Source organism: Malania oleifera, chromosome 1 (genome assembly GCF_029873635.1).
Source record: "Malania oleifera isolate guangnan ecotype guangnan chromosome 1, ASM2987363v1, whole genome shotgun sequence".
Lineage (NCBI taxonomy): Eukaryota > Viridiplantae > Streptophyta > Magnoliopsida > Santalales > Ximeniaceae > Malania > Malania oleifera.
In genome coordinates this window covers 127,220,610-127,364,788 of record NC_080417.1, presented here as the reverse complement: position 1 = coordinate 127,364,788, position 144,179 = coordinate 127,220,610, and the positions used below count along the sequence as shown (strand labels likewise).

The 144,179-nt window shown below is 36.3% G+C and overlaps 1 protein-coding gene and 1 long non-coding RNA gene across 5 annotated transcripts; one reads left to right on the top strand and one right to left on the bottom strand.

The window, feature by feature from the left end:
- Nucleotides 1-47,086: 47,086 nt before the first annotated feature.
- On the bottom strand, nt 47,087-115,512 carry LOC131151002 (probable LRR receptor-like serine/threonine-protein kinase At1g53440). 4 transcript variants are annotated; one of them, XM_058102175.1, is made up of 25 exons: nt 115,107-115,402; nt 112,853-113,024; nt 111,008-111,079; nt 110,423-110,491; nt 110,220-110,291; nt 110,066-110,137; nt 108,650-108,721; nt 108,498-108,569; nt 108,300-108,371; nt 108,109-108,180; nt 107,929-108,000; nt 91,347-91,415; nt 91,192-91,257; nt 90,943-91,002; nt 90,817-90,855; nt 90,666-90,715; nt 90,186-90,550; nt 84,390-84,588; nt 61,549-61,680; nt 60,783-60,904; nt 60,353-60,563; nt 59,978-60,215; nt 50,527-50,677; nt 49,571-50,000; nt 47,087-47,619 (listed from the first exon to the last, which is right to left on the bottom strand). In XM_058102175.1, exons 1-24 carry the CDS (start codon nt 115,228-115,230, stop codon nt 49,584-49,586), a joined length of 3,060 nt encoding a protein of 1,019 aa, XP_057958158.1. In that variant the 5' UTR covers nt 115,231-115,402; the 3' UTR covers nt 47,087-47,619; nt 49,571-49,583. The 4 variants fall into 4 exon arrangements, with proteins under 4 accessions (XP_057958158.1, XP_057958152.1, XP_057958138.1 ...); XM_058102155.1 differs by lacking the exons at nt 47,087-47,619; nt 49,571-50,000; nt 50,527-50,677; ... (2 more) ...; nt 60,783-60,904; nt 61,549-61,680 and adding exons at nt 75,350-75,848; nt 76,379-76,529; nt 82,588-82,825; ... (1 more) ...; nt 83,397-83,518; nt 84,178-84,309 and having other exon boundaries at nt 115,107-115,403; XM_058102169.1 differs by lacking the exons at nt 47,087-47,619; nt 50,527-50,677; nt 60,353-60,563; nt 60,783-60,904; nt 61,549-61,680 and adding exons at nt 82,964-83,174; nt 83,397-83,518; nt 84,178-84,309 and having other exon boundaries at nt 49,370-50,000; nt 115,107-115,403.
- LOC131151024 (uncharacterized) lies at nt 105,099-107,439 on the top strand. The gene is made up of 3 exons (XR_009135675.1): nt 105,099-105,977; nt 106,057-106,120; nt 107,195-107,439. It is a non-coding gene; the product is annotated as an uncharacterized LOC131151024 (long non-coding RNA).
- Nucleotides 115,513-144,179: the final 28,667 nt, after the last annotated feature.

The window sequence follows — 144,179 nt, the reverse complement described above, 5'->3', positions numbered from 1 at the left end:
TAAAACCCGAGTTAAGGTGCCCAATTATGCAGTTTTGGTGCATAATCACCTAGGCAATTGGCCAAACCTCGATAACATTTCTGTGTGTTACTCTTACTTTATGGTTTTTCTGGTGCATGTGTTGTTAATTAAATTGCTTCATTTAATTTCTGATATATTTATATTACTTACACTAGATTGACAATTGGGTTTTGAACATACTGCTGTTAGGAGGAATACATAAGGGTTAAATTTTAAAAATACCAATTCACCCCCCCTCTTGGGATCATGGTAAAGCTAACAATTGGTATTAGAGCCACGTAACATAAATTAGTTGTTATTTTGCAAAAAATATCACATATGGCTCATAACTCTGTGACCCCTTTCCCTGAGGGACCATCTTCCACATGACTTCCTGTTTTCAGTGGTGTTAATTACACCTTCTGGAAACATAGGATGCACATCTACCTTCAGAATACTGATTTGAAGGTATGGAAGATTGTTTCTAAGGGAAACTATGTCCCTATGAAAATTGAGGGTGCAGCTAGGGTTCCTAAAACTGAGGATGAATATGATGATGATGATGATATGAAAGTTGTTAGTCTTAATGCCACTGCCATGAATATTTTATATTGTAGTCTTGACGTAAATGAATTTAACAAGATTATGACATGTTCTACTGCAAAAGAAATATGGGATAAGTTAGAGGTCACATGTGAGGGTACTAGAAATGTGAAAGACAATTGGATAGATATGTTAACCAGTGAGTACGAGGCCTTTAGGATGAATGTAGGTGAGTCCATTCAGAGCATGTACACTAGATTCACACACATCACAAACTCACTGCATGCATTAGGAAAGACCTATCCCACATATGAGATGATTAGGAAGATCCTTAGAGGCTTACCTCCTATTTGGAAAGTCAAGGCTACAGCCACTGTTGAGGGTAGAGACCTTAAGGCCATAACCTTAGATGAATTGATAGGTTCTTTGATTACTTATGAATTGTCCATAAATGAAAGACTTAATAAGCATAATAGAGCTAAGAAAGTGACTGCACTGAAAGCATCTAATAACACATCTAGTGAGTGCAGTGAGTCTGACACTGATGATGAAATGATCATGCTAACCATAAAATTTAGCAGATTTTTCAGGAAGAACATGAAGTCATTTAAAAAATATAGAGACTCTACTAATGAGAAGGGAGAGTCCAGCAAAAGAAAAGAAAAATCAAATGCTTCTACGTGCTATAACTGCAACAAGGTGGGGCACATCAAACCCGACTGCCCACTGCTGAAAAACGAGGCTAAGAAAAAGAAGAAAGCCATGAAGCCTGGGACTTCATGAGACCAATTCAGCAGTAGCGACTCGGATTCAAATTATAGTGACACGGAGGTCGCTAATATGTGCTTGATGGCATACGAGGATGTGGTATTGTCTTCTAGTTCATAATCCTCTTATTATTCATTTGATGATTATGATTCTGACAGCATGCCTGCATTTAGAGAATTATAGTTTGAATATATTCCTATTTCAAAATTGTTAAGCAAAATGACCAAAGAGAATGATGATTTGAAAAAGAAATGTGAAAATTGGTCAAAATTATTTAATATGGAAAAAAGCTCTCATGCCTCTATTTTAAAAGAAAATGATGCTACTATTGTTGAGCTTGAGAGGAAATTGGATGATAGCTCCAAAATCATTTTTAAATCCACTAAGGGCAAAGAAAATTTTGAAAAATTACTTGGTGCCCAAAGAAACTCTGTAAGTAAAGAGGGTCTTGGTTTTAATGGTATTGAAAATGTTAAACGACCTAATCTTTACTTAGGACACTTTATACGTGAGTCAAAATCTCATATTCCTCCTAAAGAACCTAAGTGTAGGTTAAGATGTTTTAAATGCAAACAGATTGGTCACATTCAATTTGATTGTCCACTTAGGAATAAGCATGCTAGAATTAGGAAGGTATGTGTAGTTAAGGGAGATCCTGCTACTAACCCCCGTGGACCCAACAAAATTTGAGGACTAGCATCAATCACTTAGCTTATTTTGCAGGTATGCCTAAGATCGTCATCCTCCAAGGACAGATGGTACTAGGATAGTGGGTGCTCATGACACATGACTGGCAACAAGGGCAAATTCACATCAATTGTTCCCAATGATGGAGGCTATGTAACATTTGGGGACAATGCCAAAGGACGTATCATCGAGGTAGGTAAGGTTGGTAAAGATTCTTCTCTTACTATTGATAATGTTTTGCTGGTTGATGGACTGAAACATAACCTACTTAGCATAAATCAGTTGTGTGACATAGGATATAAAGTATATTTTGAAAATGATAAATGCATAGTAGAAAATAAAATAAATCACAAAGTGCTTTTTACTGCTGATAGACATGAAAATGTTTATACTACCTCTCTTGATAATTTAGCTTCACAACAAGTAACATGTTTTTTTGCTATAAATGAAGCTAGTTGGTTATGACATAGGCATTTAGGACATGCTAGGGTGGATTTATTGTCTAAACTTGTTAGAAAAGAATTGGTTGAAGGTTTGCCTAAGATGTCTTTTGTAAAGGATAAAATCTGTGATGCATGTCAAATGGGAAAACAAACAAAATCTAGTTTTAAGAAAAAGAAATTCATATCTACTACTAGACCTTTAGAGATGCTTCACCTAAATTTGTTTGAACCTAATTGTGTGCAAAGTCTTGGTGGTAAATCTTATGCCTTTGTAATTGTGGATGATTTTTCTAGATTCATATAGGTGTTGTTTCTTGCACATAAAAATGAATCATGTGAATAGTTCACCAAACTTTATAGGAGAATCCAGAATGAAAAAGGATATAAAATCACTCACATAAGAAGTGATAGAGGCACGTAATTCAAAAATGAAAGCATAGAAAAATATTGTGACTTAGAGGGCATATCACATAACTTCTCTGCACCCAGGACACCTCAACAAAATGGTGTAGTAGAAAGAAAGAATACGTCGCTGCAAGAAATGGGTAGAACTATGTTGAATGAGCATAACCTACCTAAATATTTTTGGGCCGAGGCCATTAATACTGCATGCTATTTTATGAATAGAGTGTTAATTAGACCATCAATTAATAAAACCCCTTATGAATTATGGAACAACCATAAGCCTAATATTTCCTATTTTCATGTGTTTGGTTGTAAATGCTTTGTGCTTAGAGATAATGAACATTTAGGAAAGTTTGACTCAAAATCTGATGAAGGTATTTTCCTAAGATATGCATTAAATAGCAAAGCATATAGGATTTTCAATAAAAGAACTTTAAATTTCATTGAATCTATTCATGTTGTGTTTGATGAGTCTAATCCATTTTCTAATAAAGATGATGAAGATGATATTGATAAAAGAAAATTCTTAGAGAAAATGTCTATTAAAAACAATGCAAATGAAAATCAAGAAGCAAATGAAAAATCACTTGAAGATAATGAACATGGAAATCAGGAGTTGCCTAGAGATTGGAAATTCATTAGAAGTCATCCTATAGATCAAATCATAGGTGAACCATCCCGTGGAGTAGCCACAAGATCCTCATTGAGAAATAAGGTGAATTACTCCGCTTTCTTATCCCAAGAAGAACCTAAAAATATTAAAGAAGTCATAGAAGATGAGTCTTGGGTGATGTCCATGCAAGAAGAACTTAACCAATTTGAAAGAAGCAAAGTGTGGACCTTACTTCTAAAGCCCAATGAGCACACCATCATTTGGACCTTAGTTCCAAAGCCCAATGAGCACACCACCATTGGAACTAAATGGGTATATAGAAATAAGAAAGATGAGAGTGGGGTATTAACTAGGAATAAAGTTAGACTAGTTGCCCAAGGGTATAACCAACAGGAAGGGATTGACTTTGATGAAACATATACTCCTGTTGCTAGGTTAGAAGTCATTCATATGCTGCTTGCCTTTGCCGCTTTTAAAAATTTTAAATTGTTTCAAATGGATGTTAAAAGCACTTTTCTAAATGACTTTATTAATGAAGAAGTATATGTAGAACAACCGCCCAGTTTTGAAAATCATAAATATACCCAGATCATGTTTACCGGTTGTCTAAAACCTCGTATGGATTGAAACAAGCTCTTAGAGTTTGGTATGAGAGATTTAGTGGCTTTCTACTAGAAAATGGGTTTACCCGTGGCAAGATCGACACTACACTCTTCATCAAATCTAAAAATGATGATATACTCCTTGTTCAAATTTATGTGGACGATATCATTTTTGGAGCAATCAATGATGAGTTGTGTAATGAATTTTTTAAATGCATGCAAAGTGAGTTTGAAATGAGCATGATAGGTGAACTTAGTTTCTTCTTAAGGTTGCAGATTAAGCAAGATAAGAATGGAACTTTCATATGCCAATCTAAATATATCAGGGACGTGCTAAAGACATTTAATATGGAAGATTGCAAAATTCTTGGTACATCTATGAATTCTTCCATTAAGCTTGATAAAGATGAGCAAGACATTCCTATTGACATAAAATTGTATCGTGGTATGATTGGAAGTTTCTTATATTTCACCACTAGTAGGCTTGACATTATGTTTAGTATATGTATGTGTGCTAGGTTTCAGGCCGCCCCTAAGGAATCCCACTTAAAAGCTGTTAAAAGAATCCTTAGGTATTTGGTTGGGACCATAGAGTTAGGCTTGTGGTACCCTAAGCATACATCCCTTGAGATTGTAAGTTATATGGATGCTGACTTTGCTGGTAGTAAGGTTGATAGAAAGAGTACTAGCGGCACTTGTCATTACTTAGGACATTCTCTTGTTTCTTGGTTCTCCAAGAAACAAAACTCAATTGCCTTATCCACAACCGAAGCATAATATATTGCGGCTGGAAGTTGTTGTGCCCAAACTCTTTATATGAAACAACAACTTGTGGATTTTGGATTGCACTATGAAACCATACCGATTAAATGTAATAATATTAGTGCAATCAACATCTTTAAAAATCCTATCTCACATTCACGAACTAAGCACATTGAAATTAGACACCACTTTCTTCATGATCATGTGCAAAAAGGAGATGTGACTCTTGAGTTTGTATGCACTAATGAACAATGGGTGAATATATTGACTAAACCACTTCCTGAGGATAGATTCATACAAATTAGACATGAGTTAGGTCTAATGCATAGTAGAGAGGCTTCTTAGGTGTTTCGTGTTTTGCACAAATTTAGGGGGAGCTATCATATGGAAGTTATAAGTCTTAGCAATTAATATTATTATTGATTTGCCTTCTTGCTTTAGAATTTATGGATGTTGAGTATAGCTTGTGTGCACATGTCATATATATATATATATATATATATATATATATATATATGCATAGCATGAATATAATGGATGTCACGGATATTGATTATAACTTGTAATGGCCATCTCTTTTGTCCATTTCCTAATGACATTAAATCTCATCTTGAATGGTTGGACTACACTAAATTGTTTGAGTAGTTGTGGATAAACTGTTAGGATATATAACCTCAAACAAGTTACTGTTATATAGGTTTTATTTTGGAAAGTCCGATTTACAAACAACACTTTGCCGAAATTTTTAAAAATCTTTCCAACTTTTCTTGTATATTCGTAACATTTACCCATTGCCTAACTCACTTTAATTGGCCCTTTTTGCTGTTGCCAAAAGGGGGAGATGGAAAAGGGGGGGCAAAAATAATGGGTAAAATAATTTAGTTATGATGCATATTGAAAGGAGGAGCCTTCTTAGGCTTAACCCATATTTTTGTTAGTTGTATTTTCATCATCAAAAAGGGGAAGAATGTTGACCTTATAGGTCACACTCAGTTTTGATAATGACAAATATTGATATTTGATGTTTGTCAAGTGTTTGTGTAGGTTCAAATCAAACTTCCTTCATGGCACTTGAAGAAACAAGAAGACCGTGAAGTTTTGTAATTTACATTGTAATAAATTAGTCATTTATGTAATAAGGTCTGTAATAATAAACTAGGATATGGTTTGTATGCTTATCACCTGCACATTATGCACACAAGATATAGTGTGAGCTCAACTTGACCATAATAAGACCCTAGGCTCCCACACACACACACACATTGCATAAAATATGAGTGAGAAATAATTGTGCTTAAATGGAATATATCTAAGCAAACTAAGAGGGGTCGGGCGACCGAACCTCGGAGTACAAAACTCCTAAAGAGCTCGTACCTTGAAGGTCAACATTTTGACCTGCCTTCGGGTGACCGAACCAAAATTGTGCTAATCTCCCCAAGGCGCTCGAATGCATCGAAAGGGACCACTCACCAACTCAGGCAACCGAATACTTTAGTTCAAATATGGCCCAGGCGACCGAACTCAAGAGTTCGGGCACCCAAACCCAGGACTGGGCACCCAAAGTTACGTAGCTTTGCTACTGACTTTGATTTGGGTTACCAAGCAATTATACGGGTGACCAAACCTCATTTGAAATCTTTTCTTGTTGTGTCTTCTCGGGCGACCGAACCTAGGTTCAGCCACCTAAATCTTACCCGATTAAGATTAGTTTAACCATGGTAAAACTAGGTTAAGACGGGCTAATTGAGTTTTAATTGTTTGAGACTTTTTTTGATAATGCCCATCATATCCAGAACAGTTATTTTTTTTTTTTACCTGACTATAAATATACTTTCATTTGTAAAATCAGCCACCGATTAGCAAAGTGATTAGCAAAAACTCTCTCTATCTTGAAAATCCTTTCTTTGTCCAAAAACTCTCAAACTTGCCTCCTTTGATAAAATCTGAGAAATTGAGAGTTCTTCGTGTGTTATTGTGATTGTTATACTATGCTAAAATCTCTTATTTATATGGTTATTTTATATATTTCTCTCGGGGAGTTTTAGCTTAGATTTAACCCATGGATTTCTTCATTATAAATCTAGCGTGGGATTAAACCAAGGAAGCCTTGGATATTTGCATTTCATTGCAAGTGTCCGATAGCTTGATTTTCGGTGTGCAAAAATTTTTCAAACAAACAAGTATTTCTTCAAACTAGTATTGTGCATCTTTCATTGAGGAAAATCTATTTGAAGTTAGTTGGATTATCTGCTTAGTTTACTTGGAATATTGATGTGCTATTGAGATATCCTATTTAGAATTCCAAGTTGTTGCTTGTGTTGAAATACTCTTGAGCATTATACTGATTATTTTGTGTTGAGCATTGATTTAGCAAAACATACATCACTGAGCTTACACTATATTATGCTATTGATGTGTTTGTGATTAAGGGCACTACTTGGGTACAAATTTGTTTTACGTGAAAGCACTATTTCATTGTATCATTTGCTTGTAATATCTGAGTGTTGCCAAGCGTGGCTTAAGGGGGGGTAATCCAGTCCGGTAAGAATTGTTGTAAAGGTTAAGGTCAACCCTGTGCTAATTGACTTGGTTTGTATAGGTGCTCCACCTGTTTAAGTAAGCAACTATAGTGATAATCCTTGTGCTTGTTAGCCAAGGCGAGGACGTAGGCAATTGGCCGAACCTCGATAACATTTCTGTGTGTTACACTTACTTTATTGTTTTTCTGGTGCATGTGTTGTTAATTAAATCGCTTCATTTAATTTTTGATATATTTATATTACTTGTACTAAATTTGTCATAGGGTTGTGAACATACTACTGTTAGGAGGAATACCTAGGGGTTAAATTTTAAAAATACCAATTCACCCACACCCCCCCCCCCCCGGTTGGGATCACAGTAAAGCTAACAGTAACAAGCCCCCAAAAGAGGGATGAACCCCAGAAGAGGGCAAATGATCAGAATCAGTGACCCAGACACTATGAAACTAAATGTTACAGATGCGGAGAAAAAAGTCATTGGTCGCGTACTTGTCGTACGCCCAGACACTTGGTAGATATGTACCAAACATCCATAAAAGAAAAGGAAAAGAGTGAAGAAATTGAAACAAATTTTGCCGATAATATTGTTTCAATGGACCTTGATACAAAACAACCCGACTTTGTGTATCTTGATGTTTCTAATTTCCTCATAAATCTAGATGAAAATAATGATGTAATATTTTAGGACATATATATAATAAGTAATACTGTATTTTGATAAAATGTTGTTGTTATTATAGTAATGAGTTTTTAAAATATTTGTTGTAGTGAAAATTATCTTAAAGCTTTGAACGAGCCTAAGATGTCTATGGAAGAAGTTTGTTTAGCTGACAGTGCTACAATACACACAATTCTCCGAGATAGAAAATATTTCCATTATTTGAAAATATCATCAACAAATGTTAATACAATATCTGGGTTTATAAATTTGATTGAAGGCTCAGGAAGAGCTAATATAAAGTTACCCAATGGTACTTTATTACAAATCGATGAAACTTTATACTCTAGCAGATCCAAAATAAATCTGTTCAGCTTTAAAGATTTAAAACAATGAGTATCATATTGAAACCACAAATGAAGGTAGTAAAGAATTTCTTTACATTACTTCCATTATTTCTGGGAAAAAACAAATTTTAGAAAAGTTGCCAACCTTATCTTCTAGACTATATTATACAAAGACTAAAGCAGTTGAATCATATAATGTCTTACACCAGAAGTGCAATGACCCAAAGTTATTTACACTTTGGCATGATCGTCTTGGACATCCTGGAGATGTAACGATGCAAAGAGTCATTGAAAACTCATATGGTCATCCACTAAAGAACCAGAAGATTCTTTTTTCTAGCGATTTCATGTGTACTGCTTGCTCTCAAGGGAAGTTAATTGTCAAACCATCTATTTCAAAAGTAAATTTTGAGTCACCCAATTTCTTACAAAGAATTCATGGTGATATATGCAGACCAATACATCCACCATTTGGACCATTTAGATACTTTATGGTTTTAATTGATTCATCTACTAGATGGTCACATTTTTCTCTGCTTTCCACTCGAAATGTTGCTTTTGCTAAACTTTTTTCTCAACTGATTAGATTACGAGCTCATTTTCCCGATTATCCAATTCAATCGATTCGTATGGATAATGCTGGTGAGTTTACATCCCAAACTTTTGATAACTATTACATGTTACTTGGAATAGATGTTGAACATCTTGTTGCTCATACCCATACACAAAATAGTTTAGCTGAATCTTTTATTAAGAGACTTCAACTTATTGCTAGGCCTATGATTATAAGAACCAAATTGCCCATATCTGTTTGGGGACATGATATTCTTCATGCTGCATGTTTAGTTCATATAAGACCAACTGCTTATAATAATCTTTCACCCATACAATTAGTCTCTGGGCAACAACCTGATATTTTTTATATAAGAACTTTTGGTTGTGTAGTATATGTTTCTATTGCCCATCCTCAAAGCACTAAAATGGGTTCTCAATGTAAACTTGGTATCTATGTTGGTTTTGATTCTCCTTCTATTATTAGAAATCTTGAACCTTTAACGGGTGATTTGTTTAAAGCACATTTTCAAGATTGTCATTTTGATGAAATGGTATTCCCCACATTAGGGGGAGCAAAATTAGTGCATGAAGCATAACATGAAATCACATATAATGCCATGAGTTTATCTCATTTAGATTCTCGTGCAAATCAATGTGAACTTGAAGTTCAAAAGATTATACATTTGCAAGGGATTGCAAATCAGTTACCTAATTCTTTTACAGATACCAAGTCAATACTAAAATCCCATATACTTGCTGCAAATACTCTAGCACGTATTGATGTCCCTAAAGGACAACAGTTGGCTAATAAATCTAAGCAGCAAGTTAAACATGGAAGGCCTGTTGGTGCAAAAGATAAGACTCCCAGAAGGAGAAAATTGAAATTTGTAAATGCTCTAGAAGAGGTTACTGAGGTAAGTAATCCAATCGACATTCTCAAACCCATTTCTCATGAAAATGAAATCCCTATTACAGAATATCCTGAAGAGAAATCTCCTCCTGAAGAGAAATCTACTAAAGAGAAAACTCCTGAAGAAATATCCCTTGAAAAGGGACAGGTACCTGGAAATAATAATGAGATCTCAATACATTACACAGGAGAAATGTGGGATAGAAATAAAGTTGTTGTCAATAATAAATTTGTATATACAGTAGCTACTGACATTACCAGAAGTAATGAGGATCCTGAACCAAAATCTGTGGATGAATGTCGATATAGAAGTGATTGGCCAAAATGGAAAGAGGATATCACATCATAAATAAACTCTCTTTTAAAAAGAAAAGTTTTTGGACCTGTAGTCTAGACACCAGAAAATCTCCAACTTGTTAGATACAAATGGGTATTTGTGCGCAAGCGAAATGAAAATAATGAAATTACTCGATATAAAGCAAGGCTTGTGGCGCAAGGTTTCTCAAAGAAACTCTGAATCGATTATAAAGAGACATATTCTCCTATAATGGATGGAATCACTTTTAGATCCCTAATTGGGCTAGCAGTCATTGAATGACTGAGCATGCATCTTATGGACGTAGTAATAGCATACCTATATGGATCGTTGGATAATGAAATTTATATGAAAATCCCTGAAGGTTTTGAGTTGCCTGAAGCAAAACCTAGTAATTTATATTTAGTCAAACTCCAACTTCTCTTATGTGGATCAAAGCAATCTGGGCGCATGTGGTACAATCGATTAAGTGAGTACCTAGTGAAAGAAGGATTTATAAACAATCCAATTTGTCCATGCATTTTTATTAAAAGATCAGAATCCGGATTTGCTATAATTATTGTTTATGTTGATGATTTGAATTTAGTTGGGACTCTTAAAGAGCTCACTAAAACTGCTCATTATTTAATGGTAGAATTTGAGATGAAAGATTTAGGAAAGACAAAATATTGTATTGGCCTACAGATTGAACATTTAAATGGCGGAATTTTTGTTCATCAATCTAAATATACCGAAAAGGTATTTAAACAATTCTATATGGATAAATTTCATCCTCTGGGATCTCTAATGATGGTGCGATCACTTGATGTTAAGAAAGATCCATTTCGACCTCGTGATGAGGGGGAGGAATTACTTGATTTTAAAGTACCATATTTAAGTGCTATCGGTTCTTTGATGTATCTGACAAATTGTACTAGACCTGACACTGCATTTGCTGTGAATCTACTAGCAAGATATAGCTCTACTCCTACTCGACAACACTGAAATGGAATTAAATACATTCTATGTTTTTTGAGAGGTACATCTCATTTGGGTATATTTTACTCGTTTAATTCTAAATCTTAACTAGTAGGATATGCAACTGCTAGATATCTATCCAATTCTTACAATGCTAAATCTCAAATTGGATATGTATTTCTTTATGGAAAAACTGTTGTATCTTGGAAATCAGTGAAGCAGACGATTACAACAACATCCTCCAATCATTATGAAATACTAGCTATTCATGAAGCTAGTAGAGAATGCATGTTGCTTAGATCAATGATTTCTCATATCCAAGAAAATTTTAGCCTTCAATCAATCAAGGATATTACAATAGTTTTGTATGAAGAAAACGCCACATGCATAGCTCAAATGAGAGGAAGATACATAAAGGGTGACAGGACAAAACATATCTTTCCAAAATTTTTCTATATGCATGTGTTGTAATTGGTGTGATCCCAAAAGGGGGTGAATTGGACATTTAAAACTTTTCAGCTAATTTAAAACATTTTACCGATTCACCATAGTTCATATCTCATTCAACATATATACGTGTATGTAAAACGAGTTTAACAATTAAAGCAAATATACACATGTGCAGTATCTTATCTAATCAAATGTGTGTATGCAAATAATTTTGACATTAAATAAACATTCATATATATGCTGAAATTAAAGTACATGAATTTAAATAAGATAGAGAGAGCGATACCGAATTTGTTATCGAGGTTTGGCCAAACCAGCCTACGTCCCCGCCTTGGGCATACCCCCGAAGGATTCCACTATACTTGCTCACTTAACTGGGTGGAGCAGAAGCCTTTTACATCCTCTCCTTATGAGGTAAGGAAAACCCTAGTTCAATTTTCGGGCTGAACCGAACCAGTCTCACTTACAAGACTGAGACTCCCCAGTTCAATTCAGGGCTGAACTGAATTGGTCTCATTTACGGGGCTAAGACTCCCTAGTTCAATTAATGAGATAAACCTAACCATTACAATAAAAACATTTTTGTACATATGAAAAAACTTCTAAATACAAGCATGGATGTATACATTAAGCTCATAAAAATACACACTTCAATGATATGAAATAATGCTCATGGAGTAAGGGTGTGTTTCTAAATAATCAATGCACGAATATATGTGTGAGAATATTAGTATTATTGTTCTCCTATAAATATTTTTGCAAATAAATAATATTTGGAGAATCTAAGAATTTAAGCTCAGAAGAACTTGTGCAATAAATAAATTTTCTCCTAAAAACATTTATCAAAGAAATAACCGGGAGAAAAACCTAAGCAATACTCTAAAAAATATTTTTTCAAAGATAAAAGTTATGTGAGAGTAAAAGCAATTAAAATGCCCTAAATAAATTATTATCCTCAACAAAACGATTTTGAAATAAATGCATGAAAGAGAGTTGGAGAGACTTGTATAAAATATTTGACCCCAAAAGAGTGATTTAAATAATAAAAAGCATTTTGGGGGAACTTTCATTAAGAATTAATTAGAGAGAAAATTTGTGTTAATCAAAGTTACTAATCAGGAGTTATGAGAGGGTATTTATAGAATTTTTGGAAAATCTGACCGTTAGGGACATATTAGGCATTTTTGCAAAAGTTTAAGTAAGGTTAATAAAATTTTAACTGCGTTCTAACCTCGGTAAATTTCGCCAACCCAAGAGCACCGGTCGACCGAACTTGAGGTTTGGTTGACCGAGTAGCTGGGTTCGGTCAATCGGGAAAATTTTGAACTAGAAAGATGGTCGACCGTACTTGAGGGTTCAAAGGCAATTTTCCAATTCTGCACAATTCGATCGATCAGGTCATTTTGAACTAGGAGGTTCGGTCGACCGGGTGATTGGAATCTCCCACGTGTGGGTTCGGTCGACTAGGGCGTTGCCCATATAATTTTGGTTGGTCGATCGGGAGGTCAACTTGTTGATCGAAGGAGGTTCGGTCGACTAGTTCTTGCCTGTATATATCTGGTCGGCTGACCAAGAGGTCAACCTATTGACTCGGTGGGAGTTCAGTCGACCGAACATGCCAATTTGGGCATTTTCGGTCCTTTTTTCTCTTATAAAATTTTTCCTATTCATATGATGATTAATATTAAGACTATAGGGCATATTTTTATGAAGTATTAAGGGTCCTAAGATGTAACGTCCCCCTTTTGGGCGTTGTCACTTTCCTTATGGGCCTTGCGCCCATGGCAACAACGGGTACCTATCAGAGCACTCATTGAGATTGAGGCGTTACGTATCACCGTCCCTCAATTCAACAAGCCCCCGGGCGGAGAGTCTTACTTCATCACAATCATTCATAAGCGAGAGTTCTCAAGGATCGGGGGTAACTACCCCTTTGCTCTGATACCAAATTATAACGACCTGCTATTTATTTTCCAGTTCTTTTTTATATATATACTGTAAAATTTATAATGCTCTGATACCTACTAGATTAAACGAAACTATCAACCTAAGCAGCGAGAAGCAGAATTTATATAAACACAATCAAAAAATATACAATACCAGAGTGCTAAAATGTTCCCCCAAAAATATATATATATATATATATATATATATATATATATATATATGAAAGTTTCCCAAAATACCCTCAACAGGGCTAAGGCTATACATAAATTGTAATAACCCCAAAAGGGGATATAGAAGATTAGTGGAGTGATTCCCTAAATAAAAAATAAAAATTAATTAATCGAATTTATAAAAAAAGAAAAATAATAATTAAAATTTATTTTTATTTTTATTAATAAAATATATTATTAATATTAATTAAATATAATAATAATATTATTATTATTATTATTATTATATTATTATTATTATTATTATTATTATTATTATTATTATTATTACTCTCCTGAGGCTTCAACGATGCTTAAGGAGGTTTTTCTTTCTTCTTTTCTTTCTTCTTTTTCTTCTTCTGTTCTGCGCGCAGACTGACTCTCTCTCTCCTCTCGTTCTCTCTCCCTCTCTCCTCAGTTACGTGGTGGATTCTCACCCGATCGAGAATCAAAAGATACCGTCGAGCTCCATTCTCCGCTGCCATCATTTCTACTGGAGCGGATCGGTGTTAGGAGCGATGTAGACGTATCTCTCAGGGTAAGTAAAATCTCCATTTTTACCTCATTTCTTGCAAATTATAAACTCGATTGACGAATGGACACCACCACAAGAATTTAGGGATGATTCTTTACAAATCTAGCGAGACGGAATTCTCGTGAGGTCGTCGTGGGCAAAACCCCAAATTTGGAATACGGGGGTTATTAAGGGGCTTATTTTTAATTAACTAGGATTAATTTAAAAGTGCTAAAATGTTGAGCATCTGGAGTTGAAGTAGAATTTTCAGAATTTAGGACCCAGGTGAGTGCCACGGGTATAATTTTGGGACCCACATGCAAAATTCAAAAAATTAAGTGGGGGTGTCAAATATTAGTTTAAATGTTAATTTGAGGTATATGGAGTCTAGAGAAGGTTAGATGGATATTATTTTGAGAAAATAGGTTAATTAATTTGGAAAAAATGTAAATTACAGGAGTTGAGTTTTGGGCGCCAAGGGCGTAAGATTTGGATTCTAACGAGACTTTTAGTAAGTTAGGTAAGTGGAATAAATTATAACAGCATTTTTAAAATTACTGTTTGAATTAATATATGAAAATTTGCATATTGTATTTTTCCTGAACATTATTATGATATAAATATCAGATAAATTGTGTGGCATTTGAGTTATATTAATTTGTGATGCTTTGGAGTCTGAAATTAATATATTATGAATATTAGATAAAAACTGTGTGACACATGATATGTGTTGAAAAATGTGAAATATAACGATGGTATTTTCTGAGAAAATATTGAAATGTGAATGATTGATGTGGTTAGTAAAAAATAATGAAATGTGGTATTTATTTGTGAGTGGAAATTATTTGCATGAGAAATGAGTTTATACAAATTACTGATATGAGTATTTTGGGAAAATGTGAAAATACATGAAATATATATATAGATATATATATATATATATATATATTATTACGAGATGATAAAATGTGCACAGAAAGTTATGAGAATATTTATATTGAATTGAATTGTGATATACTGAAATATGATTGATAAAATGCCAATACTGCATAATGATTGCGGGTATGTGGTAGTGAACCCTGATGGATGGTTATGATATTGAGTACGGTACTGTTGCTAGTGGTGTAGTGCAGCCACACAGACTCTTGGAGCATGTGGCGTGATAGTCGACTGTGCCATTTTGTAATGTTGTTGGGCCCCCTGAGTTCGGATCAAGGCTATAGGCCAGCCAGTCGTACTACAGATGCGATATGATATTTTGATCTAACCGAGTCTGCCAACAGCGGTTAAATTCAGCCTTCGGGCCGCACAACCTTGATCATGGGGGGAAGCATGGCGTGGATAGAAAGATCCTCAAGGTGGCCATGAGTTATAGACGCGATGTTGGTATTTGATACCAAGGATACTAATAAGCCAGAAAGTAAAATTAAAACTGAAAGTGAAAGAATGATAAAATTGGCTAAAATGAGAAATGAAAGAAAGAATGGAAATTGAGAAATAAGAATGTTAAATATAATAAATGAACTGTGTGAGTTAATGACATAAATAATTGAGGCGAAGTGAAGCTCTCCGCCTAAGGGCTTACTGAGTAAGGTGAGTGCTTTGATAGGTATCAGATGTAGGCATACCCGACTGCATAATGTGTTAGAGCAAAGGGAAGCTACCTGTATGGGCGGGTAATCTTCCCTATTCTTAGGAACTTAGCACGTAAAAATGTGTTGGAATGATTGATTTTGAGAAATGATTTTTAAAGCTTATAAAAGCTTGTGTTGTATATCTATATGACTATGAGAATATATTTGCCAGTGTATTTTCTCAGGTGAAATGTGATTTTGAAAAGTAAACCATATTATAACTAAACTCATATAGCCACACACTGTAAATAATTTATTCCTTCTTACTGAGATGTGTCTTACCCAAATTATCTAAATTTTTCAGGAAACAGGGATAGATCGGGTAATAGAGCTCCGTGATCATAGGGAGCTGGGACCCTAACACATACATGGTGAGTTTTTGGTGGACTAAGGGAGTGTGATTCCCTAGGGTCGTATTGTTTTTGGGTATGAGATAGTATTGTGTATATGTGTATGTTGATATTCTGGGTATTGTATTGTGGTTGTTAAGTATGTATTATCTTTTGCTATTAGGTTATATAAATAAAATGACTATGTACCCGGTACCCAATGCGGGTTGAGTCGTATGAATGGTAATAGGATTGTTGACGTGGTCGATTTTTGAATGTGGTTAATGACGAGTGATTATTTATTTATTATTGAGAATTTTTTTTTTTACAAAAATCAAGGTGTCACATAAATACTTAGAAAAGTACTCACTCTACTATCAGGGCAGTCGTGAAGCCCCTTTATCTACGAGCCTAATCTGCTCGCCTACCTGGATCATCTGAAAAATGTTAAAGTAATGGGATGAAATAACACTCAGTAAGACGAAAAATGTTATTGCTAGTGTGTGGCAAATGAGTTACAATACTAAGAAGATTTATTTCTATATAATCATGTATAACTGAATCTGTAAATATAGTACAAATAATATAACCACCACCTTTCCGATGTTACTTAACATATCTGTATTTTAGGTTTCTATACGTCATACTTTTTAATATATATATATATATATATATATATACATATATTCCCTATTTCTTTGAAACTGTACATACATAATAATAACTGAAAACTTCCTTGGATGGATAACTGTATGTCATTATTTAACCCCTCATGATAGGGTTGTGCAGCCTGTAGGCGGGATCTACCTTGGCTAGCCAACCAGGATAAACCACTATACTCCATCAATCTGGTCAGCCCTCCTCAACCCATATCTACCGGGGAGCTTGTCCACACGTGAGCATGTGATCGACCTACTTATCATGTATTATCTAAATAGATGGTTGCACTTTATTTTGTATATAGCAACGGTACCGTGCTCTTTAAACTATATCTATATGATCCATTTGGGTCTGATACTATATAGTACATTTCTATATACAACGATTTGTTTTACCATGATTCTGTAACAACTGTATTAACCATAACGTTGTGATAAACTGTATCTGTATCAACTGTATTTCTGAAATGAACTGTAAATTTGTATGTCATGGTACTGTAAACTGTATAATCATGGTATTCTGTAATTACTATAAAACATATCCACTATCTGTATATTCTGTAAAACATAACTCTGAAAAATACTATAAAGAATGGTTCTATACTATATATATATATATATATATATATATATATATATATATATATATATATTCTCAAGCCACACAGTAATTTAAAACATATTATTCATAATTAATAAACTGTATAAAGTTCTGCTGTGAATAATAACCTGGTAAAAATATACATTTCATACTGAAAATCATTCTAAAATTGCCTAGCATAGTATATTTCCCTTACCTAAATCCTACTAAAATCCCCCTACTATGATGGGTCCTACACCTACAAGGTTCTCCACTCAACACCCTGAAAACCATATATCTCAGAACAAAATATTATTATTTCTATGTCTATAGCATTTCCTACAACTGTTGGAAAGTCAAATTTCAATAAAAAGGTCTTACCCTGAATTTGGATTGAAATACAACTTCGTCCCATCAATGATCCGCTCTGGAATACTTGAAGAGATTTTCCCTAAGAGCATCGTGGAGGCCTCAAATCGTTGATCCAGTGACTAACAAGGCCGAAATCGAAGAGAGAAGAGGGAGGAACTGTAGGGAGGAGAGAGAGAGGGTTTGTGTGTAGTGACCCAAAGAATAATAGTATTTTAAATAATAATAAGGGAGAGAAATAGAAACAGAAATAGAAACAGAAGGAGGCAGTAGGCTTCATTGAGGAATACAAGGATTCGTCGACAAAGGTCTTCAGGATCTCATCGACGAGGTCCCGTTTCGTCGACAAGAAAATACCGAGTGAAGGATTGGGCTACTTTGAATTTCATCGACGAAGGGTAAGGCTCGTCGACGAATTTACTGAAGGACTCGTTGATGAAATGACGTGTCTCGCCAACGAAATGACGTGTCTCGTCGATGAATCTGGCCCTATAAATAGTGAAAGCTCGAATTTTTATTCAATTTTCGTGCTTCTCTCTCTCTCCTCTCTCTACCTCTCTCCTACGGTCTCTCTCCCTTCTCTCTTCGATTTTGCCCCCCCAGTCACTGGATCGACAATCCGAAGCCACCACGACACTCCTGGCGAAGTTTTCTGCAAGTCTGCCGGAGCGGATCGTTGGTGAAATAAAGTTAGATTTCATCCCAAATTCAGGGTAAGACCTTTTAGTCCATTTTTGGCCTTATGACAGTTATAGGAAATGATGTAGGTGAAGAAATACTGATATTTTGTTTTGAAAAACGTTGTTTTCAGGGTGTTGTGTAGAAGGCCCTGCGGATGTTAGACCAGTATACCATAGGGGCTTTTTAGTAGTCAGGTAAGGGAAATATGTTATGTTAGGTAATTTTAAAATATTATACAGTTTATTAAATTATGAATATTATGTATTAAAGTATGGTGTGGTTTGAGAATATGAATATAGTAGGGAGATATGTTTTACGAATTTCATCATCATGATTTTATGAATTCTAGTACCATGATTATACGAATTCTAGTACCACGATTATACGAATCTCAATACCATGATTATACGAATTTCAGTACTATGATTATACAGTTTTCAGTGTTATGATTATATAGTTCTCAGTACTATGACATATGAATTACAGTTACAGTTTATTCAGTATCATGGTTATTACGATTATTTTAGAATCATGGTAAATCAAATAATTGTATATAGAGATATATTATATAGTATCAGACCCTGTTGGACTATGCAGTTACAGAGCATGGTACCATTGCTACATATATTTATGTTATGAGTGCAACCACCTATTTAGATAATACGTGGAAGTAGGTTGATCACCTAGGCCCTTGACGTGGACAGGCTCCCCATCAGATATGGGTTGAGGTGGGTAGATCAGACTGATGGAATATAGTAATTTACCCTAGTCGGCCAGCTAGTGTAGATCCCACCTACGAGTCGCACAACCTTGTCATGAGGAGTTAAATCATGACACACAGTTATCCACAGGGAAAATTTTCAGTTTTTATTATGTATGTACAGATTTACAAAAATAGGGAACATACTTATGTACATTAGAAGTATTTTGAATAGTAACCTACAATACTGTTATGTTAAGCAATATGGAAAGCATGGTGTATTTTATTACTTGTACTGTACTTACATATCCAGTTATACATGATAATATAGAAACATATTTTCATAATATTGTAGCTCATTTGCCACACACTAGTAGCATATTTCGTCTTACTGAGCGTTGACTCATCCCAATATTGAATCATTTTTCAAGTGATTCAAGTAGGCAAGCAGACCAGGCTCGCAAATAGAGGGGTTTCTGTACTGCCCTGATAGTAGATAGTGAGTATGTTTGTGGAGGACTTTTGTATATCCCAACATAATTGAGCGTATTTTGGGAAACAGATATATGTGTATATTTGGGGAAACATGTAGTACTTTGGTATTGTATGGTATGGTATTGTATATATATTTACATATAAGTCTATGTGATTTCTGCTTCTCGCTGCTTAGGTTGATAATTGGGTTTGACTAGTATGGTATTAGAGCATGTTAAATATCATAGTATATAAAAAAAAAAACCCAGTTAATTAAGCAGGTCATTACATTGTGCGTCAAAATTTTGCTGAAAAAATGAAGTTTGGCCATTTTATACACTGGCCCTCGTCGACGAGCCACGTCACCTTGTCGACGAGGTTAAGAGACAATTCGTCAACAAACCCTACCCTTCGTCGACGAAATTCAGAGTCGCCCAAATATCCTCTTAGTATTTTCTCGTCTACGAAACTTGTCTTCCTCGATGGGACCCTCTTGTACTCTTGTCGATGAATGCCCTATGTTCGTCGACGAGGACCTGATAAATTTTCTTGGGTCATTGCATTCTAAAGTGCAACGTCATCGACGAAATCGGCTGCCTCCTTCTGTTATTGTTTCCATTTCCCTCCCTCTTTATTATTTAAATACCATTATTATTCGGGTCATATACAAGGTCAGTCTAAGGCCTTTGAGAAATAACCCTAAAAAAATCGGCATTGGTTGACCTGCCCTAAGGTCATTCGGTCCCTATGGTTATTCTACGGTCATTTGAGCATTTAAAACATATCATGCAAGATGTATGCATTATTACATACCAGAGATATGAAAATAAATGCAATACAAATAAAACACAAATGTCTTCTTCTTTCTTCTTTGCTCTTTAACTCTATGGAATATGTCAAATATGAGCTTTGAGTCGTGTCATGGCTTCCGTGTCCTCTTGATTTTATGTGTGACCTGAATTATACCTATTTACGCACTTAAAGGCACACATAAGAACCACTTGTGCTTTTCAGCATCAAAATAGAGATTGGACTCAAAAAGCCAACAACATGAACTCTAAAAGAATGGTGATATAGATGTATTATAGATCCAATTAAGTGATAATCTACCATATTTATTCACCAAGGCTGTAACGACTTGCTTAATTTACTGCATAATTACTCACATTAAATGTAGTAACTCGACCCAAAAATAAAATAAATAAATAAATAAAAAATAAATAATGAATAATAAATAAATAAATAAATAAAGAGATATTTTGGAGGAGATATTTTGGAGAAGATATTTTGAAAGGAGATATTTTGAGATATTTATATATAAATATCTTGGAGGAGATATTTATTTTGATTACTTAAAGGCTAAGTTAGGTTTTATTTTATAAACTCTCACTCTCTCTTTCTCTTTCTCTCTCTCTCTCTCTCTCTCTCTCTCTCTCTCTCTAGGGTTTCGTGCCATCTGTTGCCGGAATCCACAATCCATCGTTACCGCGTGGATCAGGAGGAGAATCTCTATGTTTATTGTGGAACGGATCTTCATTTGTGGAATTTCAGGATTTTTCCTAAAATCGAGGTAAAGGTCTGAATTCTATTTCGGTTCGGTAGATCGGTAGTATAAAAAATTATATTGAAGATAGCATAAGAATGAAATAAAAATTATTGTAAACAAAAACTTAAAAGATAGCATTGTTGATATAAACAGAGTAGGTGATAGAATTATAAAAATCAATATGATATTAGACCAAGGGATAATAAATATCATTAGTGTTTATGCTCCTCAAGTAGGGTTAGCAAACGAGATAATTTTGAGAAGATACGAATAATATTATACAAGGCATACCAAGGACTGAGAATATATTTATATGAGGAGATCTGATTGGACACGTTGGAAGGGATAATAAAAGTTATGAGAGGATATATAGAGGATATGAAAATGGAGACAAAAATAAGCCTATGGAGATGATCTTAAACTTCACTAACCTTTAAAAGTAGACAAAATAGAAGTCAAATAGATTTTTTTTTTTTTTTAACTAGGAGGGTAAATCATTTATCATGTAAGGATTGTAAAGTTATTTCAGGTGAAAGTTTAACCACATAACATAGAATCTTAATGTTAGATATATGAATAATAAAATAAATCAGTGTAAGAGAACTAAGCGGTGAAACTTAAAGGGAAAAAACATAATAAAATTTAAAGATAAAATTATCTAAGATGGAGATTGGACTATAGATGATGTGGTAGATACAATACTCTTTGGAGTAGATTAGCTAGCTCTATTAAAAAGATAGTAAAAAAGATTTTAGGTGAATTAAGGGAAATATTTTTGAACAGTTACTACCAAAAAATTGGTTTTTAGTGACAAAAGTATTAGCGATGATTATAATTTCGTTACTAAAAATGTCTTATTAGTTGATCGGTACAAAATTGTAAGTGCACAGTATCGTAGTTTTATAATATAATGATGTGTAGAATATTGTCATCAGGGATTGATGTCTTAATTTTATCAAGTACTGAAATTATAATAACCTTGATTTTATTTAGAAAAATTAATAATTTTAGATTGCGAAATTTAAACAAAGCTACTTTAAATAAACTATTTAAGAGAAATTAAAACTGGATGCCACGTATCAAAATACTAATGGTGAAAACTTCTAGGAAATCGATTTCACCTAATTTCTCACTATGATTTACTCATCTAGCCAATTCAAATTCGTAATCTCTGTTTGTTAGCAAATCTCCAATTTTTCAAAAAGCCTTTTTCGATAGTCAATCAGAACCTATTCTTGTTTATTATTTAACATAAGATTATACAAATTAATAACGCAAGAATGCAATAAGACCCTCGATTTTTAATGCTACGTAGGTTCATACAAGTATTTCGATCTTTATATTTACCTTCGCTAAATTATCCAAAATCTATCCTATAATCCCCAATTTCGGTAGCAAATCACAAGACTAATATCAATTAATTAATGGCCAGTTAATCAAAAGCATTAAGCAAAGAATAAGTCAAACAAATATAAAGGAAAACTACTTCAAATTAGCATCAACGAGCAAATATAGTTTAAAACTGGGTCATATCGTTTTCTTAGAATACAAACATTAGTTCATTATGAAAATTTAATCCAACAATAAAGATTTTACCATGTTTTCTTTTATTTGGAGAGTAGAGGAAAAATCAACACGCCGAGCACCGCCGTGGTTCACTGCTTTCCTATTCCGAAAAGATTTTAATTTGCTGCGCGCCACCACCTCTCCTTTGCTGGTCATGTGTATGTGTCTTCACAGCACCTCCAAAAGAAACAAAAAAAAAAAAAATATCTCCAAGGAGCCACTATTGCGCCCCTATCCGGCGCTTCCAATTCATGCGCCTCCAAAAAAATTCCAACCCTCAATCCTTTTTGTTCTTTGGTGGCCTCCTCTGTGTGTCTCGCAAAAAAATAAAAAATAAAAATTATCTTTTCTCCCGTGTGGTGCAGCCTACAATCTTCAGCCCCAGCGCATGCCTCTCTAGAAAAGAAATTCGTCCTCCCCAAAAGACTCCTCTTGCACACAGCCTTTTTTGCCCCCTATTCAGGTCCAAACCCCCGTCCAGCTGCCTCAAAGAAACCCTACAAAAAAAATCTCCTTACTTTTTCCTTCCTTTTCTTTTTGACTTTTCTTTCTTTTCTTTGTGTCTTTCCTTTCTTTGTCTTTCTCCCCCTCCTATCCATGTGCATCTCACCCAACTCCCCACCAAGAGGACTTGGCTGCATGGCTGAGTCACATATCACTTTTTAAAATTTTTATTTTTATTTTTATTTTTTTCTTTTCTTTCTTCAAAGGCACATAGTTTGCCCTCCACCTTCAAACCCGATTTTGACCCTCCTACAGCCCTTAACTCTTAAAGATCAAAACATAAAAGTTGTAGAGCTCTTTCTCAGATTTTCCAAGAATTTTGAATCGTCTCGATCGGAGCTCAGATGAGAAAGTTACACCTAGATTACGGTGAATTGTCGAAATAGTCCATCAAACTATGTATGGTAACTTCACGTCTGATTTTGACCTTGATACAGCTAGTATTTCACAAAACGCAAAACATGAAAATTGTGGAGTGTTTTAATATCTTTCTATGGCATCCTGAATCATCAGAATCAAAGGTCATATGAGAGATTTATGCATAGATTACAAAGTACCATCGGTTTTTAGCTTCCAATAGTTGCCTTGCAATAAAAAACACCAAAATTTCATAAATTACTCAATAAAAAAAAAATTTTAAAAATAGAACACAATGTTAGAATATTGAGGGTAATTAGGCATTTAAATAAAAAATATAATTCGTAATGTATGAATTAAAACACCTAATTACGCAATTTAAGCGCGTAATCACACCCCACAACTAAAGTTTTGCTAGTCCCTAGCAAATAACATGAATGCAATTCAGGGTGGTGTCATACCAATTTCAGTGAATGAATATACATACAACACAACCATACCCTTTCACATACAGGAATATCACCAAATTACACACAAACTCATTCATACCCAATTCATGCAACTCCGAAATAAGTTATTCATGTACGTTTCATCATTATATAGTCATTAAGCACATTATACTCACATAAGATTAACCAGAAATCACAATTGAGAGTTAATGTAGTCATATAAACTCGAGTATAAATAGGTGAAATCTCGAAGCATGTGTAATGTGTATGACTCGTTACACCCAGGAGATCTGCGGTCACCTACAGAACTGTTGCTTTGACTCGGCCTAACTGGTATACCCTAAAAAACACTCAAAAATGATAGTTTCACTCGTCGTATGTGAGGAGGAATGTCATGATCAAACATCCCACATACTGCAAGGAACAAGCGCTAAATGTATGGAGTTGACTAGTCAGAAAAGGATCCAGCCTATTTACGAGGTGTCGGGTCCTTCACCCCAACATATTCTCACCTACTCGTCATATCCAACAAAGGCCACCCAAGATCAACTTATTCACAAACCACCCTAGATCAACTTATTTCAGTCAGATATTATAGTATTTCAAATCAGATTTATCGTGTTATGGTTATTTTGAAATCATGATAAAACAGCAAGATAAATATATATATATATATATATTAGTATTATACAGTATAAGATCCCTGAGGAAATTTTCAGTTAGATTCAGATAGTAGAGCACGGTATCGATGTTATTTCAGGTAGAGTGCAACCACATATCTTAGATAGTATATGAATTTCATCTAACCGCGCCAGGAGAGATTGCAGTCTCCCCAGAGCGCTGGGTTGAGGTGACCGGTTAGACGAGATAGACTTGGAATTTGCCCGGAGAGACTGTAACAGGCCAGATGGTTGATAGAGATATGGATTGACTTTCCTGGTAGGCCAACTAGAGTAAGTCCTGCCTACGGGTCGCACAATCCTGTCATGAGGGGTTAAATTATGACATTCAGATCTCAGGGTATTATCACAGATGTTCTTATATATATACAGATGTACCATGCAACAACTGTATTATTATATTATTAGAAGTATGTGTGATTAGAAAACTCAGATACACAATTTTATTTTAAACTATTATAAATGTGATATGTACGGTATTCTAGCCTACCTGTTTTACAGTATTAGTATTATATCTGTATATTAAATGTGTAACTCAGCTGCCACACACTAGTAATAGTATGTTTCCTCTTACTGAGTGTTGTCTCATCCCAATGACTTACCATTTTTCAGGTGATCCAATTAGGTGAGCGGATCAGGCTCGCGGGTAGAGAACTTCTTGCGCTGCCCTTTCTAGAAGGGTAGGTATTTCTGTGGTGTCAGTTGTTTGGGGTAGATCCCAGAATTTTGATGATGTCACTGGGCATTTTGTGATGTACATTTTGGGATTTTTCTTAAGATTTATGGTATTGTATATAGTTGTTTATAGTTTCATGTTTATCATTACTTATGAATGTATTGTGTATAGAGTTTTCTCAGTGCTCCATTGTGCCTAAGGTGTCTTCGATAGTATTACAAACAGATTGGTTACATGTTTTATATATATTAAGGAAAAAAATATAAATAACTATATAAGTAGCAGGTCGTTACAGTTCCAATCAAATGTGATAACACTAGTGCAATCAATATATCAAAGAATCCCATCTCACATTCACAAACCAAACACATTGAAATTATACATCATTTCATTTGTGATCATGTTCAAAGGAGGGACGTGGCACTTGAATTTGTGTGCACAGCTGAACAGTGGGCTAACGTATTCACAAAACCTCTTTAGGAGGATAGATTTATACATATTAGATGTGAATTAGGTCTAATGCATAATAGAAATGCCACCTAGAAATATGATAGAGTGCACAAACTGAGGGGAAATGATTTAACTTAGAAAAACTATGACTTTGAAAATTTAAGTCTATCCTTGCTATACTTAATACTTTCTGAGATTATTTATGTTATTCATTTTGCACTACATGATTATTCTATCTCATGGATGTTGGCAGTTATACTTATATTAAGTGTTTTGATCCATATTGGACCGTGTGAGTTGATTGTTGTGGATTATTGTACACTTGAAATCAATTAGGTCCTTGATATTCAGATTTTTTTTGGAAAATGCTCCACTTTTAAATGGCATGCTACCAAAATTTCTAAAAATTCTTTTTCCAAAACCATATCTTGCATTTGAATGACTATTATCTATTGCTTGCTTATAAGCTTTTATCTTTTCTACCTTCGCCCTTTTACTAATGCCAAAAGGGGGAGAAGTAGGCAAAACTGGGCAAACAATTTGATTGTATGTCTTCCTCTCTTTATATCCTCGAGCTTTAAAATTCTTTTATGCATATTCTCAGGCGGAGCCTTTCTTTCTTCATGTGCTTGAGCTTTAAAATTACTTTATACATATTCTCAGTGGGAGTCTTTCATAGCTATAACCCACTTTTGCATGAAGTATTTGTCATCATCAAAAAGGGGGAGAATGTTGAGCTTATAGGTCATAACCCATTTTAATAATGACAAATATCTGTGTGTCTAATCTACGCCCTGAGTTTGTGTGTAGGATCTCTCTACGCATGAAATGGAAAAGAATCATATCACTTGGTGGCGTATGGTGACTCTAAGGAAAATGAAGACCAAATTGTTTATATTTGTATTTTATAATCTGTTCATTCGGGTCTGTAATAATAATCAAAGGTCTATAATAACTAATGCACTGCTTGCATGGTAGGACTATAAGCTTAAAGACCTTAGATTGACTGTAGGTTCCTACACATCACTTGCACAAATCCCCTTTATCTTACAAATAATAACTACGCAAACAGGGGTAAACTATACTAAAAAATAGGAAAAAATTTTAAGTTTGAAAGGGCTTCGGCCGACCGAACTTAACATGTTAAAAATGCCACGGTTGACCGAACTGACCAGAAGTCAACTTGTTGACTTTGCTCAGTCGATTGTTCAGTTTTTGAACGTATCTTCCACAGTCGACCGAATTGACACGTGTTTGACCCCAAACAACTTAGTCGACCGAACTTATAGTTCATTTGTGATTGAGTCGACCGAATCATATGAATAGCATACTGAATTTCAGATATAATTGAACGAACCTCGAACGTTTTCAAAATCGCTTTAAATACGGTCGACCATATTCGTAGTTCAAAATCTTCACGGTCAACCGAACGTGACAATTGGGTTGACCAAACCATGAATACGGTCGACCAAAACTCTTGAGTTGCCATATTTTTAACCAGGATAATCGAGGTTAATTAAGGGTAAATTGGATTAAAAGCTTATTAAACAATTTTAATATTTTCCTTTATGTCCCAATGGTCAATTTTTTGGTAGAGGCTATATATATACCCTCATTTGCAAAGATTAAGAATTAATTAGTGCTTAATTAAGAAAATTTCTCTCTAAAATTCTTTGAGCTTCACATTCTTATACAAGCCTATATACCTCACTTTTACTCATTCCATTGCAAAATCATATTGAATGAGAGTATTTTGAGATTACCTACACTTCCATTACAAGCTTATACTCTCATGTTTTCGATTGATTGTTGATTTTAAAGAGAGTTAAGTCCAAAAGTTTTTCCCCATTGATTTAATCCATAAATTTATTTTGTGTGGAAACTTTTATAAGCCACTGAGTCTTTGCATTTTTATTGTAAGACCCTTGAGCTTGTCTTGTGATTTTATTTTTTATTTTTTATTTTTTGAAGAAAATACTTTTGTCAAGCTTGTGTTCTAAATATCTCTTGTACTTGAGTTTCTGGAAATCTTTTTGATATATTTGATTATACTTTTGAAATCTTTGAAACCCTATTTATCATTGATATATTTATATATATTGTTTTAAAGATATTATCATTGCACACTCTCAGACCTTGATTGCCACACTGAAATTATCTTGAGAGTTATAATATTGACTTCACTGAACTTATAGATCTTATCATTTTGAAGTGCATTGGTTATACTAGTACAAATCTGCTTATTGGAAAAGCACGTATTTTTGTACATGAAAGTTATATTGCGTATTTGTTGTATTCTAGGCGTGGCCTGATGGGGCGTTAATTTAGCTCGAAAGGATTGTATGTAAAGGTTGAGGTTAGTCCTGGTAATTTGACATGGTTGGAACTGGTGCCGCTCCATCCATTAAGTGAGCCATAGTGAAATTCTTAGGCTCGCGAGTCAAGGCGGGGACGTTGGCACTTTTGCCGAACCTCGATAACATATATGGTGTCATCTTTACTTTAGTAGCTTTACTATACTGGGCATGCTTGGTTGATTTACTTGTGTAAATTTAATTGCAGTTGTATTTATTGGTTTATTTCATATTTTCTCTTGATTGACCCTAAGTTTGTGATATATTGCTGCTGGCTAATTGACCTAGGAAAGAAAATTTTTTAAATATCCAATTCATCCCTCTCGTGGGATTACAATAAAGTCAACAGAGAACTAAGGGTAACAAAGTTTTTTGGCACAGCCTGGTATGGAAAGAATAGCTGCCTTCCAAAACATTCTTTGATCTTGTAGCTGGCTACGGTGGGGAAGCTGCTTACTTATGATAAGTATAGTGGGGAGGGGTTTGACAAAAGTTGTGTTTTCTGTGGCGTGGAACTAGAAACAATTGACCATCTGTTCTTTAGTTGCAATGTGTATGTTTAATGTTTGGAACTAGATTAAGGATTGGCTGGGAATAACCTGAAGGATGTCAACAATCAAGGCAAGCTTAACATGGCTTTATAAAGAGGCCAAAGGCACTAGGATTCAAGTGACAGCAAAGAAATTCAGATTAGTCACAACATTGTACTGCCTTTGGCATTTTTGAAATAAGAGGAAGTTTTAAGCGGTGGTCACCCATTTGAATGCTATTGTTAAAGTTATTCAAACTCACATCTATAAGTCGGTGTATAACAAATATCCATCCCTTTGTATGTGAGTAGCTTTTGATAGTTATTGAGATGCAGTTATGTTGGCCTCTTAGTCACTAGGTATGTCAGGTTTGATGTATTTTGAGCTTGGTTGGACTGATCTTGAATGAGAGCTTGGTCTCCCAAATGTACTTGGGTCAAAGTATGCAATTATATGGGCTTGTTAGAATTTGAACCCTTTTTAATGCTTGTAAGCAATTGATTTTGGCAGGTGCATTCAAAAAAATTAAAGTGCAAAAGAATATCTTGTTAAGTTGTACACATTCCAATCTAACTTAAACCCAATTCATCAATTTTAGGAGTATTATGTATCTCTACTTCAACAAGCCATGAAGCATTGATCGAGTTTTAATAATAGTAGTATTTTCAAACATTTCTCAACTATAACTTGAGGTCCAAGGGATGGGAACATTAAAAATGATTTTAAAATTTGAAGAGTAAAATGAAAATAAAATTTTAAATCATTAACCTTAACACTACTTTAGAGATGTACAATCTGACAATTGGTTTAAAATTGGAGGGGGCATTAGTTGATCGGTCACTTTAGGATGTAGATTAAAATTGATTCCCCGATTTTAAGACGTCTGAGTGAAATAAATACTAAAATTTAAATTTTTAATAAATTAACAATAAACTTATAGGTCATGTTGAACTTATGTTAGTTTTGAAGTTAAATTCACTCACACCCCACGGGTTCTAAAACTAAAAATATATTTCTTATGTTTTTAAAAGCCTCCTACTTTATAAAGTTAATAACAAACCTAAGGTCATGAAGCCATGACTTACAATAGGTGGAGGCAATAATTCATAACTCAATTTTTTAAATTTTTAAAAATGTTTATTGCTTTTGTATGATGTGTCACATCAATCCACCTAAAACTTCAACCAAGACTTAAAAAGTAAATTTTTGTAATAAAAAAAAAAATTCATCAAAATCATTCCAAAATAATATACATCTCACGTATTTAATTTTATTGCAAATTTTGAGAATAATGAAATGTTTATCAAAATTGTTGATCACGATAAAAATAATATGTATACAAGGACTTGATCAAGAAAGATGAAACGTTACCTCTACATAAAGATATAATCTAAAAGCCTCAAAATGGAAGAGAATGAAGGGAAAATGAAAGGATATAACCTTTAAAATTAGGGTCCTATAATCCCGCTGATTTGTAGTCACATGACAGAGGGTAGCTTGATTACAAAAGTAAAATCCTTGTTTAGTGGGGGGGGGGGGGGTGTTGTTAAGATATGTCAAACTCAACTCTAGGTCCTTCAAGCCTCTTCATTCTTTGTAGGTGATTGAGATTGTAAATTGCATGGCCCTCTAAGCTTCTTCATTCTTTGCAAGTGATCAATAATGAAAATTGATCCTATGCATTTTGGCATTAATAGTTTGGCAAGCCAAGTAGAGGAACGAAGTTTCACATAAGAATGCTGGTTCTATCCATTCAAAGGGGGGCAATTTTCCCTTGTTAATGTGCTTTCCACACCAACATCCCTCCCCAAGAGGGAATGCAATGAAGCAAGTTTAATCCTTCTAAAGGGCTCTCGACCTAGAGAGCAATAAGTAGCTCACCAATTTCATGTGTACACATCTTATAGGCGTATAAAGATTATATTCAAAAAAAAATTACAATTAAAAAGAGATTCTTCGACAGTGTAGAATCAAGTACCACAACTACCCCTCCCCCCCCCCTCCCCTCCGATTTCATTGATAAAATACAAGGACGTTGCGACCCTTTACATTGGGAGTAATATTCGAAAACTCCTTCCACAATAATTAACAGGTATAAAAGATATTGATAATGCAGATATAGATGAACTTAATGTTGAAAATTTCATTTGTGAGTTTGTCCCACATTGGAAAAAATTGAGTGGATGATAGGTTCTTATATACATGGTTCGACCCAAGACCCAATAGGCTTAAGCTTTTGGGTCAAGTTGGTGTTCACTCATGTGTATCAAGCCCACCCATGAACTCCTCCGGTGCTAATACGTGGTATCAGAGTCAACGGTTCGTAACTCGATCTGGGTGAGTGACATTGTAAAAGTCGAGACGTGAAGCTAATTCTCCTTAGGTGCTAATAGTTGGAGGACCTAGTGTGTGATCGAGGCAAATAAGGATCATCTATGCTTGGGATGGATCCGAATAGGGTTAAGGCGGGGGTTGGTAGGATTGGTTCGGAGGCACGTGGAATGCAATCCGAGGCACGTAAGGCACTAGTGGTAAGACCCACTTGAGCAATTGTTGGGGAATAAGATTTACTGCCATAAGGGAGACGATTTTCGTTCAAGGGGGTGTAGTTAGAACTCACAAGTGAGGGAGAGATTGTTGAAAATTCCATTTGTGAGTTTGTCCAACATTGAAAATATTGAGTGGATGATGGGTGCTTATATACACGGTTAGGCCCAAGACCCAATAGGCTAAAAACTTTTGGGTTAAGTTGGTGCTCACTCATGTGTATCAAACCCACCCATAGACTCCTAGAGTGCAAACACTTAATTCTCTAGCATACGAGGAAAAGTTCAAGAAGATAGATGATCAATTCGAATAAACGTTGAAGGAAGTTTAGTTGCAATCAGTGTTGGGCGAATCATCTTTCCAAATTTGAAAATATCCTTTTGCACCAAAGGTAGTGGAAGTTTTTTTGTTGAAAAAATTGAAGATGTTTAGCTTTAACAAATATGATGATACACTTGACCTTATGGATCATCTAGATTCATTTGAGACTTTAATGTAGCTTCAAAAAACACATGATTCCATCATGTGCATAGCCTTTGCAACAACTTTGAGAGGATCAAAGCAATTTTGGTTGCGAGTAATGAAACTATGATCCATTAGTTCCTTTAAGGAGATAGAGATTCAATTCGCAAGGCATTTCATTAGTAGCTACAAAATAGAAAAAAATTTCTGCCCATATATGAGCTTAGGTCAAAGAGAGAAGGAATCATTGAAGGATTTTGTGCAAATATTTATGTGTGCCACCCTAAAATTCAAGATTTGGATCAAAGGGTGACCATAATAGTTGTGACAACAACCCTAAACCCAAAGGAGTTCCTTGTGTTCAGAGGCGGAAAATACCACAAATGGATACGATGGATTTAATGACTCAAGAACAAAAGTATATTATTATGTATAAAGTGATGAATACTAAAAAAAAAAGGGATAAAGTGAAGAGAAAAGATCCTATTAAACTTTCATTGAGTAAGGAAAAGAAGAGGAAAAAAGAGTTCTTGGCACAACTAAGGAAGTGATAATGTTACCCCCCCTTAAATAGACTTGCACTCACATTTTAATGCATTTAAAGGGGAAGAATTATGTCACTTAAATGGGACCAAGGAGAGTCTCATACATGAATGCAACATGTAAATGAGATTGAGGCCTTAATACTAGTGAGATCATCTCCCCAAGTTTATAAAGAAGGAAGGAAAATATCTTGGAAAGAAGACTTGGTTGCCGCACATATAGAGGACAATTGTTGTAGTTATTGTTTTGATTTTTGGGGGCTTAAAAAAACCATGAGAGGGACCACAAAAAAAGTGTGGAAAGGAGAAGATATTAAAGGTACAACTAAAATATAATAAATTGGCCGGCAATAGAAAAAATATATGTAAAAAATTTTAGTAGTTATTCAACTCATCACCTATGAAATATTAACTTAAAATTTAGATAAAGTGTTTCTACTTATTTCTATCATTCATAAAAACTATACAAAGTTTACAATTTTCAAAAATCCAACCTCTGGGTATGTACAAACAAGCCAACCTCCTTGTAGTAAAAAAAAAAAAAAAAAGTTAACCTCTAGGTTTGCACATAGGGTTGACCTCTAGGTCTACACAAAGGGCCAATCTCTAAAGAGTGACAATGATTGAATTCTATTCATACTTGAAAAACAATCTCTACCTAGGATTGGGAAAAAAAAAATCTCTACTTAGATTCAACTGTTGAGTTTTCCTTAGAATAAAATAGTTAAACTCTACTCATATTCAATAGCTGACCTATGACGCCCTGATTTTTGTACAATTTTTTTTCCAATAATAAATAAATAATCACACGTCATCCATAACATTCACAATTGGCTACGTCAACAATCCTACTATTATTTGTATGACCCAACCCGCATTGGGTACCGGGTAAAAAGTTTATTATTATACAACCTAACAGCGGAAGACAATATATACATATCAGTTAGAATACAATACCCAGGTATCAATATACACATATACACAATACTATCTCATACTCAAAAACAGTACAACCTTAGTCCAAACTCACCCTGTATATTAGGGTTCCAACTCCCTACTATCACGGAGCTCTATCACCTGGTCTATCCATGTTTCCTAAAAAATTTAGATAATTTGGGTAAGACACATCTCAGTAAGAAGGAATAAATTATTTACAGTGTGTGGCCATATGAGTTCAATTATAATACCCCATACTTTTCAAATCATCGTTTCATTTGAGAAATTACATTGATATACACATTCTCATAATCATATAGATATATAACACAAGCTTTTATAAGCTTTAAAACCATTTTTTAAATTCAATAATTTCCAACACATATTTACCGTGAAGTTCCTGAGAATAAGGAAGGTTACCCTCCTATACAGGTAGCTTCCCTCTGCCCTAACACGTTATGCAGCCAGGAATGGCTACATCTGATACTTATTAGGGCACTCACTTTACTCAGTAAGCCCTCAGGCGAAAAGTTTCACTTAGCCTCAATTATTTATTTTATAAAACACACACTATTTCATTTCTCATAATCATTTCCCATTTTAACTCATTACATATCTATGTATACATAAATTCACATTTATGTACTTTACATAATACATTAGATCACATAATTCCCATTTTCAACATATTCACAATTTCCATATTGAGCATACCTCCCCAATGGCATTAGTAGGAATCTCTCGCACACACACAGTCTCCATACTGAGCATACCTCCCCAACGACATTAGTAGGAATTTCACACACACACATACACACAGTCTCCATACTGAGCATACCTCCCCAATTGCATTCGTAGGGACTTCACACGCACAGTCTCCATACTGAGCATACCTCCCCAACGACATAAGAAGGGACTTCACATACACACATAGTATCCATACTGAGCATGCCTCCCCAACGACATCAGTAGGGATTTCACATGCACATAGTCTCCATAGTGAGCATACGTCCCCAACGGCATCAGTAAGGACTTCACACACAATTTCCATATTGAGCATACCTCCCCAACGGCATCAGTAGGAACTTCAAACACAATTTCCATATTGAGCATACCACCCCAATGGCATCAGTAGGAACTTCACACACATACACAGTCTCCATACTGAGCATACCTCCCCAACGGCATCAGTAGGAACTTCACATACACACACACAGTCTCCATACTGAGCATACCTCCCCAAAGACATCAGTAGGGACTTCACATATACACATAGTCTCCATACTGAGCATACCTCCCCAACGACATCAGTAGAGACTTCACATACATACATAGTCTCCATACTGAGCATACATCCTCAATGACATCAGTAGGGACTTCACACACAATTTCCATACTGAGCATACCTCCCCAACGGCATCAGTAGGAACTTCATAATATAATTTCCATACTAAGCATACCTCCGTAACGACATCAGTAGGAAAGAAATACCACCCACCCGCAGTTATTGTGCGGGATTGGCATATCATCAATCATATTTCAGTATATCTCAATTCAGTTCATTATAAATATTCTCATCATTTTTTGTGCACTTTCATTATCTCATAATAATATATATCATATTTCACGTATTTTCATATTTCTCAAAATACTCATATCAGTAATTTGTACAAACTTATTTTTCATGCAAATACTTTCTATTCACATATAAATATCATATCAATCATTATCGTTTCAATATTTTCTCAGAAAATACACATCGTTATAATCCACATTTTACAATATAAGTCACATACCACACAGTTTTCATTTAATATTCACAATTTAATACTACTCACATGCCACACAATTTATCTAATATTTATATCATAATCATTTTTAGGGAAAATACCATATGCTCATTTTCACATATCAATTTAAACAGTAATTCTAAAAATACTGTTATAATTTATTCCCCTTACCTGCCTTACTGAGAGTCTCGTTAACACCCCAACTCCTACGCCCTTGGTACCCGAAATTCAACTCCTGCAATTTACATTTTTCCTAGATTAATTAATTTATTTCTCCAAAATAATACTCATCTAACGTTCCCTAGGCTCCATATACCTCAAATTAATATTTAAACTAACATTTAACAGCCCCACTTAATTTTCTTAACTTTACCTGTGGGTCCCAAAATTACACCCGCGGTGCTCACCCGGGCCCTAAATTTCAGAAATCCTACTTCAACTCTAGATGCTCAACATTTTAACATTTTGAAATTAATCATAATTAATTAAAAATAAGTCCTTTAATAACCCTCGTACCCCAAATTTGGGGTTTTGGCCCGACACCCCACGAGAATTCCGTCCTGCTAGACTTATAGAGAATCATCCCTAGATTCTCATGGTGGTGTCCATTCGTCAATTGGGTTTATAATTTGCAAGAAATTAAAGAAAAAGGGAAAAATGACTTACCTCAAGGAATACGCCTACGCCACTCCTACCACTAATCCGCTTCGGTAGAAATGACGGTAGTAGAGAATGGAATCCAGCGTTATCTTTGAATTTTTTATTGGGCGAAAATCTGTCACGAAATTGAGGAGAGAGAGAGAGAGAGAGAGAGAGAGAGAGAGAGAGGGAGTTCAGAGGGGGTGCCTGCTCCTGTATAGGAAGAAGAAGAATGTTTACAAAAAGAAATTTCATCCTGAAGCTTAAAGAAGTTTCAGGATGTTAATAATAATATTTAAATAATAATAATATATTTTATTAATATTAATAATAATATATTTTATTAATAAAAATAAAAATAAATTTTAATTATTTTTTTAAAAAATATGATTAATTAATTATTATTATTATTTTTTGGAATCACTTTACTAATCTTCTATAACCCTTTTTAGGGTTATTACATTTTCTCCTCCTTATAAAAATTTCATCTTCGAAATTTGCTTATTCATCAGCTTTCCATCCTTAGAGAGAAAACACCCCAATTTCATTAATCGCCCTCACTTATGGCGAAGGAACACCATGGTCTCTTGTGTCAAACTCCAATTCTCGCCAACGAGTATCTGCAGAACTCTTTTGTTGGCTCTGTGCTATTTGGATCCTGTCTCTGATGAGTCTGATTTTATCCCGAGTCTGTTGTATCAGCTCTGGCCCCAATATCTGTCTCTCCCCGATCTCATCCCAATACAATGGGGATCGGCACCTCCTGCCATACAACACTTCATACGGTGCCATCCTAATGCTGGCTTGGTAGCTGTTGTTACGCAAACTCGACTAGTGGCAAATATTGCATCCAACGACCTCCAAAGTCCAGCACACATGCTCGCAGCGTGTCCTTCAGAATCTGTATCGTCCTCTCCGGTAGAGTCGGCTGCAAAACCAAGTCAGTAATATTTTAAACCATCTCCTTTGCCTCATATTTAATTCCTTCCGCGTGAAGAAATATTTTAAACTCTTATGGTCAGTAAATATCTCACACCTACCCCCAATATAGATAGTGCCTCCAAATATTCAGTACGTAAACAACCGCTACCAACTCCAGATCATGGGTAAAGTAGTTCTTCTCATATTCTTTCAACTGTTGTGAGGCATAGGCTATCACTCTCCCTTACTGCATCAACATGCATTCGAGCCCTTTATGGGACACATCACTGTAAATTACGAACCCCTCTTCTCCTGAAGGAATCGTCAACACAGGCGTAATGATGAGTTGCTACTTCAATTCATGGAAGCTCTGTTCACATTCATCAGACCACTCAAACTTCACTCCTTTCCTGGTCAATCTAGTCAATGGGCATGAGAGTCTAGAGAAGCCCTCAACAAACCTGCGGGAGTACCCAACCAATCCCAGGAAACTCCTGATCTCATGCACATTCTTTGGTCGTACCCAGTCTACTATCGCCTCAATCTTACTCCGATCCACAGAAATACCACCCCTGGATATAACGTGTTTAAGGAAGGTAACCTGTTCTAGCCAGAACTCACACTTCTTGAGCTTCGCATATAGCTTCTTCTCTCGCAACACTTGCAGTACTATACTCAGATGCTCCTCATGCTCCTCTGGGCTTTTTGAATACACTAGTATATCATCAATAAATACCACCACAATTGATCCAAATACTGGTAAAAAGCTCTGTTCATCAAATCCATAAACACTATAGGAACATTTGTCAAACCAAACGGCATAACTAGAAATTCATAGTGACCATACTGTGTTCTGAATGCCGTCTTCGGAACATCTTCCGCCCTGACTTTCACTTGATGGTACCCGGAGCGTAACTCTATCTTCGAAAAGATCTGTGTCTCTTGTAACTAATCAAACAAATCATCGATACGCGGGAGCGGGTATTTATTCTTCATAGTCACTTTGTTTATTTCTCTGTAGTTGATGCACAATCTCATCGACCCATCCTTCTTCCGCAGAAACAAAACTAGTGCTCCCTAGGGCGACACACTGTGCTGAACAAATCCCTTATCTAACAGTTCCTACAACTACTCTTTCAATTCTTTCAGCTCTACCGGTGCCATTCTATACGGCGCCTTCGAAATCGGTGCTCTCTCTGGAACCAGATCAATAATGAACTCTACCTCACGATCAGGAGGTAGTCCCGGTAAATCCTCGAGAAATATATTAAGAAAATCCCTCACCACTAGGATATCCTCCACCCTCAGCTCCCCTTCTGATACTGCCTTCACATAGGTTAAATATCCCTGACAGCCTTCTCATAGCAACCTACATGCCTAAATAGTAGACAGTAACTGAGGTGGGGTGCGCACACGTTATCCCACGAATTTGTACTCCTGTCCCTCTAGAGGTTTGAATACTACCGCTCTCTGATGGCAATCAATGCTAGCATAGTGGGCAGCTAGCCAATCCATACCCAAGATTATCTCAAACCCTGTATGTTTAAAACCACCAAATTAGCCAACAAAGACCTCCCCTGAATATCCACTAAACAGTCCCTGAGTACCTTTTTACATATCCCTATAGCCCCAGTCGGTGTAGTAACAGACAAACTAATATCTAACTGCTGAGGCTCAAACCCACACAACTTAACATAATCCCAGGCGATAAAAGAATGAGTCACCCTAGAATCAAATAAGACAATAGCTTTAAATGACAGTATTGAAACAGTACCTATCACCACATCTCCCGCTGCCTCAGCATCTCCTAGTGTCAGTGCATAAACTTGTGCCGGGGCAGTATTCCTCTGTTGTCCACCTCGAGGTGCCTGATAGCCTCTTTTGCATGGTCGAGGAACAGCCGCTACCGCTGGTGGTGCCTAGCAGTTCCTCACAAAATGCCCAAGATGGTGGCATTGATAGCAGATAACCTCCCTTGCTCAGCACTCTCCTGGGTGCCTCCTCAAACATCTGGGAAGAGGAGGGAGCATTTGTCTACCGTGTACTGCTCAATCTCCTCCTCCTTGTCGTCGTCACCTTTGGTTATCAAATCTCCTCCACGGCCCTCGACTGGACCCTACCTGAAAATCAGAAGGCGCGGGCCTCTTCCTCTGGCTTTGTGCTGCTGCGCCTCTCTGTATGCTGCTCTCAATCACCACAGCCCTATCCACTATCTCAGAGAAGGTTTGAGCTCGGAAGCCTACCACCTGCTCATACGGATTCTGCCTCAGGCCCTCCTCAAACTTCCTCACCTTCCTCTTCTCATCTGGCACCATATACGGGGCGAATCGGGACAGCTCAACAAACCTCGCTGCGTATTGCTGCACCGTCATAGACCCCTGTGTCAAATACAAAAACTCTAACGCCTTCGCACACCTGACCATAGTGGGAAAGTACCGCCCAAAGAAAATCTCCCTGAAGCAACTCCACGTCATCGCTACAGGGTCAGGCCTATGCTCCTCAAGTAATCTCACCGATCTCCACCAGTGCTTTGCCTCCCGGTCAATTTAAATGTCGCAAATAACACCCTCTGCTCGTCTGTACATGAGAGGACTACCAGTATGTTCTCTATGTCCTGAACCCAGTTCTCTGCTATCAGTGGGTCTGCTCCTCCAGCGAAAGATGGGGGTCGCATACACGTGAATTGCTCGATCGTGCAGTTCCGCTCCCCCGAGCTCCTGGCCATCTCAGTCATCACCTGTTGAGTGACGCTATGCAACACAGCGTCAGGGTTTGCACCACCCATACTAGAAGGTCCTACTCCATCACCTCCCGTATTCGTGTTACTGTTCCTCGGATCCATCCTGCAAAGGAAGCAGCTAATCTCAGCGTACAATTACTACCACTCAACCCATACACCGCTATAACTCATAAATTACTCTTCTATCCATATCCTTAATCCCCATTTAAGATTCAATCCTACCACTCAGAAACAAGACCCAACGGTAGTATCCATGGTTTTCCTGAAATCGTCACCCCAGGAAAAACACAGAAACAACCTCGGTACCCCTGTCTCTAGGCCGCAAGATCGAACCCTAAATTTTCACCTCATCCTCAAACAATCACTAACTCACATTTTAGTCTACTCATCACCTATTTTTCTCAAAATCCACACTTATACTCTGGTATTGTATTCTGCTATCTACTAAAGTCTACAGAACCTAGCAACCTAAGCTCTGATACTAAACTGTGACGCCTCGATTTTCGTATAATTTTTTTTTCAATATTAAATAAATAATCACACGTCATCCATAACATTCACAAATCGGTCACGTCAACAATCCTACTATCATTCGTACGACCCCGCATTAGGTACCGGGTAAAAAGTTATTTTATTATACAACCTAACAACAGAAGACAATATATACATATCAGTTAGAATACAATACCCAGAGTATCAATATACACATATACACAATACTATCTCATACCCAAAAACAATACAACCCTAGTCCAAACTCACTCTGTATATTAGGGTTTCAGATCCTTACTATCACGGAGCTCTATCACCTGGTCTATCCCTGTTCCCTAAAAAATTTAGTTAATTTGGGTGAGACACATCTCAGTAAGAAGGAATAAATTATTTACAGTGTGTGGCCATATGAGTTTAATTATAATATCCCTTACTTTTCAAATCATCATTTCATTTGACAAAATACACTGATATACACATTCTCATAATCATATAGATATATAACACAAGTTTTTATGAGATTTAAAACTATTTTTTAAATTCAATAATTTCCAAAACATATTTACCACAAAGTTCTTGAGAATAGGGAAGGTTACCCGCCTATACAGGTAACTTCCCTCTGCCCTAACACATAATGCAGTTAGGAATGACTACATCTGATACTTATCAGGGCACTCACCTTACTCAGTAAGCCCTCAGGCGGAGAGTTTCACTTCGCCTCAATTATTTATTTTATAAAACACACACTATTTCATTTCTCATAATCATTTCCCATTTTAACTCATTACATATCTATGTATACATAAATTCACATTTATATACTTTACATAATACATTAGATCACATAATTCCCATTCTCAACATATTCATGATTTCCATACTGAGCATACCTCCCCAACGGCATTAGTAGGAATCTCTCACACACACATAGTCTCCATACTAAGCATAACTCCCTAACGGTATCAGTAGGAACTTCACACACACACGCACACAGTCTCCATACTGAGCATACCTCCCCAACGGCATTAGTAGGGACTTCACATACACACACACAGTCTCCATACTGAGCATACCTCCCCAACGACATCGGTAGGGACTTCACATACACACATAGTCTCCAAACTGAGCAAACCTCCCCAACGACATCAGTAGAGACTTCACATACATACATAGTCTCCATACTGAGCATACCTCCTCAATGACATCAGTAGGGACTTCACACACAATTTCCATACTGAGCATACCTCCCCAACGGCATCAGTAGGAACTTCACAATATAATTTCCATACTAAGCATACCTCCGTAACGACATCAGTAGGAAAGAAATACCACCCACCCGCAGTTATTGTGCGGGATTGGCATATCATCAATCATATTTCAGTATATCTCAATTCAGTTCATTATAAATATTCTCATCATTTTTTGTGCACTTTCATTATCTCATAATAATATATATCATATTTCACGTATTTTCATATTTCTCAAAATACTCATATCAGTAATTTGTACAAACTTATTTTTCATGCAAATACTTTCTATTCACATATAAATATCACATCAATCATTCTCGTTTCAATATTTTCTCAGAAAATACACATCTTTATAATCCACATTTTACAATATAAGTCACATACCACACAGTTTTCATTTAATATTCACAATTTAATACTACTCACATGCCACACAATTTATCTAATATTTATATCATAATCATTTTTAGGGAAAATACCATATGCTCATTTTCACATATTAATTTAAACAGTAATTCTAAAAATACTGTTATAATTTATTCCCCTTACCTGCCTTACTGAGAGTCTCGTTAACACCCCAACTCCTACGCCCTTGGCGCTCGAAATTCAACTCCTGCAATTTATATTTTTCCTAAATTAATTAATCTATATTTCCAAAATAATACTCATCTAACGTTCCCTAGGCTCCATATACCTCAAACTAATATTTAAAATAACATTTAACAGCCTCACTTACTTTTCTAAACTTTACCTACAGGTCCTAAAATTACACCCGCGGCGCTCACCCGGGCCCTAAATTCTAGAAATCCTACTTTAACTCCATATGCTCAACATTTTAGCATTTCAAAATTAATCATAATTAATTAAAAAAAGCCCCTTAATAACCCTCGTACCCCAAATTTTGGGTTTTGGTCTGACACCGCCACGAGAATTCCGTCCCGCTAGACTTGTAGAGAATCATCCCTAGATTCTTGTGGTGTCCGTTCGTCAATTGGGCTTATACTTTGAAAGAAATTAAAGAAAAAAGGGAAAAATGGCTTACCCCAAGGAATACGCCTACGCCGCTCATACCACCGATCCGGTCCGGTAGAAACGACGGCAGTGGAGAATGGAGTCCAACGGTATCTTCGGATTTTTGATCGGGCGAAGATTCGTTACGAAATTGAGGAGAGAGGGAGAGAGAATGAAAGGAGAGAGAGAGAGAGAGAGAGAGAGAGAGAGAGAGAGAGAGAGAGAGAGAGAGAGAGAGAGAGAGAGAGGGCGGCTGCTCCTGTGCAGGAAGAAGAAGAAGAATGTTTACAAAAAGAAATTTCATCCTGAAGCTTAAAGAAGCTTCAGGATGTTAATAATAATAATAATAATATATTTTATTAATAAAAATAAAAATACAATTTAATTATTTTTGGGAATCACTCTACTAATCTTCTATAACCCTTTTTAGGGTTATTACATGACCTTTGCCTAAATTCAACACTTGAGATCTTATTGAAATTGATAGTTGACCTCTCTTTAGGATAGAGAGTTAAGTTTTACTATGATTCAAGAGATGAGTTTTGCTTAGTAATGACAATTGAGCTCCTTTTAGATTAATAGCTAAGCTCAGCTCAAGAAGCTCAAGATTGACAACTAAGTTCTGTTCAAGATAAACAATTAAGCTTTACCTAGATTCCATAGTGAGCTTTACTCAACATTGATAGCTAAGCTCTGCTCAAACTAAACATTTGAGCTCTACCATATTCAACAGCTAGTTGAGCTCTACTTAGGATAGACAGCTAAGCTCTACAAGTTTGACAATTGAGTTCTGCTCAGAATAAACAACGGAACTTTGCTCTAATTTGATAGCCAAACTCTACTTTGGATTGATAGAAGGGCTCTACTCAAATCAAGATTGGCAACTAAGCTTAGGTCAAATTTCATGTCAAGGTCTTCTTAGCTCGAATTAAAGGCCAATGTTTGCTTTGCCTAGTCTACTCATCTTAGTCTATTCATCCTTTTCTGCTCAGCTTGCTTAACTCAGTTGAACCAAGGTATGTCTAGCTCAGTAAAGAGCCAAAGATCTAGTCAAATTAGGAAAAAAAAAATTATTTATCTAATGTGGCACGAAAGAGAAGAAATTTCTCTCCTGGTATAAAATAGTCCTAAGCCTAAAAGTAACTTCCAACATACACAAAACCAACATACAAGTAAAATCTGGGATCGGGCAACCAAATCAAACAAGCAGACGACCAAACATACAACAAATAAGGCAGTATTTCATCAATGACAGTCGCCTGAAATCAATGTAATTCCTATCTAGTCTCCTCCCAAACTGTGAGGAAGGGGAATTTGTTGTATACAACTCTGTTTGTATGGGACTGGATTGCTTTGATCATTGCTTTGGGAGGGGTCACTTTTCCTTCAAATTTGTTCCTGTTCTTGAAGTGCCAAATAAAGTATACGGTGGCGGCAAAACATGTCTTTCTTGCCGCTGCCTGAACATGTGTCCCTCTCAATTGCTTGTGTAGCCATTTAAGTGTAGCTTTAATAGTGGACATTCTTCTTGACACCCCCAACCAGTTTCTCAAAAAACCCCAAACATACTCCAAACCCTATTCCTTGATGGCCGTGGGTATGCCCAGGTTTTGGTGTATTTGCGCGATGCTATTGTGGTTTGGAGCCTTGGTCTCCTTTCTCTTGGGTGTGCCCAGAGCTTCTAGACATATCCATTTTGGTCAATACATTTACATTCAAAGATAAAAAAAAAGTAAAAAAATAAAAATAAAATGTAAACAAAGATTTGGTCAAAGAAGCTAAAAAGTCATCTATTTAAAGATCTTACAAAAAAAGCCTAATTATGGAGGGAAATGAAGGGGCATAATTCCTAAATTATAAAAATAAAAAATAAAAAATAAAAAAGGCAGTTCGGTGCACAAAGCTCCAATGTATGTGGGGTATGGAGAAGCAGCATTACCATAATGGATATAGCCCTTTGAAATTAAGAGGGGAAAAAAAAATTAAAGGGTGTGACCTTTTGGAATTAAGACATTGTAACCCCGTCCAATCTAAAGTTGCATGACATTAAAAATAGGTGGCTTGACAATAAAAGTAGGGTTCTTGAAGGAGGTAAGATATCGCAAACTCGCGTATTTTTAGTATTTCTTTTCTACTGTTACTTCTTCAATTCCTTATTTAAGTACCGAAGTTATCCCAAGAGTATACCTTGAATTTTCCTCAATTATTCATTCTTTGTAGGTGATCAAGATTATAAGTTGCTCCCATGGATCTTGGTAGCTACAACTGTATTCAACATGTTTTCATACTTCAAAATCATTTTATAACCAATTAATCATTTTTCATAAATATTCAAGACAGCTCTCTTAATATGTAAGATTAGTCGATATTTCATCCAATCATCTTCCTTCAAACTACACATTAAATTTTTACAATTTTTTTTTTAACAAAAATATCTTCTTTAAAGTTGGAGTAGCAACAAATTGATAACTTCAAAAACAAATAAATGAAGATATTACTACTGCACATACCAACAATATAAGTTAACCATGATCTTGGCTCAAGAAAATTTAAATAAGTAAAACATAACAAAAAAATAAATGAAATTTTGTTTGTTAAAAATAGAGAAAAATACAAGACTTTCAAACACTTTAACCCTATATTTGGAGAGGTATTAGACTTAGATTTGTATTGAATTTAAATAAAATATAATCTAAAATTGTATTGAAAGATGTCTAACCACCATCCAAGGTCTACAATTTATACTCTCAAATGCAGCGTACTTCGACTTACATAACATCGATTTAAGTAGTTGAAAATTTAACTATTTGTCGAATACAGATATAATATGTACACATTCTTAAGAAAATTATCTTTTCAACGGGAGCAATTGTCTTCACTCAAAGCTACCTAAATCCACTTATGAGCATATTCTAGCCTCATGACTTGAATGCTAGTTGACTCGAGGTTAATCCAATAATCAAGTTTAGTACAAAATGTGCAAGCCTCACTTGACTCACCTAATACTTAGCTCTAATACAATACAAAAGAAATGCATTTGCTCACATCCACACATGTACACGCACAAAAAATTCCCATGTGCTCATGCACACAAAAAAAAAAAAAAAAAAAGGTTACAAAAATAATATTTCATGTAAAAGTTACAAATTGATTAGAGAAAGTGAAGACTAAGATACAGTAGACATTTTAATTAGAATAAGTATAAACTTAAATAACAGCTCCGGTTTCTCTCAACATATGTCAAAAAAAAAAAAAATAACACTATTAAATTTAATATTTAGAAGCAATTATTTCTAGTTGTGTACTATTGATGCTTGACAACGAAAAATAAGAATCAAAATCAATATAAATCGCTTGATTGCCCGCCTGAATGCAATGAACCACATCAAATATGAATATCAACAGTCAACTCCAGACTTTGAAAACAAAACAAAATAAATATTTAATTTATAGCCACAATTGTAGAATCAACTTGGAGTTGAATTACTAACAATCATAGTTGCCTAGAATATTTGTTTGAAGGTGAGTTTAATGAGATTCGGCACAAGGAAGAATGGAAGGGGAAGAAGGAAGGAGTATAAGAAAACACATTTAACTCAAAATTCAGTTAAATCTCTGCCATTGCAAATGCACTAGCAGTAGGCTTCAACATTGCAAATTGAATATCATGAAAGTCCTCAATTTGTAATTCTTTTCGTCTACGAAGAGTCAACAAGAATTTTTTTACTAATATCATCGAACTCTTCCCTATCATACATCCGAGGGCATTCCAAAATAACATGCTAAACCTTGGGAGAAGGAATAAAAACACACTGCATTGTCTTCATTAAGGATTCAATCTTAGAAGTGAGCAAAAAACAATTATTCGCCTCAGACGATTATTGTTGACCCAAAGGTCCCAAACGAGCTTATAAAGCGAAGGATGAAGTTCAACCTTAAAAGTGTAGTGTATGAACAACTACGAGATAATGTTGTCACGAGAAAATCGCATTGAAAAAGTTTTAAACAAATTTTATCACCTCAACCAGAAACTTGTTTCCACACACCACATATTGTCAACTCTCAATGAAGGAAGACCAAACATGATAGCAGATCAGAATCTGAATGTATTTAGACAATGGATGACTTAATGAGTTTACCAAAAGGCACTCGCATTCAAATCACAGTAAATATGATCATTTCCCTTGTGCTATCATTCTCCTTTTAAGAAGTTCAAAACGTTTCGGGATTACAATAACTATCCTCCCTATTTTCCCTGGAAAGACCTCAAGCATGACAGAACTGGTTTCTGATCTTTCATTGCCCAGCAAGCTCCATCATCAAGAAGAATGGTGGAATTTGGATCAGGCTGACCTTCCATGGCAAATGGCCATAATTGTTGCTTTTGCAATTGAAATCATGAAAACTCCCCAAAAAAAAAAGGGAATCCTACAATCAGTACCCACCATAGCGATCGCCTTCAGGAATTTTGCATTGGCCATTAACAGAAGCTTGCAAATTCTGAACTGAAAGGAAAAAGTTAACAGGGTTTATCGAACCACAAAGTATTGTCTTCAGAATTTTACTACTGTCCATTAACTGAAATTTGCTAAGCCCAAACTTGTAGCAACAGGTTTTACAAAGCAGGGGACTGGGGACAAGAAATTAACAGTAAGATGAACTTAATAGGAGGGAAATGATGATGTGGCTAACCGCTACTTTTTGAGAATCCCAATATGGATGTGCCAAATGGACAACTGAAATCCATCAGTGCAACAACCAATAGAAAGTCTTACGATCTGATTCTACAATCTGGCTTATCTCATCGAGATTAATTTATTGTCAGTCACCAGGTTACCATGAATCGAGTATGGCATAAATTGCAATGCTTTTAGATGTCAATGTTCCATGGAATTTTGGATGACAGTCCAGCAGGAATTTTGACTCTTATCTGGAAATTTCAGGTTCAAAACTGCGTTGGCATCATACATCGACAACATTTAACAGGAAAAGTAGATAGCAACTTTCCTGTACCTCATCTATTAATATCAGTGAAAGTTTAGCTGTAAGAATCTACCCTTTGAAAAGAATTTCAAGCAAAGTATATACCCTTTGATTTTCATCAATTTAACTTAATGTCGTAAGGATCTGGAAGAAACGAGCTGGATGCAGAATAATTATCCTCATTACTTTGTGCAGAGAAGGAGGAATCAACCCATGGGCCATCCATCCACATGCCTCTCTGCATTTGTCTGTCTTGGGAGAATGTTGAGAAATCTGTTAGATTGTCCTGTCCTGGCTTTCCAAAGGCTTTGAACCTCATGTCCTGGTTCATGCCACTGATTATCGGTGTTTGCACTGGAATTTGTCCCTCCAGCATCCTCACTACAGAAGACATGGCTGGTCTGAGAGTAGGAGATGGGTTGGTGCATAAAAGAGCCAAGTTCAGCATCCTCATTGCCTCTTCCCTGGCATAGTTTGAGCCGAGACATGGGTCAACAAGCTCCAGAAGGTTACCCTGTTCTTGTAGGACATAGGCCTTTTGACTCCATAAAGAAAACAAAAGATGACATTAATAATCTCGAACTTACGGAGCATGCAAAGGACTAATGTTAGAATTTGAAATAATTATGCATTTACAAACTTTAGTATGTTTCATGTTTTTTCCAAGGTCATTAGTCGTAAAGTCAAATTTTATTTCCATGACAATTCACTGCAGAAGATATGGATTTGTACAATCAAAATCTAATATAAATCGCATGATTGTCCGCCTGAATGCAAAATCAATATAAATCGCATGATTGTCCGCCTGAATGCAATGAACCCCATCAAATATGAATATCAACAGTCAACTCCAGACTTTGAAAACAAAACAAAGCAAATATTTAATTTATAGCCACAATTGTAAAATCAACTTGGAGTTGAATTAGTAACAATCATAGTTGCCTAGAATATTTGTTTGAAGGTGACTTTAATGAGATTCGGCACAAGAAGGAAGAATGGAAGGGGAAAAAGGAAGGAGGAGTATAAGAAAACACATTTAACTCAAAATTCAGTTAAATCTCTGCCATTGCAAATGCACTGGCAGTAGGCTTCAACATTGCAAATTGAATATCATGAAAGTACTCAATTTGAAATTCTTTACGTCTACGAAGAGTGAATAAGAATTTTTTTCCTAATATCATCGAACTCTTCCCTATCATACATCCGAGGGCATTCCAAAATAACATGCTAAACCTTGGGAGAAGGAATAAATACACACTGCATTGTCTTCATTAAGGATTCAATCTTAGAAGTGAGCAAAAAACAATTATTCGCCTCAGACGATTATTGTTGACCCAAAGGTCCCAAACGAGCTTATAAAGCTAAGGATGAAGTTCAACCTTAAAAGTGTAGTGTATGAACAACTACGAGATAATGTTGTCACGAGAAAATCGCATTGAAAAAGTTCTAAACAAATTTTATCACCTCAACCAGAAACTTGTTTCCACACACCTCATATTGTCAACTCTCAATGAAGGAAGACCAAACATGATAGCAGATCAGAATCTGAACGTATTTAGATAATGGATGACTTAATGAGTTTACCAAAAGGCACTCGCATTCAAGTCATTGTAAATATGATCATTTCCCTTTCGCTATCATTCTCCTTTTAAGAAGTTTAAAACGTTTCAGGATTACAATACCTATCCTCCCTATTTTCCCCGGAAAGACCTCAAGCATGACAACTGGTTTCTGATCTTTCACTGCCCAGCAAGCTCCATCATCAAGAAGAATGGAGGAATTTGGATCAGGCTGACCTTCCATGGCAAATGGCCATAATTGTTGCTTTTGCAATTGAAATCATGAAAACTCGCCAAAAAAAAAAAAGGAATCCTACAATCAGTACCCACCATAGTGATCGCCTTCAGGAATTTTGCATTGGCCATTAACAAAAACTTGCAAATTCTGAACTGGAAGCAAAAAGTTAACAGGGTTTATCAAACCACAAAATATTGTCTTCAGAATTTTACCAGTCCATTAACTGAAATTTGCTAAGCCCAAACTTGTAGCAACAGGTTTTACAAAGATAGGGACTGGGGACAAGAAATTAACGGTAAGATGAACTTAATAGGAGGGAAATGATGATGTGGCTAACCGCTATTTTTTGAGATTCCCAATATGGATGTGCCAAATGGACAACTGAAATCCATCAGTGCAACAACCAATAGAACGTCTTACGATCTGATTCTACAATCTGGCTTATCTCATCGAGATTAATTTATTGTCAGTCACCAGGTTACCTTGAATCGAGTATGGCATAAATTGCAATGCTTGTAGATGTTCATGTTCTATGGAATTTTGGATGACAGTCCAGTTGGAATTTTGACCCTTATCTGGAAATTTCAGGTTCAAAACTGCGTTGGCATCATACATCGACAACATTTAACAGGAAAAGTAGATCGCAACTTCCCTGTACCTCATCTATTAATATCAGTGAAAGTGCAAAGTATATACCCTTTGATTTTCATCAATTTAACTTAATGTTGTAAAGATCTGGAAGAAGCGAGCTCGATGCAGAATAATTATCCTCATTACTTGGTGCAGAGACGGAGGAATCAACCCATGCGCCATCCATCGACATGCCTCTCTGCATTTGTCTGTCTTGGGAGAATGTTGAGAAATCTGTTAGATTGTCCTGTCCTGGCTTTCCAAAGGCTTTCAACCTCATGTCCTGGTTCATGCCACTGATTATCGGGGTTTGCACTGGAATTTGTCCCTCCAGCATCCTCACTACAGAAGACATGGCTGGTCTGAGAGTAGGAGATGGGTTGGTGCATAAAAGAGCCAAGTTCAGCATCCTCATTGCCTCTTCTCTGGCATAGTTTGAGCCGAGACTTGGGTCAACAAGCTCCAGAAGGTTACCCTGTTCTTGTAGGACATAGGCCTTTTGATTCCATAAAGAAAACAAAAGATGACATTAATAATCTCGAACTTACCGAGCATGCAAAGGACTAATGTTAGAATTTGAAATTATTATGCATTTACAAACTTTAGTATGTTTCATGTTTTTTCTAAGGTCATTAGTCGTAAAGTCAAATTTTCTTTCCTTGACAATTCACTGCAAAAGATATGGATTTGTACAATCAAAATCTATCAATTGGGAATTCCTTGCACAACCACCATCATTGAACTGAGAAAGAAAAAACATGTATGAAACTACAACCAAAAAGGTGTCTTTTCTGTTTCCTTCACTTCACTTGAACCAATACAATGTACCTACATCACATCCATAGATACTTTACAAAATTTCAAGAAAATGTGAAAATACTAGAGAATAATTTCAGTCCATGTGTTTCCATATACTTTATTTCTCACTTAATAGAGAAAATTATAAGAATATGTAGACATTTTGGGAACCAGAAGATAGAATAGAAGACAAAATGTGAACAAACAGATAAAGAATACATTACCCAATCAAGAAGATATACGAAGTCCTCCTTTGGTCTGTAATTTGTATTACTTTTACCACTGACAATTTCTAGTGCAACAACTCCAAAACTGTAAACATCGGCCTTATCTGTCAAGTAACCCCTCATTGCATATTCAGGAGCCATGTAACCTCTGAAAAAGAATTGGATAGGACCAGAATAATAGTAAGTCTCATGAAGTTATTCCATCCACATCATTACTTCAGCAGTACTTGTGCACATTGATTTCCCTAACTGATTTACTAATCAAGTATTTTTTCCAAAAGCAGTAATTTTTAAAATAAAATGGGTTGTACTAAAAATAACAATGTCATCCAAATGCCATCTGATTCTTGGACAACAAAATCAAGCCTCAAGTTCCACTAGTGGAATCGGCTGTATGAATCTTTTTCCATCATTCTGTAAGAGCTAGGGCATTATCTTCAAAAAGTTAAAGACTGCAACCAAATCATTTCTATCTCAGTTTAAGTTATTTCAGGTCTGTTCCTCCCCTTTTGTCAGCCTCTTAGCAACCACTAGATCATCCCTCCCCACTACAGCACTATTTGGTCTATATTGCAAGTGTCTAAATGACCTTAGCTGCATTCTCAGATCTCTTACTCGTGGTACCCTTATCTTACCATGGATAGTTAATTCCATACTGAATCTTTCAGAGCTATACCACTCATCCATGTGAGTGAGCAAAAAATAGAGATCTCAGTCTTTTCTTTTTTAATGGAAAATAATACCAAGGAAATGCATCAATGCTGCTTGAAGAATTAAGCATGATCTTGGTCGTATATTTGGTGTTCCCTATTGTCCAAAATATTTAGTAACTAAAAGTGGGTGAACTGCATATGATTTACAGTAGAGCACTGAATCTACTCTTAATAAAAAAGAGAATAATTCAGGGAAAAAAGCACCAATCCTTGCAAACCTTGCATAAGCCAAACAATTCACACAAACATAGTTCTCCACATATATACATAATTTTCTCTTCTCAAATGAGGTGCATCCTCTCCAAAATTAGTACCTCAAAATTATTATTATTATAGATAATAAAACAAGCTATGTTAGATAGAAAGAAGAGAAGGTACAACATGCCGGGACAAGGAGTCCGCCAAATAACAACAAAAAAAAATCAAAGAAAAAAGAAAAGAAAAAAAAAGAAAGCAATACACCCAAGATCGCAAAATAAAAGACTAAATTAATCAAAGAAACCCCTTTTCAAACATTTGTATCATAATTTATCAAGCTCTTTAAATTCATTAACTCACTTTGACCCTTCATCTTTTGACTTTTGCCACCATCCAATTGCACTTCATTTCCTCTTAAATCAGTCAAATTTAAATCCATTTTATTCAAAAATTTCGAGCTTCTACCTCGTTCTTAGGAATCTCCTTCATTGGTGTAGGCAAAATTCCATGCCTACGCTGTAAATTATTAACCAGACCATTTTCAAAAATAGATACTCCCTCTAAACCTTCCAGCCAGAAAGGATGAACATACGATAGATACCTAGTTCATCAAAATCAAAAACTTAAACCATATTTTTCTCGAATCTCATCCAACAACAATTCGCCACCACAGTTGAACTCACTAATATTGTCACTCTCTGAATCTGAAAAATCCTCCCATTTCTTTATCTCTGTTAGCAGAATTCAAAATTCTGTTCAACTCTGCGTACTTTAACATTGTGTACATCCCAATCTTATAATACAATCACCTAATCTAATAAGGAAAAAATCCCTACAGAATAATATATAATCTCCGACATTTACACACTTTCCTAATTTACCCATTATACACAAAGATACTCGGGATTTTAACACTCCCCCTCAAGTTGGATCATAGATATTAATCATCTCCAACTTGCTAATGAGATCATCAAAGTTCTGCCATGCCAACCCTTTCGTAAAAATATTTGCAGTTTGTTCCTTGGTAGGTACATAGGTCATACAGATAGTTCCTTCTTCAACTTTCTCTTTGATAAAATGTCGGTCCACTTCTACATGTTTGGTCCTATCATGTTGAACTGGATTGAGAGAGATACTGATGGCTGCTTTGTTGTCACAATAGAGTTTGATAGGAAATTTCACCGGGATCTGTAGTTCATCCAAGAGTTTTCGTAACCATAGTCCTTCACATAATCCTTGAGCAACTACGCTGAATTCAGCTTTGGCACTACTACGAGCTACTACATTCTGTTTTGCTTCTCCAGGTTACTAGATTTCCCCAGACAAATATGCAATAACTGGTGGTGGACCTTCTATCTTCCACTGATCCTGCCCAATCTGCATCTGTAAAGATCTCTGCTTCCTTGCTTTTACATTTCTTGAAGAAGAGTCCTTTGCCCGGGGAGCCTTTGAGATATCAAAGGATCTTGTATACAACATCTAAATGAGCTTCTTTTGGTGAATGCATGTGTTGACTTACCACACTAACTGCAAATGCAATATCTGGTCTGGTATGTGACAAGTAGATTAGCTTACCAACCAATCTCTGATATCTCTCCTTTTCAACAGAAATTCCAGTCGTCAACCCTCTTTACTGCTTCAATCGGGGTTTCACTAGGTTTGCATCCTAACATGCCAATTTCAATTAGGAGATCAATGATATACTTTCACTGAGAGACACTAATACTCTTTTTTGTTCTAGCAACTTCCATGCCCAAGAAGTACCGCATTTGTCCCAAGTCTTTAACTTCAAATTCAGTAGCTAGAACTTTTTGCAATCTTTCCATCTCTACTGTATCATCCCCAGTTAAAATTATGTCATCAACATACACTATTAGAATGGTTCACTTACCTCTTTCAGACTATTGGAAGAATAGGGTGTGATCAGATTGCACTTGTCGATATCCTTGGTTCTTTATTACTTTTTCAAATCTGTCGAACCATGCCCTGGGAGATTGCTTGAGTCCATACAAGGACTTCTTGAGTTTACACACTTTGTTTTCTTCACCTTTCTTGCTAAAGCCTGGTGGTATTGTCATGTAGACTTCTTCTTCTAACTCACCATTTAGAAATGCATTCTTAATGTCAAGTTATTGTAGTGGCCAATCTAAGTTGGCTGCCAAGGATAGGAGAACCCGAACTGTATTCAAGTTTGCCACCGGTGCAAATGTCTCTGTATAGTCAATGCCATAAGTCTGTGTGAATCCTTTTGCAACGAGTCAGGCTTTATATCGTTCAATTGTCCCATCAGATTTAAATTTTATTGTGAAAACCCATTTACAACCAACTGGCTTCTTTCCTCTCGGCAAATTCATTACATCCCAAGTCCCATTTTTCTCCAGAGCCCACATTTCCTCCATGACAGCCTCCCTCCATTTAGGTATTTCCAGAGCTTCCTGAATATTCTTTGGAATTCTCATCCTGTCAAGGTTAGAGACAAAGGCACGATATCCTGTAGACAAGCTTTTATAAGACATATTTAGACCAGGGATATTGGGTACATGACCTGGTTTGTTTCTTGACCGCAATAGGTAAATTGATGTCATCAGGTACAGGATTATCAGAAGGAGGCTCATGAGACTCATGGTTGTTCGGAGCCATCACCGGTTCCAACGCGCTTGGTGCCTCAGGTATGAGATTCTCCCTGTTCTTTGTGTTTGGCTTTCTTGAGTAAACTAGTATGTCTGTGTTGTTTTGCTTCCCTGCATCTCCCCCTGAGGTTAAGTGCTCTTTTGTGTTTGACAGTTCAGGAAGTGATGCAACGGGAGACTCAGTGGATGGGTCAGGGAATGATGATGCAACAGGAGACTCAATATATGGCACCAAGTTAGTGGTAATAGGAGACTCGATAGACTCTATGGTAAAGAAGTCAAAGAATCGATCTTCACTCCATTGCTCCACTGAAGAGAGGGCTTTGGGAAATAAGGAGTGGTTTCAAAGAATGTGACATCAAGGCTAACAAACATTTTCTTTGAGACAGGGTCATAGCATTTGTAGCCTTTCTGAGTAGGAGAGTAACCAATGAAGACACATTTAACGGCACGAGGATCCAATTTATCGCGATGGTAAGCATGAATATGAACAAAAACCGTACAGCCCAAGATTTTTAGTGGAATACTGGAGGGGAGTCATGAGATAGGAAAATGTTCTAGGAATTTCTGGAGAGGAGTGGCAAAGGAAAGTACTTGACTCGGCATTCGATTAATGAGATGTGTAGCTGTTAAGATGGCGTCTCCCCAAAAATAGTTTCTCATGTTTGTAGTAAACATCAATGCTCGAGCTACTTCAAGTATATGTCTGTTTTTTCTTTCAGCAACCCCATTTTGTTGAGGGGTATCCACACAAGAACTCTAATGAACAATCCCATTTTCTTGAAGATAAGTTCCCAGAACATCATTAAAATATTTCGTACCATTATCAGTACGTAAAATTTGAATGTGAGTCTGGAATTGTGTTTGAATCATGGAATGAAAACTAACAAAAATGGAACGGACTTCAGTTTTATTTCTCAACAAGTAAACCCAAAAAAGACGAGTATGGTCATCAATAAAAGTAACAAACCAATTTGTATGGGTGCGATTGAGGGATCTTGAGGGTCCCCACAAATCACTGTGAATCATAGTAAATGGACTAGATGGTTTGTATATGGATGTTGGGAAAGAAGCACGCCGATGTTTTGCAAGTTCACACACTTCACATTGAAACTCAGGAGACATTTTATTTGAACAAATAGACGGAAACAAACGCTTTAGATATTGAAATTTTGGGTGACCCATCCTAGAATGCCATAACAAAAGTTCATTATCTCTAGAAATAGATGCAGAATCACAAATTACAGTATTACATTGTTCACTCAAGCTTGCCTCCTCAAAGTAGTAGAGTCCCTCATACGCTTTAGCAGTGCCAATCGTCTTCCCCGATGATAGGTCCTGAAAAACACAATGAGATGAAACAAATTTAGCAGAGCAATTGGAGTCTTTTGTCAACTGGTTAATGGATAACAAGTTGCAAGATAACTTGGGAACATGTAGGACAGATTTTAAGGTTACGGAGTCAGATATGTGAATACTTCCTTTACCGACAACTAGTGAGAGTGAACCATCTGCAATTTTGACTCTTAGGTTTCCACCATATGGCGAATAGGATGAAAACAATTGATAAGAACTAGTCATATGATCAGATGCACCCGAGTCAATTATCCATGGTGATTTGTGACAGGATATAGTATTTAAGGCCGATAAATAATTACCTCGGTGAGCTAGAGAACAAGTGGAAGACTGACCCGATGTTTGAATGGAGGTAATCATTTTATATAGTTGATCCAACTGTTCAGGGCTGAATGCACTACTTGGACTGATATTATCGTTTTTTTCACCTTGTAATTTTCTAGTTGTACTGTTAGTGGTAGCCTGATACCCACGATTTTTTTGATAATGTCTCGGTTTCCAATCTGCAGGCTTTCCATGAATTTCCCAGCAGGTTTCTTTTGAATGACCTGGCTTTCGACAATGCTCACACCATAATTTGCCTCTTTGTGGTTTTTGTCCGTATCCTCCTGGGCCTTTTGAAATTAGAGCCGAGATGTCCGACCCACCCGAATTTAGGGCTGGTATTTTAGACCCAACGCGATCCGGTTGTGGCTTCAGCATCACGCATCTTCGGCTTTCCTCCCTCCTTACTTCAGCGAACACCTCTCGGGTTGATGGCAAAGGTCTTCGGCCAAGAATTCGTCCCCACACATCATCCAGATCTCGGTTGAGGTTGGCCAAGAACTCGAAGACCCGTTCGTTTTCGAGTCGTTTTTTGTATCGTGCGCTGTTGCCGGAGCATTCCCATTCTTTTTCGATGCTCAGGTCGAGCTCCTGCCAGAGATGGGTTAGCACTGAAACTGGTCTTTGAGAACCCCTAATCCTTCCTCTTGTATTGTACCTCCACAGCTACAGCACTGCTCTTCTCTTCTGACCTCCCTATCCTGATTTTTAGATAGATCTTGACTTCTGCACCTTCACTTTTCTGGCCTTCCTGCAGCACCTAACTCCATAATCTAGGACAACAAGAACCATCTGCAGCTACACCTCCAAAATCCTTGTGAAATTTCTTAGCCAACTCACTGAAATCGCTTGCAAAGTGACGCCACCCTCGGCCTTTGAGCAGCCAGGAAGAAATAGTGAAAATTTCTTACCTTTCTTCCACCCCAACCCTAACTCCAAAAACTTCCTCACCTCCGTCCACCTAATAGACATCCAATACTGTGTGATACCCTTATGCATACATCGAAAAACTGAAAACCAACAATCCATCAGCAAACCAGGATGCAGCCTCTTGCAAAAACCTAACCCACCCGTTTCAAACAAACATTATTCTCAACCACGAGTAAATACAAAACCCTCCTGCCCCCTTTTTTTTTTTTGGGGGGGGGGGGGAGGGGAAAGAGCTAGAAGCCACCCCACATAGCGGCTCCGTCCCAAGTTTATTAATAACCCTCACTTATGACAGAGGAATACCGTAGAAACAAAAGAACACTTGGGGCTTACATAATAACTAATAAAACACCCCATGCATCAAACCAAACAAAAGAAAAAAACAAACCTATACCAATACCAAAAGGAAACCAACTAAACATACCTCATATAAGTCGTACCCATCTTATCCAATCTATACAAACCTTTGATAACTCTAGGCACCTTGTTGAGCCAAAACATATGCCACTTTATTCCCTTCTCTATACAAATGATTTATACAAAAAATTACTCACACCAATAAACCAATAAGCTGCTCCCAAAAATCCCACAAATACCATAAAGAGCATTTACTAGACCTTATCCAATTTACTACAATATTCGAATCATATTCAATGTCAATACTGGTATGGTCCAATTGTTTGCAAACCTTTATTCCTTCCATCTCTGCTCTCAATTCAGCTTCATTATTAGAACAAGAACTAAAATATTTTTAAAAATCAAAAATAAAATAACATGTACAATCTCTAAAGATGCCACCACCACCCGCCGGCTCTGGGTTCCCAAAACTACTCCTATCCAAATTTAATTTCAACCTCCTTTGCCTCGGTTTTACCCATCTCACACCTTGCATAGCTTTATTCTTTTTATTCACAACCTGCACTTCCAGATTTTGCAATATCCCAACATCAGCATCATTTAAATGAGCCATAACTGTCATGTTCTTACTCAAAACCCCCACCCAATTCTTAATGGACAGTCACACATCTGTACTACTCTCCAATTTCCCCTCCATTCTAGCGACATATCTCCTTCTCCACAATCTCCAAACTACTAAATAAGGAATCAAACCCATCAATGTTCCCAATTGACAGTATCGGGAAGCCCTATTAAACCATATTAGGACTCTTTCTTTCCAGTTTTGGTGCCTAAGGAAAGGTACACCTACCTCCATCGAAACCTTCCTCGATACATCAGTAGCACGATCTCCTTACTCAAAATATGCTCCACATCTTTTGATTGCCTCATCTCAAAACAATCACATGCCGAAGAAAGTGATACCCCCACCCTTCTCACCTTTTCATCAACGCTTAAGCACTCAAAAGTAGCCTTCCACATCAGATCAATATTTTCTTCGGTAACCATTTGTTCCAAACCCACTTTACCCAATCAAACTTTGGAGCTCTAACTCTGATAGCATCCCATGCTGACCTTGTATTAAAACCCCCCTACCCTTGTCCAAGCGCAGATCGAAGGATTTTCCTTCGATTCGTAGTGTTCAATTCAACATTCCCTACAGGAGTAAGGTTCATAGCAGCATATGCAGAATGTTTTGCAAGAAAGCAAGAGAGAGGATGAGAAAGAGAAATTGAGACATCCCTGACCTTCCCGCTTTGAGCCCTAAAGATGACCTTTGTTTCGCAAGAGAAGAAGAGAGACAATGAGACATAGAAATCAAGACATCCCTGACCATCCCACTCTAAGCCCTGAAGATGACCTTTGAAGAAGCTTTGACCTTGCTAGGGCTATTGCAAATATGAAGCTACGAACTTGAAGTCTTGCATGCAGTAAGTTTCCACTACATTCTAAAGAGCTTATTGCTGTACCAAATGGGAAGAACCAGAGCCAAAGAATTGAAGAAAAAAAAAAATATCTTCCTCCAATAAGTCCCTTCTTCTGGTCCATCTATGCTGCGGCAACTCCTCTGGTCATCAAAGCAGCACTGGCTATCTTCAAGACCATAGGGAGATTCACGAGAGAGGGAGGGAAAGTCATTTCGCCAGAGAGAGAGAGAGAGAGCCCAGGAGCACTGCTAAGAGATTCAAACTCAGACATTTCCTGAAGCTGTTTCTGCATTTATGATAAGTGTATTCAGTCTGAAATTTTTTTTAATCAGATCATCTTCTGAGGAATATTATAACAGAACTGGGTCAAGGAATTCTCAAAGATTTAATCTTCCACTGTTCCACATCACATACATTTCAAATGCCATGATCCACTCATTCTCTTTCTACTTTCTACATTTGACTAAAATGCAAACCAGTGAAAATAAATGGCCCTGTCTATTTACTGTCAATGACATTTATTTTTTATTTTTATAGAGGGAAGAGGGGAGGATGGTGTTCAACAACACGAGTCCATGCTGCCCCCAGTAAGAGAACTTACTGCTGAGCTAGCCCTGGTTGTCCATGGAGATTTACTTGATTACAGTGGAACCTGATTAGATCTGAATTGGGACAGCATCAAGTGAACTTTAGCAGAAGATTACCTAAAAGAATTTAAACCCCATTACATTCAGATAATGTAGTGGATGAGGCAGTGACTGATTATGTTGATGCTAAGGATATGGATGATGCACTCGCACTTGAATCCAAGGAGGCCATTATCAGCATGATGCTTCTTCCAACAAACACATTCTAAAAAGGATTCAAGTTTATTAAAAAAACTTATGATAATTCATATTCTGCTTGGCTCTTGTTTGCTCATGAGTTATGGGCTCCCATGGAGAAAGCTAGGAAATTCAGGTGCTGATTCAACCATACAAAATATCTACCAAATGATCAGAAAGAACTGCATAACGAGCATTAAGAATAAGGAAGAACTGATATTTTGCACCAGTTGTCAATGACAGAAAAGGGTTTGACTCAGATTATAAGAATCAAGACTTCTTACAAACTCCAAAAGAAAAAATCAAGGCCGTAACCACTAGGCAACATATATAATTAACAAATAAATTGTTTCATAGATGATGATTCTAGGAGAATGAAATGAACAGCAGGATTCAAGTTTTTCTACCATTATTTAAAAATAATAAGACAGGAAAAAATGAACACAACCCATCAAATAAAGAGGCATGCAAGAAGAGTTTCCAACTTTTCATATAAAAATATGACAATCAACAGTGGCTTTCCAAAATTTTGAGCCATTTGTAACTAAATTGAGTGTTGTTTTTCTAGCACTATGTGTAAATGTCAGACAAAAACAGAAAAATTTAACATAAAGAGGCATATAGACAAGAATTCAAATGGGTGTACTCACATTGTTCCAGCAATTCGTGTGCTGATATGTGTGTTCTCCTCTTCATCAAGCTTAGCCAAACCAAAGTCGGATATCTTAGCATTTAGATCCTTATCAAGCAGAACATTGGTTGCCTTTATGTCTCTATGAACAATTTTTAACCTTGATTCCTCATGAAGATATGCTAATCCCTTTGCTATCCCCAAGCAAATTTTCTTTCTTATAGTCCAGTCCAAGTTAAGCCGCTCTGCCTCACGACCTAAATATGCATGTGTGAAAAAGAGAGAGAGAGAGAGAGAGATGCAACACTAATTCTCTTTTTTTACTGAAAAAAATATAATGACAACACTTATCTCAAAATTTATGAAAAGAAAAAAAGATTCAAAAGGCATGTACCGAAAAGCGCACGGGCAAGACTGTTGTTTTCCATGTATTCATATATGAGCAACAATTGATTTCCTTCTATACAACAGCCATAAAGCCTCACAAGATTTGGGTGTTGCAAGGCAGAAATCATGCCTATCTCATTGACAAATTCACGGTTACCTTGCTTCGATTTGGAGGAGAGTTGCTTAACCGCAATGACCCTGTCATCTGACAAGACACCCTACAATTAAGGTAAGCTTCGGAATGAGATGTCTTTTTTGCCGATATTGATCCAGAAAAGTTTTCCATCAAAAAATGAAAAAAAGAACAGATAAATGACAACCATGATTGAACCAGATAAATTTCCACAATGCCTTGTCCCATTGACAACCATGATTAACAAAACCTTGACAACAACAACAACATAATAAAATAAAAATAATCACTCTAAATTAATTACCATATATACAGGCCCAAATCCACCTTCACCTATTTTATTGGAGGGGTCAAAGTTACCAGTAGCAGCCTTGATCTGTCTTAAAGTGAAATAACCTGTTTGCAGCTCTAGCCCTCGTCGTAGTTCTGTAGCAAGGACAAAATTAGGCAAATTTTCATACACTCCAGACTAAAAAAGTCCTTCTAATTTTGATATTTAACACTTTCAAACCAAATGAAACCCATTAATGTAAATATGTAATAATGTGTTGGATGATCCTTGTCTTCCACATTCATGAACAGGCTTATTTTATGGGTAATGACCACTGACAATTTACATGGAAAAATTGTACAAGAATATGGAACTTGGAAGATGGACATTCTTTAATCATACACAGCAAAATCCCTTAATATTGCAGTGCTTATTTTCTGAAAACTTCAAACTTTCTATGTGCCAAGTTAACTCATTCTTCATTCTCTGAGCATACCCTGAAATAAATTTGTATTAACTATTAATACAAATCTTTAAAAGGGCACTTGCTTTGACAGATTTGAATCATGGAAAGAAATATGTCTTAAAAGTTAAATCTGCCCAAGAAATGACCAGATCATCTTAGTGGTTCCTCCCTTCCTATTGTTTCAGTAAGCACATACAAGTGGAGTTCTGCAAATGAGCCCTAAAAAACCGTAAATATAAGGATTCCAACTAATTCCCCAAGTTTGCATAAATTAGTAATCAAAGAGTCACAGAAGCTATGCCATATACACAAGTCACAAACTATTTAACTCACCTTTATCTTCAAGGTCTTTTCCTCTTAAATAACATATCCAAATTGCCAAAATCAATACCACCGCCACCACACATGAAGCAACTATAATGCCGACAATAGCCCCAACGGATAAGCCTGTACTGACATCAAAATCTACAAGAAGGGAGATATATACCATAATGAGAGGAAAGCTTAAAGAATAGAGGTAAGCCCTAAATATGAGTTCAACTCACTTGGTGTCACTGTGATGGCAGATATAAGAGGTCCATATACACCTCTGTAAGGGATGGCATTTGTCCCCTTTCCTGACCAGTATAAGTGGATCTCCAGAGTGCTACCATTGACAATAACAGGGTTAAAATCCTTAACGATGCCCTTACCAGCACCTGTTGCGTTTTCCATGATATTAAAGTCCTTCAGAACTTGCTTTCCCTGTGAAATGGTTATAACCATTTACAAACTTGATTTAAAAGATAAGAGCAATGTTTAATTGTGAAAAACTGTTTACATATTCTATTTCCAGATTTCTCAAGAATTATAAAAATAACACATTTTGCGTTTAGTTCATCTATTCTTAAGAATAGAATAGTTGTAATATAAGAATTTGATAATTTATACAATAAAATCTGTTATTACCATAAAGCAAATAATGCAATTTTAATTTTTTTTACTTTATAACAAGAAACGAACAAGGAATGACTATTCCCAAAATTTGCAATGGGAATGCCAATTCTTTCCTATTCAATATTGGGTAATAATACAAACTTTTGCATGAATTATCAGGAATAGGCATTGCATGATTTGCATTACATTCTCATTGTATTCCTTATGTGGCAAACTTGGAAAACAACAGAAATATGTTTTTAAATTTTCCTACAAAAATGCTAGAAAACTAGAAAAATAAGTTGGCAGTTTTGCAATTATTTGGAAACCTGAAAATAGAAAATAAAACCTGTATTCTACAACTGAACAGGTCCTAAAGTTCTTTTTTCTTTAAGTGACTACTGAAAAAAAAAATTGAATAAAATAATCCATATACCACTCTCATTAACATTTATTTTCAAAGCACATTATTACAAAACTAAACATAAAAAGAACACAAACTGAAATATAATGACAAAAAGTAGCCTCACACTTACTTGAATTGATACATCAAATATACGCTTCCCAAGGCTGCTGAATGTCTGGTCATTAGAAAACATTATTTCAGCAAAGTGGAGTTGCACCCTATAACTCCCGCTTCGAAAGCAAAGACCATAGTACTTGAGTGAGACAGGGGCAAGTCGAGCTGTTCTGTAAATGTCTCCCGTGGTCCCCTCAAATGAAGATGTTTCTACTATGTAAGGAGCAGATTTGTTGCCTACATAAAACCCTGTACTGCTATAAGCCCATTTTTCCGAAGAAGAAAAGAAGTCTGTTGGGCCTTTTATAGTTGCATCCTCTTCATAATCATTTCCCTCATAGCTAGTCCCGCTTCCTCCACAGTTAATAAACAGGGAATGGTCTGCAGACATAATAAAAATCATCATCATCATAAAATAATCATACTATTATTTTTTTGTCCCACATTTGTAAAATAGTTCCACATTAGTATAAAAGGTTGTTTTGAATTTTTTATATTATTTGTCCCACATTGAAAAGAAGTGTTTTTTGGACTTGAGGTTGAAGTTATATAAAGAGTTCAATTCTTCATTTGTAAAACACACCTCAAAGTTGTAATTTGTCAAGAAGTAGTGGATTGATCATCGGCGCTCGAGGACGTAGGTAATTCTATATTGAACCTCATAAATTTCTTGTCTTGTTCTTTTTATTATTTTATTATTAGTTTCTGTATTTCTTAAATTTCTTATATATTCAATAGCAATAGTTGTAGTATTGGTGTTTGACATAAGTGGGATGCTCGACACAACAATTGGTATCATAGCTAGGTTGAATAGTGTTGATACGAAGATGTTGCTCTGTTAGGATCCTTGATTCCACGTTGATGCCTAAGAAAGACCTTGTCTAAGCGAGTGTTCAGAAACCATTGCGGCACAGTCGCTCCCTGGAGGTCGGTCTGGTCAAAGTGGAATTTCATAAGATAAAATAGAGTAGACACAGTTGGTACGTACTATTCATCCTAAGCCTTTTGCTTTGTTAGTTGCTATTGAATATATAGAAGATGGCAAAAACTAGTGCAGCACTAGAAGAAACTCTGTCCACACGAACTCTAACCCCTTCAGCTTTGACATCATCATCGAAGATGATAGCTAATGCTCGGTTTAAGGTGGAGAAATTTGATGGTACCAATAATTTTGGCATGTGACAATGTGAGATGATGGATATCTTGTATCAGCAAGAACTAGATATTGCTTTGGATGATAAACCAGTAGATATGAGTGCCAGAGATTGGAAAAAGATCAATCGTCAGGCATATGGTACAATTCGTCTGTGTCTCGCCAAAAATCAGAAATATTGTGTTATGAGGGAGACATCTGCAAAGAAATTGTGGAAGACATTGGAAGATATATTTATGACCAAGAGTCTAGAAACTCGGCTCTATTTGAAAAAGAAATTATTTCGCTTCCAGTATCAACCAGGTATTTCGATTAATGACCACATAAATGCTTTCAATAAAATTTTGGCCAATTTGTTAAATTTGGATGAAAAGGTGAAAGATGAGGATAAAGCCATATTGTTACTGAATTCTCTCCTTAATGAATATGAACATTTGATGACTACTTTATTGTATGGGAAAGATAAAGTTACTTATGATGCTGTTTGTACTGCATTGATTAGTACTGAATGTAGAAAGAAGGATCAAAGGGTCCATAAGGAAACAACGGAAACATTAACAATAAGGGGACGTTCTTAGAGTCGTATGCCTGGAAGGAAGAGTAAATCTCATGGGAGGAGTAAATCTCGTGGGAGACCTACTAAAGATGAATGCGTCTTTTGTCGTAAGAGAGGGCATTGGAAGAAAGATTGCCCTAAATTACAGCAGAAGAATAAGGGCAAAGCACATTCTAATGTCAATATAGCCAATGATGATGAAAGTGAGTCAGATTTTTCTCTTGTTGGAACATTTTCGTCACATTATTTTGGTGAGTGGATTTTAGATTCTGGTTGTTCCTATCACATGTGTCCCAATAGGGAATGATTTTCTAATTTTGAAAAATTAGATGGTGGGGTTGTTTTATGGGAAATGATAACACTTGTAAAATAACTGGAATAGGATCAATACAGTTGAAATGTCAAGATGGAACTATTAAGACCTTGACTGATGTTAGGTATGTTCCAAGCCTAAAGAAGAATCTGATTTCATTGGGTGCCTTAAAATCTAAAGGGTTCACTATCACTTTGAAAGATGGAACCTTAAAGATTAAATCAGGTGCGCTGGTGGTGATGAAAGGAATAAGGAAAAATAACTTTTATTATTTACAAGGTAGTACAGTTATTAGCTTAGCAGCTGTTGTTTCTGAGAAAGATATAGGTTCAGATAGAACCAGGTTATGGTATATGCGATTAGCACATGCAGGAGAAAAATCTTTGCAACAATTAGCTAAGCGAGGTTTGTTAAAGGGTGCAAAGGTGTGCAAACTTGAATTTTGTGAGCATTGCATTTTGGAAAAACAAACTAGAGTGAAATTTGACACATCAATCCATCAAACTGAAGGTATTTTAGACTATATCCATACAAATGTATGGGGGCCCACAAAAACGGCTTCATTGGGTGGTATGCATTATTTTGTCACTTTTGTTGATGATTTTTCTAGAAGAGTTTGGGTGTATTCTATGAAGCATAAAAATGAAGTGTGCGATATTTGCCTTAAGTGGAAAAAATTAGTTGAAACTCAAACTGGCAAAAAGATTAAACGGCTCAGATCAGATAATGGTGATGAATACACGAGTGACCCGTTTATGAAGGTATGTCAGGATGATGGTATTGCTCCACACTTCGTAGTTCGAAATACACCACAGCAGAATGACGTGGCAGAGCGCATGAATCGGACTTTGCTGGAGAAAGTTCGATGTATGTTGTCTAATGTTGGGTTAGACAAAAGGTTTTGGGCTGAGGCTATTAGATATGCGTGTCATCTCATCAATCATCTACCATCATTTGCAATAGGGGGAAAAACACCATATGAGATATGGTCTGGAAAGCCTGCTAGTGATTATGATTCTTTACATGTATTTGGTACCATGACTTATTATCATGTTAAAGAATCTAAGTTGGATCTAAGAGCCAAGAAAACAATATTCTTGGGGATAAGTGCAGGAGTCAAAGGATACCGTCTTTGGTGTCTAGAGACGAAAAAAATTATTTTAAGTAGATATGTAACTTTTGATGAACTTGCGATGATGAAGAAAACAATATGCAAGGAGTCATGAGTTGAAGAGAAGACTAGTGGTACTCAACAACAAGTGGAGGTTAAGACAATTTTGGGAAACCCTGTGAGAAATGAGACAACACAAGGTAACTCTCCAGTTACGGTCAGGAATAGTGTGCAAGAAGAGGAGATTTTAATTCGAGAATCTTCACAGCAACAAGAATCAATTGTTTCTCAAAGGCCAAGATGAGAAATTCGAAAACCTGCTCGGTATACTGATATGGTGGCCTATGCACTTCCAGCTGTAGATGATGTTGTTTTTTGCATTTTTAAAGAAGTAATAAGAAACTCTAAATCAGACAAGTGGAAAAAAGTGATGAATGAAGAAATGTAGTCTCTTCATCAGAATCAGACTTGGGAGCTAGCCCAGCTGCCAAAGGATAAGAAAGCAATTCGTTGCAAACGAGTTTATTTAAAGAAAGAAGGATTTGCAGATGCAAATAAAGTTCACTTCAAAGCTAGATTGGTAGCTAAGGGCTATGCACAGAAGGAAGGCATTGATTATAAGGAGGTATGTTCTCCAGTTGTTAAACATTCTTCTATTCGAATTTTGTTGGCTTTGGTAGCACAATTTGATCTTGAACTAGTTCAACTCGATGTAAAAACTGCATTTTTACATGGTGATTTGGAAGAGGAAATCTATATGACTCAGCCAGATGGATTTCAGGTTGCTGGAAAAGAAAATTGGGTATGTAAACTTGGTAAATCGTTGTATGGTTTAGAACATTCTCCAAGACAGTGATACAAACGATTTCATCAGTTTATGATGGGTCAGAAGTACATCAGAAATAAACATGATCATTGTGTTTATTTTCGCAGACTACAGAATGGATCTTTTATATATTTACTCTTGTATGTTGATGATATGTTAATAGCTTCAAAGAATATGGAAGAAATCAACAAGTTAAAAAGTCAGTTAAATCAAGAGTTTGAGATGAAAGATCTTGGTGAAACAAAGAAGATACTTGACATGGAGATTCGCAGAGACAGAATGAGAGGAAGAGTTAGTTTGTCTCAGAAACAATATTTGAAAAGGTAGTACAGATTTTTGGCATGTCTGAGAAGTCAAAACTAGTAAGCACTCCTCTTGCTCCTCATTTCAAACTTAGTGCGGTTTTATCTTCTAAATCAGATAAAGAACGTAAGTATATGTCATAGGTTCCTTATGCAAGTGCTTTTGGTAGTCTGATGTATGCAATGATTTGTACTAGACCTGATATTTCACAAGCTGTTAGTATGGTGAGCAGGTATATGCATGATTCGGGTAAAGGACATTGGCAAGCTGTGAAATGGATTTTGAGATATATTATGAATACGATTGATGTTGATATAGTATTTGAGAAAAATAATACTATTGATCAACGTGTTGTTAAATATGTGGATTCTGATTTTGTAGGTGATTTGAATAAACGTCGATCAACTACTGGATATGTTTTTACATTTGCTAATGGTCCAGTGAGTTGGAGGTCTACCTTACAGTCTACCATTGCCTTGTCTACAGCAGAAGCAGGGTACATGGCAGCTTCAGAGGCTGTTAAGGAAGCTATTTGGTTGCAGGGTTTACTTGAAAATTTGGGAGTTGTTCAGAAGCACATTATTGTGTTCTGTGATGGCAGAGTTGGCAAAGAACCAAGATACTTCTTCAGAAGATTGCTGCAACTGAAAATCCTGCAGATATATTGACCAAGATTGTGACAACAATCAAATTCAAACATTGTTTGGACTTGATCAATATCCTGCAAGTCTGAATATTTTTGGAAGGCGCCGATGATGTGGAACTCTAGAAAATGTAGGTGACTGAAAAATTTGTTGAATTTATTGTCAAGGTGGAGATTTGTTGTTTTTTTGTCCCACATTGGTAGAATAGTTCCACATTAGTACAAAAGGTTGTTTTGAATTTTTTATATTATTTGTCTCACATTGGAGAGAAGTGTTTTTTGGACTTGAGGTTGAAGCTATATAAAAAGCTCAACTCTTCATTTGTAAAACACACCGCAAAGTTGTACTTTGTCAAGAAGTAGTGAATTGATCATTGGCGCCCGAGGACGTAGGTAATTTTACACCGAAAGTCATAAATTTTTTGTCTTGTTATTTTTACTGTTTTATTATTAGTTTCTGCATTGCTTTAATTTCTTATATATTCAATAGCAATAATTGTAGTATTGGTGTTTGGTACAAGTGGGGTGTCCGACACAACACATACTGGGTCCAACAGGTAGCTTAACTAAAGTAGTTACATTTCTTGAAAGCAGTCTGGCATCTATATGTACATACACTTGGGTTTTCCAGAGCAAGGTAGGCCCTTTTTCCAACACCAAGCAATTCTGCAAAATGAGATTTATGTTTGGTCACTCTTTTATGATGAAGTGGCTGTTTGGATGAGTGAAACAACTAAAGCATTAACTTCATCAGGCGAAGAACTTACGAATCATTGTTAGAAGATGAATGACTGGAAACTAAATTCCTACAAATATATTAAAAATAAGACAGTTATTTGATGACACGACACAAATAAAATGGAAACAAAGAGAATAAGTATAAAGAAGCTTACAAGTCTGATTGAGAGCATCCTGATGGCATTGACCCTGTAAAATCATTGTATGACAAATCACTGCAAAATAGAGGGTAGAGCTCTAAATTTTTAAAGAGCGAAATTGAACCCATCCACACACTAAGATTGAAATCAAAGAAACATGGCAGTTAGCCAATTATATATAAGATATAACAACTTAAAGACTTATGATTTCATAAGCATACGATGAGGAATGAGAAGAGGTCCAAACTTCAGAAAAATACTAACAACTGATTTCCTATCTTGAATACCCAACTTGGTAGTGTGCCAGTCAAGGAGTTGTTAGTCAACAACCTACATCCATAGAAAATTTTTAGTCTTGCTTGTGCTTAAAAAGCAATCAATCAATAAAAAATGCAGAAAACAAAATTTTAATAACTTACAAGTAATCAAGATTTAATTTCCCAAGTGACTCTGGAATTTGACCAGTCAGCCTATTAAAGCTTAAATCTCTACAAGAAAGGAGAAAAAGTTCACATGAAGATTAGGATAGAAGTTTCTTCACAAATGATGAATGGTGATATATGCAAATAAATTTGAATTAAAGGGAGGTTTGTCCATTCTATTTCACACAAAATTAATCACAAACCCATCTTTTAAAATGCATCACAGCATCGCCTATAGCAAATTAAGCCATCGCCACTTATACTAACTGAAGTTACATCATTTCATAAAATACTCGGTATAATTAACATCTGTGCTATGAAGTAAACTAATTTGTTTAACTTTTTTATGCGATGCCAAACTTATTTAAAATTGTCATACTAGTACAATAAAAATATTTTTAAATTGTGTGCGCGCAAGATTAAATCAACCATAAAAGATATATGAGTGTGACCTTAAAATCTCAACCTATAGACTTCAAAATTGCCCAATAATACAGATTGGGAACAAGGCAAGAAAATATAATACAACAATAACAACCATTCAAAAGAAAAACTTAAAAGACCATCCTGCTAAATCTAGGGCAAAGAAAAATTGAGGAAAATATGAAACTCTTATATCCAAAAATTCCTTTCCTGCTACTTGGCTAAATCTTGTCAACAGCAATTCAAAACATGTGTGTGCAAAACAGAGTATAGATTAGATCTTAGATTAATTCCACTCTATATCAAGTAAATGCTCAATATATGCAATTAGTCATATGATCAGAGTCCATAGACCACAAAAGGACAAATTCCACCAAACATTGACTTCTTAGAAGTTTAATCAAGAAATAGGGCATCACATTTAGATGTTCACAAGAAACCAAATCTCCCATTTTTGAATTTTACAATTCTCAAACATTGAAACTCTAAGATACTCACCTGATGTCAGCCTACTCTTGAAATTATGCATGTGAATTGACAATTTCTACTTCTCCACGTCCCATGAGGCCTTGTCTACTTCAAGTCTCAAAGCAACTTTCCCAATTAAACAAACATAAATTTGTTTTTATGGAACTCACCAATAAAAGATTAAGCCAATACAGGTTCTTTGACATTGTTATTGGTGGCTCTTACATTAGATATTCACAGAAGTAGAAATCAGTTCAAATCATTAACCAGTGTATACATTTCCATTTGACTTCAGAGAAGGATTTCAAATTTCAATTCTACATCATACAACAATAATGGATCAGGATAGAAGTGCAATTCTACGTCATACAACAATATATAAATGAAGACATTGTAAAAGTCAACCGGACCTGCGCAGAACAAGCTCTACAGAGTGCAATTTGGAAGACACTAGCACAGCCTTCCCTCCCCCTCCACCCCCCCCCCCCCCAAAAAAAAGTTGTTTTTTCACTTGGAAAGTAGTGTGGGAAAGAATTTCTTTCCTTGACTTCAAAAAAGGGGCATAGAAATGGTTAATAGATGTTACTTATGCAAAGAAAGCAGAATTGATTCAGCATGAAAGAAGAAACGATTGAATATATGCTTGATTACTTTGTTCATATGTACATCCCAATATATAATACGATTACCTATTCTAAACAAGGAAACAATTTCCTTACTGAATAATATCAAATCCCCCATATTTACCTACTTCCCTAATTTGTATATTATTTACATTGATACTCAGGATTGAGATTTTAACACTCCCCCTCAAGTTGGATCATAAATATTAATTATCTCCAACTTGCTAATAAGATCATCAAAGCTCTGTCGTCCCAACCCTTTAGTGAGAATATCTGCAATTTGTTCCTTGGTTGGTACATAAGTCATACATAAAATTCCTTCTTCAATTTTCTCTTTGATGAAGTGTCTGTCCACTTCCACATTTTTAGTCCTGTCATGTTGAACTGGATTAAGAGAGATGCTGATAGCCACCTTATTGTCAATGTAGAGTTTGATAGGAAAGTTCATCGGGACCCGTAATTCCTCCAAGTGTTTTCGTAACCATAATCCTTTACATATTCCTTGAGCGACTGCTCTGAATTCAGCTTCAGCACTACTACGAGCCACCACATTCTATTTTTTGCTTCTCCAAGTTACGAGGTTTCCCCAGACGAATGTACAATAACCTGTGGTGGACCTTCTATCTTCAATTGATTCTGCCTAATCTGCATCTGTAAAGATCTCTACCTCCTTGCTTTCACATTTCTCAAAAAAGAGTCCTCTTCCCTGGGATCCCTTGAGATATCTAAGGATCTTGTATACAACATCTAAGTGAACTTCTTTTGGTGAATGCATGTGTTGACTTACTACACTGACTGCAAATGCAATATCTGGTCTAGTATGTGATAGGTAGATCAGCTTGCCAACCAATCTCTGATACCTCTCCTTTTCTACTGGTTTTCCACAATCTTCAACCTTTTTTTCTATTTCCACTGGGTTTCGCTGGGTTTGCATCCCAGCATGCCAGTTTCAACTAGGAGGTCAGTAACATACTTTCGCTGAGAGACACTAATTCCCTTTTTCGTTCTTGCCACTTCCATGCCCAAAAAATACCGCATCTGTCCCAAGTCTTTAACTTCAAATTCAGTAGTCAGAACCTTCTTCAATCTCTCCATTTCTACAGTATCATCGCCAATAAGGATTATATCATCAACATATACTATTAGAATTGTTCTTTTACCTCCTTCAGACTGTTGGAAGAATAGTGTATGGTCTGATTGCCCTTGTCGATACTCTTGATTCTTTAGTACCTTTGCGAATCTGTCGAACCACGCTCTAGGAGATTGTTTGAGGCCATATAACGATTTCTTGAGTTTACACACTCTGTTTTCTTCACCTGTTCTACTGAATCCTAGTGGTATAGTCATGTATACTTCCTCTTCTAATTCTCCAGTTAAGAAAGCATTTTTAATATCAAGTTGTTGTAGTGGCCAATCTAAATTGGCTGCCAAGGACAAGAGAACCCGAACTGTATTTAAATTTTCCACTGGTGCAAATGTTTCAGTATAGTCAATGCCATAAGTCTATGTAAAGCCTTTTGCAACAAGTCTAACTTTATATCTTTCAACTGTTCCATCAGATTTATATTTCACTGTGAAGACCCATTTACAACCCACTGGCATCTTCCCTTTCGGTAGATCTGTCAACTTCCAAGTTCCATTTTTTTCTAGGGCTCACATTTCCTCCATGACTGCCTCTCTCCATTTCGGTATTTCTAGAGCTTCCTAAATGTTTTTTGGCATTTTCATCCTGTCAAGGTTAGAGATAAACGCATGATATCCTATAGACAAACTTTTATAAGACATGTATTTCGACTAAGGGTATTGAGTACATGACCTGGTTTGTTTTTTTATTGCAATAGGTAAATTGATATCATTAGGTGCAGGATTATCAGAGGAAGACTCAATTAATAGATCGGGATTAGGCATGGGCTCATGGTTATTCGGAGCCATCAACGCTCTTGGTGCCTCAGGTATAAGATTCTCCCTCTCCTTTGTTTTCGGCTTTCTTGAGTAAACCAGTATGTCTGCGTTGTTTTGCTCTCCTCCATCTCCCCCTAAGGGTAAGTGTTCTGTTGTGTTTGGCAAGTCAGGAAGTAATGCAATGGAAGGCTCGATAGATGGGCTAGGGAATGGAGTAACTGGGGTAACCGGAGAGAATAATGCAGATTCAGTAGTAAAGAGATCAAAGAACCGATCTTCACTCCATTTCTCCCCCTGAAAAGAGGGCTTTGGGAAATAAGGAGTGATTTCAAAGAAAGTGACATCAAGACTAACGAACAGTCGTTTTGACACCGAATCATAGCATTTGTAGTCTTTCTGGGCAGGTGAATAACCATGGAAGACATATTTAATGGCACGAGGATCCAATTTATCGCGATGGTGTGCATGGACATGAACAAAAGCAGTACAACCAAAGATTTTCAGTGGGAGACTGGAAGGGAGTCGAGATGTAGGAAAGTGTTCCTGGAATTTTTGAAGAGGGGTGACAAATGAAAGTGCTTGACTTGGCATTCGATTAATGAGATGTGTGGCTGTTAAGATGGCATCGCCCCAAAAATAATGTTTCATGTTGGTAGTAAACATTAATGCCCGGGCTACTTCAAGTATATGTCTATTTTTTCGTTCAGCAACCCAATTTTGTTGAGGGGTATCCACACAAGAGCTTTGATGAACAATCCCATTATCTTGAGGATAAGTTCTCAGGATGGTATTAAAATATTCCGTACCATTATCAGTACGTAAAATCTGAATATGAGTTTGGAACTGTGTATGAATCATGGTATGAAAATCGATGAAAATGGAGCGGACTTCAATTTTGTCTTTCAGTAAGTATACCCAACAAAGACGAGTATGATCATCGATAAAGGTAACAAACATTTTGTGTTGGTGGGACCCCATACATCATTGTGAAACATAGTAAATGGGCGAGATGGTTTGTATATGGATGATGGAAAAGAACTACGACGATGTTTAGCAAGCTCACATACTTCACATTGAAACTCAGAAGCCATTTTATTTGAACAAATAGAAAGAAACAAACATTTTAAATATTGAAAATTGGGATGACCCATCGGTGATTGCCATAACAAAAGTTCACTATTTCTAGAAGTAGATGCGGAATCACAAATTGCAGTATTACATAGTTCACTCAAACTTGCCTCCTCAAAGAAGTAGAGTCCCTTATACGCTTTAGCAGTGCCAATCGTCTTCCCCGACGATAGGTCCTGAAAAATACAATGAGAGGAAAGAAATTTAGCAGAACAATTCGAGTCTTTTGTTAACTGATTGATGGACAAAAAATTGCAAGATAACTTGGGGGCATGTAGGACCGATTGTAAAGTTAAAGAATCAGATATGCGAATACTTCCTTTTCCAACAACTCGTGAAAGAGAGCCATATGCAATTTTTACCCTCAAATTCCCGGCATATGGTGAGTAGGATGAAAAATATTGATAAGACCCGGTCATATGATCGGATGCACCCGAATCAATTATCCATGGAGATTTGTAACAGGATGTAGTATTTAAAGCTGACAAATAATTACGTTGGTGAGCCAGGGAACCCCCCTAAGGAAGGAATGACCCGATGTTGCATGATTGAAATCATCTTATATAGGCTGTGATCCAACTCTTCAGGACTGAAGGCCCTGGAGAGGTATGTTGTTCTCTCCTTGTAATCTTTCAGTTGATCGTCAGTGGTTGGCCTGGTACCCACGATTTTTTGGTATGTCTCGGTTCCCATTTGCTGGTTTTCTATGAAATCCCAGTAGTATTTTAAACGGTACCTTGTTTTTCGGCAAATTATGTTCGCACCATATGTACTTTTGTGGATTTGTGATAAGTCCCCCTGGCCTTTTGATAACGAAGAGCCGAGACAGTTGGCCCATGAGGGTCCAGCAGTGCCCAGCTAATTTTTGGCGGATGGATACGGGTACCAAGGTCCCAACGAGCTTTAGCTAGGATGAAGTTCAAACCTTAAACTTGAGTGTATGAACACTACAGAGAATTGTCACGAGAAAATCGCATTGAAAACGGTCTAAACAATTCATCACCTCAACCAGAACTGGTTCCACACACCCCTCATATTGTCAACTCTCAATGAAGGAAGACCAAACATGATAGCAATCAAATCTGAATATTTGCTAAGGATGGCTTAATGAGTTTACCAAAAGGCTACTCGGCATTAAGTCCAGTAAATATATCATTTCCTTTCGCATCATCCTCCTTTTTGAGCCAAAACGTTTCGGGATTACAATTCCTTCCGCCCCTCATTTTCCCGGAAAGACCTCAACAGACGAACTGTTTCTGATCTTTCATTGCCCAGCCAAGCTCCATTCATCATAAGAATGGGGGAATTTGGATCAGGCTGACCTTCCATCAAATGCCCATAATTGTTTGCTTTTCATTGCCGTCAAGAAATTTTCAGCAAAAAAAAAAAAAAAAATGAATCCTGCATCAAGTACTCACCATATTGATGCCTTCATGATTTTGCATCGCCCATTAAACGAAGCTTGCAAATTCTGAACTGGAAGCAAAAGTTAACAGTTTATCGACACACGCATTGTCTTTGGATTTTACCACTGTCCATTAACTGAATTTGCTAAGCCCAACTTTAGCACAGGTTTTACGAAGCAAGGACTGGACCAAGAAATTAACGTTAAGATGAACTAATAGGAGGGAATGAATGACGTGGCCAACCGCTATTTTTTTAGTTCCCATATGGATGTGCCAATGGTACAACTGAAAATCCCATCGTCACAACCAATAAAAGTCTTACGATCTGATTCTACATCCTGGCTTATCTCAGCGATATTTCAATTTATTGTCCTTACCAGTTACTAGAATCGACATGTTGCATATAATTGCCATCGTGTAGATTTAATGTTCTATGAATTTTTGGATGACAGTCCATTGAATTTTCAACTCGTATCTGGAGATTTCGGTCAAAACTGCGACAAAATTAAAACAGGAAAAGTAATAGAGCACTTTTCCCTTAACCCCTCATTATTAATATCAGAGAGGTTAGCTGTAAGAATCTACCCTTTGAAAAAAGAATTCATTCAAATTGTATACCCTTTGATTTTCATCATCAATTTAACTTATGTCGTAGATCTGGAAGACGGTTGAAGCTCGATGAGAATGATTATCCTCATTACTTGGTGCAGAGATGGAGTAATCAACCCATGGGCCATCCATCGACCTGCCCATCTCTGCACTTGTCTGTCTGGGGAATGTTGAGAAATCTGTTTAGTTGTCCGTCCTGGCTTTCCAAAGGCCTTGAACCTCATGTCCTTTTCATGCCACTGATTATCGGTGCTTGCACTGGAATTTGTCCCTCCAGCTCCTCACTACAGAAGACATTGGCTGGTCTTAGGGTAGAGATGTTTGTGCATAAAAGAGCCAAATCACATCCGCATTGCCCCCTCTGTTCTGGCATATTTGAGCCGAGACTTTTGGTACAGCTCCAGAAGGTTACCCTGCTCTTGTAGGACATAGGCCTTTTGATTCCATAAAGAAAACAAGAGATGACATTAATAATCTCAAACTTACCAAGCATGCAAAGGACTAATGTTAGAATTTGAAATAATTATGCATTTACAAACTTTAGTACGTTTCATGTTTTTTCTAAGGTCATTAGTCGTAAAGTCAAATTTTCTTTCCATGACAATTCACTGTAAAAGATATGGATTTGTACAATCAAAATATATCAATTGGGAATTCCTCACACAACCACCATCATTGAACTGAGAAAGATAAAACATGTATGAAACTACAACCAAAATGGTGTCTTTTTCTGTTTCTTTCACTTCACTTGAACCAATACAATGTACCTACATCACATCCATAGATACTTTACAAAATTTCAAGAAAATATGAAAATACAAGAGAATAATGTCCAGTCCATGTGTTTCCCATATACTTTATTTCTCACGTAAGAAGAAAATACAAGGAAATGTGTAGACACTTTTGGGAACCAGAGATAGAATAGAAGAACAAAATGTAAACAAAAAGATAAAGAATACATTACCCAATCAAGAAGATATACGAAGTCCTCCTTTGGTCTGTAATTTGTATTACTTTTACCACTGACAATTTCTAGTGCAACAACTCCAAAACTGTAAACGTCGGCTTTATCTGTCAAGTAACCCCTCATTGCATATTCAGGAGCCATGTAACCTCTGAAAAAGAATTGGATAGGACCAGAATAATAGTAAGTCTCATGAAGTTATTCCATCCACATCATTACTTCAGCAGTACTTGTGCGCATTGATTTCCCTAACTGATTTTCTAATCAAGTATTTTTTCCAAAAGCAGTAACTTCTAAAATAAAATGGGTTGTACTAAAAATAACAATGTCATCCAAATGCCATCTGATTCTTGGACAACAAAATCAAGCCTTAAGTTCCACTAATGGAATTGGTTGTATGAATCTTTTTCCATCATTCTGTAAGAGCCAGGGCATTATCTTCAAAAATTTAAAGACTGCAACCAAATCATTTCTATCTCAGTTTAAGTTATTTCAGGTCTGTTCCTCCCCTTTTGTCAGCCTCTTAGCAACCACTAGATCATCCCTCCCCACTACAGCACCATTTGGTCTATATTGCAAGTGTCTAAATGATCTTAGCTGCATTCTCGGATCTCTTACTCGTGTTACCCTTATCTTACCATGGACACGTTAATTCCATACTGAATCTTTCAGAGCTATACCACTCATCCATCTGTGCGAGCAAAAAATGGAGATCTCAGTCTTTTCTTTTTTAATGGAAAATAATACCAAGGAAATGCATCAATGCTGGTTGAAGATGCATGATCTTGGTCGTATAGTTGGCGTTCTCTAATGTCCAAAATATTTTAATAACTAAAAGTGTGTGAACTGCATATGATTTACAGTAGAGCACCGAATCTACTCTTAATAAAAAAGAGAATAATTCAGGGAAGAAAACACCAATCCTAGCAAACCTTGCACAAGCCAAACAGTTCACACAAACATAGTTCTCCACATATATACATAATTTTCTCTTCTCAAATGAGGTGCATCCTCTCCAAAATTAGTACCTCAAAATTATTATTATTATAGATAATAAAAGAAGCTATGTTAGATAAAAAGAAGCGAAGGTACAACGTGCTGGGACAAGGAGTCCGCCAAACAACAGCAAAAAACCATCAAAGAAAAAAGAAAAGAAAAAAAAAAAAGCAAAACACCCAAGATGACAAAATAAACGACTAAATTAACCAAAGAAACCCCTTTTCAAACATTTCCATCATAATTTATCAAGCTCTTTAAATTCATTAACTCTCTTTGACCCTTCATCTTTTGACTTTTGCCACCATCCAATCGCACTTCATTTCCTCTTAAATCAGTCAAATTTAAATCCATTTTATTCAAAAATCTCGAGCTGCTACCTCGTTCTTAGGAATCTCTTCACTGGTGTAGGCAAAATTCCATCCCTACGCTGTAAATTATTAACCAGTCCATCATTTTCAAAAATAGATACTCCCTCTAGACCTTCCAGCCAGAAAGGATCAACATAAGATAGATCCCTAGTTCATCAAAATCAGAAACTTAAACCATATTTTTCTCGAATCTCATCCAACAACAATTCCCCACCACAGTTGAACTCACTAATATCGTCACTCTCTGAATCTGAAAAATCCTCCCATTTCTTTATCTCCTTTCCTCTACTTGCTCCATTGCTACCACCAATTTCCTTCTTTGCATGAGAGTCTTCCACTTTGATAAATTCTCCTTTAGAATCTCTCCTTAAAACCTTTGGCATTGACTCACTAGATTTTTCTCTCTTATCATCAAACACCTTCCTCATCTCCACACCCATACGAACTGTCTTCAGATGAGCATAAACCTTGTTGCTCTCAAACCTGTTAGAATTTGGACAAAAACATCAGAATTCCCCCCCAAGACAGCATCTAATTTTTTACTCCTTTCCACCACACATGTTGATCCCTCTTTAACACTAGTCTCATCTTTAACATCACACAATCTTGTTTCGAAACTAACCTCCTCGTATTCTAATACATCACACAATCTTGTTTCGAAACTAACCTCCTCGTATTCTAATTTTGTTCCAAAGCTTGATCATTTTGATTCATATCTTGGAGATCTGAAGCCTGTGAAAGAAGTCCATTCTCAAAAGGTAAAAAGTCCTTCCCACTTATCAACTCCTAAACACTAGGAACAGTATTTTGGGTCTGCCCATTACTGGGATCCAACAAGGGAGTACCTGAATCACCTTGTTCCTTCAGCATGGAACCCAAAAGATGTAATCCTCCCTTAATCTCCATATTACTGCCCACATCAGACTTACCTAAACACTGGGCCTGCTAGAGAAATTGACCCAGTATAGACAAGAGAGACGTACCTCCTTTTTCAATTATTTGGGCCAGGTCCAACAAAAGAAAAAAAAAAAAAAAGACAACCCAGCCCACTCCTATTCACAATCTCCTCCCCAAAAACAACCCCAGCTGCCTCAGAGAGACACGCAGCTTCTCCGGGAATTCCAGCTTCCTTCGCATTCTGGTCAATTGATTCTGGTTGGTTAGCACTGAAACTGGTCTTTGAGAACCCCTAATCCTTCCTCTTGTATTGTACCTCCACAGCTACAGCACTGCTCTTCTCTTCTGACCTCCCTATCCTGATTTTTAGATAGATCTTAACTTCTGCACCTTTCCTTTTCTGGCCTTCCTGCAGGACCTGACTCCATGATCTAGGACAAGAAGAACCATCTGCAGCTACACCTCCAAAATCATTGTGAAATTCCTTAGCCAACTCGCTGAAATTGCTTGCAAAGTGACGCCGCCCTTGACCTTTGAGAGGCCAGGAATAAATACTGAAAATTCTACCTTTTTTCCACCCCAACCCTAACTCCAAAAACTTCCTCACCTTCGCCCACCTAATAGACATCCAATACTGTGTGATACCCTTATGCATACATCGAAAAACTGAAAACCAACAATCCATCAGCAAACCAGGATGCAGCCTCTTGCAAAAACTTAACCCACCTGTTTCAGACAAACATTATTCTCAACCACGAGTAAATACAAAACCCTCCTGCCCTTCTCATTTTTTTTTTTTTTTTTTTGGGAAAGAGCTAGAAACCACCCACATAGCGGCCCCGTCCCAAGTTTATTAATAACCCTTACTTATGACAAAGGAATACTGTAGAAACAAAAGAACACTTGGGGCTTACATTATAATCAATAAAACACCCCATGCATCAAACCAAACAAAAGAAGAAAACAAACATATACCAATACCAAAGGAAACCAACTAAACATACCTCATATAAGCCGTACCCATCTTATCCAATCTATACAAACCTTTGATAACTCTAGGAAGTTGACTAATATTTGTAAACAAACAATTCCTCCTCATGGTACCTTGTCGAGCCAAAGCATATGCCACTTTATTCCCTTCTTTATATAAATGATTTATAGAAAAATCTACTCCCTCCAATAAACCAATAAGTTGCTCCCAAAAATCCCACAAATACCATAAAGAGCATTTACTAAATTTTATCCAATTTACTACAATATTCGAATCACATTCAATGTCAATGCTGGTATGGCCCAATTGTTTGCAAAGCTTTATTCATTCCATCACTGCTCTCAATTTAGCTTCATTATTAAAACAAGAACCAAAATATTTTGAAAAACCAAAAATAAAATAACTTGTACAGTCTCTAAGGATGCCACCACCACACGCCGGCCCTAGGTTCCCGAAGCTGCTCATATCCAAATTTAGATTCAACTTCCCTTGCCTTGGTTTTAGCCATCTCACACCTTGCATAACTTTATTCTTTTTATTCACAATCTGCACTTTCAGATTTTGCAATATCCAAATATCAGCATCATTTAAATGAGCCATAACTGTCATGTTCTTACTCAAAACCCCCACCCAATTCTTAATGGACAGCCACACATCCGTACTACTCTCCAATTTCTCCTCCATTCTAGCCACACATCTCCTTCTCCATAACCTCCAAACTATTAAACAAAGAATCAAACCCATCAATGTTCCCAATTGAGAGTATTGGGAAGCCCTATTAAACCATATTTGGACTCTTTCTTTCCAGTTTTGGTGCCTAAGGAAAGGTACACCTACCTCCACCAAAATCTTCCTCCATACATCAACAGCAAGATCTCCCTTATTCAAAACATGCTCCACATCTTCTAATTGCCTCATCTCACAACAATCACATGCCGCAGCAAGTGATACCCCCACCCTTCTCGCCTTTTAATCAACACTTAAGCACTCAAAAGCAATCTTCCACATACAGATAGCAATTTTCTTCGGTAACCATTTGTTCCAAACCACTTTACCCAATCAAACTTTGGAGCTCTAACTCTGATAGCATCCCATGCCGACCTTGTATTAAAACCCCCTTGCCCTTGTCCAAGCACAGATCGAAGGATTTTCCTTCGATCTATAGTGTTCAATTCAACATTCCCTACAGCAGTAAGGTTCATAGCAGCATATGCAGAATGTTTCGCAAGAAAGCAAGAGAGAGAATGAGAAAGAGAAATTGAGACATCCATGACCTTCCCGCTTTGAGCCCTGAAGATGACCTTTGTTTCGCAAGAGAAGAGAAGAGAGAATGAGACATAGAAATCAAGACATCCCTGACCTTCCCACTCTAAGCCCTGAAGATGACCTTTGAAGAAGCTTAACCTTGCTAGGGCTATTGCAAATATGAAGCTATGAACTTGAAGTCTTGCACGCAGTAAGTTTCCACTACATTCTAAAGAGCTTATTGCTGTACCAAATGGGAAGAACCAGAGCCAAAGAATCAAAGAAAAAAAAAATATCGTCCTCTAACGAATCACTTCTTCTGGTCCATCTCTGCTGCGGCAACTCCTCTGGTCATCGAAGCAGCACTGGCTACCTTCAAGACCCTAGGGAGATTCACGAGAGAGGGAGGGAAAGTCATTTCGTGAGAGTGAGAGAGAGAGAGAGAGAGCCCAGGAGCACTGGTAAGAGATTCAAACTCAGACATTTCCTGAAGCTGTTTCTGCATTAATGATAGGTGTATTCAGTCTGAAAATTTTTTTTAATCAGATCATCTTCTGAGGAATATTATAAAAGAACTGGGTCAAGGAATTCTCAAAGATTTAACCTTCCACTGTTCCACATCACATACATTTCAAATGCCATGATCCACTCATATGCTTCTCTTTCTACTTTCTACTTTCTACTTTCTACATTTGACTAAAATGCAAACCGGTGAAAATAAATGGCCCTGTCTATTTACTGTCAATGACATTTATTTTTTATTTTTATAGAGGGAAGAGGGGAGGATGGTGTTCAATAACACGAGTCCATGCTGCCGCCAGTAAGAGAACTTACTGCCGAGCTAGCCCTGGTTGTCCATGGGGATTTACTTGATTACAGTGGAACCTGATTAGATCTGAATTGGGACAGCATGAAGTGAATTTTAGCAGAAGATTACCTAAAAGAATTTAAACCCCATTACATTCAGATAATGGAGTGGATGAGGCAGTGACTGATTATGTTGATGCTAAGGATATAGATGATGCACTCGCACTTGAATCCAAGGAGGCCATTATCAGCATGATGCTTCTTCCAACAAACACATTCTAGAAAGGATTCAAGTTTATTAAAAAAACTTATGATAATTCATATTCTGCTTGGCTCTTGTTTGCTCATGAGTTATGGGCTCCCATGGAGAAAGCTAGGAAATTCAGGTGCTGATTCAACCATACAAAATATCTACCAAATGATCAGAAAGAACTGCATAAAGAGCATTAAGAATAAGGAAGAACTGATATTTTGCACCAGTTGTCAATGACAGAAAAGGGTTTGACTCAGATCATAAGAATCAAGACTTCTTACACACTCCAAAAGAAAAAATCAAGGCCGTAACCACTAGGCAACATATATAATTAACAAATAAATTGTTTCATAGATGATGATTCTAGGAGAATGAAATGAACAGCAGGATTCAAGTTTATCTACCATTGTTTAAAAAGAATAAGACAGGAAAAAATGAACACAACCCATCAAATAAAGAGGCATGCAAGAAGAGTTTCCAACTTTTCATATAAAAATATGACAATCAACAGTGGCTTTTCCAAAATTTTGAGCCATCTGGTAACTAAATTGAGTGTTGTTTTCCTAGCAATATGTGTAAATGTCAGACAAAAACAGAAAAATATAATATAAAGAGGCATATAGACAAGAATGCAAATGGGTGTACTCACATTGTTCCAGCAATTCGTGTGCTGATATGTGTGTTCTCCTCTTCATCAAGCTTAGCTAAACCAAAGTCGGATATCTTAGCATTTAGATCCTTATCAAGCAGAACATTGGTTGCCTTTATGTCTCTATGAACAATTTTTAACCTTGATTCCTCATGAAGATATGCTAATCCCTTTGCTATCCCCAAGCAAATTTTCTTTCTTATAGTCCAGTCCAAGTTAAGCCGCTCTACCTCGCAACCTAAATATGCATGTGTGAGAGAGAGAGAGAGAGAGAGAGAGAGATGCAACACTAATTCTCTTTTTATACTGAAAAAATATAATGACAACACTTATCTCAAAATTTTTGAAAAGAAAAAAGGATTCAAAACGCATGTACCGAAAAGCGCACGGGCAAGACTGTTGTTTTCCATGTATTCATATATGAGCAACAATTGATTTCCGTCTATACAACAGCCGTAAAGCCTCACAAGATTTGGGTGTTGCAAGGCAGAAATCATGCCTATCTCATTGACAAATTCACGGTTACCTTGCTTCGATTTGGAGGAGAGTTGCTTAACTGCAATGACCCTGTCATCTGACAAGACGCCCTACAATTAAGGTAAGCTTTGGAATGAGATGTCTTTTTTGCCAACATTGATCCAGATAAGTTTTCCATCAAAAAATGAAAAAAAGAACAGATAAATGACAACCATGATTGAACCAGATAAATTTCCACAATGCCTTGTCCCATTGACAACCATGCTTAACAAAACCTTGACAACAACAACAACAACATAATAAAATAACAATAATCACTCTAAATTAATTACCATATATACAGGCCCAAATCCACCTTCACCTATTTTATTTGAGGGGTCAAAGTTACCAGTAGCAGCCTTGATCTGTCTTAAAGTGAAATAACCTGTTTGCAGCTCTAGCCCTCGTCGTAGTTCTGTAGCAAGGACAAAGTTAGGCAAATTTTCATACACTCCAGACTAAAAAAGATTGTACATTTTTTTCCTTCTCATTTTGATATTTAACACTTTCAAACCAAATGAAACCCGTTAATGTATATATGTAATAATGTGTTGGATAATCCTTGTCTTCCACATTCATGAACAGGCTTATTTTATGGGTAATGACCACTGACAATTTGCATGGAAAAATTGTAAAAGAATATGGAACTTGGAAGATGGACATTCTTTAATCATACACAGCAGAATCCCTTAATATTGCAGTGCTTATTTTCTGAAAACTTCAAACTTTCTATGTGCCAAGTTAACTCATTCTTCATTCTTTGAGCATACCCCGAAATAAATTTGTATTAACTATTAATACAAATCTTTAAAAGGGCACTTGCTTTGACAGATTTGAATCATGGAAAGAAATATGTCTTAAATGTTAAATCTGCCCAAGAAATGACCATATCATCTTAGTGGTTCCTCCCTTCCTATTTTGTAAGTAAGCACATACAAGTGGAGTTCTGCAAATGTAGCCCTAAAAAACCGTAAATATAAGGATTCCAACTAATTTCCCAAGCTTGCATAAATTAGTAATCAAAGAGTCACAGAAGCTATGCCATATACAGAAGTCACAAACTATTAAACTCACCTTTATCTTCAAGGTCTTTTCCTCTTAAATAACATATCCAGATTGCCAAAATTAATGCCACCACCACCACACATGAAGCAACTATAATGCCGACAATAGCCCCAACGGATAAGCCTGTACTGACATCAAAATCTACAAGAAGGGAGATATATACCATAAAGAGAGGAAAGCTTAAAGAATAGAGGTAAGCCGTAAATATGAGTTCAACTCACTTGGTGTCACTGTGATGGCAGATATAAGAGGTCCATATACACCTCTGTCAGGTATGGCATTTGTCCCCTTTCCTGACCAGTATAAGTGGATCTCCAGAGTGCTACCATTGACAATAACAGGGTTAAAATCCTTAACGATGCCCTTACCAGCACCTGTTGCGTTTTTCATGATATTAAAGTCCTTCAGAACTTGCTTTCCCTGTGAAATGGTTATAACAATTTACAAACTTGATTTAAAAGATAAGAGCAATGTTTAATTGTAAAAAACTGTCTACATATTCTATTTCCAGATTTCTCAAGAATTATAAAAATGACACATTTTGCGTTTAGTTCATCTATTCTTAAGAATAGAATAGTTGTAATATAAGAATTTGATAATTTATACAATAAAATCTGTTATTACCATAAAGCAAATAATGCAATTTTATAATTTTTTTTTTTACTCCATAACAAGAAAAGGACAAGGAATGACTATTCCCAAATTTTGCAATGGGAATGCCAATTCTTTCCTATTCAATATTGGGTGTAATAATACAAACTTTTGATTATCAGGAATAGGCATTGCATGATTTGCATTACATTCTCATGGTATTCCTTATGTGGCAAACTTGGAAAACAACAGAAATATGTTTTTTAACTTTCCTACACAAATGTTAGAAAACTAGAAAAATAAGGTGGCAGTTTTGCAATTATTTGGAAACCTGAAAATAGAAAATAAAACCTGTATTCTAGAACTGAACAGGTCCTAAAGTTCTTTTTTCTTTAAGTGACTGTTAAAATATCAATCCCGAATATCTTTGTAAATAAAATACAAATTAGGAAAGTAGGTAATTATGGGGGATTTGATATTATTCAATAGGAAATTATTTCCTTGTTTAGAATAGGTAATCGTATTATATATTGGATTGTACATATCAACAAAATAATGAAAATATTTTTCATTCGTTTCTTCTTTCATGGTATCAAAGCTAGGGTTTCTTAGACCTAGCTAAATGATGGCTAACAGCAGAGGTTCTACCTCCTCTGCAAACATCACCGGTGACTCAGAGGTTACATCCGGTGGGGGTACGAATGGACTAGATAACACAGTCTTTCCACTCTCATTGGAAAAACTAAATAGAAAAAATTTTCGTGAATGGGCTCAGTCCATGAAACTGGTGATTGAGGGAAAAGGGAAGTTTGGTTATCTTACCGGTGAGCGGAGGAAACCAGACCCTTCCGACGCTGTAGCCTTGCAAAGATGGAGGTCCGAAAACTCCATGGTCACGGCTTGGCTCGTCAACTCGATGCAACCATCAATCGGAAAAATTTACTTGTTCTCGCCGATGGCGAAGGAAGTCTGGGAAGCCGTACGTGAGACGTACTCCGATGTCAAAAGCTACTCACAAATCTTCGACATCAAGACTCGATTGTGGCAGATGAGGCAAGGTGAGAGAGGTGTTACCAAATATTTCATGGAGATGACTCATCTCTGGAAGGAGCTCGATCTGAGCATCGACGAGGAGTGGGAGTGCTCCGGCGACAGCACGCAGTACCGAAGGAGGCTCGAAAAAGAGAGGGTCTTCAAGTTTCTTGCCGGCCTGAATCGAGAGCTCGACGACGTGAGGGGACGAATCCTTGGCCGGCGACCTCTCCCTTCAACCCGAGAAGTCTTCGCAGAAGTCAGGAGGGAAGAGAACAGGAGGCGGGTGATGCTGCGGCCTCAAATTGAATCGGCTGGGCTGGACCCTCCTGTACGTATATCCGCCCAAAAATTAGATGGGCTACACACTGTGCCAGATGCCTCAGCTCTTGTATTAAAAGGCCCAAGGGGACCTAGTCAACGACCGCAAAGAGGAAAAATATGGTGCGAACAATGCCGAAAAACAAGTCATTCAAAAAATACCTGCTGGGAGATCCATGGAGAACCGGCAGATTGGAAACCGAGATAATACCAAAAAAATCGTGGGTTCCAGGCCAGCACTGACAGATCAACTGAAAGATCACAAGGAGAGAACAACAATACCCCGTCTAGCAGTGCATTCAGTCCTGAACAGTTGGATCATTATATAAGATGATTTCATCAATGCAAACATCGGGTCAATCTTCCTCTGGTTCCCTGGCTCACCGAGGTAATCATCTGTCACCTTTAAAAACCACATTTTGTTACAAATGTCCATGGATAATTGATTCAGGTGCATCCGATCATATGACTAGGTCTTATCAATATTTTTCATCCTACTCACCATATGCCGGGAATTTGAGGGTAAAAATTGCAGATGACTCTCTCTCACCAGTTGCTGGAAAAGGAAGTATTCGCATCCTTAACTTTACAATTGCTCTTACATGTCCCCAAGTTATCTTGCAATCTGTTATCTATCAGTCAGTTAACAAAAGACTCAAATTGTTCCGCTAAATTTGTTTCCTCTTATTGTGTTTTTCAGGACCTATCATCGGGGAAGACGATTGGCACTGCTAAAGCGTATGAGGGACACTACTACTTTGAGGAGGCAAGTTTGAGTGAACTATGTAATACTGCAATTTGTGATTCTGCATCTACTTCTAGAAATAGTGAACTTTTGTTATGGCATTCACGGATGGGTCATCCCAATTTTCAATATTTAAAACATTTGTTTCCTTCTCTTTGTTCAAATAAAATGGCTTTTGAGTTTCAATGTGAAGTATGTGAGCTTGCTAAACATCGTCGTACTTCTTTTCCATCATCCATATACAAACCATCTCGCCTATTTGCTATGTTTCACAGTGATGTATAGGGTCCCTCACGTTCCCTAAATCGCACCAATACAAAATGTTTCGTGACCTTTATCAATGACCATACTCGTCTTTGTTGGGTCTACTTACTGAAAGACAAAACTAAAGTCCGCTCCATTTTCATCAATTTTCATACCATGATTCATACACAGTTCCAGACTCATATTCAGATCCTACGTACTGATAATGGTACGGAATATTTTAATACCATCCTGGGAACTTATCTTCAAGATAATGAGATTGTTCATCAAAGTTCTTGTGTGGATACCCCTCAACAAAATGGGGTTGCTGAACGAAAAAATAGACATATACTTGAAGTAGCTAGGGCATTAATGTTTACTACCCACATGAAACATTATTTTTGGGGCGATGCCATCTTAACAGCCACACATCTCATTAATCGAATGCCAAGTCAAGCACTCTCATTTGTCACCCCTCTTCAAAAATTTCAGGAACACTTTCCTACCTCTCGACTCCCTTCCAGTCTCCGACTAAAAATTTTTGGTTGTATTGCTTTTGTTCATGTCCATGCACACCATCGCGATAAATTGGATCCTTGTGCCATTAAATGTGTTTTCCTTGGTTATTCACCTACCCAAAAAGGCTACAAATGCTATGATCCGATCTCCAAACGACTGTTTGTTAGTCTTGATGTCACTTTCTTTGAAACCACTCCTTATTTCCCAAAGCCCTCTCTTCAAGAGGAGAAATGGAGTGAAGATCGGTTCTTTGGTCCTTTTATTACTGAATCTGCGATTACTCCAGTTACTCCATTCCCTGACCCATCTATTGAGTCTTCCATTGCATTACTTCCCGACTTGCCAAACACAACTGAACACTTACCCTCAGGGGGAGACGCAGGAGAGAAAAACAACGCAAACATACTGGTTTACTCAAGAAAGCCGAAAACAAAGGAAAGGGAGAATCTCATACCTGAGGCACCAAGAGCGTTGGAACCGGTGATGGATCCAAATAATCATGAGCCCTTGCCTTATCCTGATCTGGTAATTGAGTCCTTCTCTGATAATTCTGCACCTGATGATATCAATTTACCTATTGCAATCAGAAAACAAACCAGTTCATGTACTCAATACCCTTGGTCGAAATACATGTCTTATAAAAGCTTGTCTACAGGATATCGTGCGTTTGTCTCTAATCTTGACAGGATGAAAATGCCAAAAGACATTCAGGAAGCTCTAGAAATACCAGAATGGAGAGAGGCAGTCATGGAAGAAATGCGAGCCCTAGAAAAAAAATGGAACTTGGAAGTTGACAGATCTATCGAAAGGGAAGAAGCTAGTGGGTTGTAAATGGGTCTTCACAGTGAAATGTAAATCTGATGGAACAGTTGAAAGATATAAGGCCAGACTTGTTGCAAAAGGCTTTACACAGACCTACGGCATTGACTATACTGAGACATTTGCACCAGTGGCAAACTTAAATACAGTTCGGGTTCTCTTGTCCCTGGCAGCCAATTTAGATAACCACTACAACAACTTGATATTAAAAATGTTTTCTTAAATAAAGAATTAGAAGAGGAAGTTTACATGACTATACCACCAGGATTCAGTAGAACAGGTGAAGAAAACAGAGTGTGTAAACTAAAGAAATCATTATATGGCCACAAACAATCTCCTAGAGCGTGGTTCGACAGATTCGCAAAGGTACTAAAGAATCAAGGGTATCGACAAGGGCAATCAGACCATACACTATTCTTCCAACAGTCTGAAGGAGGTAAGAGAATAATTCTAATAGTGTATGTTGATGATATAATCCTCACTGGTGATGATACTGTAGAAATGGAGAGATTGAAGAAGGTTCTGGTTCCTGAATTTGAAGTTAAAGACTTGGGACAGATGCGGTATTTTTTGGGCATGGAAGTGGCAAGAACGAAAAAGGGAATTAGTGTTTCTCAGCGAAAGTATGTTACCGACCTCCTAGTTGAAACTGGCATGCTAGGATGCAAACCCAACGAAACCATGATAGAAACAGTAAAGAGGGTTGAAGATTGTGGAAAACCAATAGAAAAGGAGAGGTACCAGAGATTAGTTGGCAAGCTAATCTACCTATCACATACCAGACCAGATATTGCATTTGCAGTCAATTTAGTAAGTCGACGCATGCATTCACCAAAGGAAGTTCACTTAGATGTTATATACAAGATCCTTAGATATCTCAAGGGATCCCCAGGAAGAGGACTCTTCTTTAAGAAATATGAAAGCAAGGAAGTAGAGATTGTTACAGATGCAAATTGGACAGGATCAGTGGAAGATAGAAGGTCCACCACAGGATATTCTACATTCGTCTGGGGAAATCTCATAACTTGGAGAAGCAAAAAACAGAATGTGATGGCTTGTAGTAGTGCTGAAGCTGAATTCAGGGTAGTCGCTCAAGGGATTTGTGAAGGATTGTCGTTACTAAAACCATTGGAGGAATTACAGGTACCGGTGAACCTTCCTATCAAACTCTACAGTGACAATAAGGCAGCTATTAGCATCTCTCTTAATCCAGTTCACATGACAGGACTAAACATGTGGAGGTAGACAGGCACTTCATCAAAGAAAAAATTGAAGAAGGAATTATATGTATAACTTAAGTACCAACCAAGGAACAAACTGCAAATATTCTCACTAAAAGATTGGGACGACAGAGCTTTGATGATCTTATTAGCAAGTTGGAGATGATTAATATTTATGATCCAACTTGAGGGGGAGTGTTAAAATATCAATTCCGAATATCTTTGTAAATAAAATACAAATTAGGAAAGTAGGTAATTATGGGGGATTTGATATTATTCAATAGGAAATTATTTCCTTGTTTAGAATAGGTAATCATATTATATATGGGATTGTACATATGAACAAAATAATGCAGAAAATATTTTTCAATCGTTTCTTCTTTCAGTGACTACTGAAAAAAAAATTTGAATAAAACAATCCATATACCACTCTCATTAACATTTATTTTCAAAGCACATTATTACAAAACTAAACATAAAAAGAACACAAATTGAAATATAATGACAAAAAGTAGCCTCACACTTACTTGAATTGATACATCAAATATACGCTTCCCAAGGCTGCTGAATGTCTGGTCATTAGAAAACATTATTTCAGCAAAGTGGAGTTGCACCCTATAACTCCCGCTTTGCAAGCAAAGACCATAGTACTTGAGCGAGACAGGGGCAAGTCGAGCTGTTCTGTAAATGTCTCCAGCGGTTTCCTCAAGTGAAGATGTTTCTACTATGTAAGGAGCAGATTTGTTGCCTACATAAAACCCTGTACTGCTATAAGCCCATTTTTCCGAAGAAGAAAAGAAGTTTGTTGGGCCTGCTTTAGTTGCATCCTCTTCATAATCATTTCCCTGATAGCTAGTCCTGCTTCCTCCACAATTAATAAACAGGGAATGGTCTGCAGACATAATAAAAATCATCGTCATCATAAAATAATCATACTGGGTCCAACAGGTAGCTTAACTAAAGTAGTTACATTTCTTGAAAACAGTCTGGCATCTATATGTACATACACTTGGGTTTTCCAGAGCAAGGCAGGTCCTTCTTCCAGCACCAATCAATTCTGCAAAATGAGATTTATGTTTGGTCACTCTTTTATGATGAAGTGGTTGTTTGGACAAGTGAAACAACTAAAGCATTAACTTCATCAGGTGAAGAACTTACGAATCACTGTTAGAAGACGAATGACTGGAAACTAAATTCCTGCAAATATATTAAAAATAAGACAGTTATTTGATGACACGACACAAATAAAATGGAAACAAAGAGTATAAGTATAAAGAAGCTTACAAGTCTGATTGAGAGCATCCTGATGGCATTGACCCTGTAAAATCGTTGTACGACAAATCACTGCAAAATAGAGGGTAAAGCTCTTAATTTTTAAGGAGAGAAATTGAACCCATCCAGACACTAAGATTGAAATCAAAGAAACATGGCAGTTAGCCAGTTATATATAAGATATAACAACTTAAAGACTTATGATTTCATAAGCATACGATGAGGAAAGAGAAGAGGTCCAAACTTCAGAGAAATACTAACAACTGATTTCCGCTCTTGAATACCCAACTTGGTAGTGTGCCAGTCAAGGAGTTGTTAGTCAAAAACCTACATCCATGGAAAATTTTGAGTCTTGCTTGTGCTTAAAAAGCAATTAATCAATAAAAATTGCAGAAAAAAAAATTTTAATTACTTACAAGTAATTAAGATTTAAATTCCCAAGTGACTCTGGAATTTGACCAGTCAGCCTATTAAAGCTTAAATCTCTACAAGAAGGGAGAAAAAGTTCACATGAAGATTAGGATAGAAGTGTCTTCACAAATGATGGATAGTGATATATGCAAATAAATTTGAATTAAAGGGAGGTTTGTCCGTTCTATTTCACACAAAATTAATCACAAACCCATCTTTTAAAATGCAGCACGGCATCGCCTGCAGAAAATTAAGCAATCGCCACTTATACTAACTGAAGTTACATCATTTCATAAAATACTCAGTATAATTAACATCTGTGCTATGAAGTAAACTAATTTTTTAAACTTTTTTATGGGATGCCAAACTCATTTAAAATTGTCATACTAGTACAATAAAAATATTTTTAAATTATGTGCACGCAAGATTAAATCAACCACAAAAGATATATAAGTGTGACCTTAAAATCTCAACCTATAGACTTCAAAATTGAATTCCCCAATAATACAGATTGGGAACAAGGCAAGAAAATATAATACAACAATAACAACCATTCAAAATAAAAACTTAAAAGACCATCCAGCTCAATCTAGGGAAAATAAAAATAGAGGAAAATACAAAATTCTTATATCCAAAAATTCCTTTCCTGCTACTTGGCTAAATCTTGTCAACAGCAATTCAAAACATGCGTGTGCAAAACAGAGTACAGATTAGATCTCAGATTAATTCCCTCTACATCAAGTAAACGCTCAATATATGCAATTAGTCATATGATCAAAGTCCATAGACCACAAAAGGACAAATTCCACCAAACATTGACTTCTCAGATGTTTAATCAAGAAATAGGGCATCACATTTAGATGTTCACAAGAAACCAAATCTCCCATTTTTGAATTTTACAATTCTCAAACATTGAAACTCTAAGATACTCACCTGATGTCAGCCTACTCTTGAAATTATGCATGTGAATTGACAATTTCTAATTCTCCACATCCCATGAGGCCTTGCCTACTTCAAGTCTCAAAGCAACTTTCCCAACTAAACAAACATAAATTTGTTTTTATGGAACTCACCAATAAAAGATTAAGCCAGTACAGGTTCTTTGACATTGTTATTGGTGGCTTTTACATTAGATATTCACAAAAGTAGAAATCAGTTCGAATCATTAGCCAGTGTATACATTTCCATTTGACTTCAGAGAAGGATTTCAAATTTCAATTCTACATCATACAACAATAATGGATCAGGATAGAAGTGCAATTCTACATCATACAACAATAAATAAATCAAGACATTGTAAAAGTCAACCAGACCTGCGTAGAACAAGCTCTACAGAGTGCAATTTGGAAGACTCCAGCACAGCCTTCCCTCCCCCTGCCCCCTCATCCCAAAAAAAAAGTTGTTTTTTCACTAGGAAAGTAGGGTGGGAAAGAATTTCTATCCTTGACAACCTTCGAAAAAGGGGCATAGAAATGGTTAATAGATGTTACTCTTGCAAAGAAAGCAGAATTGATTCAGCATTTGGTAATCCGCTGCTGGTGGAACAGACAGCTGCAGGACTCTGCATTGGGAATGCTTGGAACTAAATGGGAAGCTGCAGGCTCATTAATGTTGAGGTGTGGGCTTGGAAAGGTCGTAAAAAAATAGATTGTATAAAAGGAGGTATATACAACTGATCGCTCATACCATTTTTTTTTTTTTTTTTGGAGGGAAAGAAATAGATGGGTGTTGCAAATATGAAATAAATTGACGTTCTGATGAAGAAAATACAGCACTTAGGGTTAAAGATCGAGAAGAGAAGAAGAGATCAGACTTCGGAGGGATAAGACGAAGTACAAAAGAAGAGCACAAGAACCCAACCCCATCTTGCTACAACAATTAGACAAGACATGTTAAAGCCTTCGTCAAGACATCTCCCTCATTAGATTTCAGAAATGAAGTCCTCACAAGCATCTTTTGTTGTGTCGGGCACCCCACTTGTGCTAAACACCAATACTACAACTAATGCTATTGAATATATAAAAACTAAAACAATGCAGAAACTAAATGAGTTTGGTATAGTATTTGAGAAAAATAATGCAATTGATCAACGTGTTGTTGGATATGTGGATTCGGATTTTGCAAGTGATTTGGATAAACGTCGATCAACTACTGGATATATTTTTACATTTGCTAATGGTCCAGTGAGTTGGAGGTCTACCTTACAGTCTACCATTGCTTTGTCTACAACAGAAGCAGAGTACATGGCAGCTTCAGAGGCTGTTAAGGAAGCTATTTGGTTGCAGGGCTTACTTGAAAATTTGGGAGTTGTTCAGAAGCACATGCTTGTATTCTGTGATAGCCAGAGTGTTATTCACTTGGCATAGAACCAAGTCTACCATGCACGAACGAAGCACATCGACGTTCGGTTTCATTTTATGCGGGATACTATTGATGGAGGCCAGATACTTCTTCAAAAGATTGCTACAACTGAAAATCCCGTAGATATGTTGACCAAGATTGTGACAACAATCAAGTTCAAACTTTGTTTGGACTTGATCAATATCCTGCAAATCTGAGTATTTTTGGAAGGCGCCGATGATGTGGAAATCTAGAAAATGTTGGTGACTGAAAATTTTGTTGAATTTATCGTCAAGGTGGAGATTTGTTGTTTTTTTTGTCCCACATTGGTAGAATACTTACACCTTAGTATAAAAGGTTGTTTTGAATTTTTTATATTATTTGTCCCACATTGGAGAGAAGTGTTTTTTAGACTTGAGGTTGAAGCTATATAAAGAGCTCAACTTTTCATTTGTAAAACACACCTCAAAGTTGTACTTTGTCAAGAAGTAGTGGATTGATCATCGGCGCCCGAGGACGTAGGTAATTCTATACCGAACCTCGTAAATTTCTTGTCTTGTTCTTTTTATTACTTTATTATTAGTTTCTGCATTACTTTAATTTCTTTTATATTCAATAGCAATAGTTGTAGTATTGGTGTTTGACACAAGTGGGATGCCCGGCACAACAAAATGAATAGCACTCTGACTATTACAAAACACAACAATGTGCTTCTGAACAACTCCCAAATTTTTAAGTAAATCCTGCAACTAAATAGCATCCTTAACAGCCTCTGAAGCTGCCATGTACTCTGCTTCTGTTGTAGACAAGGCAATGGCAAACTGGAAGGTAGACCTCCAACTCACTGAACCATTAGCAAATGTAAAAACATATCCAGTAGTTGAACGACGTTTATCCATATCACCTACAAAATCAGAATTCACATATCCAACAACACGTTGATCAATAGTATTATTTTTCTCAAATACTATACCAACATCAATCGTATTCATAATATATCTCAAAATCCATTTCATAACTTGCCAATGTCCTTTACCCGAATCATGCATATACCTACTTACCATACTAACAACTTGTGAAACATCAGGTCTAGTACAAACCATTGCATACATCAGACTACCAATAGCACTTGAATAAGGAACCTATGACATATACTTACGTTTCTCATCTGATTTAGGAGATAAAGTTGTACTAAGTTTGAAGTGAGGAGTAAGAGGAGTGTTGACTGGTTTTGACTGTTCAGACATGCCAAAACTTTGAACTACCTTTCTCAAATACTGTTTTTGAATTAAACTGACTCTTCCTCTCATTCTGTCTCTGTGTATCTCCATGTCAAGTATCTTCTTTACCTCACCAAGATCTTTCATCTCAAACTTTTGATTTAACTGACTTTTCAGCTTGTTGATTTCTTCCCTGCACTTTGAAGCTATCAACATATCATCAACATACGAGAATAAATATATAAAATATCCATTTTGTAGTCTGCAAAAATAAACACAATGACTATATTTATTTTTGATATACTTGTGACCCATCATAAACTGATGAAATCATTTGTACCACTGTCTTGGAGACTGTTTTAAACCATACAACGATTTACCCAATTTACATACCCAATTTTCTTTTCCAACAACCTGAAATCCGTCTAGCTGAGTCATATAGATTTTCTTTTCCAAATCACCATGTAAAAATGCAATTTTTACATCGAGCTGAACTAGTTCAAGATCAAATTGTGCTACCAAAGTCAACAAAATTTGAATGGAAGAATGTTTAACAACTGGAGGAATTACCTTCATTATAATCAATGCCTTCATTCTGTGCGTAGCCCTTAGCTACCAATCTAACTTTGAAGCGAACATTATTTGCATCTGGAAATCTTTCTTTCTTTACATAAACCCATTTACAACCAATTGCTTTCTTACCCTAGGATAGCTGAGCTAGCTCCCAAGTCTGATTCTGATGAAGAGACTGCATTTCTTCATTCGTCGCTCTTTTCCACTTGTTTGATTCATAGTTCCTCATTACTTCTTTAAAAGTGCAAAAAATATCATCATCTACAACTGGAAGTGCATAGGCCACCATATCAGTATACTGAATAAGTTTTTGAATTTCTTATCTTGGCCTCTGAGACACAGTTGATTCTTGTTGCTGTGAAGATTCTCGGATTGAAATCTCCCCTTCTTGTGCACTATTCCCCACTGTAACTACAGAGTTACATTGTGTAGTCTCATTTCTCACTAGGTTTCCCAAAATTGTTTCAAACTCCACCTGTTGTTGAGTACCACTCGTCTTTTCTTCAATTGGTGACTCCTTGCGTATTGTTTTCTTCATCATCGCAAGTTCATCAAAAGTCACATCCCTGCTTAAAATCATTGTTTTCGTCTCTAGACACCAAAGACAGTATCCTTTGACTCCTGCACTAATCCCCAAAAATATTGTTTTCTTGAATCTTGGATCCAACTTAGATTTTTAATATGATAATAAGTCATAGTACCAAATACATGTAAAGAGTCATAATCACTAGCAGACTTTCCAAACCATACCTCATAGGGTGTTTTTCCCCCTATTGCAAATGATGGTAGATGGTTGATGAGATAACACGCATATCTAACAACCTCAGCCCAAAACCTTTTTTCCAACCTAGCATTAGACAACATACATCGAACTTTCTCCAGCAAAATCCGATTCATGCACTTTGCCACCCCATTTTACTGTGGTGTATCTCTAACTGTGAAAAGTCGAGCAATACCTTCATCCTGACATACCTTCATAAACGGGTTACTCGTGTATTCACTACCATTATCTGATTTGAGCAGTTTAATCTTTCTGCCAATTTGAGTTTCAACTAATTTTTTCCACTTAAGGAAAATATCACACACTTCATTTTTATGCTTCATAGAATACACCCAAACTCTTCTGGAAAAATCATTAACAAAAGTGACAAAATAATGCATACCACCCAATGATGCAGTTTTAGTAGGTCCCCATACATCTGTATGGATGTAGTCTAAAATACCTTCAGTCTGGTGAATTACAGTGTCAAATTTCACTCTAGTCTATTTTCCCAGAATACAATGCTCACAAAATTCGAGTTTGCACACCTTTGCACCCTTCAACAAACCTTGCTTAGCCAATTGTTGCAGAAATTTTTCTCTTGCATGTGCCAATCGCATATGTCATAACCTGGTTGTATCTAAACCTACATTTTTCTCAGAAACAACAGCTACTGAGCTAATAATTGTACTACCTTGTAAATAATACAAGTTATTTTTCCTTATTCCTTTCATCACCACCAGCGCACTCGATTTAATCTTTAAGGTTCTATCTTTCAATGTGATAATGAACCCTTTAGATTCTAAGGAACCCAATGAAATCAGATTTTTTTTTAGGCTTGGAACATACCTAACATCAATCAAGGTTTTAATAGTTCCATCTTGACATTTCAACTGTATTGATCCTATTCCAGTTGTTTTACAAGTATTATCATTTCCCATAAAAACAACCCTACCATCTAATTCTTCAAAATTAGAAAATTATTCCCTATTGGGACACATGTGATAGGAACAACCAAAATCCAAAATCGACTCACCAAAATAATGTGACGAAGATGTTCCAACAAGAGAAAAATTTGAATCACTTCCATCATTATTGGCTATATTGGCATTAGAATGTGCTTTGCCCCTATTCTTTTGCTACAATTTAGGACAATCCTTCTTCCAAAGCCCTTTCCCATGACAAAAAACACATTCGTCTTTAGTAGGTCTCCCACGAGATTTACTCCTCCTGCTTGATTTACAACTCTGAAAACATCCTCTTATTGTTAGCACTTCTGCTGTTTTCTTATGGACCCTCTGATCCTTCTTTACATTCAGTACTAATTAAAGCGGTACAAACAACTTCAAAAGTAACTTTATCTTTCCCATAAAATAAAGTGGTGGTCAAATGTTCACACTCATTAGGGAGAGAATTCAATAACAATAAGGTTTTATCCTCATCTTTCACCATTTCATCCAAATTTAACAAATCAGCCAAAATTTTATTAAAAGAATTTATGTGGTCATTAATCGAAATACCTAGTTGATACTGAAAGCGAAATCATAACTTTTTCAAATAAAGCCGATTTTTCAAACACTTGGTCATAAATGTATCTTCCAATGTCTTCCACAATTTCTTTGCACATGTCATCCTTATAACACAATATTTCTTATTTGTAGCGAGACACAGACAAATTGTACCACATGCCTGACGATTGATCTTTTCCCAATCTTTGTCACCTATATCCAATAGTTTATCATCCAAAGCAATATCTACTTCTTGCTGATATAGGATGTCCATCACCTCACGTTGCCACATACCAAAATTATTGGTACCATCAAATTTCTCCATCACAAATTGAGCATTAGCTATTGTCTTTGACAATGATGTCGAAGTTGTTGGGGTTGGAGTTCGTGTGGATAGAGTTTCTCTCACTGTTGCCCAAGTTTCTGCCATCTTTTATATATTCAATAGCAATCAAAAAAGCAAAAGTCCTAGGATGAATAGTACGCACCAACTGTGTCAACTCTGTTTATCCTATGAAATTCCACTTTGATCAGATCGACCTTCAAGGAGCGACTGAAACGCAATGGTCTTTGAGCACTCGCTAAAATAAGGTCTTTCTTAAACATCAAACGTGGAATCAAAGATCCTAACAAAGGAACACCTCCGTATCGACACTATTCAACCTAAACCCGATACCAATTGTTGTGTCAGGCGCCCCACTTGTGCCAAACACCAATACTACAACTAATGCAATTGAATATATAAAAACTAAAGTAACGCAGAAACTAATAATAAAAGACAGTAAAAAGAACAAGACAAGAATTTAATGAGGTTCGGTACAGAATTACCCACATCCTTGGGTGCCGACGATCAATCCACTACTTCCAGAAAAATTACAAATTGGGCAAATTTCAAATTACCAATAGTAATAAGAAATACCCTAGAGTACAACTACTATTTGTAACTCTTTCAGATTTTGGTGTGATTTACAAATGAAGTGGGGAGCTCTTTATATAGCTTCAACCTCAAGTCCAAAAAACATTTCCCACCAATGTGAGACAAACAAAAAACTTCAAAACAACTTTCCCACCAATGTGGGATAAACAAAAAACCAGCATCTTCAACATTGCTTCCCCGCAAAATGAAAATCAACCTCAATATGCTTTGTTCTCTCATGAAGCACTATGTTTCTAGCAATATATATGGTAGCCTGATTATCACAAAGCATATTGTTGTCAGGAATCCCACATCTCTAGCATAAGAGACTTCAACCACATAATCTTACTAATAGTATGAGCCATCGCTCAATAATCTTAAAACTTGTTTCTTGCTAAACCAGGTAAAAAGATTATCACTCACAAATGTGCAGTATTCAATAGCAGATCTACAATCTTGAACAAAGTCAGCCCAATTTGTATAGAGTATTCCATGATCTCACAATTTCAATTCCATTTATATATCAAAATTCAAGAGCTCTTGAGATATTGTAAAATCCTATAAACAACATCCCAGTTTGATTTCTTGGGACTTCCCACAAATTGACTTACCACCCCCACAAAAAATGATATGTCAAGTCCAGCGTCATTCAAGTAGATCAACTTGCTAATGGCCTATATTTTCTTTTCAAATTTTGAACCAACATCCCTAGATAACTTCATGTTAAGACCTATTGGAGTATCAATTGGCTTAGCTCCCAACATGCCTATCTCTCTTAGCAAGTTCAAAGTATATTGACAAAGAACATTCAACCCTTTCTTGTATTGTACAATCTCAATATAAAAAAAATAGCATAGAGTACTAAATCCTTGATTTGAAATATTGTCTATTAGAAATCCCAAGTACCACAAATTTCTTCTATCAGCAAACAAAGACTGATAGAGTAGCATTACAAAGAACCAAATGTAGAGGCCACCATAGTAAACCAAACTTGAGGTCATTGCTTAAGATCATAAATGGTCATATGCTACTTACAAACCTTACAGCTCTTCCCTGGAGCAACAAACCAGGAGGTTGCTACACTTTTTCTTGCAAATTCCCATACAACAAGGCATTCTTGACATCCAAGAGCAAGGGCCACCCAAAATTAATTGCCAATGGGATCAATACACAAAAAAAATTTAGCTAAGCAACATAATAGGTCTCAAAATAATCAATACCATATGTTCAGGGGTATTCCTTGGCAACCAATCGAGCCTAAATCCGTTCCATAAAGCTGCCATGGTGTACCCACCTAACCAACTCCTACCATGAGGAAAATCACCAAGTCCCAAGTCCTTTAAATGGTCAACGCACCCAATTCTACATCCATTGCATGCTTAAACACAGAGGTAGCAAGTGCTTCAAGATGCAAGGAAGGATAGAAACAAAGGAAATAGACAACAAGAAAAAAACACATTGTAATTCGAAGATCTGAAACATAATGAGCAATAAGATAAACAACTAAGGACTATGTAGTACAAGTTAGGGTACTTTTTGGTGAGCAATAAACAAATCCAAGTCACAATAGGATGGACCTCCAAAGACAAAAGTCAAGATAGTGCAAGGCGGATGAGGTGGTTGCATGGTGGCATGATGTCTGTCATTCATGAACCCTTAATCATTTCTTTAGGTCAATAATCAAAGGATTGGGAATGGAGAGTTTTCTTTAAAGGAATAAGGATAGGAACAACACATGAGGAGAACCAGAAATCATTGATGGACTCAAAACAGATTCATTAATGGAGGACCTAGCATTGGAGAAATAATGTGTCCCCTCAAAGAAGGTGACATCTACATTAACATTTCCTACGAGTGTGGGGAACATAACATCTATGTCTTTTCTAAGTTTAAACCAACAAAGACACATATAAAAGCATGAGGAGAGAACTTTGAACATGAACAAAACATGTGTCCCCAAAGACACGAGGCAAACTTGAGAAAATCGATGCCGTTGGAAACATGATAAAGAAGGGAATTTGCCCCCTAAACACTAGAGGACATCTTGTAAAGTAGAAAAAACATTAGTAGAGCATCCATCCAAAACATTTTAGGAAATATGCACATAGAAGAGTAAAGATTGTGCTATGTCAAGTAATATCTAATTTTTCTTAGCTACTCAACTATGTTGAAGGATACAAACAAACAATGGTTGATGAATAATCCCTTCGGCTAACAAAAAGACAACAGCTTATTTTGAATAAAAATTCGAATGCATTATCAGCTCAAAAAAATTGAATACCAAGTGCCAAATTGATTTTTTCTTTCCTAGTGAAATTGAGTGAATACACTAAGAAATTCAAGCCCGCCTATTAACAAATAGATACAAGTAATATATGAAAAATATTACTGACACCACACAAACCCCCAAGTATTAGAATGAATTAGAGAAAGCAATAAATTACTACAACATTCAACTCTAGATGGAAACAAAGTCCTTATGTGCTTATGCTGAACATTCAAAATAAGTTGAGAACTAGACTTGAAGATGCGAAAAATGAAGGGAAGGATGACCCAAATGTGTACCGCATGCCCAAAGACACACCACGAGTAGAAATTAAAGAAGTTGTGTGGAAATAAGTGGATTTGCAACCACCAATATCAACATAGAATAGGGCATCCTTCTTGAGCCCTCCACCAATCCTTTGTTCCTTGGAAGATCCTAGATAAGGCGAAGAAAAAAAGGTAATGATGCAGTTATGCAATTTAGTTAATTGACTAACTATAATTAATTCAACAGAACTTTAGGCACATATAATATAGAGAGGAATATAAAGAAATGATAGAATATTACCACAACCTGAAACTGGTGCAACCGAACCATTAAGAAGAATAATCTTAGAGTGCAAAGTAATGGGTTTCATTTATTGAAATAAATTAGGAATACCTGTCGTATGGGAGGAGGGACCAAAATCAATAACCCAAAGTGAGGAGGATAAAGAGGCAAGAAGCGTAACCACTACCTAATTTATACACTACCTCTACCATAATCACCATCCAAACCTTGTCCTAAAATCCTCCAACACTTCCCTTTACACAATAAGAGGTAGTGCTAGTCATGGCTTAAGAATAGGACTAAGAGTCATCTTTGGTGATCCATTGGTTTCTCGCATATGCTTCATTTATGGGTGATATGGATTCAATAGAAAGAATGGATTCTCCTTACCTTTCACCACAAAACCCTTAAGCTAGTTCTTATAAATTTCTTCCTTGAGATCGCCATGGAGGAAAGCAATTTTCACATCCATCTGCTCAACCTCCAAATCAAGACTAGCAACCAAGTCCAAAACAACACGGATTGACGACATTTTCACTACAGGTGAGAAAATCTCCCCAAAACCAATCCTATTTTTCTGACTGAAGCCTTTGACAACTAATCTAGCTTTGTACCGTGGGAGTAAAAAATTCTCTTCCTGTTTAAATCTATAGACCCACCGATTTTTCAAAGCTCTCTTACCTTTAGGCAATTTTACCAACTCAAAAGTGTGGTTGTCATGCAGAGATTTCATTTCATCTTCCATTGCACTAAACCATTGTTGCTTCTGCTCACTTTCAATGGCTTTTTCCTAACACTCTGGTTTTCCCTCATCAATTAGAAGAACATACTCATCTATAGGATATCTCGTGGAGGGCTATCGATCTTTGGTACACCTCCTGAATGAAGCTATAGGTGGTTCAATAGTCGAAGTACCCTCCTCATCAACAGTTTCGTGATCTTCCACCACATGATCATTCTAAACATCTGCCTTTGTATCATACTGATTGTCAATCTCAACTGTATCAGGAAAATTTTCAAAAGGAATCGGATTCATGTCAACCGAGCCATCACTATCCTGAAACTGAGAATTTTTTGTCTTGCCAATGTCTTCAATGGTTTGATCCTCCATGAACTACATCACGGCTTCTCACAAGTTTCTTTTCCACTGGATCATAAAACCTGTAGCAAAACTCATCCTAACCATACCCAATAAAAATGCACTGCCTTGCCTTGACATCTAATTTGGACTTTTCATCTTTAGGCACATGAACAAAGGCTGTAAACACATGTAGATGGTCATAGGAAACATCCTTCCCTTACCAGATTCTGTCAGGGACTTCAATCTGCAGCGCAACAGTAGGATACAAGTTAATTACATGAACAACAGTATATAATGCCACACCCCAAAATGATCCAGGTAGTTTTTCTTCTAAAAGCAAACATCTGACTCTCTCTACTAGTGTTCTGTTCATCCTTTCTGCCAAACCATTCAACTGAGGAGTCTTAAGAGGTGTCTTCTGATGTCGGATGCCCTATTGTCTACAGTACACATCAAATGGACCTCAATATTCGCCACCATTATCAGTGCAAATACATTTTATCTTCTTTCCTGTTTCTCTCTCAACTAAAGCCTGAAAATCATTAAACATATCAAGCACCTGATCTTTGGATTTCAAAGCATAAACCCAAAGCTTTCTTGAATGATCATCAATAAAAGTAACAAAATAAAATGCACCACAAAGTGTCCTTACCTTCATTGGGCCACAAACATCTGAATGAATCAACTCAAGTAACTCTATTTTTCTAGAAGGAGGATGACTCTTAAATGAAACCCTTTTCTACTTCCCAGTCAATCAGTGAACACATCTTTTTAGTTTTGCACCATTTAAACCTAACACCAAAATCTTCTTGGCCAAGCAATCGATTCCTTTCTCACTTATGTGATTGAGTCGCTTGTGTCATAACTCTGATGTGATATCGCTATCAACTGCATTCACAGAATTCAAGCAAATAGAAGCATTCATAAAATATAAATTAAAAAATTTGTTACCTTGGACAACAATTAAATTTCCTCTGGTAAGTCTCCATTGTCCATTACCAAAGAAGTTGCAATATCCATCATCATCAAGTCTTCCAATAGAGATCAAATGCAGACGAACACTGGGAGCATGTCTAACATTATTGAGTACCAATTATGTTCTATTGTTGGTCTTTAAGGAAACAATTCCAGTGCCAACTATCGGTACCACAGCATCGTTTCCCATCTTCAGAAACTCCAAAGTCACCGAAAGTATATGAACTGAAGAAATACTTCCTTGATGTCAAGTGAAAAGAGGCACCGCTGTCAACCACTCAACTAAAATTACTTGATGTACCTAGAAAACTTAATTTTAAATAAAAATAAAAATTAAACAAAATATTAGGGCCCCTAATTAAATCATTCGCCTAGGGCCTCATATTGTGAAGAGCCGCTCCTAGGTATTATCTGTACCCATTTCTTTCCTTCTAGTATCTTTATTAAACAAGCTATCTTTAACAAACGACAAGTTCAACACACTGTTTGGGGCAGAGTTGCTAAGAGATACTACAAGAGTCTCCCAACTATCTGGCAAAGAACTTAATAGCAACAAAGGTTGTAGTTCATCATCTAAAATCATCTTCATGTTGGTTAACTAGTTTACCAAATTCTGGAAATCGCTCAAATACTCAGTAACATATTTTCCTTCTCTAAGCTTTATTTTTACAAGCTTTCTAATTGCAAAAGCTTTGTTGTGAGCAGTCTTTCTCTCATAAAGACTCTCCAACTTCTTCCACAGTATTTGAGCATCTATCTCTTGAGCTACATGATGAAAAACACTATTATCCACCCATTGTCTGATTTTGCCAACTATTTTCCCATGCATTTTCTTCCAGTCAACATCAATTTGTTTTTCCGGCTTATCGCTACCCAACTCAATCGGATCAAATAAATCCTTACAATAAAGAATATCCTCCATCTTTGGTTTCCAAATTGAATATTTTGGAGCTGTGAGCTTGCACATAATACCTACATTGTCTTCCATATTTTATATGAACCAAGCTCTGATACCACTTGTTGGGAAAGTAACAAGACAACTAGCACAGCAGATAAATCTTTACCAAAATTAAATCTGTGACGAGCAACAATAACCAACCAACAATAATAATAAATCACACACCACGATTTTAACGTGGAAAACCCCTCTAATGTGAAGGGTAAAAATCATGGGGCCTATGAAACCCAATAAATTTTTCACTATAATAAAGGCAAAAATTATAGCAGTACAATTACCAAAAATGCTCACAAACTTATAGCAAAAGGGATTCCCAAAAGGATCGTGATAAAATAAGAATAAGCGGAAAGAAGTCACCCAAACACAGTTACTATTAGTACTACAAAATCAAATCCTCCAAAGCTCTGAAATAGATCTCCACCGTCCAGATCGATGGTCGACAAATTCCGAACGTGCTCTCCAAATTTTAGCAAAATCGGATCACAAAAGACCTTTCAATCATCGAGTTGATAAAGACTGCACAACACACTACTGCTGCCACACACACTTCTTTCTCACTGTTGCAGCACTCCATTTTTTTTTTTGTCTCTGTGGCAGCACTTCAAGCACATGGGCCTCCCTTTTTTTTTTTAATTAACTTATGTGGGCTGGACCCAAAAACAGGCACTTAAATGGCAGTGCGGACACTCATAAACAAACTGGCAGCAGCTACAAGCATATGCAGGCATGACTAGGAGATTGTGTACACTCACAGCATCATAACAAAACCATCACTCCAGAACCAATCAGAGGAAGCATCAGAACAGCAACACCAGCTGCAAGAAACAGTATTGACCATCTTTACATCAGCAAACCACCATGAGCCACTCAACATCCACAAGAGTTGCTCAAGGCTGAGAAGAGGAGATGAAAACCCTAAAGAATTTTCTATTTAAGAGTTAGAGGAGAGAAAAGATGGGAAGTAGCAGCAACTAAGCCAGATTAATCAGGTTTCAAGAAGTTTAGCGCTCAAACCCCATCTTGCAAATCTGCAATTAATTGAAGTTTCAAATTAAGAGAAATAAAGTGCATAGGATTAGAGGGAGTGAAGGGAGGAAGAGATTAGAGGGGGAAGATCAGCCAGCAGTCCCCTGGTGTAGTAACCCGACCCAAAAAAAAAAAAAGATATTTTGGAGAAGATATTTTGAAAAGAGATATTTTGAGATATTTATATATAAATATCTTGGAGGAGATATTTATTTATATTACTTAAGGGCTAAGTTAGGATTTATTCTATAAATTCTCTTATTCTCTCTCTCTCTCTCTCTCTCTCTCTCTCTCTCTCTCTCTCTCTCTCTCATTTTCTCTCTCTCTCTCTCTCTAAGATCCTTCGCCGTTCGTCATCCGTTTCCAAAAACGGAGGGTACTACGTGGATCAGAAGAGAAAACTCTACACTTTTAGTGGATTGGATCGTCGTTTCGGAGAGCTTCAGGTTTTCATAAAAATCGAGGTAGGAATCTGATCCTAATTTTGATTGAATATTTGGATAGCAGTAGAAAACATAGTAAGGTTGTGTTATGTGGTTTTAGGTTTTCGAGATCTCGGGTTGTCGTTTTGGACCGTTTTCGTACGATGTTTCATTTCGAATATAAGGTAAGGGGAACTTGATTACAACAGTTATTTTGGAAAACTAAACCGCTGAAAAGCTAGTTTATGTTATTATCTATGATTTAACTGCTTATTTGTGAAATTTTACCGAGCAGAGATGCCGGTTTGATGATTTTACGGTTTTTGGTAAAAACGAGGTTTTCGACGTGTAATCTCCAAAATTTTACAAACATCGTTTATTTGTGTTTATACTATAGTAGGAGAGGCTCGAATCCTTTATTTATTCAGTTAAACTATGTATATTGAATTTCTATCATTTAGCGGGTTTTTATATTAAACTTGTGTGATATATGTTGAAATGGAAATGAATGTATTTTCTATATTACTGATATAGAATATGGGAATGAAATTCCAATTTGTTATACTGACAATGTAATAAACAGAGGCTGCTGATACACCGAGCCGCATCAGTAAACAAAGAGGGGTAAACTGAGTGGAAAGAAGCCCGTTTGAACCCGCTGGAATTATTTCTATACTATTGATATAGATTATGGGAAATAAAATCTTATCATATTTGTATAAATTGAATTTATAATATACGGAACCACAGCTTGAGAGTCCCAGGAGGGTTGAAAAATACTTTCTTTGCAGAGTTGAAATAAACTACTGTTATATGATACGGCACGATATCGTAGCTAGATGTACACGTGCAACCACACGAACTAAACGATGTGGGTACCAAGATGGTCGGCTAGCAGGGTGAAACCATTGGCTGATATTGGGCCAATGGGGGCAATCGGATCGTATGTAGGTACTCGGCAGTGTCTGCATGAACAGGGCATTGGACGAGTACCAGTGCACAACCCGAGCCACGGGGTAAAACTGGTTATAGGGATATTTTGCTGTTGGTCATCTGATAAATCATTAAATGGTCGAAAGACAAATGTGGGAATTTTGTACTATGAATGATGATATACCTGATGCATTACTGTATTGAAAATATTTGATTTATATTCCAGATGTTGAATGAAAATATGCATGTATGCAGTCACACACTGTTGTAACTCCTTCTTCCTTACTGAGAGGTGTCTCACCCTATCTTACAACTTTTGTTTTCAGGTCCGTCCGTGCGTCGGTCCCAGTAGATAAAAGGACTAGGGTGGTTATTTTGGTTAGCGTACGTAAGCATCTAAATTTTGTACTAAACTTGATGAAAGTCCTTTTTGGAGGGTTGTAATATGACGATTTCTCTAAGTCCGAATGTATGTAAATTATGGATGTATTAGTGAACTCTGGTATAAGGCTAGTAGTAATCCCAATGGATGTTTATGTTTTTCCGCGACATTTACATCATGATTATGTATTATTTACACCCGTATGTCCCTGTTTAGGGCAGGTTGCTTCCATATCTTGAACAGGTATAGGTATTTGATGTATGTGAGTGACACCTGAGTCCGTGTAAAGGGCCGGGTCGTTACACCTGGAGCCCATGTACAGCTCCAAGTCTGCCCTCTTTATATATTAACAACAATAGCACATGGAGGACAAAAACACTCATCTCACACCACCTGACTGCTAAAATAAAGCATTCTCTCCTAACAAAGGGATTTTGAGGGCACAGAACTGTCAGTCACCGGAGTAAAGGAAAATTGGATTAAAATGCCTTATTTTGGGTTAATAAGCAGCATTATTGCGAACAGTCAAACTATCATTGATCTCATCGATTCTTTTCACTTGTCATGTTAGGTACTTGTTTCTTCTTTCTTGTTTTTGTCATTGGGTTGGAACCCCTTTGGTGAAATGCAACGACATCTCATTTTATCTATCAAAAAAATTGATCTACATCAACTTACAAACGTCTTAGAGTTGTCAATTGTCCAATGTCTCCTGGGATTGAATCGTTGATTAAGCAATTTCTGAGTGTCCTGCACCGCATATATAAAACAGCTGCTTAGAATAACTAAACTATCAAATAACGGTCATATAATATTACAATAGCACCTTTCAGGAAAGTATATCCGTATTCAACTTACAGATATTGAATGTTTTTCATAGCCCGAAAATCAGGGAATCTAGAACTCGATCCTTTCAGATCAGATATCATCCTGAAAATCGAAAGATACCAACTAAAATATTAGCTTCATTTTTCTAAATTTTCTGTGTAACCATGCATGGGATTGCTATACTGACTACAACAACTATCAAAGAGCAGAGAGGAGCTCACAATTGGGTTAAATTTGTTAGAGAAGATATGGTAGAAGGAATGGGGCCCTCCATGGATGTGCCTTGAATATCTCTGCCACAGATTAACAGTTCGTTGAAGAAAAGACTTAAATAAGTTCCAAATTTTTTTTTGTAGGCCTGCATTATAGTTCTCCAAAGGAAAATAGTGAAAGAAGTTGACAAGAAGAACGGTGCTCACAGTCTTTCTAATTTTGTCCAACTCCCAATCAAATCTGGTATTTTCCCTGATAATTGATTCCCATCAACCCTACTGCAAATGGCAATGGCATGCAAGTTCAGGGATTTGCATATTAAAAAAAAATGGCGAGTCCATACAACCAAATCACTTACAAATCCGTAAGGTTCTTCAAGTTTCTAAATGTATCCGGTATTGTTCCCGTAAAATTGTTTGCAGAGAGATGGCTGTAAATGTAAGAAACAGTGTCAAAAATCCCCTCAGCATAAAACTTATAGAAATTATTACTTAAAGTAATAACGTAGAAACAATTCTCTATGAGTCATAGTAATAACAGATGCATACACTTCAATCTCACCATTAAGGAATTAATTAAGAATCTAATAAAAGAAAGGAAACCATTTTGTTGCCATTAAAGTAGTTATTTTTGTTTCCATGGTATAGTCTCTAGCCAATACTTAAATGCAATGACTATCACAACACAAATAATATTCATTCATAGCTACGTCCATTTGTTACACACTCTCATCCCATGTTTTAGGGATTTTTCATTAAAAAAGTCAATTATTGGGCAACAATTTTGAGTCATGGAGTTAGATTAATGAGCCTTATTTCACTGTATATGAAATTGAAACATCACAAAAGTAAAACTTAATTTAGTGAGCTAAAATGAGAATAAGAATCTCTTTTTCTTTAGGCAGCCATGACCAAAAGAAGAGCGATGTCAGCGTAAAGAAGAACAAGGCTCTAGTCCTTGTAATTATCGAATATAACCAGGGAAGAATTTTCATCTAAACACAGCATTTATAGTAAGTTTTCATTTCCAAAGCTCTGTTATGGTGCACCCTGTACTTCCTCATTTTGAATGCTGCTCTTTCATTCCTTCTTTCAGATAAGTAAACACAGGTTTGTTGTTCCTAGGGAAAACAAACCTAAAAATGGTCAAGGATCTATAATAAACCTCTATCTTTATTTCACTGCCAGTGAACCAATTTTAAGAGTCCCTCACTCTGAGTCACCATTATAGTGCTGACGATTAATAGATCCTGCTTAAAAAATCAGACTTCTGCCCCAACAATAGTATCCTACCATGAAGTAAATGAAGGCAGTTGTGACTTGTGTGTAATTAAATATTAAAAGAAGCATTCGTACAAGCCTCAGTTTCCTGCCTCATGGTAATATTCTCTCAAAACAAAGTTAATGAAGATAATCAGTGAGCAGTTAAATTACTAACATCATGGCATGAATTGAAATGTTAATGCTCAACTCATTTTTTCCGACCAAATAAACTGAGTAGCCAAGAAACCCAGAATGCACTCCGCCAAGTCCTCTTGTTTTTCTTATTTATCTCTTAACACTGTTCCACATCCATGTAAATTCATTACACAAACCACAAAATGAAATGCATAATAAATAACTTATTTGCATTGCCATTGCATTTCAGCACATGACGCGAAGAGAACACAAATAATTTGAGAAAATAATTCAAAGCTAAAAAAAAAAAGGCTGAAGTGGAAAAATGAAGAGTAATCCTTTTATTTATTTATTTATTTTCAGGATGGTTGTCTTACAGTCTGATCAAGCGCCTCAAATTTCCAAGATTTTCAGGAAGCGATCCACTAAGCTGATTATCTTCCAAAACACTGGAAAAGACAACTAGATTATGGACAAGTTCAACTGCCCTTCATAGCCCATGCAAGCATAGAACCTAATATCAATACTTACAGATGCTGAAGGGTAGCAATGTCCCCAATTTCCTTAGGAATTGAACCACTAATGCGGTTTCCCAAAATGGATCTGTAAATGTATCAATAGTTACAAATTTTCCAACTATAAAACTGTTCAATCAGCCACTGAAAGACAAGTTTTTGATTAAAAAAATATATATGCTCAAAAAAATATTAGATAAAGTTGTAAAAAATACTTACATACTAGTGAGAGAGGTATTAGACAAACTCCCAGGAATTGAGCCACTAATATAGTTGCGAGTGAGATCGCTGCATTCACAAAATATGTAGCAATTTAGCTTGTTCTCTTTCTCTTCATTATAATGTGTCTTGTGAGCTAATGGCGCAATCAATTAAATTTGCAAATCTATGGAAATCAAGATATGTGCAAAGGAATTGATGCAGTCCATATTCCTTTAAGCAAAACTTCAACATGAAAGTGGGTAGTATTATTGCATCCCGCAGTCACTTATATTAAAAAAAAATTAAAAAATAAAAAATAAATAAACTAGACTATTTACTAAAATCACGAAACCTCTCTGCTGGAAAGTGCTGAGAATACAAAAAAGACTTGACAAGTTTTTTTTTTATAGGAACTCACTAAATATTATCAGTCATTATGGGCTTCCTAAGGATGTGAATTGGAATTCATGATCATCCAAATATCTTCAATAAGGAATTAAAATTCATACTCCGAGTGTATCTAATTAATAAATGAAACAAATTAATGGAAATAAAATGAACAAGTCATTTGACTTTTCAATGGAAAAAAAATGGTCCACTTACATTTCTTGTAGGTAACTAAGATCTCCAAATTCTGCAGGAAAAACTCCATCTAAGTTGAGACCCTTCAGCCAGCTACGATCCAAGCAGGAATGTTTTATTAAAAAGAAAAAATAAGAAATGATAAGCTGATGAGCAAATGAAATAATTAGATCTTTTGGCAGTCCTGAATTAATCAGCCACATATTAACAATGAAAGTGGAATTCCGGTCACAAAGTCAAATGAAATGTAAGGTGCCCTTGGGCACGTGTGCACAAGCACGAGTAACAGTTAAAAATTTTTTCCATGATATTGGGCAATAGATTGTTCATTTAAATTTATATTTCTTTCCTATCAGCACGGTCTTAAATTTCCACGAAATTGTCGAAATTTCCGATTTTCATCACCCCCGAAATCGAAATGGCAGTTGATTTCTATCTTGCATAATTTCCACCGAAATCTCAACAAATCATCCGAAATTTATTGAAAACTAAAAATTTTAGCAAAACTTGTCAAAATTTTAACCATACAATGAAATTTCGTCGGAATTCAAATGAGAGATTTAGGAGTGAAGTGAAATTTCTCTATTAATTTATTTTATTTATTTTATCGAAACAAAAGATTATTACGAGTGCTTTTGAAATTATATGAAAAAATAAACTTACAGTAATATTTTATTTAACCATCCATGTCTAAATTATCATTATTTGTATAATAAATAATATTTAAATGATTTATGAATTTCATTTGTATTAATTGAATATGTTTAATGTACATTATTTTACAAATATGTTTGATACACGTACTATTTTACAACTTTTCCACCTCATAAAAAACATAGATGTATTTAATATGTAATATACTAGTCCAAAAACTTATATTATTATGTTTGTTAACCAATTCTAAAGTTTCACAAAGAATTTCATGCTTTACTACTAATTTCCATTATTTTTTCAAATCAAAATCGAAATTTTCGTACTTTTGGAGCTTTGAAATTTGAGTCGAAATCAAAATTTAAGACCTTGCCTATCAGTACACAGTTTTACCACTTGGTCCTCCATGGCTCCATCATCACATATTTAAGGGGGCTCGCTGATAGAGGATAGCTTGCAACTAATTCTAGACAACTATATTTGGTAGGAATATTTAGAAATCAAGGATTTTTTTTTAAACTATTAAACTTGGATATTTTAGAACTTTAGTTAATTTAGGCTTATTTTGTGTGTTTTTAAGTACTTTGGGGTTATTCCGTAATTTTCTTTTTTAGTTGGGCTATTTTAAATTATTTGTGTTAGTTGTAAACTTGTAGTATTGGGCATATAAGTAGCATGATTGTTTATTATATGGAACAGTTAGCGATCTGATTTGAGAATTCCCTGTCAGTTTTCCTCTCTCTGTCTCTCTCCAGTGCACTCTCCCTCTCCTTTCCTTCTTCCTCCTCTTCTCCTTCCTCCTCCCTCCTGCCTATCTCTGTTCGGTTCTATCCAATTTCTCTCTAGTTCTACTCTTCTCTAACTCCCAGCTGTCCTTAATTTCTTAACTGTTATCTGTTCTACCTGCTGCAGTCTCTATTCTCATTATCTTCTTTTCTCTGTTTCCGAATTTCAGTTGATGTCGTACATCACTGGGGCTGACAAAATTTATGGTTTTAAATAGAATTTGAAGAAATTTTCACAGTTTAGTATAGGTTTTTTGCTAATCACACCAATACTTCTCACCCCACCCTGAGCAAGAAAAACATAATCCTCGAATGTAACATTATTTACATGCGTTCACATGAACATATGCCCTTACAAAGTGCATGTGCTAGAGTGCGCGAGGGTGAGTTTCTTAAAGAAAAAGTAAGACGAGGATAAAAAAGAACTTACATAGTTTTGACATGGCAAACAGTATTTTTGTCAAAAGAGCAGTCACATGTGATATTGCTCAAACTGGTATTACTATGTGTCACGTTTAGAGAATGGCCCTCTCTGCAAGAATTTTGGTTGAAGCTCCAATTAGGGACGTTTAACTTTGTGGATAATTTTTGGAGAGTCCGCACTGTTATGCACAAAAAGCAGGAAGATACACTGGTTAGTCATATGAACTTATAATAGATGCACACACAGAAAAAAGGACAAGACTACCAATAACAGCACAAGTACCTAGCTAGAAAAAGGATATCAAAAACAAAAACAAAATAACACCAAATAATAATGATGTTATGAGTTTGAATCTCCATGTAACTTTTGTTACAACACAGCAGAATAGAAGTAAGCCAGCAGGGTAGTGCCACATCAAATTGAGAATGCAAAAACATATTTAAATGCATCACTTGTGATCACTGTCCTAACACACAAGTAAAACCATGAGCCTCATGTATAGTTGCTTTCTGGTTTTTTCATTCGCCAACCTCGAATGAGCCTAGGGGTTTTTTCCAATCCATCTGATCCTCATATCCAAGTCCCAAGTCCAGTCAACTTCTTGCTATATTCACTCTTTTGATGGACAACAAAAAATATATTATTGCAAATCACATGGTTATGTTTTTTCTTTTTAATATATCGTGGTGGAGAGAGGGGGGGGGGGGAGTCATGGTTATATTTTCTTTCAGACATAAATATCAAACACGAAAATAAATCTAACATGATCAAAAGCAGCATATATTGATGACGTTTGCTTCCCAGCATTTGATTTGGCAGATAAAAATGGTCCAATCAATTTGGTTTCAGGCCTGTTCACACTTCAGCAACCCAAGTTCCCTCTTGAAAACAAAAACAGAAACAAAATAAAAACAAAAAAAAATTAAATAAAGAAATAAAGAATTTACACGCACTTTAGACCTGGGATTCTGGGCTCCGCCCCTCAATGAACTCATTGTGCTAAATGATTTGAGGCCTCCAATGTAGGACCATTTATGGGCCCCAAAGGCTAGGGGCATCCCTTAAAGACTAGGGCACTGTGTGTTATAACTGTGCCCACATTGCTCAAATGCATTGAGAATTGAGATGGAACACATTTGTTACCGGTCCTTATCAACTTGTTAATTCTTATCCCACTGTGTCACCAAAATAATTTTCTCATCCACTAAAAATAGTAGACAGGTAGCCCACTGGAACGGACTTGGTAAGGTCCAAAGCTAGCTACTGGCAACAGGAGAAAATGACCGCAACAATAATAATGCATTTAAAAATATATATAATAGCAAGGATAAGTTACGTCATAACTTTCTAAAATTCAATTAAACTGTGATTGACTCCCTAAAATTTAATTATAATATTTTAGTTCTTTAATTTTTCATATTCACAATAGTATAGTCTGGAATTAAAATTTTAAGGACCAAGGTCTTAAATTGAAATTTTGAAACTTTAGGGAGCGAAGCATAATTTCGTGGAACTTTACGGACTTATGGTGTAATTTACTCTAATAATAATATAATAATTCAAACTATTAATTAAGAGATGCAAGGGGAATTTTCAACATCAATTTTGTTCAATAATGGATAAATTAGTAATTAAAAACTTTCCATCCCCTAACTTCTCCATTAATTATATAAATTTATGAGCACACAAGTAGTTGTGCATAAATATCATAAATATAAAACGACAATGTTTAAATTACATCATACAACGAAAATGTAAGATTTAAAAAAAAAAAAAAAACAGTACAAAACTTCGTCTTCGTGACAATGGAAGAGCAAATACCGCGTAAACTGAAAGTGAAAACCTCTGTTAGTCCCTCTCTTGTTTACGACTGGATGGGTTGCTCGAAAATTGCAACCGAGATCCCATTCAATCCCATGGAATTTTTTTTTTCCCTGATTCCGTAAATTTGGATCCCAAAACAAGGCCAATCAAAACGTTCAAAGTAAATCTCAGCAAGCACCGCATATAACTAACATACCGAGAATAATCAATTTTGTTCGGTGGATTTCGGGTTATTTGAAGCACTAGAGAGGGGGCAGTGTGAATTTTCACAGATGAACAAGTAGATTCCGGTTTGTTTGGTTACAGAGAAAAACAGGTGAAGCACTTCGTCTCTTCTCTCAACCCAACACACCAGCACCGACAAATTTCTCGAAAACCAAAAATACAAATTTATTTCCGGAACAAAATGAGACAAGAAAACAGAAATCCATACTACCTTCATCGAGAGGGAGAAGTTGAGCGTGAGATCCGAGATGCGTGAAGCAACTAATCGCGGCCACGAAGAGGAGAAGGAGGAGAGAGAAAGGCGCGGCCTTGAAGTGTGAGACGGAGGACTCCATCTGCTCCGGTTCACAGAAGTTGCGGTCCTGATTCAGAACGATAGTTCATTCTTCGCAGCCAATCTTCAAAAATAGCAGTTGTCGAACGCAGACAGCGAGCGAGAGAGAGAGAGAGAGTCTGAGAGAGAACGAAAGGGTAGTTAAGACGAGCGGGAAAGAGAGAAGAGAAGGGGCAGGGGACTTGTAAGAGAGAGAGAAACAGAGACAACAGGGCCGTTGAAGACGTTTCTTCGGCGATTCTTCCACGTCACACGTGGGAAAGGGGAAATCAAATTTATTTATGGGCTCTCTCGCAACGACACTAGGGAAATTAATAGAAAACTTTATTTTTTACTATTAAAATAGTTATAAAATATTATTTGTTATTTATTTAAATATTTTATTTTTCTTTTGGCTTGTAGCTCTTTTTATAATCTACCGTCCCTAAAAAAAAATGTAAGAATAAAATAACACATAAATTTTTTTAACTACAATTTTTCAGATCTCTAAGTTTTATAATTTATTTTTAAAATGATGTGTTTTAATATTGACTTTCTTATATCCATCGATAATGCTAAAAAAATTATTAAGTCAATCAATATATTATATACAAATATGTCTTCATGTATGGGACAAAATTTTTATGTGAAATTTTTAAAACTAAAAAAAGAAAATTTTCAAATTTAATGAGATTTTTAAATGTAGAAGGTGTTTTTATAACTACTCATCATTATTTTTAATTAAATTAAAATATTTTTAAATTTAAACTAAAGAGCAAGAGTAACTCTCGCTTATTTTATGTCTCTTTTCATCAATTCAAATACAAGAACCACTAACACACAAATGTCAACATTTTATCATTAAATATGTCTTAAGAAATACATTGATGGATTTAATTCTTAAGATAATATTCATGTTATTAGAAATAAAAGAAAAATATTACTTTTTTTATACCTGGATTGATTTATAGAACAATTTTTCGTCCGAATAAATTGAATTATGGTTAAATGATCACTTCCTTACATTCAAATAATTAAAATAATAATAAGATTAGAATAAAACTGTTGTGTTGTTGATTAAAATAGATTATTTAAATCATTCGAAAGATACATTTGATTAGAATATATGTTATATATGAATTGTAAAGTATGGGGCAAATCCAATACTGACATGTGGCAGTGAATTTTTTTTTTTGTATCCAAGGATTTTTTTTTTTTTTTTGGTCTTCAGCTCTCTCTCACATAAGAGGAAGGGGCCCCACTAAATTAATTTTTTTACATTTAATTTTCTTTTTTTTTTCTCTCTCTCTTTTCTTGGCAGAGGCAAGGCCCCACGCAGTCTCATTAAGTTTTTTATCATTTTTATTTTGTTAAACTCCTCTCTCTCCTCACTCAACATTTGCCTTATTCACTTTTTTATTTTCTAAATTACTTTCTCTCTTAAAAATCACAACATTAATTAATTTCATTAAAATATTTTTTTAAAATCCATCCCAACTCAATCACTTTCTACCACTTTCTTTCTATTCAGCTTTTATATTATAAAATTAATATAAATTATTAGTTCTTAAGTTCTTATCTTTAGTTTATATTTACTTTGATTAAATTATAAAATTAATTTAAATTTATATAAAAAATACATATACCGTGTTTCACTTTGTTTACAAATATTATATACATTAAAATTAAAAAAGTGATTGAAACTATTTTTAAAATATTCAATATAATATATACAATACAATAAAATTTCTCTCACCTACTTTCCACCAAAAGTTTCTAATAATTAAATATTTCAATTATGCATAAATATATACATATATTTAAATTATTCACATATATATATATATTTATCAGTAATTATCAAATTTGTTGGAAAGTGATATAAAATAATATGTTTAATTTTAATATTATTATTAAAACTAACTATCAAAATGCATATGTATGTCCAGCAAGAAGCGCGAGCCAATTTTACTAGCTATATATAGTTTTGATTAGATTTTAAAGTTTAAAAGTTATGTCATTTTCTCTTATTTCACAAACTTAAGTAATTTCTCCAGGTTGGAAATTTAGATATCACCTTTTAAAATTGAGATGGGAATGTTGCCTTTAAGAGTTTTGCAAAAATATATACCAACCCATAAAATGGGACTCTAACTATAAAATATAAAACCAAACGCAAGAGTACCAAAAAATCAATGAGGATTCTCAAGATTATTGGTTCAGCCCACAAACCAAGCACTACATAAAGGACATCTAACGGTTTGATCATGATGTTTTGACACTAAACATCTTTTGTTTAAGTTTTCAAAAACGTATGAGGGATTTAGGAAGGCAAATTGGCTTTCAATCATGTAATCTAAGTCTAATAAGATTTCTAAGGGAATTTAATAAATCACTTTACCCCTATTCAAGTGTATCTTCATCTACATGGCATGCAACTTCTTAAATACAATACCACTGTGCTACCTCTAGATACTCGAGTATTATACTTATATTGATACTATGAGTTTTAATATTATGCGATAATCAATACTTTTAAATTTGTAATCTTAATATTAACAAAAAAGAAAAAATCAAAAGTACAAGTGATTGCCTCTGATAATAAAAGATCTTCGCTCTACCGTTGTATAATATTGTAATATTGTCTGATTGAGAAGTCTTCAAAAACAAAATCGTATTTTCTAAGGGCTTGTTTGGGTCAAGGACTATGTTTGGGGGGAAAAAAAATAGAGAATATTATATTTTATTATATTTTTCCTTCTATCAATGAAAAATTATTCTAATATGATTAAATATATTTTTTTTAAAGTCATATGTCAATGACACATAAAATCAATTTTGTTAATTAATTTATAATATTTTTTATTTTTCTCTTTTCTTGATAACTAAATATAAAATATAAATTTTTTTTTTTATTTTTTTTCCTTGCTCCATATTTTTCATGTTTCAATCCATTTATGTAAGTTAAAAACTCTTATATTCCATTTTTGGGACGTCACATTGAAAGCTTGTTTTCCTCTACTCGGTCTTGTTAATCACTAGGAGATTTTCTGAATGAGAAGCGAAGCACGTAGTGTATGTATTTATGGAAATGCCATAGTGACATGCTTGGGTTTTGAATGCATGTTGTGTGCATTGGTGTGTGAGGTTAATTATCTATAATATTATGTCATTTGGTGGGTTAATCTAACAAATTTTTATCTTGAAAGTCAAAATCTTATTCATTTTTAATCATGGAGCCGGAATGAACAATTGGTTGCACCATCGCTATTTCAGAATTTTACTTATTGGTAGAGCATTTCCCGGGGCCTTGACTTTTTCACTTGCGTTCCTAGCAATTGGAAGCGTGCAGGTTTTAGTGGGCGTGCCAATTTCGTATAAGCAAATACAGGTTTTAGTTGGCCCGCCGTAAAGTAATTTTGTAAAAAATGTCTTTAAGCCTGCCAGATTTGTCTTGACCAATGTTCGCAATGATTTAATTCTCGATGACAAATAAAGGTACGTTTGGCGGGACACTTAGTAGGGCGTACCATTCAGCCATCAACTTAGACCAAGCGCCGGACTGGACCCATGACATGGTCCAGCTATTAAGATTGGAGCAAACTTGGATATTCTCTCACGCAACAATCAATCAATGAAATATCAATTTCGCTTTCAAACTTCAAGAAATAATTGCATCCGTAACCCACTCAGAAATTTTATCTCACATTTATATATACTAATAAAAACTCGTATTTAATATCTAAATTTTTTCATACAAAGTGATACGCAAGGCTAGATAAAAAAGAAGAGTTACATTAGATAGTTGACAGTCATCATAAAATTTATCAAATTGCTATGATATGAATCCTTATCGAATATTTGTTAGGGCGTCCTCTACCAGCGACGCATTACACTTGTACTACCTAGGTGTAGCGAAAAATTGACGAGAGTGGGTTAGGTTGTTGCCTCGAAGTGATGTACTGTATTAGTGCCTGGGTACGATGTCAAATATGCGGGGGTTCCTACATTATTCTAGACATGGGCAAGTAAAGAAATTTGTTTAAAAAACTAAGATAATATTAACAACTTGGAATATAGAGATACTTACGAGTAATAACATGAAAATTGTCGACACAATGATTAAAAAATAATAATATAATTTGCCTTCAAAAAACTAAGTGGGTGAGGGAGAAAGTTAGAGGAATTGATAAATTATGATTTAAATTTTGGTGCATAGAAAAAAAAAAATTTAAGAATGAAGTAAAAATTATTGTAAACAAAAACTTAAAAGATAGCATTGTTGATGTAAATAGAATAGGTGATAGAATTATAAAAATCAATATGGTATTAGACCAAGAGATAATAAATATCATTAGTGTTTATGTTACTCAAGTAGGCTTAGCAGACGAGATAATTTTAAGAAGATATGAATAATATTATACAAGGCATACCAAAGACTGAAAAAATATTTATATGAGGAGATCTAAATGAACACGTTGGAAGGGATAATAAAAGTTATGAGAGGATACATAGAGGATATGAATATGGAGACAAAAATGAGCCTATGGAGATGATCTTAGATTTCGCTAACCTTTAAAAGTAGACAAAATAGAAGTTAAATAGATTTTTTTTTTAACTAGGAGGGTAATCATTTGTCATGTAAGATATATGTATTAAAAAGAAAAATAATAAAATAAATCAATGTAAGAGAACTAGGCGGTGAAACTTAAAGAGAAAAAATATAATAAAATTTAAAGATAAAATTATCTAAGATGGAGATTGGACTATAAAGGATGTGGTAGATACAATACTTTTTAGAGTAGATTAACTAACTCTATTAAAAAGATAGTAAAAGAGATTTTAGGTAAATTAAGGGAAATATTCTTGAATAGCCATTATAAAAAAAATTTGATTTTTAGTGACAAAAGTATTAGCGATGATTTTAATTTTGTTACTAAAAGTGCCTTATTAGTTGATCGGTGCAAAACTACAAGTGCACAGTATCATAATTTTATAATATAATGATGTATAAAGTATCGTCCTCAAGGATTGATGCCTTAATTTTATCAAGTAGCGAAATTATACTAACCTTGATTTTATTTAGAAAAATTAAAAATTTTAGATTGCGAAATTTAAACAAAGTTACTTTAAATAAACTACTTAAGAGAAATTAAAACTGGATGTCACGTATCAAAATACTGATGGTGAAAACTTTTAGAAAACCGATTTCACCTAGTTTCTCACTATGTTTTACTCATCTAGCCAATTCAAATTCATAATCTCTGTTTGTTTGCAAATCTCCAATTTTTTCAAAAGTCTCTTTTGATAGTCAATCAGAACATATTCTTATTTATTATTTAACATAAGATTATGCAAATTAATAGCGCAATAACCCAATAAGACCCTCAATTTTTAATGCTACGTAGGTTTATACAAGTATTTCGATCTCTATATTTACCTCCGCTGAATTATCCAAAATCTATCATATAATCCCCCCTTTGGTAGCAAATCACAAGACTAATATCAATTAATTAATGGTTAGTTGATCAAAACCATTAAGCGCAAAATAACTCAAACAAACATAAAGAAAACTACTTCAAATTAGAATCAATGAGCAAATATAGTTTAAAACCGGGTTACATCATTTTTCTAGAATACAAAAATTAGTTCATTATGAAAATTAAATCCAACAATAAAGATTTCACCATGTTTTCTTTTATTTGGAGAGTAGAGGAAAAATCAACACCCCGAGCACCGCTGTTGTTCGCCGCCTTCCGATTCCAAAAAAAATTTAATTTGCTGCGCACCACCACCTCTCCTTTGCTGGTCATGTGTATGTGTCTTTGTAGCATCCCCAAAAGAAACACAAAAAAAAAAAAAAAAAATCTCCAAGGAGTTGCTGTTGCGCCCCTATTCAGCCTCCAATTTGTGCGCCTCCAAAAAAATTTCAACCCTCAATCCTCTTTGTTCTTCTGCGGCCTCCCTTGTGTGTCTCACAAAAAAAAAAAATATTTTTTCTCTTGTGTGTGCGGCCTCTAATCTTCAGCCCCAGCGCATGCCTCTCCCGAAAAGGAATTCATCCTCCCCAAAAGACTCCTCTTGTGCATGGCCTCTTCTACCCCATGTTCACATCCAAACCCCCGTCTAGCTGCCTCAAAGAAACCCTGCAAAAAAAAATCTCCTTACTTTTTCCTTCCTTTTCTTTTTGACTTTTCTTTCTTTTCTTTCTTTTCTTTTTTTTCTTTCCTTTCTTTGCCTTTCTCCCCCTCCTATCCATGTGCATCTCACCCAGCGCCCCACCAAGAGGACCCGGCTACATCGCCGGGCCACATCTCACTTTTTTTTTTTTTTTTCCTTTTCTTTCCTCAAAGGCACACGGTCTGCACTCCACCTTCAAGCCCAATTTAGACCCTCCTACAACCTATAACTCTTAAAGATCAAAACATGAAAGTTGTAGAACTCTTTCTCAGATTTTCCCAAAATTTCGAATCGTCTCGATCAGAGCTCCTACGTGAAAGTTATACTTAGATTACGGAGAATTGTCAAAATAGTCCATAAAACTGTGTATGGTAACTTCAAGTCTGATTTTGACCTTCATGTAGCTAGTATTTCACAAAATGAAAAACATGAAAATTGTGGATTGTTTTCTTATCTTTCTATGACATCCTGAATCACCTAAATCGGAGGTCAGATGAGAGAGTTACGCACAGATTACAAAGTACCATCGGTTTTTAGCTTTTAATAGTTGCCCTGCAATAAAAAATACCAAAATTTTATAAATTACTCAATAAAACTAATTTTATAAATAGAACACAATGTTAACATATTAAGAGTAATTAGGCATTTAAATAAAAAATATAATTCGTAATGTATGAATTAAAGCACCTAATTACGCTTAATCACACCCCCAACTAAAGTTTTGCTAGTTCCTAACAAATAACGTGAATGCAATTCAGGGTGGTGTTGTACCAATTTCAGTGAATGAAGGTACATGCAACACAATCATTGTAAAAACCCCAAAAAGGGATATAAAAGATTAGTGGATTGATTTCCAAAAAAATAATAATAATAAATTAATTAATCGGATTTAAAAGAAAAAGAAAAAAATTAATTAATTAAAATTTATTTTTATTTTATTAATAAAATATATTATTATTAATATTAATTAAATATATTATTATTATTATAATTATCTCCTGAAGCTTAAAGAAGCTTCAGGAGACCTTTTTATAAAAAAAAATCATTCATTCATTCTTCTTCTTCTTCTTCAGTACTTTTCTTTTATTTTCTTCATTTGCTGCAATGCAGCTCTCTCTCTCCTCACGTTCTCTCTCCCTCTCTCTTTGATTTCGTGACGGATTTTTGTCCGATCGAAAATTCAAAGATACCACTGGACTCCATTTACCGCTGCCGTCATTTCTACCAGAGCGGATCGATGGTAGGAGCGGCGTAGGCGTATTCCCGACCGTATTAATGTTATTGGCACAAGGCCATGTATTTATGTTATCGGTACAAGGCCGTATTTATGTTATCGGTACGAGGCCGTATTTATGTTATTGGCACGAGACCATGTATTTATGTTTTCAGCACGAGTCCAAAATTACTATATTTTCGGCACGAGGTCGTAATGATGTTATATATATGATCATGTATTATATGTTATCACCACCAGGATGTCAGTTTAGTTTAGTTCAAGGGCTCGGTACCGTAGCTATATGTGTAGATCAGATATCTACGTCAGATTAGTACTAACCATCCCACGAGGGGATGGGAGATGGATAGTCGATGTGGCTTTTAATAGAGTGTGGACGTCCACCTCGTAGTTCGGACCAGAGTGTGGTGGGCTCATCGTACTTACAGACATATTTGATTCGACAGTGGTCGGCCAGCCATTGTCGGGTCCCGCCTTCGGGCTGCACAACCCGTCATGGGGGGTAATACATGACACCAGCTAGCTACTCATCCTGGGTTTGTTTTCAGTACTACAGTTATAACAGATGATTTTATGTATGTTATGATTATTAACAGATGTAAAAATATATGTTTACCCAGTACAATATGATGATGTTTATAGAATTATGAAAGGTACTGTATATGTATAAATGCATTAAATTCATGTTACCACACAGTTGTATTTAGTTTATTTTCCCTTACTGAGAAGTGTTTCACCCCCAAACTTAATTAATTTTTCAAGAGCCCCTGAGAGAAGGGTAAGATTTTGTAATAGGGTCAGAGTTATTTTGTGTTCGATCCTAAAGATATTTTGATGTATATGAGGATGTATAGAAGTACAGTTTTATAATGTTATAGAAAGCTCCGATATTATGTTTTATGATTGGATGTTTTGAGATTTTATGTTTACTACTGCTAGGTTTTCCACTGTGCTTGACAGGTGTCCCCGCTACCCACGGGTTCGGGTTGACCATTTAATCTATTATGTGACATTTTATATTAAGAAATTGAGGGACGTTACATTTGGTATCAGAGCAAAGGGGTAGTTACCCTCGATCCTCAGGAACTCTCGCTTATGAATGATCGTGGCGAAGTAAGACTCTCCGCCCGGGGGCTTGCTGAATTGAGGGACGGCGATACGTAACGCCTCAATCTCAATGAGTGCTCTGATAGGTATCCATTGTTGCCACGGGCACAAGGCCCCTAAGGGAAAGTGACAACGCCGAAAGGGGGACATTTCATTTGGTATCAGAGCCTAGGATACTAGGTTTTGTGGACTCTAGAGTGCAGCAGTAATAATACGAGAGTATAGGATAAGGGGATTTGAGGTCTAGTTTTGTAGTCTAGATGCAGGACTTCCGTAGTGGTTTGTGTGATTTTCCTAAGGTGACGACTTCAAGAAATTCATTGTAAACTATCGTTGGGTTGGGTATCTAGGTTGCAGGATTGAACCTTAAATTAAGATCAAAAGTAACGAGTTAAATTAGGAAAATATACCATACGAACTAAGTGATATGTATAAAGAATGAGGTTTTGAGTTAAGTTGCATGTTTTTCAGGATGGACCTTGGTGGCAATAGTGCCCACGCCAGTGGGAGTGAGGGTGGTGGACCCTCGGGCGCTGCGGGTAGTGATTCAGATGCCGTTTTACACAGCGTAGCACAGCAAGTGATGGCAGAGATTGCTAGGAGTTCGAAGGGACAGGGTGGTCCATCTGGAGGCCACAGTAGCTCGATAGAGAAGTTTCTAAAGATGAATCCTCCAACTTTCTTAGGGGGAACGGATCCTGCAGTCGCTGAGAATTGGGTGCAGGAGATGGAGAAGATATTTGTAGTGCTACAGTGTTCAGAGGAGCAGAGAGTGCTGTTTGCGACCTATAAATTAACTGGAGAGGCCGAGAGGTGGTGGTCGGCGGTGAGAGTATTAGAGCAGCAGAGGGTTGTACCTGTAGAGATGACGTGGGAACGGTTTAAAGAAACATTCTTCTACAGGTATTTTCCAGCCTTTTCTAGGGAGGCTAAGATTGCAGAGTTCCTGAATCTGAAACAGGGATAGCTATTAGTGCAACAGTACGCGGCGAGGTTCATCGAGCTATCTCGTTTCACCTCGTACATTATTCCAGATGAGGCGAAGAAGGTACGAAAATTTGAAAGAGGCTTGAGGAGAGAAATTTATAAGTAGATATCAATTATGAAGTTGTAGGATTTTACTGAATTAGTGGATAGAGCCACTATAGCAGAGATTGGAGAGCGGTTGGAGGTTGAGGAGGAGAGACAAAAGAAGAGGTCTACACCTTCTGGTTTCTGGCAGGGAGTCGACCGTGTCGCGTGGAAGAAATGTGGCTATTATAGGGACTGGAGACAGAAGACTAGGAATCGTGGTTTCCAAGGTGTGTAGCCATCTCCAGCTTGCCCATCTTGTGGGAAGAGACACCTGGGAGAGTGTCGTGCTAGGCGAGGTGTCTGCTACAGGTGTGGAGAGTCAGGACATATGATGAGGGAATGTCTGACACAGACTAGTACTGCTCCTAAACCTGCCCAAGGAGGTTATCAGGTGCCACAAGGAGGCCAGCAGAGGAATATGGCCCCAGCCAGAGTTTTCGCTTTGATGCCAGGAGATGCTGAGGCGACAAGAGATGTGGTGATAGGTACTGTTTCAATACTATCATTTAAAGCTACTATTTTGTTTGATTCTGGGGAGACGCATTCGTTTATCACCCAAGATTATGTTAAATTTTGTGGATTTGAGCCTCAGCAGTTAGAAATTAGTTTGTCTGTTGCTATGCCAACTAGGACCGTAAGGGTATGTAGAAAGGTATTCAGGGACTGTCCAGTGGATATTCAGGGGAGGTCTTTGTTAGGTAATCTAGTGGTTTTAGACATGCATGGGTTTGAGATAATCTTGGGTATGGATTGGCTAGCTGCCCACGATGCCAGCATTGATTGCCATCAGAAAGTGGTAGTGTTCAGACCTCTAGAGGGCCAGGAGTACAGATTCGTGGGATCACGTGTGTGCACCCCACCTCAGTTATTATCTGCTATTTAGGCATGTAGATTGTTATCAGAAGGTTGTCAGGGATATTTAGCCTATGTAAAGGCTGTATCAGAAGGGGAATTGAGGGTGGAGGATATCCTAGTGGTGAGGGATTTTCCTAATGTATTTTCCATGGATTTGCTGAGACTACCTCCTAATCGTGAGGTAGAGTTCGTTATTGATCTGGTTCCAGGGACAGTGCCGATTTCGAAGGCGCCGTATAGAATGGCACCGGCAGAGCTGAAAGAATTAAAAGAACAATTGCAGGAACTGTTAGATAAGGGGTTCATTTGGCCCAGTGTGTCACCCTGGGGAGCACCGGTTTTGTTTGTGAGGAAGAAGGATGACTCGATGAGATTGTGCATCGACTATAGAGAAATAAATAAAGTAACTACCAAGAATAAATACCCGCTCCCGCGTATGGATGATTCGTTTGACCAGTTACAGGGGACACAGTCTTTTCGAAGATAGATTTACGCTCTAGGTACCATTAGGTGAAAGTCAGGGCAGAAGATGTTCCGAAGACGACATTCAGAACACGGTATGGTCACTATGAATTTTTAGTTATGCCGTTTTGGTTGACAAATGCTCCTGCAATGTTTGTGGATCTTATGAACAGAGTTTTTCACCAGTACTTGGATCAGTTTGTGATAGTATTTATTAATGATATACTGGTGTATTCGAAGAGTCCAAAGGAGCCTGAGGAGCATCTGAGTATAGTGTTGCAGGTGTTACGAGTGAATAAGCTATATGAGAAGCTCAAGAAGTGTGAGTTCTGGCTGGAACAGGTTACCTTCCTTGGACACGTTATATCCAGGGGTGGTATTTCTATTGATCCGAGTAAAATTGAGGCAGTAGTAGACTGGGCACGACCAAAGAACGTGCACGAGATCAGGAGTTTCTTGGGATTGGCTGAGTACTACCGTAGGTTTGTTGAGATTGACCAGGAAAGGAGCAAAGTTTGAGTGGTCTGATGAATGTGAACAGAGCTTCCAGGAATTGAAGCAGCTACTCATCACTGCGCCTGTGTTGACTATACCTTCAGGAGAAGAGGGGTTCGTAATTTATAGTGATGCGTCTCATAAAGGGCTCGGATGTGTATTGATGCAGCAGGGAAGAGTAATAGCCTATGCCTCACGACAGTTGAAAGAATATGAGAAGAACTACCTTACCCACGATCTAGAGTTGGCGGCGGTTGTTTACGCGCTGAAGATTTGGAGGCACTATCTATATGGGGGGAGGTGTGAGATATTTACTAACCATAAGAGTTTAATGTATTTCTTCACGCAGAAGGAATTGAATATGAGGCAGAGGAGATGGCTGGAGCTAATAAAGGATTACGACTGCACTATCAGCTACCACCCGGGAAAGGTTAATGTGGTTGCTGATGCTTTGAGTCAGAAATTAGTGGAATCATCTATATCTGCAGTGGAGATTCAGCATTCGATTCAGATGGATCTAGAGAGGCTCGGTGTAGAGCTGGTAAAGGGCGATCACCAGACGTTCATTGCTGACTTGGTTTTGCAGCCGACTCTACATGAGAGGATTAAAGCAGCTTAGAGGAATGATGTAGAACTAGTAGAGCTTATGGGAAAGGTATAGGATGGTCAGGAACCAGAGTTCAGCATTTCAGATGATGGAGCCCTGAGGTTCTGTACCAGGTTATGTGTTCCTACCGATCCTGAGATCAAGAAAGTCATTCTGGAGGAAGCACATCGGTCCCTATATACTATACATCCGGGTAGCACTAAAATGTACAGGGATCTTCGAGAGTCCTTCTGGTGGAGCAACATGAAAAGGGAGATAGCTCAGTTTGTGGATCAGTGTTGGACATGCCAGCAAGTGAAGGCTGAGCGTCAGAGACCGGCAGGATCATTGCAGCCACTCCACATTCCTGAGTGGAAGTGAGAGCATATAGTGATGGATTTCGTATCAGGATTACCGCCAACATTGCATGGACAAGACGCTATTTAGGTAGTGGTGGATCGATTGACGAAGACTGCCCACTTTTTGCCGATTAGAGTTAGCTACTCCATGGACAGATTGGTTGAGTTATACATCTAGGAGATAGTTAGACTCCATGGCGTCCCAGTGTCCACAGTTTCAGATAGAGACCCACGGTTCACATCTCGTTTTTAGAAGAGTCTGCAAGGGGTCATGGGTTCTCAATTGTCGTTCAGCACAACTTTTCATCCTTAGATAGATGGACAGACAGAGAGAACGATACAGATTCTGGAGGATATGCTGCGAGCATGTGTGCTGGACTTTGGAGGTCGTTGGATGCAGTATTTGCCACTAGTTGAGTTTGCGTATAACAATAGCTACCAGGCCAGCATTGGGATGACACCATATGAGGCACTGTATGGTAGGAGGTGCCGATCCCCGTTGTACTGGGATGAGGTTGGAGAGAGACAAGTATTGGGGCCAGAGCTGATATAGTAGACTCAGGATAAAGTCAGACTCATCAGAGACAAGATCAAGACAGCGCAGAGCCGGCAGAAGAGTTATGTTGATACTTGTTGGCGAGAATTAGAGTTTGACACAGGAGATCACGTATTCTTGAAGGTGGCACCGCTGAAGGGTGTTATAAGGTTCGGGAGGAAGGGTAAGCTGAGCCCTAGGTATATTGGACCATTCAAGATTTTTGAGAGAGTGGGTCTAGTTGCCTATCGTTTGGCATTACCACCGGTCCTATCTAGGATCCATAATGTATTCCACGTTTCTATGCTGAGGAAATACGTCCTAGACCCCTCCCATGTGATTAGATATGAAGCACTGGAGTTGGGCGATACTTTAGCTTATGAGGAAGTGCTAGTGCAGATTCTTGACTGGAAGGAACAGGAGCTACGCACGAAGAAGATTCCACTGCTAAAAGTTCTGTGGCGCAACCATGCCATTGAGGAGGCTTCGTGGGAGCTAGAGGATCACATACGCCAGAGATATCCGCACTTATTCAATGGAGTTTAGAGCTGACTCCGTCAAGTGAATAGAATAGTATTGTAATTTTTATTTGTATAGTGTAACATAAGATAGATAGAGTTTTTAGTTTTGAAATGTGAATAGTTTTAGGAGAATTTTGAATAGTTGTGATCTCCCAGAGCCCTCGTTGTAACCATGGTATTCCTCCACCATAAGTGAGGGTAATTAATAAAAAAAATTGGAAGTGTTTTAAGGGAAATAGGGAAATGGCAAATTTCGAAGACGAAATTTTTACAAGGAGGGGAGAATGTAAAAACCCCAAAAAGAGATATAAAAGATTAGTGGATTGATTTCCAAAACAAAAAAAAAATTAATTAATTAATCGGATTTAAAAGAAAAAGAGCAAAATTAATAAATTAAAATTTATTTTTATTTTACTAATAAAATATATTATTATTAATATTAATTAAATATATTATTATTATAATTATTTCCTGAAGCTTAAAGAAGCTTCAGGAGACCTTTTTATAAAAAAAATTCATTCATTCATTCATTCTTCTTCTTCTTCTTCTTCTTCTTCTGTACTTTTCTTTTCTTTTCTTTATTTGCTGCAACGCATCTCTCTCTCTCTCCCCACGTTCTCTCTCCCTCTCTCCTCAATTTCGTGACGGATTTTCGGTCGATCAAAAATCCGAAAATACCATTGGACTCCATTCGCCGCTGCCGTCATTTCTACCTTAGCAAATCAATGGTAGGAGCGGCATAGGCGTATTCCCTAAGGTAAACCATTTTTCCCTTTTTCTTTAATTTCTTGCAAAATATAAGCCAAATTGACGAACAGACACCACCACGAGAATTTAGGGATGATTCTATACAAGTCTAATGGGACGGAATTCTCGTGGGGGTGTCGGGCCAAAATCTCAAATTTGGGGTGCAACGATTATTAAGAGGCTTATTTTTAATTAATTAGAATTAATTTAGAAATGCTAAAATATTAAGCATCTGGGACTGAAGTAGGATTTCTGGAATTTGGGGTCCGAGTGAGTGCCGCGGGTGTAATTTTGGCTCCTGCAGGCAAAATTTAGAAAATTAAGTGGGGATGTTAAATAATAGTTTAAATATTAATTTGAGATATATGGAGCCTACGGAAGGCTAGATGAGTATTATTTTGTAGAAATAGATTAATTAATCTGAGAATAATATAAATTGTAGGAGTTAAATTTCGGGCGCCAAGGGCGTGAAATTTTGGGTCCTAACGAATTTCTCAGTAGTGAGGTAAGGGAATAAATTAAAACAGTAATTTTCCACACAAATTATTATTGATTATGAGTAAATTTATTTTCAGAAAAACATATATTATATTGTGTATTACGAATAAAATGTACGATTGGAAAATACTGCTATGATGATTAAAATGTATATATATGTATCAGATGTAAGGAATTCACGATTTTAGAATATGAAGTATGATTTTTTTTATAGCACATGTGTGGCATGAATATTGTTTTACGTGGAATGTATTATGATTTGAAAAATTTTACGAATGAAACATGTTTTCAGGTATTATGAAAAGATGAATTATGTTGTGATGGTTTTAACGATTATATGAATAATATATTTTCAGAATATATATACCTGAAACAATTTTGGCGCGAGACCATATATTTATGTTATTGGCACGAGACCTTATTTATGTTATTAGTGCAAGGTCATATATTTATGTTATCGGCACGAGGTCGTATTTATGTTATTGGCGCGAGGCCATGTATTTATGTTATCGGCACGAGGCCGTAATTACTATATTTTTGTTATAAGGCCGTAATAATGTTATATATATGATCATGTATTATATGTTATCACCACCAGGATATTAGTTTAGTTCAGTTCAGGGGCTCGGTACCGTAGCTATATATGTAGATCAGATATCTACGTCAGATTAGTGCTAACCATCCCACGAGGGGATGGGAGATGGATAGTCGATTTGGCATTCAGTAGAGTGTGGACATCCAACTGGCAGTTCGGACCAGGGTGTGGCATGCTCATCGTACTTACATACATATTTGATTTGGCAGTGGTCGGCCAGCCATTGTCGGGTCCCGCCTTCGGGTTGCACAACTCGTCATGGGGAGTAATACATGACACCAGCTAGCTATTCATCCAGGGTTTGTTTTCAGTACTACAGTTATAACAGATGATTTTATGTATGTTATGATTATTAACAGATGTGAAATATATGTTTACCCAATACGATATGATGATGTTTATAGAATTATGAAAGACATTGTATACGTATAAATGCATTAAATATTCATGTTGCCACACAGTTGTATTTAGTTTATTTTCCCTTACTGAGAAGTGTCTCACCCCTAAACTTAATTAATTTTTCAGAAGCCCTTGAGAGACCGGCAGGTCAAGGCCGCCGTTGAGCTAGTGAGATTACGGTGTGACAAGGGTAAGATTTTGTAATAGGGTCAGAGTTATTTTGTATTCGACCCTAGAGATATTTTGATGTATATGAGGATGTATAGAAGTACAGTTTTATAATGTTATAGAAAGCTCCGGTATTATGTTTTATGATTGGATGTTTGAGATTTTATGTTTACTATTGTTAGGTTTTCCACTGTGCTTGATAGGTGTCCCCGCTACCCACGGGTTTGGGTTGACCATTTAATCTATTATGTGACATTTTATATTAAGAAATTGAGGGACGTTACAATCATACCCTTTCACATACCAAAATATCACAAAATTACACACAAACTCATTCATACCCAATTCACGCAACTCCGAAATAAGTTATTCATGTAAGTTTCATCATTATATAGTCATTAAGCACATTATACTCACTTAAGATTAACCAGCAATCACAATTGAGAGTTAGTGTAGTCATATAAACTCGAGTATAAATAAGCGAAATCTCAAAACATGTGTAATGTGTATGACTCATTACACCCAAGAGATTTGTGGTCACCTACAGAACTGTTGCTTTGACCCAACCTAACTGGTATATCCTCAAAAGCACTTAAAAATGATGGTTTCACTCATCGTATGTGAAGAGGAGTGTCATGATCAAACATCCCACATATTGTAAGGAACAAACGCTAAATGTATGGAGTGGACTAGTCTGAAAAGGATTCAGCCTATTTACGTGGTGTCGGGTCCTTCACCCTACCATCTTCTCACCTACTTACCATATCCAACCAAGGCCACCCTAGATCAACTTATTCACAAACCACCCTAGATCAACTTATTTCAGTTAGATATTACAGTATTTCAGATCAGATTTATAATGTTATCGTTATTTTGAAATCACGATAAAACAGCAAGATAAATATATATATATATATATATATATATATATTAGTATTACACAGTATAAGATCCCTGAGGAAAATTTCAGTTAGATTCAGACAGCAGAGCACAGTACTGATGTTATTTCAGGTAGAGTGCAACCACATATCTTAGATGGTATGTGAATTTCATCTAACCGCGGCAGGAGAGATTGCAGTCTCCCCAGAGCGCTGGTTTGAGGTGACTGGTTAGACGAGATAGACTTGGAGTTTGCCCAGAGAGACTGCAATGGGCCAGATGGTTGATAGAGATATGGATTGACTTGCCTGGTAGGCCAACTAGAGCAAGTCCCGCCTATGGGCCGCACAACCCTATCATGAGGGGTTAAATCATGACATTCAGATCCCAGGGTATTATCACAGATGTTCTTATATATATACAGATGTACCATGCAACAACTGTATTATTATATTATTAGAAGTATGTGTGATTAGAAAACTTAGATACATAATTGTATTTTAAACTATAATAAATGTGATATGTACGGTATTCTAGTCGACCTGTTTTACAGTATCAGTATTATATCTGTATATTAAATGTGTAACTCAGCTGCCACACATTAGTAATTGCATGTTTCCTCTTACTAAGGGTTGTCTCATCCTAGTGACTTACTATTTTTCAGGTGATCCAGCTAGGCGAGCGGATCAGGCTTGTGGGTAGAGAACTTCTTGCACTGCCCTTTCTAGAAGGGTAGGTATTTCTATGGTGTCAGTTGTTTGGAGTAGATCTCAGAATTTTGATGATGTCACTGGGCATTTTTTTATGTACATTTTGGGATTTTTCCTTAGATTTCTAGTATTGTATATAGTTGTTTATAGTTTCAAGTTTATCACTGCTTATGAATGTATTGTGTACAGAGTTTCCTCAGTGTTTCGTTGTGCCTGAGATGTCTTCAGTAGTATTACAGACAGATTGGCTACATGTTTTTATATATATTAAGGAAAAAAAATATAAATAAATATATAAGTAGTGGGTTGTTACAGTTCCAATCAAATGTGATAACACTAGTGCAATCAATATATCAAAGAATCCCATCTCATATTCACAAACCAAACAAATTGAAATTATACATCATTTCATTCGTGATCATGTTCAAAGGAGGGAAGTGACACTTGAATTTGTGTGCACAGTTGAACAGTGGGCTGACATATTCAAAAAACCTCTTTAGGAGGATAGATTTATACATATTAGACGTAAATTAGGTCTAATCCATAGTAGAGATGCTACCTAGAAATATGATAGAGTGCACAAACTGAGGGGAAACAATTTAACTTAGAAAAACTACGACTCTGGAAATTTAAGTCTATCCTTCCTATACTTCATATTTTCTGAGATTATTTGTGTTATTCATTTTGCACTACATGATTATTCTATCTCTTGGATGTTAACAGTTACACTTATATTAAGTGTTTTGATCCATATTGGACTGTGTGAGTTGATTGTTGTGGATTATTGTACGCTTGAAATCAATTAGGTCCTTGATATTTGGATTTTTTTTTGGAAAATGCTCCACTTTTAAACGGCATGCTACCAAAATTTCTAAAAGTTCTTTTTCCAAAACCATATCTTGCATTTGAATGACTATTATCTACTGCTTGCCTATAAGCTTTTACCTTTTCTACCTTCGCCCTTTTGTTGATGCCAAAAGGGGGAGAAGTAGGCAAAACTGGGTAAACAATTTGATTGTATGTCTTCCTCTCTTTATATCCTCGAGCTTTAAAAATCCTTTATGCATATTCTCAGACGGAGCCTTTTTTTCTTTATATGCTTAAGCTTTAAAATTACTTTATACATATTTTCAGTGGGAGTCTTTTATGGCTATAACCCACTTTTGCATGAAGTGTTTTTTATCATCAAAAAGGGGGAGAATGTTAACCTTATAGGTCATAACCCATTTTAATAATGACAAATATCTGTGTGTCTAATCTACGCCCTGAGTTTGTGTGCAGAATCTCTCTACGCATGAAATGGAAAAGAATCATATCACTTGGTGGCGTATGGTGACTCTAAGGAAAATGAAGACCAAATTGTTTATATTTGTATTTTATAATTTATTCATTTAGGTCTGTAATAATAATCAAAGGTGTATAATAACTAATGCACTGCTTGATATAAAAAAAACCTGAACATGACTCAAGGACTCTGTCCTTATAATCTACATATCTAACCAAAACCCCACTATATTGTCATTCTTATCTTTATTCAAGGTTAAATCATACATTTTAGAAACACAACCCGTCAATAGTTTACTATGACTTTCCTGAAATCGTCACCCCAAGAAAGACACAGAAACCACCACAGAAGTCCTGCCTCGAGACTATAGAACAAAACCTCAAATTCCTTTCAAAACTTTGGTATTGTTTCCATTGCATTATAAAGTTTACAGAACCTAATAACTTCGGCTCTGATACCAAATTGTGACAACCTGCCTAATTTACCATATATATATATATATATTACATAATAGCATGTATATAATCATGATAACCATAAACATAATCTACCCAGACCCGTGGGTATTGGGAAATAAACCTGGCATATATCACTGACACCCTAGCAGCGGAAAACATACATCATATACATAACAAACCAACCGTCCAAATACAATACCAAAGTTTTACAAACCCGTCATATAAATATACGCACATCCCAAAATGATTATAAAGTTCCCTAGGGTCACTACCCAAAAACCCATCTGACCCTAGCATAGCGACCTACCCTTCTAGCAGAGTAGATCGAGCGACCACTAACGCCGTGGAGCTCTATCCGCTCCTTTGTCTAGATTCCTTGAAATGTTTTAGAGTTGTGGTGAGACACCTCTCAGTAAGGAAAATAAACTAATATCAGTGTGTGGCAACATGAGTATTTTCATGTGTCATAAGTATATATTGTATATAAATCGTATCTGTGAAAACTGTCTGATAATTTATTGAATAAACTTATTTCAAAGAAACATACATGTCATGTTATATCTCTGTACGTGTAAATCTTCTTATACAACTGTATAATACATGAAATAAATCTCAGGATGGATAGCAAGTTGGTGTCATGTATTACCCCCATATGATTAGGTTGTGCGACCCGAAGGCAGGACCTAGCAATGGCTGGCTAACCATGCTAGATCAAAAACTCTTATCTGCAAATATGATGGGCCTGCCCCACCTGGTTTGGACTGCCAGGGGAACATCTCCAAACTACACTGAAGCCACATCGACAGCCACCTTATCACACTCTGATTGTGGTTGCACTACCATATTCTGAATATATATATATATATATATATATATATATATATATATATATATATAGTTACGGTATCGTGCTGCTGAAAACTGAACTAAACTAAGTCATCCGGGTTCTGATATCATATACTATGTTTCATATGTTGAACATAACTGTTTCATCATAATATATGACATAATAATAATTTCATGAAAATAACATATCATACATCACGACCCATGCACCGGCATATTATATCATATAAATTATGGTCATTGCGTTATTTCATATAAATTACGACCCTTGTGTCGTATCATATAAATTACGACTTTTGCGCCCTTGCATTATAATATACTTTAAACATATTTCTGTCATATTTTTTAATAATTTCCTGAAACAGTGATAGCATGTTTATTCTAAAAACATAGCATTTTGCCATTACATAACATCATAAAATTCTATACCCATGCCACACTAATGTAAATTACGTTCTACTCATAAAATCTGTAATGAAATCATTTTTCCTGATTAAATGTATTAAAACAATCTCTTGTTAACAACAGTAAATTTCCTAAACATAATTATATGCTATACATAATTTTCTGGAATAAAATACTGTAAAATAGTAATTTTCATGAAAAATATTAACTTAATTTATTCCCTTACCTAATTTCTTGAACTACGCCAACAGGAATCCCAAACTGATGTCTACGGCGCTCACTCGGATCCTAAATCAAAAATCCTAATTCCATTCAATCAATTCTAAATAAAATACTATTTTAATATTTCCTAAACCCATAAATTCCAAATAAATAATTATACCCTCAAATATAACCAATATACTTAATTCCACAAATCTCACTCTCGCTTTGGAATGGTGTTTAGGAAACTCAAATTGAAAATTTACTCCAGTCAAAATGACGACGATCGCGATTAGGACCCCGTGGTCGTGTCCGATCGTCGATTTTACTGAAGATTTAAGAAAAAATTAAAAAAATAGGAAAATATTACCTTACCCTATGAATGGTGCCTACGCCTCTCACACGAAAAATTTGCTCTAATAGAAATATCAATGGTAGAGTTAGGAATCCAACAACACCTTCTGTTTCTCAATCAACCGAATATCCGTTAAGAAATTAAGAAGAGAGAAATGAAGACGGAGGAGCGTACTGAGAAATTGAGAGAGAAATGAAAGGAGAGAAATTAGAATTTTCAATTCATCAAGTTGCATTTAATTCATTTCATTAATATATTATATATATATATATATATATATATATATATATATTCAATTTCAAAAGTTATAGATACATTTAATGCTTTCCATTATCTTCGATTTCAAAAGTCATAGATACATTTAATACTTTCCACTAATAATTATGTTACATTAATATTATATATATATATATATATATATATATATATATTTATATATATGTATACCTGTATATCCAATATATCATTTATTTAATACATTAATTTAATAAGGTTTAAATAAATATTTTATTAATAATTAATATTTTTATTATTATTATTTTTTTCTTTCATACTTTTTTTTTTTCGGAGTTACTACAAATATGCTAACGAGCCCAAGCTCGAACCAATATTTTAAATTTTGAATCAAATTCGAGCCCAACTTTTAGAGTTCTAACTAAGCTGAGCCTGAGTTTGAGCTGGGCTCTAACTCTACCAAATCAAACCTAAGCATGCTGAAGTTCGGCTCCACTCAGTTCAAATGCAGTCCTAGCTACCAACGAAATGTAGAAGATAATCGAATCGAAGTTTTTTATCAAAATATTAAATAAAAAATCAAAAAATACAAATATGAGGGAAATGGGAAAAATTTACACAAATGTATCCAATCGACTTTTCAAAAGTCTGTCTGAGATTTAAAATAATAAAAAAAATCAACCGTCAACTCTTCTCAGCCAACATAAAAATAAAAATAAAAATAATTGAGAACGACTTTTCTTGATTACAAAAAGTCTCCCCCCCCCCCCCTCCCAAAAAAAATCAAATCCCACCTTAAAGTGGGAATCATAAATTTTTTTAATTTAAATAATAATAAAATATATATTATTTTTCAAATTTTAATATTTAAATAAAAATTTATAAATAAAAAAATATTTTTAAGTGTCATTTAATGTTAGGACCCTGTGAGCATCCAGAAGAAAGTGACACCAAGAAATTTACGTGGTTCGGTCAAAAACGACCTACGTCCACGAAGCACACACCAAAATTCACTAACTCGCCGAAAAATGTTACAATTTTCTGTCTCTCTCTTTCTCTTCCTCCCTTCTTCCTCTCAGCTCTCTCTGCACTCTCTGTGCTCTCTTTGCACTGTGCTGTGCTGTTCTGTTATACATCTTCCACAGCCCTCCTTATATAGGCTTGGAAGTTACATCATGATTAAATACAAATCAATTACAATTTAATCACAAATTGGAAGTTTAAAATTAAGAGATAAATGGAGAATAAATTGACGCGTTTTCTGACTCAGCTCAATGCGTCTCCAGCTGTGTTTTTGGCTTCATCTCTAACAATCTCCCACTTGGAGACAGAGACACCTCCTCAATCAAAGTATCATGAATAAATGATGTGCTCATAATATGTGTCTTCAAGCATGAAGACGAACTGAAATTGAACACAACTTCAACTTCTCTGTAGTCATCACTTTAGTTAACATATCTGCCGGATTTTTGTTACCATGGATTTTTTCAAGTATCAACACACCGTCCTCTATCATAGATCTGACGAAGTGGTAATGCAATCCAATATGCTTAGTTCTGGAATGAAATGCTGAATTTTTTGCCAGATGTATCGCACTCTGACTGTCACTGTACAAAACATTCCTTTCCTGCTTTAATCGAAGCTCCGTTAACAAACCCTGAAGCCAAATCATTTCTTTACTAGCTTCTGTCACTGCTACATACTCAGCTTCTGTAGTAGATAAGGTAACAATCTTTTGTATCTGCAACATCCAACTAACAGTTGTTGTGCCAACAGTGAACACGTATCCGGTGGTGCTCCTGTAGTGATCTATTTCACCAGCAAAATCGGCATCTACATACCCTTTGACTTTCAAGTCCCCTTTGCCGAAACATAAACACTTATCAATAGTGCCTCTAAGGTACTTGAAGATCCACTTAACTGCTTCCCAGTGAGTCTTCCTTGGATTAGACATGAATCTACTAACTGCTCCCACTGCTTGGCCAATGTCCGGTCTGGTACAAACCATGGCATACATGAGACTTCCAATGGCCGAGGCGTAAGGAACCTTAGCCATGAAGTCCTTCTCTTCATCTGTATGAGGAACCTGATCCTTGGAGAGGCGAAAGTGTCCTGCCAAAGGTGTATTTACTACTTTGGCATTGCTCATGTTAAACCTCTGTAGAACACGACTAATGTACTCCGACTGAGATAACTGCAATATTCCCTGTCGCTTATCTCTGGAAATTCGCATCCCAAGTATCTGCTTTGCTGAGCCTAAGTCCTTCATGTCAAATTCCATTGAGAATTGCTGCTTCAATTTTCTGATCTCTTCTATATCTGGTACTGCGATCAACATGTCATCCACATATAACAACAGAATGATATAGTTATACTAATACCTCTTGAAGTAGCAACAGTGGTCGGCGTTACACTTTATAAATCATTCCTGTGCATAAAGCCGTCAAATTTTCAGTACCATTGTCTAGGAGTTTGTTTGAGACCGTACAAGCTCTTCTTCAACCTGCACACCAGATTCTCTTTACCTTTCTCTGAGAATCCTTCTGGTTGATGCATATAGATTTCCTCATCAAGATCACCGTGAAGAAACATCGTTTTCACATCTAACTGTTCAAGATGTAAACCCTCTGAGGCAACAATACTCAGAACAGATCTGATGGTTGTCAGCTTCACAACTGGTGCAAAAATGTCTGTGTAGTTAATTCCTTCCTTCTGCTCGAAGCCTTTAACTACCAACCGAGCCTTGTATCCCCTAAAGCCGTCATGCTCCTTTTTTATTCTATAAACCCATTTGTTGTGAAGAGCCTTCTTATCATTGGGCAACTTAGCAAGTTCCCATGTTTTCTTGGAGTTAAGAGACTTTATCTCGTATTTCATTGCAAGCTCCCACTTGCTTGCATCTCCTGCCTGACATGCTTCAACATAACATTCAGGTTCTCCTCCATCTGTAAGAAGTAAATGGTTCACATACCTCCTATTTGGTATGTGTTGCCGAGAAGATCTCCTAATCTCTGGTGCTGGAGTAGGAAGTGGTGGTGCAACAATCTGCTTCACATGTTCTTATGACTGAGGAATCTCGGTAGTTTGCTGAGGATTTTTTATGTTCTGTTGACGTGTCCTTACACTTTCTAAAACGTCATCCACATCTACAAAGGTTGTTTCAGACTCTGTACACTCAGTTGTGTGTCTATCCTTGTACATCATCTTTTCATCAAAAATCACATCTCTGCTTCTGATCACCTTTTTGTTTTCATCATCCCAAATGCGATATCCAAATTCATCTCCATCATAACCGATGAAAATGCATTTCCGGGATTTCGGATCCAGCTTATTTCTAACATGATCATGTACATATACGACACAACCAAAAACTTTCAAATGTGAAAGTCTTACCTCTTTGTTACTCCAAACTTCTTCAAGTAGACTGTAGTCCAATGGTACTGAAGGACTTCTATTGATCAAATAAGCTGCTGTGTTGACTTCTTCTACCCAAAATATTTTTGGCAGGCCTGACTGCATACGCATGCTTCTGGCTTTTTCTATCAACGTTCTGTTCATCCGCTCTGATACGCCGTTGTGTTGAGGCGTACCTGGCACAGTTCTTTCCATTCTGATACCATGCTCATAGTAGAATTTCTTGAACTCGGTGTCAACATACTCTCCACCGTTATCTGTTCTCAACTTTTTGATTTTCAACCCAGTTTCGTTTTCTACCATCTCTTTCCAAATTCTAAAGGCATTAAAAACATCAGATTTATACTTTAGGAAGTAAACCCATACCTTCCGTGAATGATCATTGATAAACGTGATGAAATAATGCTTTCCTCCTAGAGACGACATGATTGTTGGTCCCCATACATGTGAATGGACTAGCTAAAGTCTTTCTTTCTTTAGGGTACTGATACTTGTCTGGAAAATAACTCTCTTCTATTTCCCAAATATGCAATCCTTACATGCGTCAATTTGCACCGACTGTAAATCACTCAACTTACCCTTTGAGTACATTACCTTGAGTCCCTTCTCACTCAGGTGTCTGAGTCGTTGATGCCATAAGTTGCTATCATCATTTCCTGTAACAACTGTAATAGACAAACATGTATCAGGATTTATATAAAGAGTACCACTTTTCTTACCTCGAGCAATTGTCAATGCACCCTTCGAAATCTTCCATTCATCACCCATGAAAGATGTGTTATAGCCTTCATCTGCCAATTGACCAACTGAGATCAAATTCTTTCTTAGGTCTGGAATATACTTGACATCCTTCAGCTTCCATATTGACCCGTTTATATTGATCTTCACAACTCCCGTACCGGTTACGTCGCAAGGTTGATCGTTGTCAAGGTACACCTTACCAAAATTACTTGGTGTGTACTCCTCTAGGCAATCTCTGCAGCATGTGGCATGGAATGAAGCTCTAGAGTCTATGACCCAAGACTCCTGCTTGCTCTCCAAAGAGCAGATCAACATCTCATCATTCTCGAAAGGAATATTTACTTCTGTCTTTGCCCTCGTCTCGAATTATTTCTTCTGACTCCTGCACTAGTTCCTATAATGACCAGTGTTTCCACAGTTCCAGTACTCAATAACTTTAGTGCTCTAGGAACCCATATCCTGAGTACCTCTGGGATTTTTGGATTGAGACCACCTGGCCTAGATCTATGTTGGTTGCTTGACCGTCCATGCCTGTTTCCTCTGCCTCGATTCTCCATGTTCAAGGCTGAACTCGAATTGGAGCTATGGTTCGGTTGCATTCTTATTTCCTCTGTTAAAATCATGTTGACGACCTTATCGTATACAAGCTTTGATTTTCCTATGGAGCTACTGATGGCAGTGACGACACCATTCCAATTTTCAGGCAACTGACTAAAAATCAGTAGGACCCGAATCTCATCATCAAACGTTATCCCGACTGAGGCGAGTTGATTAGACAACTCATTGAAGTTATTCAGATGCCTGCTGAAACTCTCACCTGCAGACATGCTCATCGTAAATAGTCTTTTCATGAGATGTACCTTATTTGTGGCTGAAGGCTGCTCGTACATATTTGAGAGCGCATCCATTAGAGACTTGGTGGATGTTATATGCTTGATATTGAACACCACAGATTTCGACAACGTCATTCCGATGGCTCTGAGGGCTTTTCGATCAAATAACTCCCACTCGTCCTCATTCATGGATGTTGGCTTACCCTTCAACGGTAAGTGCAATTCTTTCCCAAACAAATAGTCTTCTATCTGTATCTTCCAGAAACCAAAATTGTTCCCGTTGAACATTTCAATTTTTGAGCTCTTTTCATTCGACATCTTGATTTGCTAATTTAGAGATGGAATCAAATAGATAGCATAGTTGGATCCAAAATGATCGAAAACCCTAGAAATGGTTCGAGTCGCACGAAAAATGGACCCAAAACGATCCCAAAAATGTCAGTCAAAGTTTTCAGTCAAACTTGGTCAAACTGTTGACGTGGCACCTGCTGACGTGGCAGTGGGAGTCCACCTGTTGACGTGGCGGTGGGGTCAACCTGCTGGCGTGGCAGTGGGGTCAACCTGCTGACGTGGCAATGGGGTCCACCTGCTGACGTGATGCTAACGTGCCAGTGGGACCCACTTGATGATGTGGCAGTGGTCTGCTGACGTGGCGCTCGCTAACGTAGCGACTCCGGCTGACATGGCTCTCGCTGGCGTGTCAGCTGACGTGGCCGGTTCTGAGCTACGGGTCGGATCCGGTTCATGGATTGGATCTCAGGTTCACTCAGGACTGAGAGTTTTTCGGGTCGGGCCGGGCAGAGAACTGGGTAGGGCGAGGAAGACGCGTGCGGCGCGTTCCCGGCCCGTGGAGAGGCGTCTTGCTGCGGCGAGACGCGTGGGGGTGTGTGCGGGCTTGTCTGAACTCCGTTCGAGCTCCGGTGGACACCCTTCTCTTCGTCTCGACGAGATGAATGCGATGGTGGCCTCAAAACACAGTTTTGATCTACTGGATAGAGCTTTGAATTTTGGGATCACTTCCGATTTGGATTTTCTACTCCAACCGGGCTCTGATACCACTTGTTAGGACCCTGTGAGCATCCAGAAGAAAGTGACACCAAGAAATTTACGTGGTTCGGTAAAAAACGACCTATGTCCATGGAGCACACACCAAAATTCACTAACTTGCCGGAAAATGTTACAATTCTCTCTCTCTCTCTCTTTCTCTTCCTCCCTTCTTCCTCTCAGCTCTCTCTGCACTCTCTGTGCTCTCTCTGCATTGTGCTGTACTGTTGTGTTATACATCTTCCACAGCCCTCCTTATATAGGCTTGGAAGTTACATCATGATTAAATACAAATCAATTACAATTTAATCACAAATTGTAAGTTTAAAATCAAGAGATAAATGGAGGATAAATTCACGCATTTTCTGACACAGCTCAATGCGTCTCCAGCTGTGTTTTTGGCTCCATCTCTAACATTTAATACAAAAAATATTTTTTTACATTTTCTTTTTTTCACATGAATTAAAAAAAGTAAGTTAATTTTTTAATTTCAAAATATTATATAAAAATGAATGCAATAACAAAAAATTTTGAAATAATTTACTTTTGGGAATATTAAGACAAAAAAATGGCATCTTGCTTTCTAATTTACATAAAAAAATTATTTAATATATAATTAAGAATGAAATAAAATTGAATTAGTCTATGTAATTATATATATATATATATATATATATTTGTTATAATTTTTTATTTGATTACACTTTTCTTTCATTCCTTTATTTGATTCATAAATTATTTTTAAGTACAATTAATGTGATGAGTCAGCTCCGTCATGACCTCGAGTCCTCTTTGGACATTGATTGTGATTGTGACTTTCTTCGTGGCAAAACTCACACCACATCCTTCGATTGCCCTCTCATACATCTATTTCAGTAATAGGGAATCTGATGCAATAGGGTTTCTTGTTTTGAGTTCGATATAGATCGGTTGCGACTTGATCTTTTGTGGTGGGGGTGTGGTCGATTGTGACAGCGAACGAGTCTTTGACTCATTGAGCTGAGTTTAAGTGTCATGTAATAGTAAAAATATTTTTCACTTTTTTATTTCATTACACTTTTTTCCATTCCATTATTTCATTCTACTCCCATTTTTTTTATTTTAATATACAAAACATCAGTAAATTTATAATAAAATTATATTCTAGTGAACGTAAAACAGGACATTTCAAAATGAAAAATAAAATATTATTTTATATATTATATAGGAAAATTTTTAAATTTAATATTTCTTTCTTAACCGACTTTTCAAAAGTTGGTTTGGATTTAAAAACAAAAAACTTGCACAAAAATCTAGGCATAAAAAATAAAAAAAAATATTGAAAATGTCAAAAAGCGACTTTTGAAAAGTCGACTTTTTGACCTGCATCCATCACACAAAATTGTCTTCTTAAAATATATATTTCTTTTAAAAAATATATTAGGTCAAGGCTCATGAGCCCGCTGATCCTTTACTTCTATACGTTTCATTAATATAATTGGCGCGCTCTATCTTTCTTCTCTCCCTGTCTCCCTTGCTTTGCAAGTCTCCCTGCATCCTGAAACCCAAGTCCTCTTGATTTTCACTCCTCTCCATGAGCAGTTTCCTTACCATGGAATTCAACTTCCGTTCAAACTATCAAGGTCGTACGAGACCTCTCCCACTATTTTCATTAATTAGCAGTACCTCTGTAACAACCCAAAAAATAAAAAATAAAAAAATACTTAGTGGTTAAGCTTTTTGGAGAAAATAGATAGTAGAAGGAAAATAAA

Excerpts from the sequence above, each read along its gene's own strand:
- LOC131151002 (XM_058102175.1), bottom strand. The coding sequence starts at position 115,230 with ATGGAGTCCTCCGTCTCACACTTCAAGGCCGCGCCTTTCTCTCTCCTC. Across the intron at positions 111,080-112,852 it reads GTTTGCCATGTCAAAACTAT|CTGGCTGAAGGGTCTCAACT; the intron begins GTAAGTTCTTTT and ends CTTGGATCGTAG. Across the intron at positions 50,001-50,526 it reads TCGTATATCTTCTTGATTGG|GCCTATGTCCTACAAGAACA; the intron begins GTAATGTATTCT and ends TGGAATCAAAAG.